This window comes from Schistocerca cancellata, chromosome 6 (genome assembly GCF_023864275.1).
Source record: "Schistocerca cancellata isolate TAMUIC-IGC-003103 chromosome 6, iqSchCanc2.1, whole genome shotgun sequence".
NCBI lineage: Eukaryota > Metazoa > Arthropoda > Insecta > Orthoptera > Acrididae > Schistocerca > Schistocerca cancellata.
Window position 1 is genome coordinate 105,107,975 of NC_064631.1, and position 144,179 is coordinate 105,252,153.

Consider the following 144,179-nt stretch of genomic DNA (forward strand, 5'->3'; position numbering starts at 1 on the left):
CCAAATGGTTTACCTCTTTTCCATATACATATGTTTCTATCACTCAAACCCTTCTTGTTATCTGTGCCATAAGTTGACTTCAACCTGAGATTTCAGGAATGGTCTGGCAAGATAATCTGCAACTTGATTACCTTTGGATTGGATATATTTATCTTATTTTTCATGACCCATTTAGACTAAGTGCTAGTACCTAAAGTTCATTTATTCTGTGAATGCCCTCTGTGATGACTTTTTTTGTTTAACTAAGAAACTGTTTAATTACATGCTAATTGAATGACATACTTGGCCAAGTTTAGGTCAAGTAACACACACTTTTTACACCATAATATATATGAACTTACTGGATTCTAAGTAATACATGAAAGTTCGGAATTTAACGTTAAGTTTACTGCTATGACATACAGCTTTTCTTCTAAAAATATATATATATTCCAAGAAACTTCAAGATGATGCTGTGATGCAGATTCAAGATGATTATACATACACTGACATTGTACTCATATAACACAAAGATGATAATTATGATCTAAACAATTCATACTCAGTCATTACATATGATTTTTGATCTTACATTTCCATATATTGTTGGCTTACTGTCACACGTGAGAAGTTAGGCAGGTTTCAGGCTGAGCAAGCATTTTGTCTAACAGGAATTACCTGTTTGGACCGTTGTGAGGCTGATGCTGATCTACCTGTTCCTTTCATACTAGACTTATCTGTTGCCTTTGAAATTATGTATATACAGGAGGAGGAAACCTATCCAATTTTAGGACATTAATGTGATTATAATATGATGATTCTGCTTATCTAAGTCAATATCTCGATACTATTAGTTATATAAATTTACATTGTTTTATCTTGTCACATGATGTATTTTTCAATGGCATCATCAATAAATACATGTAATAATTTAGTGTTGACATGAAGAAAGTTTACATGCCATATTCTATAATCAACATGTTTCATTGAAACATCTCCAACACCTTGACTGTTCCATCCATACACATAGCCCATTTTAAGTCTACCCACTTTCTGTCACAGGCATGGACAACATACTGCCTCAACTTGAAGACACGAGAGCTCTAGCAGATGATTTTTGTGTAGATAGGTTCATAATTACAACTGAGTAACCATCCAGTCTGCTAATATTTATTCTGCACTTGTCAGTACAGAGTAATTTTTTAATGATGTAGTGCATCTACATGTAAATGACTACTCTGTAGTTCAAACTTAAATGCCTGACAGAGGGTTCTTCAAACTGCTTTCAGCCTATTTCTCTATTGTTCCACCCTCCAACAGCAGATGGGAAAAATAACGAACAATTAAATATCTCCCTGTGAGGTTTGATTTCTCTTATATTATTAACATGATCATTTTTCCGTATGTACAATGGTTGCAATAAAATATTTAAGCATTCAAAGGGGAAAGTTGGTGACTGAAATTTCGTGAAAAGCTCTTGTAGCAATGAAAAATGCCATTGTTCTAATGATTGCCACCGCAACTCACTTATCACATTCATGGCATATCCATTTCATATTACCACTCTACATTACAGCTGATTAGAAATAATTTAATTCCTGTGATCTGATGAGATCAATAGATTTTTTGATAGAGCTAGGTTTAAATTGAGAAGATAATTAGGTTTTACAGTGAAATAAGAGAGCAGTGACTTTACTTCATTTTTTAAAAATTTTATGTATGACTTTTGAATGTACAATAGTTGTTATTCTGTGAAAAGCATTCAGTAATTTTGCAATACAATAACTGCAATGTTCAATAAATTTACATTGTTTTATCTTGTCACACAATGTATTTGTCAATGTACATCATCAATAAATACATGTAATAATGTAGTGTTGTCATGAGGACAGTTTAGATGCCTTATTCTACAATCAACTTTGAGATCGATGGTATAAGAATGGAGTATGGAGAACTGTGAACACACCAGAATATTATACTTCATGAGTTACATTTATCAGAAAGATAAATTTAAAAATAATAGTTAATAACATTAATGCTATAAGCTCTTTTTCTGTTATTATTGTTCATTGTTAAGAATTTTCACAGTTTACAAAAATCATTCTTTCAGAGTACATTTTGCTTAGTCAGCTTTTTCATTAGTAACATGCTATGTGCAATCTCACTGACACAAACATTAAGAGTATTATGCAAATTAATGAGCAGAAATGCCAATTCACTTAAGGAAACATGAACAGCAGTCAAATTTAATTGTCTAAGAACTGATTGTGATATTTATTTTTCCAGTTTCGTGACATACAAAAGGGGAGGTTTGTGAACAAGTTATAAGAGTTTTCATTTAATGTTAAAACACTTTTAAAAGAATATTACAATTCCATAACTCATGCTATAACATGCAAATTCCATCAAGATACTGCATCACAAAATTTTCATGATATTTTATCACACATTATTCCCATAATAATTAAAACTGCATGCTTCAATATAGTTTTGCTGACACTAAATGTCTTGTATAAAACTGAATTAAAAAATCACAGAACTGTGTCACATCTTGTATGACATATTTAACAGAAAGAATTAATGGTATGCAAAAAAGTACAAAACACAGAATATTACTCTTTAAATTTTCTACAAAGTAGGGAGATCGGGTTAAAATTGCATACACAGTCCACTATCTTTCATATGGTATTCTGATGAGAATACTAATCCAGTTTTTTAAAATTTGACTCTTCACTGCAGTACAGATATGTTCTAACTTCAGTCAATAATAAATGAGAATCTAGTTATCTTAAAAGAATACATTGTGACAGTTTTTAAATTTGTAAAACAATAATAATTAAAACAGCTCCATAATTAAATGTTCCTCTATTCTTTGGTATGGGAAGAATACTGGAAAACCAAGTACATCTCTTGTTTCTCAGTGCCTGAAAGCAAGTGAAATTCTTAAAATGAAGAAATAATCGCAAAATGTAAACACACGACATTACAAATTAAGTAGTAATAGTTTCTAAATTTTTACCAGAGATTATGTTTGATGTTTACATTTATGTGCTAAGTGTATCTTTCACAGTTATCTAAGTAAAATGACTTGCAGGTACAGTCAGTGACAGAATTCATGAGATTCTTTGTCTTATCATTACGCCAAACTGCACAGCTTTGCTGACCCTGATACAGCAGCACAAAGCACAAATAACACATTGTCTACAGGTGTGAAAAGCTATCTGAGCTTTGTCAGACTGTTCTGATAATGTGGGGGCTATACTGCTGCTTATTAATTTCTTGCATATGTTTACTTGCTGTTAACATTTAAGAACTCCAAACTATTTTTTATTAAAAATGTCTTACAAATTGATGGAATTCACAGTAAATGATGACTCTTCAAGCCCCTTCCGCTACTTTTTAGTCCTTTATTGGAAACAATACTGGTTTACACCATTATAGGTGTATCCTCATTTGGTGCAATGATTAACTCTTAAACGATCAGGAAGTTACGATGTCTCATATTTCTGCTGAACATAAAAAATGTTAATCTATTATAGACTGTTGTTAATAGTGAAATTGGCATTAAGCACCAGTAGATGAATGTCTAATTGGACACAGGGGGTGATAATACCATTAAGCAAATGTTAAAACAGCAACTGTTTACTACGCCAATGCTAATAACTGGTCATTGGTGGTGTTGTACTAGAATTTCACATTGACAAACATTCAATGCGAGTTTCATAACATAAATCATGCAAAATTGATATCACATTCTCAATCAAGCATGCCCATTAAAAAGAAAGAGAACTCAGTCACATCCTGTAACCCGAAACTGGATATCAACTTCAGTCACTGGGGCTACAGAAAAACTCAAAAAATATTAGAAATACTACATAGACCTCTAAATCCTGTAAAACAAACATTTTGAAAGTGGCATTCAAAACTCAAACAATATTTCCAAAACATCATGGTCACTAGTAAATTGAGAAATATGTAAATCTGGGAAACATACAACTGAAAATCACTTGCTGATGAATGGTAAAATAGAAACTGATCACAATAAGGTAGCAGATCTATTTAACAATTGTTTTGCCTGTGTTGGCTCCAGCATAAACAATCAGCTTAAAAAATAACAAATGCAAATTCAGAGGATCACCAGTGTCATAAAGTATAGTTTTGACATCAACAAGTGCAGAAGAAATAATTAAAATAGTGAGTAGCTTGATGAATTCTCATGCAACAGTATACAATGGTCTTAGTCTGGACACTCAAGAAATGTATTCATAAAACTGCACCACTTTATTAGCAATTATCATTTTTGGTACAGAAGATGGTCTGTTTCCAGGTGAGTTGAAAATTGCTCAAGTTCTGCCTATTTTTAAAAAAGGAAACAAGAAAACTTTCAACTCATATCTGTTCTTCTAGCAACATCCCAAATCTTTGAGAAAGCAATATACATAAGAAGCTGGAGCTTCCTGGTAACCACAAAAGTGATTTCTAACGGGCAGTATGGGTTTGTTAAGGAGTCATCCACCATTACAGCAGCATCCAACTTAATCAAAGACATCAAACAAGCAATAGACAATAAAGAACATATATGTGGCATCTATCTAGACTTACAAAAAGCACTTGACTTTGTTGATATGACCATACTGCTGAACAAACTGTGGAAATATGGCATTAGAGGCACAGCCCATAATCTGATTAGGTTCTATTTGATAAATAGGAAGCTGTTTGTGTCTATTAGCACTAGAGAGGGAGCATACAAATCAAACACCACTTACATTAATTTTGGTGCTCCATAGGGGTCAATATTAGGACCACTTCTTCTTATTATTTATGTTAATGATATTCAGTCTATAACAAACCCTGCTACAGCTATCTTCTATGCAGATGATACCACATTAAAATGCCATAGTCCTAGCTATTCACAACTTGAAGAGCAATACAAAATTGCAGCAGGCATAATTCCGCAGTATTTTAATGAAAACTAAAATTAAATACAAATACATCGTTCTATATTGAAGTTGATCCTGGGAGGCAATAAAACTCTTAAAAAACAATTTTTAATGGGTGACAAATACATTGAAAAGGAATACTCGACCAAGTTTCTTGGCTTGGCACTTGATGCAGACTTAAATTGGTCTGATCATGTAATGGCATTTGCAAAAAGCTATCTACTACCATCTATGCCCCAAGAAAACTGATACCTTTTTGTAACATTACCACTCTGAGGCAAATTATTTTGCACTATGAGATAGAGGTATGGGGATCCAGCAGTAAGGGTAATGTGAAAAAAGTATTTATCCATAGAAAAAAGCACTTAGAATTATGGGAAAGAAATATGTGTCAAGAATTTAAAATACTAACTGTCCATAACCTGTGTGTACTTAAGACAATCATTACGCCAGTTAACAGCAACAAAACACTCAATAAAGAAATACATGACCACAACACTAGATAGAGACTCCACAATATCTCTCATAGAATCATACTTTATAAGAGAAGCCCTCACTATGCAGACTAAAAACTACCAAACAGTTTCCACCTGAATATCTCCAAATTGTCCATCACAGAACTAAAAAAGAAATTAAAATTATGGTTCCTAAACAGTCCTGTGTATTCAATAGGTGAGTTTCTAGATTCAGCACATATGTATGTACTGCATGTAGCGTATTGCAATAGCAAATTGTTTTTATGTGTAGTCCATATATGTAATATTGTTCTCTTGAGTAAATTTGGAAAAAATTGTGTAGATAATAATACCAGGCAATAATATGTAACTCTTGCAAGTAAGGCTCTGACTTATCAAGAAGACTGGAACAAAAATAAATAAATTAATAAATTTGCAATCAGTTGATGTTGGACCAAAATAAATAAATAAAATAAATAAATAAACGTACTTTTTACACAGATGCCATCATAAAAGCATAAAATAAGTAAAAACATTCCTATAAGACATGTTTGCTCCAACAGATGTGGGACCAGTGCCTAAAACATCTGCAGCAGAGCTGTGTAGGTTGTATATTGTAAGTTATTTTGTTCATAAACAAATGATAACGTGATATTTATCATGCATTGTACTAATACAAATCAGTTATATCTTATCAAAATAACATTCCAAAAGAAAGTCTTTTTCATGAAATAAAGTATCCCAAATTGTCCCGAATTAGCAGAAAAATAAGCATTTACGCCTTCAAGATGGTCAGTGTCTAGATTCAGTCCACAGTTGCATTGAAATAGTGTTACAAGAGGGACTACAATGAAAGTATGAAAATGTAACAATAGGTGTAGACAGATAACAAAATCCAGTTAACAAATCATCATTAAGTCAATACATTTGACAGTGCAGAAAAAGTAGGCATTAGCAAGTGTGCAATTCTGCAGGTTTTTCACTTTTAGATCTACAGGGTACGGAAATTAAGGTAGGGACACAACTTATGAGGAATAAGTTGTCTTAAGACTTCTTTACTAATTGTTGATCTGCCTCTTCTCTCCAGCAAGATTAGAACCAACGCCTGGAAGGACGAACTCTTTACCACGAAGCTAGCATATAACTGTAGCACATATCACTCCCTTGTTGTCACAGTGATGGCTAAGATATAGAATTCACAATGTATATGGTGATGTAGATGGAGACCAAGAGATGAATACACTAAACAGATTCAGAAGGATGTAGGTTGCAGTAGGTACTGGGAGATGAAGAAGCTTGCACAGAATAGAGTAGCATGGAGAGCTGCATCAAACCAGTCTCTGGACTGAAGACCACAACAACAACATGGTGAAGTAAGCTGCAGTTCCTGTTGGAACACGCATTCTGGACTCAAAAATACAAATTTGCTACCTGTGTGTCAGCCCTTAAATGAGTATCATTCAGAATATTTCATCTAAATGACAAGAAATATTGACTTAATTTACTATGATAATTCTGATCCACTCCAGGAAGTAAACTGATGGTCACATAGTTGCCAAAAGCATTCTACAATGTTGCCAATTCTCTATTATACTAGCGACAGGCAGAATACGTTTGCTTAGCCAATGTGTTTCTGGAGCTAGCTAGCACTTGGGAGGCTCATGCTTCAAAGACACAGTAGCACCAGCTGCCACTACATTGATTGGGAACAGAAATACCTAGTGAAGGCCAATGCGTTGTGTTTGCATTTATGTAACTACATTTTGGGTCTATAGCACTGTTACGAATAATATCCAGATGCACCAACTGTGACTAACATCATAAACAACGAACAGGATAAATTATTTGAGCTGCTGTTCTTTTCAGTAGCTGTCATAGCTATTTTCATTTTTCTGCCTTGAGTGAACTGCAAATTAAAAAACTCATTCACCAGAGGTGACTCACTTATTTATCACCACCAGATACTATTAACATTATGGGTAAATAACATTCACTTTAATATTATATACCTGTAAACATGTTTCGTTGTAACTGCTTTTGCTGGCATCACCTCTAACACACAAAAACATAAATAAAGAGACATTCTAACAAATCACGAACATCCACTAAGAAATTTCGTGAGCTGCGAATAACTTAGGTTTCAAATCAGAAAAGTAAACTGTGAAAGTAAATCTTTCACACTGACCGAAAAATAGGACTCAAAATCTACAAAGAAAATCAGAGAGATGAATAATTGCAGTGCAAGCTATATTCCACCTTCTGGTAACATGAAAGGAGAAGCACTTGTGATGAGAATGCGAAACAAGGAACAAAAAATGTCACAGTTATATCTCGAGTATGTCATTTGTGCGGTGAAGGCGAACATGATCATCCAGTGCATAGCACTCTTCACCTGATCTTGTGTGGAACTACTGTAGTAGTGTTCAGCAAATAGCAATATGGACTGAGGGTGAGGCGTGCTTGGGTAGCCCATGCAGTTGTGTGTAACCACTGTTGCAAAGGTGGTGTAGATAGTTGACTCATCTGCCTAGTGAGCAGAAGGCACATGTTCAAATCCCAACTTTATTACAAATTTTCATTTGTTGCCAATGAATTCTTTCAATGACCGAATGCAGCAGAGACTGAAATTTCTCCTTTGTGAACATATTCTATGAAAGGTTTGGCCACAAGACATCACCTCATAAATATTTGTGTGTTAGTTACATCCTTACTGCTGAAATTCTCAATATATTAAAAAATAAAATAATCACCTTTGAAAATGAGTGCTGCTAAGCAAACACTATTTCAAGTTATTGATATAACTGAATGCATAGTGCTCACATCTTGTAACTGTAAAATTAAATGTTTGAATCTTTACTATTAGCAGCATCTCTTTATTTCATTTAAATTCTATATTTATTGAGAAATGGAAATGTTAACATACTGTGAATGGATCTCGGGTTTACTCATGTTTCACGTGCCATCCATTGTGGGTGAATCTCAAGATAACTCATTCTGTTTGTAGATGCCATCTTCTGTGGTAGATTTTAACTACTTCGTATTGTTAGGTTTTACACCAGTAGTGAATGTATCAAACTTGATTGCCTTTGCTTTCAAGCAGTTACTATTTTTGTATTGAAGTTTCTCCTACTTTTAGAGATGGCCCTATTTAGAAAACAGAAGGAAATGAACAAATCTGAAATATGTTGGGAGGGTTTTGTCCTGATTATTCAGATGTTTCTCATGAAAATGAAGATCCAGATGAATATGCAACTGGATGTTTTTATGTTCTTAGGGTGACTCCAGTGACAGCGACATGATCGGACATGTAAAGGTGCGTAAGATGTCTGTGTCTACAACTCACTCTGACAATAACATGAAGGTGATTCTGTTCTTGTGTATGATTCTTTTGCCATAATGTTAATTAATTGACTATTACTGTATCATGTTTTTAAATAAAATATGACCTTTTGATTTTAATTACTGATCAATGCAGAAATTTGAGTGCTCCAGAATTAATTAAATTTTGGTACAAAAATGAGAAACATGAAACAGAAAATAAAGGCCTTTTTTCCTTGTAGATATTTAACAGTATTATTAATATACAGAATCTTTTTTGCTTGACAGTAAGGCGTTTCACTTATCTGAATCAAATTTTAATTTACTTTCATGGAACCATTAATTAAAAACTACTTTATTTAAAATTATGATTTAATATTCAATTTGATAATCAGTTACTACAATGAGCTGGTAATGTATTGTACTTAACAGTGCTCAAAAATATTCTATTCTTCAAAAGTATCTTTTTCCATTTTCTGAGAGCTATATCATACCCTTTTAGGAAATTGATGTTCGGATGCCAACCTCTAAATCCCGTAAATAGGAAGGAAACTGAAGAGGGCCAGTCCTTACAGTCCCACAGTGAGTGTAAATTTTTGTTTATTTGCAGTATGAAAACCTGCCCTTTAAGTCTAAAGTAGTTCATAAGATGTACACTATACTGAAATGCTAACAACAACAATATTAATATGAATCACAGCTTGTACCTTACCAGTCACTGGTCAGAAGATGAAGGTCTTGAACATTGCCAGGAAGCTAAATTCTGTTGGTCTGATCCACTTGCAGCTGCCTGCAGCTGAGAATGCATTTGTTCAGCTATATTTTTAACATGTTGTATATCTGGCCGTTCATCAGGATCAGGTCTGATACAAACAGCCACAAGTTCACGCAGCTGATAATGAAACACCAAAACTCACACTGTGTATGGGCAATTCATATTAAAAAAATGCGCATCTTACTATGATATAGTCTATAATTACACAAATATTCACACCACATTCTTTATCAGTATTTTCTATTTATTTTGAAAAGCATTTCAACATTTTTGTAAATGCTAAGGTTACATATTTAACAAATTCGAAAGAGCAATGTTAGGCCATGGAAAATGTGCAGATACTGACAATATCATGATTCAAAAACTACAAAGAATGTAAAAAAACAAATGTGGTACTTTTTCAAAAGAAAGATTGGGTCATCTATGATCACATGATAAAAAAAGTGTGGATGGTTAAAATTAAGAAAAAGAACAAGAAATTAATGAAAAAAGGGAAAACTGACAAGTTTGGATTATAGTGACCAAAGGGTGATTAATCAGTATTACTTCACTTAAATCTCTCTCCTCACTCATATTAAACTATAAAATTAATTCAAATATGTTATTCACAACTGAAATTAAAAACATAATGACAGATAAAACTTTTTTCTTCTTTTAAGAACACACACTGTGTTGACTGTACATGAGAAGTTACAACTGTTCTTGACTTTGTCTAGCAAGGAACTACTCTCCTTTCAAAAGCACTGCTTTACCAAATGAAGCACACCAGAACACCTTGATATTTATTTATTACGAGTTCTGTTGATCCTAATAGCAAAAGAATTGCTAGGATATGGTATGATTCATAGGATATGGCAACTAATGGCAATACTTGTATCAACTAATGGTGCATCATAATACACAAAATTACACAATAAAGCTACAAACATGCACACTCATTTATGCTAAAAAATTCATTTATTGGGTAAAATAAATTTTTCAACGGGCATTCTTTCAATTTGTTTTTATGCTTTGGCATTTCAAGAGCATGTCTTATATGTCTTTAGATAGAGCTTTGGATACTTTCACACCTGAGTAATGCAGTCCATTCTGCTAAAGGGTGAAGTTTTTCTGGTTACTATGTAAGTGCTGTTTTGACCTCACATTGTGGCCCTGATATCCACTACTGGTTTTGAAAAAAAAAGTGTGATTTTTATTAATGAAACACAGAAGGTAGAAGATATATTTAATTTGTTAGCAATGTACTCGTCCAAGAATTTAGGGCCCGACTTCCTGTATTTATTATCCATTACATTTTATATTTATATCCTCTTGTTCTGTCTATGTCACTTGAATCTGCACATAATTAGTGCTGAGATCCAGATTTTTACCATCATTTAACTTCTTTGGTATCTGTAGATGTCACCAAGCACATGTTCTTTAAGTTAACTGTTAGTAGCTCTGTGTTATTCTCCATACAATGAGTCATGACTAAAGTTGTTTGATAATTATGTGTCATACCTGTACTGCCAAACCGTGTCCCAATAGGTCATGGGCTCAGGTTACACAAGCAGCAAAAATAAAGTTTTTTATGAGAGAAAACTGAAATTTGTAAGTTAAAAGTGTGGTAACTAACAAGTTTGTTAATACAATGAATACGGCACAAATGATTGCTGCAAAATTGCGTTCAACTAGAAATGCTGTTGTGCATTAATTATGACACATGGACAGTACAAGTCAAATCACTACTCCTCAAAAACGACATTTGGGGATATGTATCTGGAGACATATCGTAACTCACGGTGTCTGGTGAATGTGAAGTTCTTGCTGCTGCAGAAGCTGCATACAAAGCACGGCTAGTGGCACGTTGAAAAGCAAAAGCAGGCTTTATTTTATCCATCATCAATCCCATCAAGCTGAAGCAGGTACAGAACTGCACTACATCGTGTCAGGTATGGCTTAAACTCTAGTCAATTCACGCATCCAAAGGACCTGCTCGCAGAGCAGTACTGCTAAAACACCTCACACTTCACAAATTGCAACCTACTGATAATGTGACAATGAATTCTTTGATGCTGTGGATAAGTTACAAGCAATAGATATTGACATAAATGGTGATATGATGTCAATAATACTGCTCTACAGTCTTCCAGTTAGCTATGACAGTTTTAGGTGTGCTATCGATTCCTGTGACAATCTACCAGCTGTAGAGGGAGTAACGGTAAAATCTTGGGAAAAAAAGCAAGGATTCAGAAAGACAGTGAAATTGCAAGTGCCACAATGTTTGTTAAACCATGTAAGTATTTCATGAACAAGCCAAAACATACTGCAAGTGGCAGAGACAAAGTGGAATGAAAATCAGAACAAAACCAAAATACAGAAAAATAAGCATAAAAATGCAGTTTTTGTAAGAAGCGACACAAAGAAGATGAGTATGTTTTCAAGAAGAAGCTAATTGTGCAAGCTGCAAGCAATGTTGACCAATCTCCTTGCTGTTTCTCTATGAATGAGCCTCCTCTGAAGTTTTGCGACTATTCTTTGGTGCATAGGCAGTGGTCGCATATCACATATGTGCAATGATCCAAAAGCATTCACAAATGACAGAAACACGAGAGAATTTAATGATTGCGGACAACAGTGCTACACAAGTAACAGTATAGGTGATGGCAACGACAGCCTGAACCAATCTCATTTCAGTGGTAAAGGTTTTGGACAACAAGCATACAGTGACATTTCAGGAAGCTCATGCAGTTATACAAGATAATAATGGTAAAATCAACATGGTTGCAAACAGTTTTGGTAACCTCTCTTATTTACAAGTAAATGGTCCAGAAGCATTAATCGTTGTCAAGTCAGAAGTTACACTATATGATCCAAAGTATCCGGACACCCCCAAAAACACACATTTTTCATATTAGGTGCATTGTGCTGTCACCTCCTGCCAGGTACCCCATATACTGACCTCAGTAGTCATTAGACATCGTGAGAGAGCAGAATGGGGTGCTCCACGGAAGTCACAGACTTCAAACCTGGTCAGGTGATTGCGTGAAAACTGTACAGGCCAAACTCATCTGTTGCCTGACAGAGACCACTGACGGTTGAAGAGGGTTGCAATGTGTAATAGGCAAACATCTATCCAGAACATCTTACAGGAATTCCAATCTGCATCAGGTTCCACTGCCAGTACTATGATAGTTAAGTGGGAAGTGAGAAAACTTGGATTTTATGGTCGAGTGGCTGCTCATAAGCCACACATCACGCCTGTAATTGCCAATCAATTCCTTGCTTGGTGTAAGGAGCGCAAATATTGGACAATTGAACAGTGGAAAAAACATTGTGTGGAGTGATGAATCATGGCACACAATGTGTCGGTGTGACAGCAGGGTGTGGGTATGATGAACGCCCGGTGAACGTCATCTGCCAGTGTGTGTAGTGTCAACAGTAAAATTCGGAGACGGTGGTGTTATGGTGTGGTCATGTTTTTCAGGGAGGAGCTTGCACCCCTTGTTGTTTTGGATGGCACTATCACAGCACAGGCCTACATTGATGTTTTAAGCATCATCTTGCTTCCCACTGTTGAAGAGCAATTCGCAGATGGCGATTGCATCTTTCAACACGATCAAACATCTGTTCATAAAGCACGGCCTCTGGAAGAGTGGTTATATGACAATAACATCCCTATAATGGACTGGCCTGTACAGAGTCCATACCTGAATCCTACAGAACATCTTTGGGATGTTTTGGAATGCCAACTTCACGCCAAGCCTCACTGACTGACATCGATAGCTCTCCTCAGTGCAGCACTCCACGAAGAATGGGCTGCCATTCCCCAAGAAACCTTCCAGCACCTGATTGAATCTATGTTTGAGAGAGTGGAAGCTGTCATCAAGGCCAAGGGTGGGCCAACGCCATACTGAATTCCAGCATTACCGAACTTGTCAGTCATTTTCAGCCAGGTGATCACATAGTGTACAAAAAGTGCTATGTAAATCTGGCACGCTCAATTAGGCCTCTGGAACTCGTGAAACATCACCAAAGTGGTCAAAAATGAAAATGTGACACATCTGCAATTCAGTGATGTTGATATCTCCGCATGAACTATGTGTCTTAAAGAAAGAGACACATCCACTCTCTTCACTAAGTGAGAAGGCAACTCACATTAACCTCTACAGTTAATCCACTCTGATGTCTGTGGAACAATGAAAGAGACATCTCAAGGTGGCGCAATATTTTTTGTGATCTCTATGGATGACCACATCAAATGGCATTAAGGCTATTTTCTTCAACATTTGTTGAATTCAAAAACCTGGCTAACAATCAGACTGGTCATAAATTAAATCCTTTCAGTCAGACAAGGTAAGGCATACTGCAACAGAAGAATGGACTCCATCTTCAGAATGACAAGAATACAGCAACTTCTAACAGTTCCATACACACCACAGCAGACTGGTGTTACCGAACAATATAACTGTTCACTGGTCAAAATGGCTCATTGTGTGCAGCTCGAGTTGGGACTACCACCATCATTTTCAGCCGAAACCATCATGACATCTAATTACATTTGAAACTGTTGCTTAACTAAAGAACTGTCTGATGGAACTCCATATGAGAAGTGTTTGAAGAGAAAACTTGTCCTATTTCACCTTGTACATTTGGTCAAAAGGTTGTCATCCTGCATACATCATCAAACAAACGAAAGTTTGATCGTAAGGGGAAAGAAGGGATTTTTGAAGGCTATTCTGACTGTCTGGAAGCCTATTGTGTGTGTGTGTATCATGGGATCACAGTATTCACCTGTCAAGATTATGAGTATCATGAGATTATGAGTAGCATGAGATCACAGGATTCACATGTCAGGATTATGGCAATTTTGAGCCCAATAGAACTTGTATGAACTTCCGCGAAAATTGACTAGATCATCAGCAAAGAGGGGGCATCATCATGAATTCCACTCGAGGAGATTTCAATGGTGATGCAAACACTGAATCAGAGCCATTGTCTGACAATGATCTATTTTATGGCTTTGAAGATGAGGGACTTCCAATCACTACAGACCAAGAATTCAATACGGACAATGACTTACCATGTGGCAAGACAATTTCTCAAGTGCCATATCTCCCCAAAAGTTTGTGCCAGGTATAGATTCATCAGATGTTTCAATTAATGATGCTAATTTAATTTCACATTCAACAGAGATCAATCTCAGTTGTGCGGTTCAGATCATCAAGAGTGGTTTGAGACTATATGTGATGAAATCAGGTCACTGGTAAAAAACACTGGGGCATAGCAGACAGGCCAACAAATAAAAGGATAACAGACTGTAGGTCTGTTTTGAGAAATAAATACACAAGTGATGGACCTTTGCCAATGAAAAAAGAATGACAATTCAACCAGCAGTCAGAAGTTAACTTTATGGAAACATTCTCTACAGTTGCAAGACTTGGATTGTTTAGACTACTCATGGCTTTGTTAGTCAAATTTGACCTTTGTGTTTCACAGCTGGATATCACCACTTCATTTCTCATTGATGAAACTGACACACACATATTCACAGAACAGCAGTACTCACTTGTTGAATTCTTATGAAGGATCAAAGATGTGGAGAGTGACAATCATATGGTCAAGAAGGCAAGTGAGATGCCCCAAACATTTAAATCTAGTGATAAAGTGTGTAAAGCCATTTATGGACAGCACCAAACTGGTTGATAGTGGTATGCCAAGTTGAATGCAACCCTAACATCAATTGAACTGCAACCTACACATTCAGAGCCATGCATCTTTGTAGACACTGTAGGAAAATGTCCAGTCTTCCTACTTTTTTATGTAGATAACATTATAATTGCTTTAGTGGAACCAGAAATGATAGAATAAATCAAGAATCAGTTATAAACCAGATTTAATGTCAGGGACCTTGGTTGCCATTAAGGTACTATTTGGATGTCTAAGTAAATCAATCTGTTGACAAAATTACATTATGTCAAAGTGGCTGTATCAGGTAAGTTTTACACCAATTCAATATGAGTGACTGCAAGCCAGTAAGTATCCACTGGCAATAGGGAAGATGTAGGATGTGACAGCTATGAATACCGGAGATGGCACTCACTATCAATTCAGAGAATTAGTTGGAGCATTGAGGTACATCACTACTGGTACTTGACCTGACATATGCTATGCAGTCAATGCCAGTACAATGACAGCCATGACTTCATTCACTGGCAAGCAACTAACCGAATTCTTAGATACCTCAAAGGAACCAAATACAAGAAACTGACCTACATCAAGGATAAGGAAGGAACTGTTAGTTTTTTAGATCCTGGTTGGGGAAGTTCCGATGTTGATACAAACTCGTATACTGGCTATAGCTTCAACTTATTCAGGTCAGTAATCTCATGGTGTTCAAGCAAGTAGAGAGAGCAGTTGATCTTTCATCAACAACAGCTGAATACATGAGCCTCAACAATGCAGCAAAGGAAGTGACTCAATCATCAACATTCATGAAAGACCTAGATTTAGAAAAATTGTTACACAACACCCTGTTCAATGACGATCGGCCAGCTGGAAAGTTAGCATGCAGCACAGTTCTTCATTCAAAGTTTAAGCATATTCATATAAAATAACACTCCACACATCACACTCTACAAGAGTATCTGCTGAAACTGGAATATCAGTCAACAGAAGGTATGACAGCAAATGTACTGATGAAAGCTCTTTCCTGCACCAAAGCACAAGAAATGTGTTGTACAAATTTGACTTCAATCCTAGAACCACAAACTTAAGACTCAAGTCTTAATTTATAACTGTCTGTAAAAATTGAAGGGGCATGTTGAGATTCAAATTCTGCTGCCATGTAATATCTTTGGTGTTTATAGAGTTTAACGGGTAGTAGTTCTATGTTACTCTCCACGCACTGAATATGAATAAAATTGTTTGGTAATTATGTGTTGTGTCTATTGTGAATCAACATCCGAACAATTAGTTTTTTGACATTCAGAGAGAGTCCACTGCAGCTAAACCAGTGGAGGATACACAGCACAAGTTTTTGCCTGCTGTTTTATCCACTGAGAGGGACGTATCATCTGCAAAGAGGCTCAAGTTGCTCACTGTAGTAGAACAGAGTGGGATGTCACCATAAATATAAGAAACAATAAGAGCCTCTGTATCAATCCGTGTGGTACTTAACTCTTAACTGTGTGCCACTTAGATGAAGCTGTAATTCTATTACTGACAGTAATGATTACCACCTGCTTCCTATTCTTCGAAAACTTAAACCACATAAACCATTACTTTGCCTGACCCATAGAATCCCATTTTATTTGGGAGTATTTCATGGTTGGTACATTCAAAAGCCTTGGATATGTCATATAGGATTCTGAATGGTGCCAGTTTGTTGTCAACAGATTGCAGAATTTGATCTGTGAAGGAGAAAATAACATTATCTATTGATAGGTCTTGCTATAAACCGAACTGACATTCAAAATGTTGTGGCTTTCAGGTAATGGATATTCTCAAACAACAAGTTGCAAACATTTTTGGTGAAATAATGTTATCTGTCATAATCATTACAGAAATTAATAATGCCACTGACTCATTAAAAAATAAACCTTAATTTGGCTTTGACAATATCTTAAGCAAGAATTATCTGGAATATTGACCCACAGCCTTAACTCATCAATGCACCTAGGTATGTTTGCAGAGAGGATGAAAGGTGTCACAGTAAAACTCTTCTGAAAAAGGTGATGCCTCAAATATGAATAACTATAGAACAGTTTGACTTCTTCTTGTGTTTTCAAAAGTATTTGATAAGTTGTTGTATGCTAAGATTGTTAAACAATTTTAACACTTCAATATTTCAAATAAATGACAATTTGGATTTCAAAAGAAAATATTGACTGATAAGTCAATCTTCACATTTGTGGAAGACATCTTAGGGTCCCTAAACAAGAACAAACTACCAGAGGGTATCTTCTGTGATATGAGTAAAGACACCAAATTTGTTTTGTTGCAGCTGATACAAACATTGCAATAAATAGCAAATGAAGTGTAGTCTTAGAAAGATCAGTTAATGAAATTTTCCTGGACCTTAACAAATGGTTCCTTGCCAATTCTTTGTCACTAAATCTTGACAAAACACACTACACGCAATTCAGAACTTTTAAAAGATTTTGCACAAGAAGATGCCTAAAACAGATAGAAGAAGTGGACAGTATTAAATTCTTGTGCTTACACATTGACAATAAATTCAATTTGGGTACACCACAGGGCTGCTGCAGCACCTAAGCAAATCTCTGTTAGCAATGGGAATGTTGTCAGACACAGGGGATATAAAAATGAAAAAACTGACATACCGTGCTTACTTTCATTCCATAATGTCATATGGAATTATTTTATAGGGATAATTCATCAAGCCAAGTGAAAGTTTTTCAGGTACAAAAATGTCTAATTAGAATTATTTGTGGTGTGAACACAATACCATCCTGCAGAGGCCTGTTTAGGGAACTAGGGACAATAACTACCATTTCACCATATATTTATTTCTTAATGAAATTTGTTATTAAAATGTATCCCTTATTCAGACCAGTTTGTGAAATCAATACTATAAATAAGAATAATCTTCAAAAGATGTAAAGTAACTTACTTTGGACCAAAAAGGTTTCCATTAATCAGGAACACACATTTTCAATAACTTACCGGCAGCCATAAAAAGTTTAACTACCAATTAAAGTTCAGTTTAAGAGGAGCCTAAAGGATTTATTGGTGGCCAACACCTTTTAGCCCAGTGATGAATTTCTTAGTAAAATCAACTGCTGTGTGTATGTGTGTGTGTGTGTGTGTGTGTGTGTGTGTGTAATGGTACATTAGCATATTTGTTTTATATTGTAAATATTTATTGTGTGTTTTTTTCTTCTGTTCTTCTGACATTTTCTACATCCCAGAATCCCAGACAATCTCATCATTATGGATCAATTGGAACAAAAACACATCTAATCTAATACAATCTAATCATTGTGAGGATTACCAATTACTACACTATGTGATCAAAAGTATCCGGACACCCCCAAAAACATACTTTTTTCATATTAGGTGCCTTGTGCTGCCACCTACTGTCAGGTACTCCATATCAGTGACCTCAGTAGTCATTAGACATTGTGAGAGAGCAGAATGGGGCACTCTGCGGAACTCACGGACTTCAAACCTGGTCAGGTGGTTGGGTGTCACTTGGGTCATATGTCTGTAAGTGAGATTACCACACTCCTAAACATCCATAGGTACACTGTTTCCAATTGAAAGAGAAGTAGAAATGTGAAGGGACACGTACAGCACAAAACCGTACAGGCCGACCTCATCTGTTGACTGACAGAGACCACCGACAGTTGAAGAGAGTTGTGACGTGTAATACGCAGACATCTATCCAGACCATCACACAGGAATTCCAAACTGCATCCGAATCCACTGCAAGTACTATGACAGCAAGGCAGGAGGTGAGAAAACTTGGATTTCATGGTTGAGCGGCTGCTTACAAGCCACACATCATACCTGTAAATGCCGAACGTCACCTCGCTTGGTGTAAGGAGCATAAACATTGGATGACTGAACAGTGGAAAAACATTGTGTGGAGTGATAAATCATGGTACACAATGTGGCGATTTGATGGCAGGGTGTGGGTATGGCGAATGCCTGGTGAACATCATCTGCCTGCATGTGTAGAGCAAACAGTAAAATTCGGAGGCAGTGGTGAAATGGTGTGGTCATGTTTTTCATGGATGGGGCTTGCACCCCTTGTTGTTTTGTATGGCATTATCACAGCACAGGCCTACATTAATGTTTTAAGCACCTTCTCGCTCCCTATTGTTGAAGAGCAATAATGGCATGGCAATTGCATCTTTCAACATGATCAAACACCTGTTCATAATGCACGGCCTGTAATGGTCTGGCCTGCACAGAGTCCTGACCTGAATCCTATAGAACACCTTTGGGATGTTTTGGAATGCCGACTTCATGCCAGGCCTCACTGACTGACATCGATACCTCTCCTCAGTGCAGCACTCTGTGAAGAATGAGCTGTCATTCACCAAGAAACCATCCAACACCTGAATGAACATATGCTTGTGAGAGTGGAAGCTGTCATCAAGGCTAAGGGTTGGCCAACACCATATAGCATTCCAGCATTACCAATGGAGGGTGCCACGAACTTTCAAGTCATTTTCAGCCAGGTGTCCGGATACTTTTGATCACATCGTGTATTAGAGAAAGCCCAGCAGTATGGGATCAGGGGCCCATTACATAACCTACTGAAATCCTATCTTATTAGCAGGAAGAAGGGCATAATTTTGCAAGCTGTTGATTGCAAATCGGTATTACATGTTCTGTCAGACTGGGACATTATTCATTGCAGAGTCTTTCAGGTTTCTGTCCTGGATCCTTTATTGTTTTTGATTTATGCCAATGATCTACCTGCAGCTGTGAACAGTGTTGAGTGCAGATTTACCATGTTTGCAGACGACACCAGCATTATAGTTGAAAATCTGTCAAGCACCAAAAACCTTTTATCAAAAAATTTTAACTGGTTTATTCTTCAGTCTCTTTCTGCCAATTTATGCAAGCAAATTTTTGCAGTTTAGATCAAGTGACAAAAACGTAGAGGAGTACGCAATGGCACTCAGTAACAAGCAGTTACAGAGGGCTGATAGCACCAAGTTCGTGGGCATTCACTTAGCCTTCAAACTAAACTGGGAACATCACACTCACCAACCTGTGAAGGGAGTGAAGTCAGCAGCTTTTGCATTAAGAATGCTCTCTTGTATTGGAGACCAAACAGTCATGAAGGTAGCTAATTTTGCTTATTTGCAATCTATAATGTATTATGGAATTATCTTCTGGAGATATTCTCCTCTTGCTCAAAAAATCTTCATTGCCCAAAAGAGAGTGATATGTAGCATAATCCAAAGACCATCCTGAAGTAAATTATTTATCCAGCTATGAATACGTATCATGGCTTCTGAATTCATTTTTTCCTTCTCTTTGTGTTCAACTCAGCAGTCAACACTAGGCATTAGAATCACATTCACTACCAATTAAAAATCTTTTGTAGGTACAGAGAGACCCTAAGTACACTGGTGCAAAAATTTTCAACCTTCTTCCCACTGAACTCAGAAACATAAGAAATAGTGCATCCCTGTTCAAAACAAATCTATGGCAACTTCTCTGAATTGCTCATTCTACTCCGTAGAGGAATTTGTGAAAGAGAGCTAACCTAAAATAAAATATAACTTAACTGTTTCACGTCTGTCAAATGTTAATACATGTAGTTCATGTAGATTAGCTTATTTCATTCAGTCACTGTGTAATGTGACTGAGTATTTTTATAGTACATGGGTTGTTGAACTGACTGCTCAACAGTATGACAGTATGCCTGCATTACTGTTCAGAACACGTCAGTACTGAAAAGTGAATATAACAAACTGTTCAAATGTTAATATAACTTTTTTATATAAATCTTGTTATTTTCATTCAAGCACTGTTTTTCTTAATGCTGTAACATCTGTTAAGCAGTAAAATGTAATTTAATGTATTGTAATCTTTATCTTGGAATGACTCGCATCCATGGTGAACTACATGGCCAATTACATGGCCAACTACAGCTTATCTCTGTTCACTAAAGAGATTCAATGAAGTAGTAAGGCAATAACTTCTTATTTTTAAGCTCAAACACAAAGAACTGAGAAATCTAAGTCAACACAGAAAACAGTACTAAAAATCAAAGTAAAGAAGATTTTCCATGTGCTCATCGCCACAGAATAATGCTGTGCTTCACTGTGCATTCACGGATGATGTTCTGGTGACTCCCATAAACTCATCACTGTAAAGAGTCCATGGAACATGGAATGAATAAACAAACAATTATCCTGAACACCAGCTTCTCTAGGACCTTGGAAAAATTTTTTAGCAGGAAGATTAGGCGGAAGTTTGTGACATCAAGTTTCCTCAACCCTTCTTGAAAAATGCTTTCACACATGCATATTTGAATTGCAGTGGGACAGTACCTTAATGTAAGGATTCATTAACTGACACAAAACTGTAGTTATATATTCATGACAATGCCTGATTATCCTTGTGGAAACACTACCAACTAACTTTTTATTTTCATTTGTTTGATTGTCTTCTTTATTTCAATGTGATGGGAGTTATGTGCATCTGATTGACTCTGCTGCTGCTGCTAGCTTTATGCAGACAAGCTGTCACAGCATTCACTAAGCCACTTCTCTACATCTGTTGAAAAAATGCATATTGAAGATTTTTAGCAATTTCCCCAACGATTTTACTGTATTTCCAGCATGGCTTATTTCTGTGTATGATATGTACTCTACTTTTCCCCCCATTCTTCCTTTTTATAACTTGCCAGATGCTTTTTGCTTTGTTGTTGGATTTCAGATGTGATCTACAAAATTTTGTATTTTTATTGACACTTTTTCTAATATTACAGTACTATTAATACACTTATAATTCTCTTTTTTATGGGTCATCAGATACCTACACGATTCATAAAACCTATTTTGTTCTATACAAAATTTTGACCCCTCCGGTAATCCATAGTTTCCTTCAGTCGCTTGAGAATAGTTTTTAGAACTTTTCTTTCTTTTTTTTAAATACAGTTTGAAGCAATGACACAAACTCATGAGAATGTTACATTTGTCATTAACCTTCCTTTCCATATGAACACATACATAGAGCTCCAGTCAATATGTTGCAAATACAGGCTGAGATTTTTTTGGGGTGTCATCAGTGGCTAGCCTGTGAGATTTAAAGGAATGTTTGGTTTTATTACACCGGCTGAGGTCATTCACTGTAAGTAGTTGTCCACCATGATTTGACAGTCTCTTGACAATTTAACTTACAATGACACAGCTGCTCTAGCCTCTTTCAGTGAATATAGTGTCAATTAGGGTGTTACAGTTATGTTAGTAGGGAAGTTACCTACTGCACCTAGGTTGAGCTACTCCATCAGGTGCTTTAATTCTTCCCTAATGTTATTTTATCTAAGAAATTCATACTGAAATCACACTTTATAATTAAATCCTTAATTTTGGAATGTGTTTAGCTCAAACACTGCTCCAGTTTGTTTAAAAAATGCCCATTTTTCCTTGAGGAACCCTGTACACTACCACTGACATATGATGTGTGGTAATTTCAGTTCCACAGGCTTCATGTTGGAAATCTACACAGTAAGTACTTGAGTCAACAGATTTAAATATTAAATTAGTTTTGACATAAATTGCAGCTCCATCTTTCTCCTTAATAGTGCTACAATAGCTCGCTGCTAATGTGTTGCTTTAAATTCGAGGCATTTCAGTTCCACCCCTTACAAGACACTTTGTGAGACACATTATTTGGGCACAGCTTATAGATACTGTAGCTTTTGTCTCAAATTTAGAAACTCCAATTGGTTTATGAGACCACTGATACTTTGGTGGAACACACACAGTTTTTTCTTATGCCGTTTTTCATCTTGTTGCTATACTTCGTTAACATAACACCTCCCAGTACACTTCAATTGAGTACAGTACTAGTAAGTATACTGATGTAGGAACTATTTAATCTCGGGATTGCACCATTTAAATACTGCCCACAATCTGTGCTTTCCTCTTTGTTGGATGATGCCAAAAAGAATCACCACTCAAAACAGTTGCTCTTCTTGTCCTAGGGCACTTTCTTTGAGAAGTTTCCAAAATCTGGGAATCTCCCATACTGTGTAGCCCATCATATATCATACCAAGTACATTATCTGAATTTTCTCTCTGGATTCTAGTTACATTTGGGACACTTCCTTGTTCTATGAAATCTCCAGCTTGGCTTGGAATGGCGTAGCTTCACTGACAGCAGATTTCATGCTGATTCTCTAAACAACATGTACTTCTTGGCCAACAGAGGTATGACCTCTGTAGCATGACAAAGCACACTTTACATCTTATTTACTACTTCTAAAATATTTGTTATTGTGGTATTTTTCCGTAACCTACTGAGTTGGAAAATCATATGTTATGTGGACTCATTTCCGTAAACTGCTTGCGTGGTCTGACTCAACGCTTCAACTTGCCAGTATTTCCTCTCATTACTTCCAGCCTCTGCATTTATACATTCGTTCATTCACATGTTTTGTAAATCTCATAAACAAGGACAGACTTTGGGTACGTGGACCAAGTCAAGTTACACATCAATAGACAGAAGCAGCCACTGCAAGCTGCTACTGTATAGTGCATTAACAACAAATAATGACTTGCTCTAATTTACTCACACAGATAATTATATCTAAACCACTTTATATATGAAATCAAACAACTGAAACTCCACTTTACACATGTTATGCACAGTAGGGAAAAAAAATTTACACTGAAAAAGCCACATCACCTCATCTTCTTCTGCTCAGCTGCTTGTTTGATATAATGCTTCAAACAAAGAATATATGTAACATTGTACATTCCACTATCATCTGTCTATATACTCACAGGATCAATAACTGTTTAGCATAAACATTAGAGTTAACATCCCTGAGCTGAAATGTTCTAATAAATTGTAGAAGATGCCTAATAGCAATAGACACAGCTGCAGCAATTACTGGAGAAACAACAAATGTTAACTTAGACAGCACAGAGGATAATCATGCATTTGTGATTTTCCATAAGAATCTTGTTACAGAAGAAACCCCTTACTACAGGAAACTTAAAACCCTAAAGGTATTTCTACAGATGTGCTATACATAACAGAATGTCATTTGGAAATAACAGAAAATGAACAGACGAACCAAAATGGAAACATGTCAGTATTGTATTACTCTAAGCCTAATACAAGGAAAAGGAAGTGGCTGTATGCACAAAATGTGAATAAAGTACCAAGCCATAGACGTGAATGAATAATAATAATAATAATAATAATAATAATAATAATCATAATAATAATAATAATTTTATTGTCATTCGGCCATTACAGCAATAGACAACGTCATATACATACTAAAATACAATTAATAGTTTGAAAGAAACAACAGGTTTCTTGCTAACATTATAGTATTATATTACAGTTGATAAATTCTCTTATGTCATAGAATGGGTGGAGGACTAGCAAGTCATGAATTGTTTGTTTGAATAATTGTTCAGGTAATTCTTGAACAGATTGAGGAAGATTATTAAATAATTTGTACCCCATGATTTCGTAGCTGTTGAGTGACTTTGACAATCTGTGGTAAGGAATATAGAGGCACCTATTCCTTCTTGTATTGTGGCTGTGTACATTTTCTCTGGTTTTTGTTTCTGGTAATTTCTTCTTCGTATAAATTAGAACATAGTATATGTACAAGTTTATAACAGTCATGATTTTCTGTTCACAGAACAATGGTTTACAGTGTGCCTTATATGCAGAACCAGTAATTATCCTAATAGCTTTTTTTTTTGCAGTATTAATATGTCATGTACACAGCTAGAGTTCCCCCACAAAATAATTCCATATGTTATTATACTTTGAAAGAATGAAAAATAGGATGTTCTAACATATTTTTCAGGAACACAATCCATAAGTCGCCTTAACAGGTAAATAACTCTTGACAATTTACCACTAATATATTGTACGTGTTGACCCCAAGATAATTTATCATCAATGTATACCCCCAAAAATTTGACATAACTTGGATCATCTGACAGAAGCTTGTCTCTAAGACTACAGACCATCTGCTGTGTTTTGTTTTCATTCAGCAGGAATCCATTTGCCTTGAACCAATAGGATGCTTGGTCAATTGTCTTTTCTGCACAAGTTTTAAGGCTATTGAAATCCTTACTAGCATGAAGAAATGTTGTATCATCTGCATACAACACAGTGGTGGACTTCATAAATGACGGCAGATCATTTATCATTATCAGGAACAAAAAGGGGCCCAGCACAGATCCCTGCGGAACACCTAACTTGACTTGCTCTATATTCGACATTTCTCTCCCTACACAAACAACTTGCTTACAATTCTGAAGATATGATTTTATTAATTTAAGGCTGTTATGTCTAATGCCATAGAATTCCAGTTTTTCTAGGAGTGGCTTATGCTTTACACAGTCAAAAGCTTTGCTTAGATCACAAAATGTGAGTTGAGCATAGCCCTTATCCTCAAACACTTGATGTAAGTATTTGACTACAAAGTCTATAGCATCCACAGTAGACAACTTTTTCCTAAAACCATACTGAGATTCACTAATTATTCCTAATTTTTCAAAATAGACAGATAGCTGTTGGTAAATTACACATTCCAGTATTTTAGAAAAAGCTGGGACTATGGAGATTGGTCTGTAACTGGAAGGTGAGTCCATATCTCCCTTTTTATATATTGGAATTACCCTAGCCACTTTGAGTTCTTCGGGAAAATATCCTTCAGATACGCATTTATTTATACAGAATGTTAAGGGTTACACAATATAGTCTATTACTTTCTTTAGTAAATTACAGGATATGTCATATATATCTACACTGTCTGAAGATTTCATCCGTTTTACAATGCTTAGGACATGACTAGGTGAGACCTCGGAGAACATAAACGTACCTGTGTCTGTTGGTGTTCTGCAAACATTTTTAGAAAGTAACTCTGATGAACTGATATCAGGTTTGATTATAGTATTTCCTACATTTTCAACAGATTTAATAAAGAAATCATTGAATTTCTGGGGACTTATATTAATTTTTTTGCTTCTCACATCTTTAGCAACACCATTTATTAATTTCCATGCAGCTTTGCACTTATTTGTGGAATTATCAATGGTATTGAAATTATGTGCTTTTTTGGCTTCCACGATGGCTTTTTTATACTCATTCCTGCATTTTATATAGGCTAATCTGGCATGTTCTGTTTTCTGATTGCTACATATATTGTGCAACACCATAACTTGGTTTTTCATATTTGATAATTGTTTAGTGAACCATGAATTTTGTCTGTTTGTAGCCCTATTTGTAAAGCCTTTGTCAGTTAATTTGCATTTCTTTATGGGGATGTTGTCATTAAATTGTGTCAGAAATGTTTTAAAAAAATCTCTCAAATAATAGTTTCCCTGACAAATCAGCACTAAGACTATAACTTGTGTCACCATGACATTGGTTGAACCAGTCTCTATCAGCAAGGGACTTACAGAGCTGAACAATTTTGTCATCTGTGACAGGCCTGGTGATTATAACTTTTGGGACAGGCTTAGGAATATTACTATTATCAATACAGAACCTACTTGTATAGTTTAAAGATACAGAGTCATGATCTGAAAATGGAAACGCTGTAACAGCACATGTTTCTTCTGTAGTTTTAAAGTTGACAAAAATATTGTCAAGACATGCTGTATCTCTTGTGGGCCTGTTATTGATTGAGTGCAAATTGCACTGTCTTAGAAGGTTTTTCAACTCAGTCACAGTACGTTTGTGTGTTGTTATATCAAAATCTGCATTCAGATCTCCACCAATTACTATGTCATAATGCAACCATCTGGTCCCTCTTAGTACATCTAACAGCATGTCCAATTTTTCTAGAAATACATTGATGATACCCTTAGGTGACCTGTAAAGGGATACTATTACTAACTTAAGACTGTTCATAACTATACCAGTGGCTTCAAAGTTCTGTTCCTCACATAAATAATCTAGGTCCAACTTAACAATGGAGCAGCTGAATGACTGATTAATATATATTGCCACAACACCTCTTATATGCAGTTTTCTACAGTAACTATTTGCTACATTATAATTATCAAGTTTGACAACTGGAAGTACACTCTCAGTAACCCAATGTTCACTCAGACAGAAAATATCAAATTTGTTATCTAGTCCAAAACTGTTTACAATAAATTCTTTATCTATTAGTCCTTGAACATTCAGATAGCAAATTTTAAGATCATAATTGTTGTTTATTTTAGATTGAACGTTTTGGTGAGGTGTTATGAAATTTGTTACACTACTTATCTCGTGGGCTTCTTCATCTTGCTGCCTTCCACTAAAAAATCATTTAGACGGACAGGAGGTGCTGTTTTCCGTCTACCCGTAACACTTGATGCTGCTTCTCCTGCTGCAATTCTCATTTCTCCTTTTAGAGGCACTATAGTTACTGTTGCTGGTAAAACTTCTGCTGTTGATGCTACTGTTACTTCCTTTTCCACTGCTGCTACTGATAATGCCACTGGTGACTGTGACACTTTACATGTTTGCACAGTTGTAATTTTTTCATCGTAGGGTTTATCTGCAGATGTTTCTTCCTCATATGCTGTTGGTGCACTTTTCTTTTCTGTTGTCATTGGCAGAAAACCTGTTGCAGGTAGTGCTATTTTTACATAGGCATCCACTCCTGCTGTCTTTATCACCTGGAGAATTTCTTTGGCCAGCACTTTCTTGCCTAGGTTGTTCCTGTGCAGTCCATGTCTAGTAAAATGCTCTCTTACTGAACTCGTTGCTTCAATGAAAGTTGTGTGCACAAAACCACTACAAATCTTCCTGAATTTCCGATTTGTCGTGATGATTTCTTTGTTTACACACGAGTCTTCCGTTAAGTCGTGTCTGTAGGGAATGTTTACAACAAATACCTTCGCCTGTGAAATTTTTCCTAGCGATTCTTTCAGTGTTCTTACAGCAAGGCTGCTTTCATTTTTATAGACATCGTTTCCCCCTCCGATTATGACACAGTTGACGTTGCTTTTCACGGAACTTTCACAGTTTTTCAGCACTTCTCGTAGAGGAGCACCTGGTTTCGAAATTCCAATCACTTTATATTCGGACTGCATATCAGACATGATTGTAGCCAGTCCCTTGCCATGACTCGTTGATAATATGTATATTTCTTCCTTCTTCTTCTCTGTTTCCTTTTTTGTCTCGTGTTCAGTTTTATTACAAGTTGCTCTCACACGATTTTTTCGTTTAATAGTATTTGATGGTAACGTGTTTCTGCTGGCACTTTTTTGTTCAACAGATCTTTCCGAGCAGTTACCTGTTACACTGAGAGTTTTTGTCCGTGATTCTGAGCTGTCTGCACTTAGAACATCGTATTTATTCATTGATGGAACACGAAAAACATTGGTATTTAAGACAGGTCGAGAGATTTTCTTAGGCCTAGTATATACACACTCTTGTTTGCCTGTTTGCGTATCTGTGGGAAGATCCATATAGTCGATCAAACTTTTCAGCATTTCTGCATATTGTCTAGCTTTACTTAAGTCACTTTGCAGTTCTTCCTTCACACTTATTTCGAGTCCAGCGTTGCACATTTCAAATGCAGTTTCAAGACCGTTGCACTCAGTTCCACAGTCACATGTAGGCCTACGTTGACCGAGATTTGCTTCCACGAAACAACAAGAATGATACCATTTATGTGCCACTACACATATTTTAACACCTTTTATCACTTTTTTTGCACATAGCATACAATTCACTGATGGTAATTTGCCGATATTCACGGAGCGATTTGCTACTACATCCATATGCGCCGTCATCTTGTCAGGCAGTGCTGTATTTCAATAACAAATTTTGAAACATACCGATAACAGTTCTGCAGGGTGCAGATACAGGACCCCAACAGCAATTTTTTAAAACTTCATTGGAAGTTAGATTTTGTACTTGTAATACTGAGTAGAAATAATATAACTGTATGTGAAAATTTCAATATTAATTTAATTTTGTGTAGTTCTGATAGAGGGCCAACTAGAGGGCCCTCTTTGGTTTGATGCCTGTAGCAAAATTCCCAGCAACAAATGAAGGCCATAGGACATAAAAACATATTTTTCTAGGAAGAGAGATCTTTATTTAACACAAAGAAATAGTTCTAATCAAGACTTAAAATGCGTTATAAGCAGTATTGCAAAATTCCTCAGGGTGTGTTGTGTGTCCTACATACATCAGACAAGAAATTCAAAATTACAAACCAGCTAAGGATAATTTGGAGCATTATTGATATGTAGTCATAAACTCAGAAAGGAAAATGATACTGAACTCTCATATAACTGCAGTAGTCATGCAAGTGATAAGGAATTCATGACATTAACTACTAAATTCAATGAAGTGTTTCTAACTGTAGATGAAAACAAGGGTATACAAATGGTCCACAAAAGCAGATCCAATAAACTTGCTTACAAAGGCAATACCTATTCCACAACCAAAAAGCAGGTTTGCTTTGCTACTCACCTGCTAGAGAGATTACAAATCATTGTGTCATTAAAAGAGAGTAACTCTTCTGTCTACAATGATATCTCGGCTATAGTACTAAAATTTTTTGCAGGCTTGGTAGCACCACCTTTTAATTTAAATACTTAAATATAAATACTTTATTTAGCATCCTTGTATCTCATCATTATAAAAATGATATAGGATTTCTCATACATTATATGCCCATAAATAAAATGTTATTACATATAACATAAAGCCATATGCGTAACAACATTCATAATATGCTAAATTAGAATAATAGATGAATAAAATTTAGTTTTTAATGAGCACTTTGGGTCATTACGATGAAGGAAATAAGCTACTGTATATTGAATGCTGGTGACTTAAGTATTCCTTGACACTATAAAAATTCTTGCTAATTAACATTTTTTTAAAGTTCGTTTTTGAATATGTGGAATTTTGGTATACTTTTAATTTCCTTTGGTGATTTGCCTTTCCTTATAGTGATTTGCCAAGCCATTTATCAATAGCAGATGCAGTATTGTTTGCTGACGACACCAGTCTCTTTGTCAAAGCTAAAAATGAAACTGACTTACAGGAGAGAGTCAAAGTAGCCACAGAAGAAGCAAACATGTGGTTTACAAACAACAAATTAATTGTTAATGACAAAAAAACAGTTTGGATGAACATCAGACATATAACAAACAAAGTAAAAACTCACCTAACTGTAAAACTTGAGCAGTGTAAGACAAAGCAACCCCCCCCCCCTCCCCCCCACACTAAATTTTTAGGATTATGGCTAGATGGATATTTAATGTGGGAGAAACACACAGAAATGTTAAACAAAAAATTAAGTCAGTATTCTTATGTTCTTAGAATACTAAAAAGTTCCTGTAGTGTTGATGCAGTGTTGTGTTCATACTTTGCACTCATACATAGCACACTAAGATATGGTATCATATTTTGGGGGAATACCAGTTTGGCCAAACACTCATTTGTACTTCAAAAGAAGGCAATAAGGATAATCAGAGGTATGACACACAGAAAATCATTTAAAAAAAGTTTTCAAGGAACTACAAATGATGACTCTACCATGTATCTTTATTTATGAAAGTATATGTTTTATCAAGGCACACCAGGAACTTTCTTTGTTAAACAGTCAAGTTCATAACTACAAAACGAGAAATAGAGACGACTTTCATAGATAAAGTCACACAAAAGCTATGTATCAAAAAAGTGTTGTTAAACTGTAATCCAGCATGGTGTCCGGTACAGTTGTTTATAGTGAGAAAGTGAACAAAAGTTATAGTTGTGTGGTGAAAAACGGAACATATGTAAATTATAACAGTGAAATAGTGAAGCTAAATGAACATGTATCAAGCCTGCAGTTAATTGTAGATGTACTAAGGCGGGACATTGCGCATTTAGAAAATGAAAATGCCGAACTGAAAAAGGTGCATAATATCCCGATCGCCAAAGCAAGTAAAACACGGAACTGGGAGCACAGGACTAGCATGATCACGGAAGAAAGAAGCGAAAAGGTGATAAATACAACGAATGGAATGAACTGCGGCAATAAAAGCAGTTTCAGTGTCCTACCTACAACAAACGAGTGCTCTGAAGTGGATATAGGCCTACAGGCAGAAACAACAAGGCAACATATGTTTACTAGACCAAAAAGGGTTAGTCGTGTGAAACCCAGTGACTGTAGAATTCCTGTGGTAACAAAAAACCGTTTTCATGCACTAGATTCAGATATAAATGTGGAATCCACGGAAAACTGTGACGAAAACAACACGCCGAATCTATATAGTGACAAGCACATGAGCAGAAACTTCCGCAATAAACGTGAAGACATACTCAAAGTGAAAATATTCTCTGATAGCCATGGATGTGAGATCGCAAAAATACTACGTTACAGTCATTGTATACAAGCAACTAGTATTGTCAAACCAGGTGCACCCATCCAAGAACTCATTAGAAACATAGAAACTGAACATATTGTCATCATAGCTGGAGCCAATAATGTATATAAAAACGACCTCCACAGTGCAACACGAAACCTTAAGGCAATACTAAATTCAACACAAGAGAAATCAGTTTTTGTAGTCGGAATTCCACATAGGCATGACCTTTCGGAATGGTCATGTGTGAACATGGAAATCATAAAAAGCAAACAGGCAATACTCAAAGATTTGCAGGGCCTACCAAAATGCATATTTTATAAGTATGGACTCCTTGCAAAAGAGACTGTTACACGAGACATGGTATGCACCTTAATAACAGAGGCAAGAAGATTCTGTGCCAAAACATCAGCATGATACTGAAAGAATCTGACAACCAAGAAGTAATTGCTGCTCTTCCTGTTCCTTGCTTGACGCAAGCAGAGCCTGAAGAAATGGTTACTTCTATTGCAGCAGTAGAAGTAGAGGTGGAAGCAGCATTTATACCTACACACATAACAAACGCTGCAACAGCAGTACCTACCACACTTTATCTACAGGATTCAACAGTGGCAGAAGATGAAGCAACATCCAAATCTCCACTCTCATCAGTTGCCACAACAATGCCTACAGCAGCAGCAGCAGCAGCAGCAGCAGCAGCAGTACCTATCACACTTCACCAGCAAGATTCAACAGCAGCAGAAGAAGAAGCATTCGCCTTATCTCCTCAGTCACCAGATGCCACAACAGTGCCTCCACACACCATAACAGCAGTTCCATCAATTCCTGTAGTAGCAGCCTCATCTACAATATCATCACAAGGAGGGAAGAGTAGGCATACAACAGTACATGTGCTACCACTCCAAGTGAACAATTTTTTAGTAAAAGGCAACAAGAGGCAGAAATCCAAAAGATAAGCCCTGAAAAAGGTTTGAAAACCAATCACCATAGTGTTCAGTGTGTAAGCAATAAGAGCATGGATCTTAAAATATGTTACCTTAACGTTCAAGGACTGAAAGATAAAGAACTTATCATAAATGAGTTTGGTCTTGATAACCAGTTTGATATTTTTTGTCTGAGTGAACACTGGGCTAATGAGAATGAGCTTGCAGTTGCCAAATTTGACAATTTTAGTATAGTAAATAGCTACTGTAGGAAAAAGCACATTAGAGGTGGTGTGGCAATTTATTCCAACCAGTCACTCAATTGTACAATAACCAAACTAGACCTAAATTCCTTGTGTGATGAACAGCACTTTGAAGTTACAGGTATAATCATTAATAGTCATAAGCTAATAGTAGTATCCATGGACAGATCACCAAAGGGAAGCATTAACATATTTTTAGAAAAAATAGACATGCTATTGAGTGAATTAAGTAATATTAAATGGCTTCACTATGATATTGCTATAGGAGATGATTTGAATGCTGATTTTGATGTTACTAAATGTAAGGGTAGTGTTGCAGATCTGGAAAACTTACTAAGATAATACAATTTACATCATGTTAATAACAGGCCCACAAGAAACAAAGCATGTTTAGATAACATCTTTGTAAACTTCAAGACCACTGAAAACACATGCAAAGTTGTAGTGTTCCCATTCTTTGACCATGACTCCGTATCTCTAAATTATGCAAGTAAAATTCCTATCAATAGGAGCAATGCAAACAGACCTGTCCCAACAGTTGTGATTACCAGACCCGTAACGGAGAATAAAATTAACACATTTCGTAATTCCCTTGCTGACAGAGACTGGTTTGGCCATTGTAGTGTCGATCGACATTACACTTCAAGTAATGACCTGCCAGGCAAAATAATATTTGATAGATTTTTTAATGCATTCTTGACCCTATTTAACTATAGTATTCCCATAAACAAAATCAAAATAATGGACAGCAGCCACAAATCCAGATATCAAAACAGACAAAATATATGGTACACTAAACAGCTGACAGATCTAAAGAAACAAGTTTTGTTACTGTACAACATATACAATAGTATGAAGTCTGACTGTGCCAAATCAGCCTATGTGGAATGCAGGAATGAATACAAAAAAGCCATCCTGCAGGCCAAAAAAAACCTACAATGCCAACAGCATACATAATTCCACCAATAAATGCAAAACCGCTTGGAAAGTAATTAACAGTGCTGCCACAGATACTAAAAAAGACAAAATTAATATCCCACCACAAACACTCAATGAGTTTTTTATTAATTCAGTGAAAGAAATAGGAGACACAATTATCAAACCAGACATTAGTCCATCTGAGTTACTCTCCCAAAATTGGGGTAGACAGTCACTAAATACAAGCATGCTAACCTTCTCCAAAGTAACGCCTAGATATGTACAAGGGGTCATAAAACAACTGAAATCATCTGATAGCTTAGATATATATGGCATATCATGCAACCTACTAAAAAAAAGTGTGTGATTGCATTCTGTACCCTTTAACCCATTGCATAAACAAGTGCTTACTTGAGGGATATTTTCCTGATGAGTTAAAACTGTCTAGGGTCGTCCCAGTATACAAAAAGGGAGATAAAGACTCTCCATCTAGTTATAGGCCTATTTCAATAGTACCCGCATTCTCCAAGGTAATAAACTCCTGGAAATTGAAATAAGAACACCGTGAATTCATTGTCCCAGGAAGGGGAAACTTTATTGACACATTCCTGAGGTCAGATACATCACATGATCACACTGACAGAACCACAGGCACATAGACACAGGCAACAGAGCATGCACAATGTCGGCACTAGTACAGTGTATATCCACCTTTCGCAGCAATGCAGGCTGCTATTCTCCCATGGAGACGATCGTAGAGATGCTGGATGTAGTCCCGTGGAACGGCTTGCCATGCCATTTCCACCTGGCGCCTCAGTTGGACCAGCGTTCGTGCTGGACGTGCAGACCGCGTGAGACGACGCTTCATCCAGTCCCAAACATGCTCAATGGGGGACAGATCCGGAGATCTTGCTGGCCAGGGTAGTTGACTTACACCTTCTAGAGCACGTTGGGTGGCACGAGATACATGCAGACGTGCATTGTCCTGTTGGAACAGCAAGTTCCCTTGCCGGTCTAGGAATGGTAGAACGATGGATACAATGACGGTTTGGATGTACCGTGCACTATTCAGTGTCCCCTCGACGATCACCAGTGGTGTACGGCCAGTGTAGGAGATCGCTCCCCACACCATGATGCCGGGTGTTGGCCCTGTGTGCCTCGGTCGTATGCAGTCCTGATTGTGGCGCTCACCTGCACGGCGCCAAACACGCATACGACCATCATTGGCACCAAGGCAGAAGCGACTCTCATTGCTGAAGACGACACGTCTCCATTCGTCCCTCCATTCACGCCTGTTGCGACACCACTGGAGGCGGGCTGCACAATGTTGGGGCGTGAGCGGAAGACGGCCTAACGGTGTGCGGGACCGTAGCCCAGCTTCATGGAGACGGTTGCGAATGGTCCTCGCCGATACCCCATGGCGGTGCGGTCCCCTACGGCACTGCGTAGGATCCTACGGTCTTAGCGTGCATCCGTGCGTCGCTGCGGTCCGGTCCCAGGTCGACGGGTATGTGCACCTTCCGCTGACCACTGGCGACAACATCGATGTACTGTGGAGACCTCACGCCCCACGTGTTGAGCAATTCGGTGGTACGTCCACCCGGCCTCCCGCATGCCCACTATACGCCCTCGCTCAAAGTCCGTCAACTGCACATACGGTTCACGTCCACGCTGTCGCGGCATGCTACCAGTGTTAAAGACTGCGATGGAGCTCCGTATGCCACGGCAAACTGGCTGACACTGACGGCGGCGGTGCACAAATGCTGTGCAGCTAGCGCCATTCGACGGCCAACACCGCGGTTCCTGGTGTGTCTGCTGTGCCGTGCGTGTGATCATTGCTTGTACAGCCCTCTCGCAGTGTCCGGAGCAAGTATGGTGGGTCTGACACACCGGTGTCAATGTGTTTTTTTTTTCCATTTCCAGGAGTGTAGAATGCATCATGTTCCAACAATTATCATCTCACTTTGAGAATCTAGGAATAATTAATGCTACACAATACGGGTTTAGGAAGAATCTGTCAACCATTGATGCAATCAACACGGTAGTCAGTTACATCCTCAAAGTTTTTGAGAACAAAGGCTTTGCTCAGGTCTCATTCTGTGACCTAAGCAAGGCCTTCGACTGTGTTGAGCACATACCACTACTAGAGAAACTAGAATTCTACGGCATCAAAGGAAACAGTCTCAGGCTATTAAAAGCTTACCTCAACAACCGTAAACAGGTAGTTTGTGTTGGTAAGGAAATGTCAAACATAGAAAATGTTAAAGTAGGTGTGCCTCAGGGATCTGTACTGGGGCCCTTCCTGTTTCTGATAATGATCAATGACCTCCCCTCATTTATTAGATCCACCACTGTATTGTATGCAGATGATACGACTTTTCTTCATAGCAGTAACAATCTTAATGATCTTAAAACCTGTGCTGAAAATACACTCACTAATGCAGCATATTGGTTCAGAGAAAATGGTTTCCTGCTAAATGAAAATAAAACTCAGCAGACAATCTTCACTCTAAGAGACAAGCCACTATCTGATGACCCTAGTTCTGTTAAATTCCTGGGAGTTTATTTAGACAAAAAGTTATCCTGGGGCCAACATGTAAACTATATTAGTAGTAAGCTATCTAGAGTAATTTATTTATTAAGACAACTCAGAAATTGTGTACCTGAAACATACATTAGATCATCTTATTTTGCATTATTCCAAACTATAATATCCTATGGCATTATCTTGGGGGGTAACTGTAGTCATATACATGACATCCTATTATTGCAGAAGAAAGCCATTAGGATAATTACAAATTCTTCACATAAGGCTCACTGCAAACCCTTATTTACCAAACAAAAAATTATGACTGTAATAAACCTCTATGTATACAATGTCTTAATCTTTACGAAGAAGAACCTACAAGATGTGAAACGTAGAGAAAATGTACATTGTTACAACAAAAGAAGCATCAAACACATATACACGCCTTACCACAGACTATCAAAATCAATAAATAGCTATGAAGTCACAAGGCACGAACTATTTAATAAGCTGCCACATGCCATACAGGATCTTCCTGAACGTACATTCAAAGAAAGACTGCATGAATGGTTTATTGCCCACCCGTTCTATGATATCAATGAATTCTTCAACTGTAAAATGCAGTAATCCAACAAATGACCCACTGTACATTTATTGTAATATAAGCTAAAATATTTCAGTAGTCAATACCTTATCACACTGTATTATAAATTGTAACTTCATTTGACGTTGTCAATTGCTGTAATGGCCTAAAGACAATAAAATCTTTATTATTATTATTATTATTATTATTATTAATGTTAAGAACAGCAATGGCCCCAGTACAGAACTCTGCGGCACACCATACCTGACTCTTTGGTATGTCGATGAGTAGACTTTACCCACATGCTGTATCTCTACCTCCTGATACCTATTAGAAAGATACGATCTGAACCAATCATGTGCTATTCCACGAACCCCGTAGCAATATAGTTTCCTGAGCAGTAAATTATGGTCAATGACATCGAAAGCCTTAGATAGGTCCAAAAACAGGCCACAGTTTAGTTCATTTTTGTCTACAGAATTTATGAACAGTTTTAAAAAGTTATAAATTGCTGTGTCAGTTGACCAATTTTTCCAAAAACCGTTTTGCCCTTTAACTAGAATTTGATTTTTATTAAGAAAATGAGACAGTCTTTCATGCATTACTCTTTCAATTACTTTTGAAAATCCAGATAACAATGATATAGGCTGGTAACTGATAACATAAGACTGGTCACCCTTCTCGTAAATAGGTTTGACAATCGATTTCTTTAGTTTTTCTGGGAAGATTCCTGTGCTAAATGACATGTTAATCATGTCAGCAAACGAGGAATCTATGTATCTTTCACTGCTCTTTATTATTTTGTCTGCTAGCATAAGAAGTGGTCTTCTTCAAATCTCATAACATATATCTGTAATATAATCTCAAAATAATTAACATAATTATCAGTTTGAGTACATTAGCACTAGACATCAATCAGTTGCCAGGGTACTTCACAGAAGCAGCCAGCCGTGGTGGCTTATGCCTGTTAATATACAACTCGACTCGTTCCACATTCGTTAAGGTTCTCCTCCGTGAAAGGATTTAAAGAACACGATTTGTGAATGAATGAATAAATTCAAAATCACAAGAAGCAGTAAAATCAGATTTGACTCTGTTTAATACCAGTTTTTATTAGTCTCTACATATTTATTTCCTTAATTTTTGTTTCAGTTTTACTGTGCTAGCCACTCATCTCTATTAGACATTAGAACATGCGCACACGCGCGCGCACACACACACACACACACACACACACACACACTCTCTCTCTCTCTCTCTCTCTCTCTCTCTCTCTCTCTCTCTCTTACCTGTAACGAGTAAATGTCAGATGGTATAGGTGGGACACAGCATTTCTCAATTTTTTTGCACAAGGTATAGAGATTCATTTTTTCACCATAGAATGGTGACTGTAGGGCTGCCAGCTGAAACATGTTTTCAGATACTGTTACTGGAAAGCAATTCGACTACAGTCTAATGTATCATGTGGTTATAAACTTCTGCAGCAACTTACCTCATAAAGGAGGCATCCCATGGACCAAATATCACTTTTAAAGTTGTATCCTTGTTCATACATTCTTTCTGGACTCATATAATAAGGAGTACCAACAAGTGAATGAGCAGCTGTTGTTTTGGAACTGAAAAATCTACTGAGGCCCAAGTCACCAAGTTTTACAACACCTTGTGATGTCATGAAAACATTTGCTGGTTTAATATCTGCAAAGGAAGTGTCAGCACTTACAGCTGTTTAAAATTCTCGGTGAAGTTTCTGAAACTGAGGATGAGTCAGCAAGTTATATCTAAGTTTCACTGTCACTGGTGAAATCTGGACAACAGGGTGAAGTTACGATGTATCAAAGAGAAAAAAGCAGAAGCCATGGTTTGCAGTACCACTGAATGTGAAAGTAAATGTGATGGTATAGGCAAAATTACATTACATCTGGAGTCTGCAGGCATTATCAAACAGGAGGCACCAGGATACATAACTTGGCTGGTACTGATAAAAAGATATACGGCAACTTCATTAAAGTTAGAGATTGTGCAAAAGAAGTAAGAATGAAATCCTTCAGCTATGGGTAAAGGCAGTGAACATGCAATATACAGTGTGTGTCAGGAGGAAAGGTACATGCTTTGACGGGTGGTACTACTGGTGATTCTGAACAAAAAAACTTCTAATAAACATATGCCTTTTTCTTAACCATCTCTGAGTAAACCAACAGTAGACAAGTGTTTTGTCATCAATTGGAGCTCAGTTTTGCATTCCTATACCTGGGCACAAGCATGTGAAATACAACTGAGAAGGCCCTCTCATGTCCACTCTGCGCTTGTAGACGTCGCTCTTCAGCCGCCCCCGCAAACAGTAATCCAATGGGGTGACCTCGGTGGCCAAGTAATGACGCCATGGCAACCGATCCACTGAGCAGGATATGTTGTGTTGAGATACTGTGTCACTGACCGTGCAGAATGTGTAGGAGCTCCGTTATGGTGAAAGTACATATGAGCTCATGTTGCCAAAGGGATATCTGAACATATTCTGGTAACAAATTTTGAAGAAACTCAAGATAGTGTGTCCCAGTAAGATGGTTATCTAAAACAACTGGACTGATGAGTTAGTCACCAATAATACTGCACTACACATTGACTGAGAAACATCACTGAAAATTAATTTCCACAGTAGTGCGCACATTTTCATTTGCCCATACATGAGAGGTATGTGTGTGTTGTTGATTCTGCTGTGGGCAAATGTTGAGTTATCAGTGAATGGAATATGTGGAATTAATTGCTCATTGGCAATGATCTATTGACAGAATTCTTGCCGGGCAGCAGCATCTCTTTGATGCAGATGTTGTACAATCTGCCAATGAAAGGGATACAGACCGTACTCGTTTACTGTGGGTATCACTCGTGTTTGTGGAATACCAGTTGGCAGCAATTCTTCTAGAGCTAGTGGTACGGTTGTGTTCCACTACTTGAAGAATGTTCTAGACTTCATTAAGAGTTTGTTGTACAAGATGTTCAGAGACAACATTTATGCTGGGAAGCATACCATACTCAAGCAATCCGTGAAACACCCTGCTAAACACCTTGTTATCTGGCACTCTGCAATTCGGAAATTGTTGTTGGTATTCTCGCACAGCAGCTCTGGAACTCCCATTGGACAAACCATAGACAAACACCATGTCAGCATACTCTGTGAAGATCCATGGCATTTTCACTACACAAAACTGTATTTGTTGTTCACGTAACAACACTGTAGCACCATGCACTACAACAAGCACTGTCAGACTGATACTTGATGTAAATAACTGTACTGTGCGCAAGTGAACTGCGTACTGACACGGTTAGTAAGGACGACACTATATGTTTCCCATTCCTAGTTGTTTTCATTGGTTTACCCGGAAATGGTTAAAAAAAGGGCATATGTTTATTAGGAGTTTTTTGTTCAGAATCACCCCTAGTATCATCCCTCAAAGCTTGCACCTTTCCTCCTGACTCACCCTTTATATCAGGCAATGAATGTTTCAATTTACTTACATCTTGCACCTGGGAAAAAATTTCAAGTGCAGATTAGTATAATCTTAAGTTACTGTTAGAGAATAATGCAGCTTAGACTTATCCTAATATACTACAACAGATGAAATAAATAAGCATTTTTTTAATATTCACAAATTCTTCAAATAAGTGAGACAGTTTATAATATTCAAATGCTTATTTCGACAAATAGGGTAAATTTAATTAATAACAAACGTTAAAATTGGAATGCAGACTTGAATCTCTGTTTATTATCCACAGCTTCTGACCTACTCTTGTGAGTCAAAGATGCTGATAATATTTAATCTCACATTTGTTTTTAATTACAGCTCCAATCTTTTTTTCCTTTGTCTTACTTGTCATACTCTAGAAACAAGTAATGCAACAATTTTATTTAAGCAATAGATCTTTGACTTTTGTTCTACCATTTAAACACCTTGCATTGTTTATCATTATTATTTTATATGGTTGTTGCCATAAATGCCTGCACTCGACTTTTCTGCAAATTAAATTATTAAATAGTTATACTAACCCCTGTGCATTATGCGTTTTGAGTGCATATGCTCAACAGCACTACACAACTGAACAAAATATTTCCATATAGTCCTTTCAGGTATGAGGCGTCTGTGTTTACGGAAATGTTTTATCATGCGTGAAAGATCCCCAGCATCTGCAAGCTCTAGAACAATGTTGAGCTCATTGTCTTCAATAAAAGATCCCAGATATTTTATGATATTTGGATGGTCCAATTGCTGAAAACAGAATTAAATATTATGAGTTCATACAATGTTTAAGATAAACTCTATGCTTGGTTCCACAGCAACATTAAATTTCTTGAAAGTAATCATTTTCCTGAAGAGAACACTATTTAATAGGCACGTCTCCCCCCCCCCCCTCCCCACTTATATCCACACACACACACACACACACACACACACACACACACTCTGGGCAACTATCCTCTCACATGTAGGTCTATTGTTAAACTGGTTAACTGCAGATTACCAGCTGCTTGCCGAACATACTGTACACCATAGCCAATAACCTCAACTGAGCCATTTGGATATTCACCCATCACCAGCTTCTTTGTACTGCACAAAGAAAAATTGCCTTTTCAGCACACCCTCCATTATCACAATTGCTGTAGCTTTAAGGTACATTAGTTGTCATTTCATTTCTTTGCTAACACACACACTCGTCATTTTTCCATTTGCCATCATTATGCTGTAATCACCTTTCCCCAGATACTTCCTCCCTTCTCCCCCCCCCCCTCCCCAAATCTCCAAAAACATGCAAGTTGCCAACAGATCTACCACATAATCATATTTTCTTCCTCCTCCTCCTCATCGTCATTGTCATCATCTCCATCATACCTCAAAGAGTATTTTAGGTTATTCAGAATATTCTAGCATACTGTTTATTTTAAGTAGTTATTTGAAGAGTAACTGAGTAAACTGAACCTTCCTAACAGATTAAATCTGTGCGCCAGACTGGGTCACAAGCCTGCGACAACTGGCAAGTGAAGCTGTGAGGATGAATTCCTTAAAGTTAGCACATGAAAGTTGGGAAGGAGTATACATAGAAACTAAAGTGAATAGCAAGTTCTCCAATTTTATGTCTGAGTTTAAATTAAAATTTTAAGAAACATTCCCCAAAGCATTAATTCCCACTGGAACACCCACCAACAATAAATGGATTACTAAAGGAATTAGAAAAAAATGCTCAAACTTGTAAATACCTAAACTCCATTAAAAAGGACAACAGTGATCTAGTTTTTTTGCACTACTACAAAAGCTACAAAAGAATCTACAGCAGGAAGGTACTCAACACAGCAAAAAAAAAAAAAAAAAAAAAAAAATCTGCCAACGACAGGTTCATAAATTTAGCCAATAATAAAAGTAAAGCTACATGGGCTGTAGTGAAACAAGAAACAGGAACTGTGAAGCAGAGAGGTACAAACACACAAATCAGGAACAAGGAAAACTTAGAAAGTAGCCCGAAAGAATTAATAAATTATGTGAATACCTACTTTAGCAGCACTGCAATGAACTTACAGAAAAATTTTCCAAAAGGTGCTAATCAACCAATACAGAAGCATATAGCAAACTCAATGGCATTGCTTCCAACTACTGAGGAGGAAGTATGCAATGCTGTAAGGCAATTAAAGAACAAAAACTCAGCAGGTTTAGATGAAATCCCAATGTGTGTGCTGAAAAAATGTATAAATGGTATCAAAGCTCCACTAACAGAAATCATAAATGAATGCTTCAAAACTGGTTGCTTCCCTGACTATCTGAAGCATACCAAAATTTTACCAGTTCAAAAGAAAGATGACGTAGAAAACGTTGAGAACTACAGACCAATAGCCCTATTGTCATGCTTTTCCAAAGTGATAGAAACAATAATGAAAAACAGGTTTTTGAGCTATCTAAGTAAATTCAACCTCCTCTGCAATAACCAGCAAAATTTCAGGCCTGGTAGAGGTACAGAATCTGCAATAGCACAATTTACAAAAACAGTTTTAGAAGCACTAGATGAGAACAGCTATGTAACTGGCCTTTTCCTAGACCTGTCTAAGGTATTTGATACAGTTGACCACCAGAAGCTGTCACATAAATTAGAGGCACTAGGAGTAAGGGGAGTGGTTCTCAAATGGTTTCATTTATATCTAGAAAACAGAGAAACAGAGTACAGTCAGTAGAGATCACACATGTCTCTAGTGGATCAAAGTACATTGAGAAACATATATCTGATCTGGGGAAACAGTGCTCAGAATTTACAAACAGTATTTAAAATGCAAAAGAAAGCAATATGAATTATAACAAAAAGCAGTAAGCGGGCCCACTGCAGAGAACTTTTCAAAATGTTAGAAATTCTAACTGTTTCTTGTGAATTTATATTCCAAACCATAGTGTACATCAAGAAAAATATAGAAAATTATAGCACAAATAGCAGTTTTCATAACTATAGTACAAGAACAAGTCACTGTCTTCACCTAGACAGGAAGAATAAACATAAGACTCAAAATAGCTTCTTGTATGAAGGTGTAAAACTGTATAAAAAACTGCCACAGAAAATAAAAGCAGCACATAACATGTATCGCTTTAGGAAGAATCTTAAATTGTTTTTGCAGGAACACTGCTTTTACACTATAAGTGAATTCCTTAGTATAAAAGATTGTAAATAGCTTTTGTTTCACAATATTTTGATAAGGAGCAAAAATGAATGTAAATAGCTTATATATCACAATGTTTAACTACATGTACCAACAAACTGTATAAATATATGAACGTATGCAACTGACAACATCCATACATTTTAAAATGTCCACGGATGGCTAAATAAATAAATAAATGAGTTGTGCTTGGATAGCTCAGTTAGTAGAGCAGTCTTAATGTACTAGGAAGTTTCAAACTGTCTCACGCGCGCACACACACACACACACACACACACACACACACACACCACTGCAGAGTGAAAATTCATTCTGGAACCTAGTTAATTAACACATTCCAGTCGCTACCCATAGGTACGTTGTGACCTCCCCAACAGTCTGCACTCAAAGAACCTCTGAGTGTGGCTTTCCCAATTATTACCTCATGATGTGTTATTTCTGACCATTGGTGGGTTAAAGTCAGTTGTTCACTCTTTTAGTACTTTGGAGAGCCCCTAAATGGATATTCCTGCTTCCACAAAGTGCTACGTGACTCAAAAAACATTACACGCACAATCAGTTCCCACACATTTGTTGTCACAAAAGTTTTGTCGTAAAATGGGGACAGTTTGACTGATGATGACATTTTGAGGCTGCGTGAAGAATGTTTTTGAAATTGATGTATAATGGTTTTAAATCAATGACACTATTCTGAAACATACAGTAATTCATTTGAATCCTTCATTTTAAGCAGGAGTCATACAATGAAGTTGAAAAAGCTTACGATGTCTGGGGGACTGCAGCAGTCACTGTGGCCCAACTGGACTGTGTAGCAGTAAAACCACATCAATACAGGAGTATTGTGACTGTGGGCATGGTGGTTCCTGACGAAATGTTCCTATAAAATATTAATGACAGCCAAACATCACATAGGAGAGCACTTATTTTTTGTTGCATTATGTCCACGCTTATCACAATCCAGGGACACTAGACAGGTAGAACACTGTTAGTATGTTTGAAGTGTCTGAAGATTTAAATAATTTGAAATGGAGGAGGATGAAATTTTCTTATCTATGACAAACCTAACTTTATGTACAACCAAGTAAATGAATATGTACAGTTATCCAAAGAAATATTATATTTAAATTTAAAGAGAAGCAATATAATATGTTACATTACTCCAGCATCAGTTGTGTTCTACGTCATATTTTACACGTATCCACAATCAATTTCGAACACGATATTAAACAAGTCTGGATGCTAAACACTTTAATGGCTCTCTTGAGTACCTACAGACAAACCTGAACGTAATACATGTACATTATGAAGTGGAACCCAAGTTATACAAAACACCTCTAAAAATTGCAAGACCACAAATAACACTGTACTGCACAGAAATAATTCAAAAGCCAAGATTGTGCGGGGCTCTGGCCAGCAGGGAGAGGTGAATGTCCGACCTTGATTTCTTTCCCAGCCGCCAACTCAACAGTCTACATGCAGCTCATTTTCAACAATACAGCATTTAAGTTGTTTATTTCCAGTGACTGTATGTTTTTGTGCTATTGTGACTAAGGGGAAAAATGTTGTGATTACTTTCACTGATAAATTAGCTGTTATCAAAGAAGTTGAAGAAGGAAGTTTATTGAAAACTGCTGTAGCTAGTTACAGAGTTGCTGTTTCCGTTGTTCTGAATGGGTGAAGTCTTAATCTACATTTCTAGAACAAGCTGCAAAAATTATCAAATAAAAACACTGAAACCATCTGACTTTGAAAAAAGTGTGTGAAGCTCTTTATCTTTGGTTCATCCAGAAATGAGGAAAAGGCATGCCTCTGATGGGGCTGATAGTGCAAGAAAAAGCTAAGATGTTAGCTGAGTTGTTAGCTGAGAAAGAAAAAGAATTTTTTCCATGCTATTTGTGTTTAGACAGGTTTAAAAATGGATATAGCATTCAGCAACTGAATGTATGAGGAGAAAAGTTATCTGCAGACCCAACTGTGGTTTGTGTTTTCAAAACTGAGTTTTAAGATTACACTCAAGGCCAGATTAAGGACCAAATTTACAACGCCGATGAAATGAGTATTAATTTCAAGAGGTTGCCTACAAAATCCCTAATTTCCTCAAAAGAAACATCTGCTCCAGGGCACAAAATGAAAAAAGTATTGATAACTGTTCTTTTGGTATTAAATGCCACTGACACACACAGATTGCCAACCCCCACCTCCCACAATGTGTATCAGGATGTCAAAAAATCATGAGCCTTGAAGGATGTTGCCTGAAATGTGCTAACCTTTTTTTATAGGACCCAAAAAAATTCTTGATTTGTCTTACGATCTCAACATGGTTTAGTGATCAGTTTGTACTGAAAGTTTTTAACTGACAAACGTCTGTCAAAAAAAAAAAAAAAAAAAAAAAACTTATTAATTGACAATGTGCCAACACATACCCATGATTTAAAAAGTGGCACTACTGCTGTATGTTTCCTTCCCCAAGATGTTATCAGTCTAATTCAACCAATGGATTGGGTCATAATAGCTATATTTAAATTGAAATGCAGTGTGCTATTTTTGAGACCCAACCTGCAAAATAGTATCTTATGAAACAAAAACATGAACAAAGCGCTGAAGGTAGTAAATATGAAGCACATATTTATTGGTGTGCACAAACCTGGGTTAATGTGAAAGCAGAAACTCTTTAAATGTGCCGGAGGAAACTGTATGAGGGGACTCGAAAGAGATTGCTTAGATAATTTTAAAAACTGGGCACCAATGGTAAAAAGATTCCCGGATGCGAAGAGGGGTTGTGTGTGAGGTGGATGAATGGGTTGTGGATGATTTGCTATACCTATGTTGTTATCTTTTAGGGTATCCTAAAATTTATTGAACAATGGAGGGAGTCAACGCCAGCTGGCATCCTCCTACTGAAAAGACAGCAGGCCATGGTTGCTTGGAAATGTTTTGAGGGATGCAAGAAACAAACACATTTTATTGTGCCTATCATGACTCAACATCTCTGCTATATGGTGAGTAGCATCTACATGTACATCCATACTCTGCAAGCCACCTGACGGTGTGTGGCGGTGGGTACCTCGAGTACCTCTATCGGTTCTCCCTTCTGTTCCAGTCTCGTATTGTTCGTGGAAAGAAGGATTGTCGGTATGCCTCTGTGTGAGCTCTAATCTCTCTGATTTTATCCTCATGGTCTCTTCGCGAGATATACATAGGAGGGAGCAATATACTGCTTGACTCCTCGGTGAAGGTATGTTCTCGAAACTTCAACAAAAGCCCATACTGAGCTACTGAGCATCTCTCCTGCAGAGTATTCCACTGGAGTTTATCTATGATCTCCGTAATGCTTTTGCGATTACTAAATGATCCTGTAACGAAGCGCGCTGCTCTCTGTTGGATCTTCTCTCTCTCTCTTCTATCAACCCTATCCGGTACGGATCCCACACTGCTGAGCAGTATTCAAGCAGTGGGTGAACAAGCGTACCGTAACCCACTTCCTTTGTTTTCGGATTGCATTTCCTTAGGATTCTTCCAATGAATCTCAGTCTGGCATCTACTTTACTGATGATCAACTTTACATGATCATTCCGTTTTAAATCACTCCTAACGTGGAATTAACTGCTTCTAGTTGCTGCCCTGCTATATTGTAGCTAAATGATAAGGGATCTTTCTTTCTATGTATTCGCAGCACATTACACTTGTCTACATTGAGATTCAATTGCCATTCCATGCACCATGCGTCAATTTGCTGCAGATTCTTCTGCATTTCAGTACAATTTTCCATTGTTACGACCTCTCGATACACCACAGCATCATCAACAAAAAGCCTCAGTAAACTTCCGATGTCATCCACAAGGTCATTTATGTATATTGTGAATAGCAACGGTCCTACGACACTCCCCTGCGGCACACCTGAAATCACTCTTACTTCGGAAGACTTCTCTCCATTGAGAATGACATGCTGCGTTCTGTTATCTAGGAACTCTTCAATCCAATCAAACAATTGGTCTGATAGTCCATATGCTCTTACTTTGTTCATTAAACGACTGTGAGGAACTGTATCGAATGCCTTGCGGAAGTCGAGAAACACTGCATCTACCTGAGAACCTGCGTCTATGGTCCTCTGAATCTTGTGGACGAATAGCGTGAGCTGGGTTTCACACGATTGTCTTTTTTGAAACCCATGCTGATTCCTACAGAGTAGATTTCTAGTCTCCAGAAAAGTCATTATACTCGAACATAATACGTGTTCCAAAATTCTACAACTGATCGACGTTAGAGATATAGGTCTACAGTTCTGCACATCTGTTCGACATCCCTTCTTGAAAACGGGGATGACCTGTGCCCTTTTCCAATCCTTTGGAACGCTACGCTCTTCTAGAGACCTATGGTACACCGCTGCAAGAAGGGGGCAAGTTCCTTCACATACTCTGTGTAAAATCGAACTGGAATCCTGTCAGGTCCAGCAGCCTTTCCTCTTTTGAGCGATTTTAATTGTTTCTCTATCCCTCTGTCATCTATTTCGATATCTAACATTTTGTCATTTGTGCAACAATCTAGAGAAGGAACTACAGTGCAGTCTTCCTCTGTGAAACAGCTTTGGAAAAAGACATTTAGTATTTGGCCTTTAGTCTGTCATCCTCTATTTCAGTACCATTTTGGTCACAGATTGTCTGGACATTTTGTTTTGATCCACCTACTGCTTTGACATTAAGACCAAAATTTCTTAGGATTTTCTGCCAAGTCAGTACATAGAACTTTAGTTTCGAATTCATTGAACACCTCTCGCATAGCCTTCCTCTCACTACATTTCGCTTCGCGTAATTTTTGTTTGTCTGCAAGGCTTTGGCTATATTTATGTTTGCTGTGTAGTTCCTTTTGCTTCCGCAGCAGTTTTCTAACTCGGTTGTTGTACCACAGTGGCTCTTTTCCACCTCTTACAATCTTGCTTGGCACATACTCATCTAATGCATATTGTACGATGGTTTTGAACTTTGTCCACTGATCCTCAACGCTATCTGAACTTGAGACAAAACTTTTGTGTTGAGCCATCAGGTATTCTTAAATCTGCTTTTTGTCACTTTTGCTAAACAGAAAATCTTCCTACCTCTTTTAATATTTCTATTTACAGCTGAAATCATCGATGCAGTAACCACTTTATGATTGCTGATTCCCTGTTCGGCATTAACTGTTTCAAATAGTTTGGGTCTGTTTGTCACCAGAAGGTCTAATATGTTATCGCCACGTGTTGGTTCTCTGTTTAACTGCTCAAGGTAGTTTTCAGATAAAGCACCCACCCGTTATGAATGTTTGAGTCTCCCAGTCTATATCCGGCAAATTAAAATCTCCACCCAGAACTATAACAAGGTGGGGAAATCTACTCAAAATATTTTCCAAATTATCCTTCAAGTGCTCAGCCACAACAGCTGCTGAGCCAGGGGGCCTATAGAGACATCCAATTACCATGTCTGGCCTGCTTTAACCGTGACCTTCACCCAAATTATTTCACATTTCGAATCTCCATCAATTTCCTTCAATACTATTACACTTCTTGTCGCTATAAACACGCCTCCCCCTTCACTGTCCAGCCTGTCTCTGTGGTATACATTCCAACCTGAGTTTAAAATTTCATTACTGTGTACATCTGGTTTCAGCCAACTTTCTGTCCCTAGCACTATGTGGGCATTGTGACCGTTTATTAATGAGGGCAGTTCTGGGACCTTTCTGTAGACGCTCCTGCAGTTTTCTATTACCACATTAATATTGTTATTCCCTGTTGCATTTTGCCTGCTCCTACCTTGCCGCGTCTCCGGAGGCATCTTGTCAGGCCTAGGGAGGGAATTCTCTAACCTAAAAAACCCACATGTTCACTCCACACGTACTCCGCTACCCTTGTAGCTGCTTCCTGCATGTAGTGCACACCTGACCTATTCAGGGGGACCCTAAATTTCTCCACCCGACAGCGGAGGTCGAGAAATTTGCACCCCAGATCTCCGCAGAAGCGTCTGAGCCTCTGGTTTAAACCTTCCACTCTGTCCCAAACCAGAGGACCGCGATCGGTTCTGTGAACGATACTACAAACAGTTAGCTCAGATTCCACCCCGCAAGCGAGGCTTTCCTTCTCTGGTATTGTTACATTCCATCATAGATTTCCCATTGTTTGACAGAAATTACAGAGTTTTTTTGAATGAGTAATTTATATGCTACAAACTACTAAGTACAGTATATTGTATACCTATGTAATGTGATCCTAAAAATGTAATTTCATCTTTAGTAAAGTAAGTAAGTAAGTAAGTAAGTAAGTGTTGCCTACAAAGAGATCCTTTCAAAAATACATACTGTAATTACAATACAAAACGCTATAGTATGTATTTAGGTGTCCATGAAATAACCAGAAAAAACTGTTATCTCAAACAGCTTCCCCCTTTGGTTTGGTTAACAAGGGATGTACCGTGTTTATATTTTTACATATATTAATTTCTTAAATTTTCAGGTAACTTTTGGTCAATAACGTAGCATGAAGGGTTTGAAGAAAAAAAGGCAATGAATTTTAGAAAGCTACAAGCTATGTTTAAATAATGATTCCCGTGGAGGCCCGGGAAAAGAATAGGCCTTCGGTATGTTCTGCTAGTCGTAAAAGGTGACGAAAAGAACAAACCACTAATAGGGCTAACCCCCCTTTTAGTGTGATTAGTTGGTTCAGGACAGAACTAAAGAAGCCTCGGACAAGCGCCGTCATGGTTGGGGACGACGCTTGAACCGTATGCCCGCCCACAATGGTAACGACACTGCTAGCCAACTGGAAAATGATTTAAATCCAAATAGAGGTGTTTTGCAGGATACGCTTCCTGCAACCACCCTAGAAGGAAAACAAAGGCAGAGGATGAGATGGTCAGATGAAGTTAATCGACACCTCATGTTATGTTATTACCAAGCAACAAACCTAGGAACCAACACAACTGGATACAGAACACAAGTATACACAACATTTATTATCAGATACCCAGAATTAAAATTTTTAACAGAACAACGTCTAGCTGATCAGATCCGTGTAATAATAAAAATTAACAGGATACCCCAGTCAGAATTAGAACACATCAAACAACAAGTACAACAAATACTGGAACAAAATAATGTGCAATCAGAAGAAAAAGAAAATACAGTAATGGACTCAAACATCCCAGAGCAAACAAACAAAGAACAACACGCATCAATTAAACAACCAGAGGAAAACGAAATCTTAAGACAGCCACCAGAACAAGCACAAATAGAACACGAAGTGACACACGTGTTAGATATAGAAGAAAAATTTCAGCTGACATATATAGAATACAAAGGCACAAATACAGACATTAGACCACTCTTGCATAGACCGCCAAATAACCCACAAGTCGAAACAACAATAAAAACTATCAACACAATCATACACAACAAAATAAATGAAAACATAACTATGGAAGAGTTACAACTACTGGTTTATATAAGAGCACTCACTACACTAAATATACACACTAGGCAGAGATCAAAACCAACCAACACACAGAAGAAACCCACAAAACCAGCATGGCAACATAGGCTACAGATCAGAATAGAAAAACTGAGAAAAGACATCCGACAGCTAACACAATTTATAGGAAATGAAATGTCAGAAAAAAAAAACGAAAAAGGTTAGGTAAAATCTCACAACAAGAAGCGATAGAGCAATTAGATGAAAAGAAGCAGAAATTACAAGCATTGGCCAAACGACTTAGAAGATACAAAAAAAGTGAAAATAGAAGGAAACAAAAACAAACATTCAACACAAACCAAAAGAAATTTTACCAGACAATAGATAACACACACATTAAAATAGACAATCCACCAAACATAACAGACATGGAACACTTCTGGAGCAACATATGGTCAAACCCGGTACAACATAACAGGCATGCACGGTGTATACAAGCAGAAACAGATACATACAAGATGATACCACAAATGCCTGAAGTGATAATTTTGCAACATGAAGTCACCCAAGCAATTAATTCTACTCACAATTGGAAAGCCCCTGGAAAAGATAAAATAGCAAATTTCTGGCTAAAGAAGTTCACCTCAACACATTCACATCTAACTAAATTAGTTAACATATCTAAAAACAAAGATGATGTGACTTACCAAACGAAAGCACTGGCACGTCGATACACACACAAACAAACACAAACATACACACAAAATTCTAGCTCTCGCAACCAACGGCCGCCCCGCCAGGAAAGAGGGAAGGAGAGGGAAAGACGAAAGGATTCAGGTTCCAAGGGAGAGGGCAAGGAGTCACTCCATTGCAGACCCATACACATTCCCTGATACACTTACACATGGAATAACTTATCTGAAACCTAAAGATCAAGCAGACACAGCAAACCCAGCTAAATATCGCCCCATAACATGCCTACCAACAATATACAAAATATTAACTTCAGTCATTACACAGAAATTAATGACACATACAACACCGAACAAAATTATAAATGAAGAACAAAAAGGCTGTTGCAAAGGAGCACGAGGATGTAAAGAGCAACTGATAATAGATGCAGAGGTGACATATCAAGCTAAAACTAAACAAAGGTCGCTACACTACGCATACATTGATTACCAAAAAGCTTTTGATAGTGTACCCCACTCATGGTTACTACAAATATTGGAAATATACAAAGTAGATCCTAAATTGATATAGTTCCTAAACGTAGTAATGAAAAATTGGAAAACCACACTTAATTTAATATCCAAACAAATTCAAATAATATCACATCACGGCCAATACAGATTAAGCGTGGAATACACCAAGGAGACTCTTTCTGGTTCTGCCTTGCTCTGAACCCACTAGCCAACATGCTAAATAATACAAATTATGGATACAATATTACTGGAACATACCCACACAAAATCACACATTTGCTATACATGGCTGATCTAAAACTACTGGCAGCAACAAATCAACAACTCAATCAATTACTAAAGATAACAGAAGTATTCAGTAATGATATAAATATGGCTTTTGGAACAGACAGATGTAAGAAAAATAGCATAGTCAAGGGAAAACACACTAAACAAGAAGATTATATATTGGATAACCACAGCGACTGCATAGAAGCAATGGAAAAAACAGATGCCTATAAATATCTAGGATACAGACAGAAAATAGGAATAGATAATACAGATATTAAAGAAGAACTAAAAGAAAAATATAGACAAAGACTAACAAAAATAGTGAAAACAGAATTGACAGCAAGAAACAAGACAAAAGCTATAAATACTTATGCTATACCAATACTGACCTACTCATTTGGAGTAGTGAAACGGAGTAACACAGACCTAGAAGCACTCAATACACTTACACGATCACAATGCCACGATCACAATGCCACAAATATAGAATACATCACATACATTCAGCAACAGAAAGATTCACATTAAGCAGAAAGGAAGGAGGAAGGGGATTTATCGACATAAAAAACCTACATTATGGACAGGTAGACAATTTAAGAAAATTCTTTCTAGAACGAGCAGAAACTAGCAAAATACACAAAGCAATCACTCATATAAATACATCGACTACATCACTGCAATTTCATAACCACTTCTACAACCCTCTAGATGACATAACATCAACAGATACGAAGAAAGTAAATTGGAAAAAGAAAACACTACATGGCAAGCACCCGTATCATCTAACACAGCCACACATCGATCAAGACGCATCCAACACATGGCTAAGAAAAGGCAATATATACAGTGAGACGGAAGGATTCATGATTGCAATACAGGATCAAACAATAAACACCAGATATTACAGCAAGCATATTATTAAAGATCCCCATACCACAACAGATAAATGCAGACTTTGCAAACAACAAATAGAAACAGTAGATCACATCACAAGCGGATGTACAATACTAGCAAATACAGAATACCCCAGAAGACATGACAATGCAGCAAAAATAATACATCAACAGCTTGCCTTACAACATAAACTTATAAAACGACACGTTCGCACATACAAGTATGCACCACAAAATGTACTGGAGAATGATGAATACAAATTATACTGGAACAGAACCATTATAACAGATAAAACAACACCACATAACAAACCTGACATCATACTCACCAATAAAAAGAAGAAATTAACACAACTAATCAAAATATCCATACCCAATACAACAAATATACAAAAGAAAACAGGAGAAAAAATTGAAAAATACATCCAACTGGCTGAGGAAGTCAAGGACATGTGGCATCAGGATAAAGTTGACATTATACCAATTATACTATCAACTACAGGAGTCATACCACACAATATCCACCAGTACATCAATGCAATACAGCTACATCCAAACTTATATATACAACTACAGAAATCCATATTGATACATATTCAATCACCCGAAAGTTCCTAAATGCAATATAACATATACCATACAGTTAAAAGGAAGTCACGCTTGATCAAGGTCCGCGTCACTTTCCATTTTTGACCAGACATAACATCTGAGAAAAGAAAGAAATAATAATGATGATGAGGCAATTATGGTAATGTACAATGTGACACACATAATACAATGCAACTGGTAATTTAAAATAACAGTGCACTAGTTGTCAGCATTATAAAATTACGTTACAATTGATAAATTCCTTTATATCATAGACTGAATGAGCAACTAACCAGTCATCTATAGGCTTAGCATACATCCAGGATTAGCCCGGAGTTTCCTGATTTTTTAGTGGTGTGCAGGGTTACAAAAATGTCTAGGATTTGAGATTTTATGGCCTGGTGAAGATCTTTTTGACTTTTAGACATATTATGTCCGAGTTTGCCTTTTTAAACATACTCTTACAACCATATACCTCTCTCAGCTGGCCTTTGAGCAAGCACTGATGTCAACGGGACGACATGGCTACCAATTCCACCACAACTTTTCACTTAGCCATTTGGCAACACAACAGGGGCAATGTGTTTATGTTGTTTTCATGTGCAAAGAAACTCATCTACACACTTTTGATCATTTTACTTCAATTTGTTTTTTGTCTTATTGTTTGGCAATGGGCAAAAGAAAGTGTGTGTTTAATGTTAACCTGCAACATGAATACAAATTTTTGAGATTTATTATGCGTTGAAAGTAACATTTAATGTGTTTATTGCACACTCTATACTGGAGAATTTTCTGTTGTACACACAGGAAATGGTGATATTAAAGACCATGTGAAAACAGCTAAACATAGGAGTGCTATTAATGCTAGTGCTTCACCAAGAGAAGCCAAATATGGCAATAACAGTGATCTGAAGTGTGCTACTAAAGAGGCTACATTTTCCTACCAAACTACTAGACATGAACTTACAGCCAGTTTCAAAACATCAAACTGCTTATCTAAACTACTTAAAAAGTTATGTGACTGAAAATTTTCCAGCCAGAACCAGAATCAAAGCAATTATGGTTATATCTAGTGAAAAGTGCAACTGAATAAATAAAGTTTAATGTTTCAGTGAACACTTTAGATTTTTAAGTAATTTCAAATACATATTCTGGGTTGGGCAGAAAGAGCAATGTAATCCTAGTCGTTTAGTGTTTATTAGAATGCTTGTTCTGATAATCATTTACAATGTTTTAAAGCTTACTACTAAATTATAGTGTTCCATGAGTTCATAGACAGTCTATGGTATGGAGTATAACACATCTATTGCTTCTTACGGTGTAACAATGTACATTTCAGCCTTTTACTTCTGGTACCTAATTTACAAACAGAGGTTTACTGTGTGGACTATGTGAAAAACCAGCAATTGTGCTAATGGCTTTCTTCTTGAGTATTAAGTTGTCATGCTTACAGCTGGACTTAACCCTGTAAAACAATACTATTTTTTATGATATTATGCTTTGGAAAAATTTTAAACGCAGGATATTCTAATATATGTATATTTCAGGTACACAATCTGTAAGTCACTTTGACAAATAAATTACTCTGAACAACTTAACACTAATATATTTCATATACTGACTCCAACATAATATATCATATTTCATCATCTAGATTTATTTCCAAAAACTTGGAATAACTTGGATCATCTGACAGAAGCTTGTCAGTTAGACTAAAAATGATCTGCTGACTTTCGTTTCCATTCAGCAAGAATCAGTTTGCTTTATGTCAATATTAAGCAACCGTCTTAGCAACACAAGTTTTGAGGCTACTGAAGTCATCACTACTGCAAAGAAAAACTGTATCACCTATATATCAGATGGTGCATGTAGTTGGTTGGTTGTTTGGGGTTTAAGGGACCAAACAGTAATGTCATCAGTCCCTTGTTTCAAATGTGGCCCATTCCGCTAGTGTGACATCTCAGGAAAGTCAGAACAATAAAAGGGAAAAGACTAAAAATGTAAAAGGGCAGTCATGTTGTCAATGGTAAAAACAAAATGAGGTGAGTCAGCAAGAGAGGGAACCTAAAGCTATGATAGATGCAGGAAATATCCCACCTCTTAAGCAGCAGAGGCAAGACCACCTGTAACTTAAAAGGTGCAACCGCTAGAATGTAGAAGTACGTATGGGAAAAGGAGACGAACCAATCCTTTTAAAAAAAAAAAAAAAAAAAAAAAAAAAAAAAAAATAGTAAAAGGGGAAGAAAAGAGGATCTCGGTCAGGGAGGTGAGTCGGGAATCTCCAAACACGGCTTACAGTGGGAGATACCCCAACACTCAGCGCCCTGCCCCAACACCAGAGAGAGATTAAAAACCTTGAAACTGAGAATAAAAACCACTTTCCCAGAGGAAACCGAGAACCAGAGAGACCATCCAGGAATCGTCAGCCAACATCAAAGGTAAAGTGCGGTAGAGCCTGTACTTAGCACGCAGACCAAAAGAAGGGGGCATTCAACCAAAATGTGGGCTGCTGACTGGAAGGCTCCACAACCATAAAGTGGGGGGGGGGGGGGGAGGGGGGGGCTCATCATGCAAAAGAAAACCATGGGTCAGCCTGGTATGGCCAATGTGGAGACGACACAGTGTGATCGAGTCCTTTCAGGAGAGGCGAAAGGAAGAACGCCACGGGCCTGGTGTCACCTTAATCGCACAAAGTTTATTAGACAGAGGAGTAGCCTCCCAAGAATTGGCCCATGACTGTGCGAAGTGGGATTTGATGTGAAGCCGTAAATCCGCTGCAGGAGGGGTTACAGAAAACGGGGGGTAAGTGACTGCTCCCCCAGCCAAACGATCAGCGAGCTCATTACCCGGGATACCCATATAGCCAGGGACCCAAAGGATGTCAATGGAACAAGCACCACGGTGAATATCAGCGAGATGGTCATGGATGGCAGAGACCAAGGTATGGCGTGAAAAACACCGGTCAATAGCCAGAAGGCCACTCATTGAGTCCGTACATAACAAAATGCGGTTGTGTTGGGACTGTTTAATAAAGATAAGGGCCTGGGAAATGGCCATCAATTCCGCTGTAAACACCCCACATGTAGGTGGTAGCAGATGAACTAAAAACAGTACCAACCCGAACCCTGAATGACCGATGGAACAGGAACTGGTGGATAAAAATCGGGAGTGGGCCCCGAAGACCCCACCGATGAAGGGTAAGTAAGATGTGATGGCGCCAGGCCGTGTCATAGGCCTTGCGAAGGTCAAAAAATACTGTAACCAAATGGCGGCCCTGGGAAAAAGCCTGCCGAACTACAGATTCCAAGCGAAGTAAATGATCGATTGAAGACCATCCCTCTCGGAAGCCACACTGGTAAGGGGACAATAGATCCCAAGATTCGAGGACCCAATTGAGCCGATGGGCTACCATCCATTGAAGTAACTTACAAACAACATTGGTCAGACTAATTGGCCGATAGCTGTCAACAGATAGGGGGTTCTTACCAGGTTTAAGGACATGAATCACGATGCTATCCCTCCACTGAGAAGGGAAGTCACCCTGGAGCCAGATACAGTTAAATACCCGAAGAAGATGTTGCCGTTGTGGAGCATTGAGATGTTGAAGCAGTTGGTTATGAATGGAGTCTGGGCCAAGGGCCATATCATGATAAGAAGATAGAACAGAAAGAAATTCCCATTCAGTAAAAGGTTCATTGTAAGATTCTGACTCACAAGAGGTAAAACATAAGGTGGAAGCTTTGGCCCGCTGTTTCTGGTGAAGGAAAGCAGCTGGATAGGAGGCTGATGCTGATGCCACTGCAAAATGGGTCGCAAGAGCAAATGGGTCCGTACAAAGGCCATCTGGGAGGTGAAGGCCTGGGAGGGTGGACTGCCGATGGCAACCTCGGACAGAGGGGGTGAAGATGTAACCAAAGCGTAACTAGATTTCATGGACACAGGGTGAAGACATGTATACTTCTTACGGGCCTCTGTGTACATTAAACGATCGAGTGACTTATACTCCTGTATCTTCTTTTCCTTCTTATATACTGGGCAATCTGGTGAATGTGGAGAACGATTGCCCTGACACTTAACACACACAGGAGGGGGAACACAGGGACTCCCCTCATGGAGTGAACGTCCACAGTCACCACAGAGAGGGGCCTGTGAACAGTGGGAAGACACGTGTCCAAAACGCAAGCGCTTAAAACACCTCATAGGAGGTGGGATGTACGGCTTCACATCACATCGATAAACCATAATCTTTACCTTCTCAGGGAGGGTATCCCCTTCAAAGGCCAGGATAAAGGCACCAGTATCAATGCGATTCTCCTTAGGACCCTTCTGAACACGCGGATTAAAGTGAACACCCTGCCGTGCGAGATTGGCCCGAAGTTCCTCATCAGTTTGAAGGATGAGATCCCTGTGAAATATCACACCTTGAACCATATTTAGAGACTGGTGGGGGGTAATGGACACAGGAATTGTGCCAAGATGGGTACAGGCATGAAGGGCCGCAGACTGGGCAGCTGAAGCAGTTTTTATCAGCAACGAACCCGACCGAATCTTGCTCAGGGAGTCCACTTCGCCAAACTCGTCTTCAATGTGTTCCACAAAGAATAAAGGTTTGGTATTGGCGAAAGTATCCCCATCAGTCCTGGTGCAAACCAGATAACGGGGGAAACGTTTTGCCCCTAGCCAACAGGCCTGACCCTCTTCCTAGGGAGAAGCCATGGAAGGGAAGGCCGAAGGGGCAAGAGAAGCAGCACTCAAAGAATCAGTTCCACGCAGAGAGACGGCCGCAGAAGAACGGCCAGAGTTCTGGACCCGTATGCGTTTCATTTGCATAGCGTCCGCCCTGATACCACCCACTCCGATCAGGGGCTCTCCTCACGGGCGCCACCCAGCCACAGCAAGGGCCATCTAGCACGGCGGCCATTGCCAGGAGTTCCGATGCTCCAGGATGACAAGCAACCACTCCAAGGCTTGCATGAGGAGGTCACAGCTCAGGTATCATAAGTGTGATCCCTGTGTGTTCAGGGGGCTCAACCAAAAGGGTACATAGTGACCCCACCACACGGGCTGGCTACCGTGCTGGCTATGCACCCTAACACCAGACAACGACATGAAAGAAAAGGTGGAATGTACTAGGAGGGCACACGTCGGAGACACTAGGTAAGGTGCTCTTCCCCAAATGGCTCACACTACGGAAGAGAAATTTAGTAATGGAGGTCAAACCTCAGAGGGGGACCAGGGAGTGCCAAAAGGAGGAGATGATTACACAACAAAGCCAAATTGTAAAACCAACAGAACCAGGAGGATTGCGAGGCCAACATAAGCAAGGACACCAAGAGAGGGAGAGGAGAGGGCGACGAGAAAGGAGCAAGGAGGGGAAAGGTGGGGAAGGGGAAGGAAATGCAGCCCTGGAAAGAAAGAAGGCTGCAATAGCTCGGGGCCCCGTGCTAGCCACGCATGTATCCACAAAAGAGTTGTTGACCCCCTGGGGTGATGGTGCATGTAGGAGGGGTTCATATCTCAGGCACTATTCATCGCAGAGATGTCAAATGTTTTGGGTAGCCTAGAGACCATTTGTATACCTATCAGAAGAACAGACAGAGTCTAGCTATCCTACAGCATAGTGTAAAAATTTAAACAATACACACTTCCTCCAGTCCAGGCAAATTGAGTAAATTGATTGGCTCTTTTGCATTAGGTGTGGTCTAGGGTGGACTTTAGCCAGTTTATAAAAGCACCACTTGTTCATGATTGGTTCCTGAGAAAACCCTGATAAACTATGGTTTTTGGGTACTGAAAGTACCAACTGTAAGGATGGCCCCTTCTATAACTTCTGTTCATAGCAGATTGTCAAAATTTTTACCAAATGTTCCTAAGAACATTTTCTTGTGGAATCTTGAAACTTTTTGATATCATTATATTAATATGTTATCAAGATCCAGAGGTTCAAAGTTACCACACATAAGCATAAAAAATATGAATGTAATACCCAGTCAGAGCCACCACTATAAATGTAGTTTTAACTGACATATGAACACATAGCGAGGTTTCTTACATCCTTGCAAAGATTCTGGGATCATCAAACTATGTCTTTAGGCAGCATTTTTTCATCAAAAATACTTTATTATGTGCTATATCTGTCTAATGGGTACTTCATGCCTACACAAATATGCCCAAAGTGGTACCACAGTAACAGAAAATGGGCTAAAAACAGTATTAACATGCCGGAAAAGAACTTAAAATGACTGCCAAAAATTACATAAAACTGGAAGCAGTGAAAATTCAGTAAAATATTTCTTATTTCATTTTTACTCTTTCAAGATATGAATCGCAAGCTGTGCATTTTCGGTGAACTGAGACAGATGAGGAAAGTATCCAGAATAAATGTAAAGCAAATGACTGTCTTAATCTTCTATTAAACAAATTTTTTGTTGTGTATGTGTGACAAGATATATAAATATGTTGAAGTATGTAAATGAAATGTCAAAACTTTACTGACCTATAGAATTCATTCTATACAAGTGGCCCCCAGTGGAACAGTGCTCCTGACAGAGCACAAAAAAGGTAAATATGATCCTCTTTAAAAGACTCTGACAGAGAAGTGGGGAACCAGCTGTCTCAATCCTCATTCTGCCTTCCTCACCAAAAATTTTGGCACGCAAACATATTCACACTTTTTTGTGCTTAAAGAGAGTAGCCAAGAGACAGTGATGGTGGAAGAGAGAGGAGACAATGATGGTAGGAGACAGGAAGTCACAGTGACAGAAAACAAGGGATGGATGAAGATAATAACAATGCAAGCCAAAGAGATAGGAGATACTGATGGTCAGTGAGAGACGGTGGCAATAAAAGAAAAAGAGAGGTGGATGGAGATACAAGCAGTGTGAATGAATGAGAGGAGAGACTGTAGAAACGAGAAACACACATGAGCGGAGACCAACTTTAAGATGTAGGTAGGTATAGGGAAGAATTCATTTTGGACAGACATTTTATACACGAGAGTATAGGAGAAAAAATTAGTCAGACCCACTGCAGCAGGTGCAGTTTTTTGCTGGTAGTATCACACTAGATCCAATGAATGATGGCATTATTTACAGTTTATCTCCCTTTTTATGTACTGGAACTATCCTAGAGAATTTAAGCTACATATGAAAATATCCCTCTAATATACAGTTGTTTATATGATATTTGAACAGGTCTTGAATACAATTTATTATTTTCTTCAGTGTGTTGCATCCTATGTATTTAAACTGTATGACAATTTCAACTGCTTTACTATTCTTAGTACGAGACCACATGAGACCTCAAAGAAACAAAACTTGCTAGTATTTCCTTATGATCTAACTCTGATGAACTGATACCAGATTTGATAGTAGCACTTCCTACTTCAGCTGATTTAATGAAAAAAAAATCACTGAATTCTTGGAGCGAGAGATTAATTTTGTTATTTCTTGTATCTTTAACACCACTATTAATTAGTTTCCATACAGCTTTCCACTTTTCCATTTATTTGGTGAATTCTCAATACTACCTCTTTTTTTTTATTTACAACATGCTCCATTACAAATATTTGCAATACTGTGTGTGTGTGTGTGTGTGTGTGTTAAGTGTAATGTAGTGTTTGTGTTTCATAATGATAATGATGGTGATGACGGAAGGGAGAGGGTGAAACCTGGTGCTGACCACTGCCTACTGCTCGCAAACAGCACCAAGGGGGCAGTTAAGCTTAACATCCCCATCTGATGGACAGATCACCATCAACAGTCACACTCTCTTATTTCATGAGATACTGTGGAGAGCTTTGGTATTTAAATCAGGACATTGGCATAAAGTCTAGTGATCAGGAACTTTATGCCACCACCTCTCCTCCCCTTGCTGGCCAAATACTGACAATTAAAATTATTTCCACCACCAGGATTCTAACTAGGTTTCCCAGGGTCAAGCACTACTGCACAAGCATGTTATCAATTCCATTGAGGAGGTCATACCAGATTAGTTGGAAGTTTAGCATACCATGGACTTTTCTGTTTGGAACATTAGTTTTAAAACCTTTGTGAATTATTTTGCATTCTTTATAGGATGAAAGACCTGAGTTGAAACAAGGCCCCCGGAGTGGACAACATTCCATTGGAACTACTGACGGCCTTGGGAGAGCCAGTCCTGACAAAACTCTACCATCTGGTGAGCAAGATGTATGGAACAGGCGAAATACCCTCAGACTTCAAGAAGAATATAATAATTCCAATCCCAAAGAAAGCAGGTGTTGACAGATGTGAAAATTACTGAACAATCAGTTTAATAAGCCACAGCTGCAAAATACTAACACGAATTCTTTACAGACGAATGGAAAAACTAGTAGAAGCCGACCTCGGGGAAGATCAGTTTGGGAAGGGAGTAAGACAGGGTTGTAGCCTCTCCCCGATGTTATTCAATCTGTATATTGAGCAAGCAGTAAACGAAACAAAAGAAAAATTTGGAGTAGGTATTAAAATCCATGGAGAAGAAATAAAAACTTTGAGGTTCGCCGATGAATTTTAATTCTGTCAGAGACAGCAAAGGACTTGGAAGAGCAGTTGAACGGAATGGATGGTGTCTTGAAGGGAGGATATAAGATGACCATCAACAAAGGCAAAACGAGGATAATGGAATGTAGTCGAATTAAGTTGGGTGATGTTGAGGGTATTAGATTAGGAAATGAGACACTTAAAGTAGTAAAGGAGTTTTGCTATTTGGGGAGCAAAATAACTGATGATGGTCGAAGTAGAGAGGATATAAAATGTAGACTGGCAATGGCAAGGAAAGCGTTTCTGAAGAAGAGAAATTTGTTAACATCGAGTATAGATTTAAGAGTCAGGAAGTCATTTCTGAAAGTATTTGTATGGAGTGTAGCCATGTATGGAAGTGAAACATGGACGGTAAATAGTTTGGACAAGAAGAGAATAGAAGCTTTCGAAATGTGGTGCTACAGAAGAATGCTGAAGATTAGATGGGTAGATCACATAACTAATGAGGAAGTATTGAATAGGATTGGGGAGAAGAGAAGTTTGTGGCACAACTTGACCAGAAGAAGGGATCGGTTGGTAGGACATGTTCTGAGGCATCAAGGGATCACCAATTTAGTATTGGAGGGCAGTGTGGAGGGTAAAAATCGTAGGGGGAGACCAAGAGATGAATACACTAAGCAGATTCAGAAGGATGTAGGTTGCAGTAGGTACTGGGAGATGAAGCTTGCACAGGATAGAGTAGCATGGAGAGCTGCATCAAACCAGTCTCAGGACTGAAGACAACAACAACAACATAGGAATAATGTCATTAAATTGTGTCAGAGAGCTCTAAAGCCAATCAAGTATGACCTTTGCTGACAAATCATTACTTATATTATGATGTGTCACCCTCACACTGACCACCTAGTCTGTCTGCAAAGGACTAACTAACTCTAATAGTTGGAACCTACTTGTATAATTTACAGATAGAGACTTATGTGGATGGGCTTGCAGACTGACTGGCTGCAGAAGAGTTTTCAGCCAGAGAAAGGTGCCCATTCACAGGCTGACTGCATCTATTGCTAGCAAAGTTCATGAGTCCACAGGCAGAACATGCACACCACAGGAAGTTGAGTAAAGCAATATAGGAAAAGACCCTCACTGAAATAATAATAATAATAATAATAATAATAATAATAATAATATTATTATTATGGACATTCCTAAATGTACGGATGAATAACCCTTTAACATAGTTCTTCTGCCTACCTGTTCATAAAGCCATCCTCTGTAGACCTTTGTTCACAATCTTATTGCCAAGAGAAATGGCAATGGCACCTGTGAGTGTGATGCCACTATTAATAAGTACTGCACATTCTGATTTTATAGATTATAAATTATGACATCAAAAGTTAGAGAGTTTATTGTGTTGTAGTCCTTCCTTCAAGTAACTGCTTGGTGTATGTACTTACCAGGTTGTTGGCATAGTGCTTTTCAAATGATGTAATCACCTTAATTGCAGTTTCTTGAAAATTATGCGTAAGTGAGCTACAGTACAGATTTAAAATTATACAGTGAAACATTTTATATATTTCATCATTATTCTTTCCCCCATGAACCACAGACCTTGCCAAGGTCAGGTGGCTTGCATGTCTCAACAATACAGATAGCTATACTGTAGGTGCAAGCACAACTGATGTATGTCTGTGGGGGATGCCAGACAAATATGTGGTTCCTGAAGAGAGGCAGGAACCTTTTCCATAGCTGCAGGGGCAACAGTCTGGATGATTGACTGATCTGGCCTTGCAACATCAGCTAATACGGCCTTGCTATGCTGGTACTGTGAATGGCCGAAAGCAAGGGGAAACTACAGCTGTCACATTTTTTTAGGCCATGCAGCTCTACTGTACAGTTAAATAATGATGGCATCTGCTTGGGTAAAATATTCTAGAGGTAAAATCCAGGTGGGGACTACCCTGGGGAATAAAATCATTAAAAAAACTTTATTTCTACAGGCTGGAGCATAGAATGTTAGATCCCTTAATCAGGAAGGTAGGTTAGAAAATTTAAAAAGGGAAATGAATAGGTTGAAGTTAGATGCAGTGGGAACTAGTGCTGTTCAGTAACAGGATGGACAGGAATTCTGGCTAGATGAGTACAGGGTTATAAATACCAAATCAAACAGGGGTAATGCAGGTCTAAATATAATGAATGAAAAATGGGGATGCAGGTTAGCTACTATGAACAGCAGAGTGAAAATTTTATTGTAGCTACGACTGGCTCAAAGGCAACACCTACAACAGCAGTACAAGTTGATAAGCCAACGAGTTCCACAGATTATGAGATTGAAAGAATGAATTATGAGATAAAACAAATTATTCAGGTAGTTAAGTATGAGGAAAGTTTAGTTGTGATGGGGTCCTGTAATACAACAGTAGGAAAAGGAAGAGAAGGAAAAATAGTAGGAGAATATGTACTCAAGGAAAAAGAATGAAGGAGAAAACCACCTGGTAGAATTTTTCGCAGAGCATAATTTAATCATCAACACTTGGTGTAAGAATCACAAAAGAAGACTGTATATGAGGAAGTGACATGGGGACAAGAAGATTTCATATTGGATATATGATGGTAAGACAGAGATTTGGGAATCAGATTTTAAACTGTTTAACATTTCCAGGGACAAATGTGGGCTCTGACTGTAATTTATTGGTAGCAAACTGTAAAACTAAAACTGAAGAAATTGCAAAAGGTGGGAAATTAAGGAGATGGAACCTGGATAAGTTCAAGGAACCAAAGTGAGCACTAGCCAATGTTGGACTGAAACAGGGGAAAGGAATACAATAACAGATAACTGGGCAGCTTTGAGAGAGGAGATGGGGAAGGAGCAGATGATCAAATAGGTAAAAGAAGGCCCAATAGAAATCCTTGAAAATCACAGGTGATATTGAATTTGGGGCCTAATTGAGGAAAGGAGAAAATATAAAAATGCAGAAAATGATGAAAATGAAAGGGAATACGGACATCTAATAAAATTAGATTGACACAAAGTGCAAAATGGCTATGCAGGCATGCCTACATGACAAATGCAAGTCTACAGAGGCATATAGAACCAGGGGGAAAGATAAATACTGCCTATAAGAGATTTAAAGAAGCCTTTGCAGAAAAAGAAGTAGTTGCATGAATAGCTCAGACAGCATACCAGTATTAAGCAAAGAAGGGAAAGATGAAAGATATAAGGCATATATAGAGGGGCTATACAAGGGACATGACCTTCAAGGAAATACTACAGAAAGGGAAGAGGAAGTAAATGAAGATGAGATGGGAAATATGATACTGTCAGAAGAATATGACAAAGCACTAAAAGACCCAACTGAAACAAGCCCCCAAGAGTAGATGACATTCCTTCAGAACTACTGTCATTCTTGTGACAGCCAGTCATGACAAAACTATTCCACCTGGTGTGCAAGGTGTGTGAGATAGATGAAACACCTTCAGGCTTCAAGAAGAATGTAATAATTGCAATCCCAAAGAAAGCAGGCACTGACAGGTATGATTAATACTGAATTATCACTTTAATATTCTAGTTCAAAATAAAAGACTGGATAAATTGGTAGAAGCAAACTGTGGAGAAGATTAGTTTGGGTTGCGGAGAAATGTAGGAACATGCAAGCCAATAATGGTGCTATGAAACGCTGAGGAAAGGCAAACCTACATTTATATAATTTATAGATGTAGAGCCATGAGCCATGGACCTTGCCATTGTTGGGGAGGCTTGCAGGCCTCAGCGATACAGATAGCCATACCATAGGTGCAACCACAATGGTGGGGTTTCTGTTGAAAGGCCAAACATACATGTGGTTCCTGAAGAGGGGCAGCAGCCTTTTCGGTAGTTGCAGGGGCAACAGTCTGGATGATTGATCTGGCCTTGTAACCAAAACGGCCTTGCTGTGCTGGTACTGCAAATGGCCGACAGCCAGGATAGCCCTAATTTTTCCCAACGTCATGCAGCTTTACTGTATGGTTAAATAATGATGGTGCCCTCTTGGGTTTTATTTCAGAAGTAAAATAGTTCCCCATTCGGATCTCTGGGTGGGGACTACTCGGGAGGATGTTGTTATCAGGAGAAATAAAACAGGCGTTCTATGGATCGGATCGTGGAATGTGAGATCTCTGAATCAGGCAGGTAGGTTAGAAAATTTAAAAAAGGAAATGGATAGGTTAAAGTTGAAGTTAGTGCAGTTCGCTGGCAGGAGGAATAAGACTTCTGGTCAGGTAAATTCAGGGTTATAAATACAAAATCAAATAGGGGCAATGCAGCAGTTGGTTTAATAATGAATTTAAAAAAAAAAAAAAAAAAATGTGGATAAGCTACTACGAACAGCACAGTGGATGCATTAGTGTAGCCAAGACAGACATGAAGCCCATGCCTACCACAGTAGTACAAGTTTATATGCCAACTAGCTCTGCAGATGATGAAGAGATTGAATAAATTTATGTTGTGATAAAAGAAATTATTCACATAGTTCAGGGAGAGGAAAATTTAATAGTCATGTGGGACTGGAATTCGATAGCAGGAAAAGGAAGAGAAGGAATAGTAGTAGGTGAATATGGACTGGGGATAAGGAATGAAAGAGGAAGCTGCCTGTTAGAACTTTGCACAGAGCATAACCTAATCATAGCTAACACTTGGTTTAAGAATCATGAAAGAAGGTTGTATATGTGGAAGAGGCCTGGAGACACTGGAAGGTTTCACATAGAATATATAATGGTAACACAGAGTTTTAGGAACCAGGTTTTAAATTGTAAGACATTTCCAGGGGCAGATGTGGACTCAGGCCACAATTTATTTATTATGAACAGTAGATTAAAACTGAAGAAATTGCAAAAAGGTGGCAACTTAAGCAGATGGGACCCACGTAAACTGAAAGAACCAGAGGTTTTAGAGGGTTTCAGAGGGAGCATTTGGGAACAATTGACAAGAACAGGGAAACGGAATATAGAAGGAGAATGAGTAGCTTTGAGATATGAAATAGTGAAGGCAGCAGAGAATCAAGTAGGTAAAAAGACAAGGACTAGTAGAAATCCTTGGATAACAGAAGAGATATTGAATTTAACTGATGAATGGAGGAAACATAAAAATGCAGTAAATGAAGTAGGTGAAAAGGAATACAAACATCTCAAAAATGAGATTGACAGGAAGTGCAAAATGGCGATGCAGGGGAGGCCAGAGGACAAATGCAAGGATGTAGAGGCGTATATGATTAGAGGTAAGATAGATACTGCCTACAGGAAAATTAAAGAGACCTTTAGAGGAAAGAGAACCACCTGTACGAATATCAAGAGCTCAGATGGAAAACCAATCCTAAGCAAAGAGGGGAAAACAGAAAGGTGGAAGGAGCGTATAGAGGGTCTATACAAGGGCAGTGTACTAGAGGGCAATATTATGGAAATGGAAGAGGATGTAGACAAAGGTGAAATAGGAGATATGATACTGTTTGAAGAATTTGACATAGCGCTGAAACACCTAAATCGTAACAAGGCCCCGGGTGTAGACAACATTCAATTAGAACTACTGATAGCCTTGGGAGAGCCAGCCCTGACAAAACTCTACCATCTGGTGAGCAAGATGTACGAGACAGATGAAATACCCTCAGATTTCAAGAAGATTATAATAATTCCAATCCCAAAGAAAGCAAGTGTTGACAGGTGGGAAAATTATCGAACTATCAGTTTAATAAATCACGGGTGCAAAATACTAACACAAATTCTTTACAGACAAACGGAAAAACTGGTAGAAGCTGACCTCGGGGAAGATCAATTTGGATTCCGTAGAAATGCAGAAGCACGTGAGGTAATACTGACCCTATGACTTGCCTTAGAAGATAGATTAAGGAAAGGCAAACCTATGTTTCTAACATTTGTAGACTTACAGAAAGCTTTTGACAGTGTTGACTGGATACCCTCTTTCAAATTCTGAAGGTGGCAGGGGTCAAATATAGGGAATGAAAGGCTATTTACAATTTGTACAGAAACCAGATGGCAGTTATAAGAGTCGAGGGGCACGAAAGGGAAGCAGTGGTTGAGAATGGAGTGAGACAGGGTTGTAGTCTGTCTCCAATGTTATTCCATCTGTATACTGAGCAAGCAGTAAAGTAAACAAAAGAAAAATTTGGAGTAGGAATTAAAATCAATGGAGAGCAAATAAAAACTTTGAGGTTTGCCGACGACATTGTAAGAGCTGTTGAATGGAATGGACAGTGTCTTGAAAGGAGGATATAAGATGAATATAAACAAAAGCAAAACGAGGCTAATGGAATGTAGTCGAATTAAACTAGGTGATGCTGAGGGAATCAGATTAGGAAATGAGACACTTAAAGAACCGTAGTGGATGAGTTCTGCTATTTGGGGAGCAAAAGAACTGATGATGGTCAAAGTAGAGAGGATATAAAATGTAGACTGGCAATGGCAAAGAAAGCATTTCTGACGAACAGAAATTTGTTAAAGTCAAGTACAGATGTAAGTGCCAGGAAGTCTTTCCTGAAAATATTTGTATGGAGTGTAGCCCTGTATGGAAGTTAAAAATGGACAATAAACAGTTTAGACAAGACAAGAATAGACACTTTCAAAATGTGGTACTAAGGAAGAATGTTGAAGATTAGATGGGTAGATCACTTAACTAATGATGAGGTACTGAATAGAAGTGGGGAGAAGAGGAATTTGTGGCACAACTTGACTTTAAGGGATCAGTTGGTAGGACACGTTCTGAGGCATCAAGGAATCACCAATTTAGTACTGGAGGGAAGTGTGGAAGGTGAAACTTGTAGAGGGAGACCAAGAGACGAGTACACTAAGCAGATTCAGAAGAATGTAGGTTGCAGCAGTTACTCAGAGATGAAGAAGCTTGCAAGGATAGAGTAGCATGGATAGCTGCATCAAACTAATCTCTGAACTGAAGACCACAATAACAGATGTAGAGAAAAGTTTTGACTATGTTGACTGGAATAAACATTTTGAGCGTCGAAGGCAGCAGGTATACAATACAGGGAGAGAAAGGTTATATAAACATGTACAGAAACCAGACGGCAGTTATAACAACTGAAGGGCATGAAAGGAAAGCAGTAGTTGAGAAGAGAGTGAGACAGGGTTGCTACCTATCCCTGATGTTATTTGTTTTTTTAAGCTGAACAGGCAGTACAGGAAATGAAAAAAAGTAGATGTTCAAATGTGTGTGAATTCCTATGGGACCAAACTGCTGAGGTCATCAGTCCCTAGACTTACACACTACTTAAACTAACTTAGGGCCTACGCTAAAGACAACACATACACACACCCAAACCCGAGGGAGGACTCGAACCTCCGGCGGGAGTGGCCGCCCGATTCGTGACATGGTGCCTAAAATAAGTAGAAAGGGGTAAAGTTCAGGGAGAAGGAATAAAAATTTGATGTTTGCCCATGACATTGTAACTTGCAAGTCACTTGGAAGAGTAGCTGAATGTAGGCCTAATGGTCAATGTGTTGAAAGGAGGATATATGATTAACACCAACAAAAGCGAAACAAAGGTGATGGGATGTAGAGAATTAAATCAGGTAATTCTTACGTAATTATATTAGGAAATGAGACAGTAAAAGTAGTAGATGAGTTTTGCTATTTTTGTAGTAATATAACTGGTGGTGGTTGAAGTAGAGAAGGTATAGGCTAATATGCAGACTAGGAAGGAAAGCATTTCTGAAGAAGAGAAATTTGTTAACATAAAATATAAATTTAAGTGTTATGAACTCTTTTCTGAAGATATTTGTGTTCAGTATAGCCTTATAGGGAAGAGAATTGTGGACAACAAGCAGTTCAGACAAGAATATAGAAGCGTCTGAAATGTGATAGTACAGAAAATGCTGAAGATTGGTTGCCAGTTTTTTTACTTATTACTAATTTATTACCAGTTCTATGGCATTCACCAGCTATACCTAAGCAGACAGCATCAAGATACAATAATATTACTACAATCAAATGATCGGAATACTGCTATTTAAGCTATTCTACTAATACGGATACCATAAACATATTGAAGTTAAGAACAAGATGGGTGAGCAGCGTAACCAATGCAGTGCTGAACAGAACTGAGAGGAAAAGAAATGTGTAGCTTAACTTGAATGAAAGAAGGGGTCAGTCGCTAGGACACTTCCTGAGACATGAAGGAACCATCAATTTAGCACCTCCCCTCCATCACCAGGACCAAACTCCAGACCCACACCCAGCAGTTCAAATGTACATCCCCATTTGATTTTATAACATTGTGTAGAAAGGAAAACTGTACACTGCTATTTTTGTTGTGTCGACTTTGTTACAACTACAGTGTGGCACCCACCAACACAAGTCCAAGAAACCAGAAACTTTATGTAAGATTAAGGGGAGAGTAGAAGGTATGTTACATATTTTAGAGTGATTTAATTAAGTTTTAACTGTATTGTGATAAATTTGTGTAATTTTGTACTGGGATGTACAAATACAATGGAAATTGTGTAAGTTTTGACTAAATCCATAAAATGGAGATTGTTTACGAATGAATGACGGAACACGTAAATATATAAATGCCAGTGTAGTAAACATAAAGTCTCACAACGCAACACAGTTTATGTCACTATCTAGGGTGAGGGGGTGGAACCAAAACTTTCGATTGACCCAACCAAGGTTCAACGAGTGTGTGGCGAAAATATACTGCTAATTCAATGAAGTATTGGTTATATTATTCTGGATGCTGCTGCACGTGACGTTTCTTGTTTATTTGCCTCTCATTAAAAACACGGACTGAAAGTGGAACTATCTTTTCAAGTTTTCGGAAATTTTTGTTTCGGGCAAATTAACTGCTCATAAAACGAATGAGCGATGAAAGTAGCTAACCGATAGTAATAATCCAGAGTAAGAAACCCTTGTTTCACGCCAGGAGGTATTTTAGAACTTACGAGACGTGTGCTGATAATGCAAACGTAGGGCTTCCGTGTGTTCAACTGACGCTACTATTCTCCCGGATCATGCGACCCGATAAATAAATAAATAGCAAATGCAATGAAAATATTTACCACTATCATCGATCCGTATTTACGTAACATGCACAAGTCGATTTTTATAATGTTTCACCGATATCTTTCTGAACACCATATGTTCAACAAGATACATCGGCATGTCGCTGCCGTCAATGGTGAGGAAGCTATTGTTGTACAAAATTAGCCAATACGAATCCCATCAACTGTAACTGCCAGAACTATCTCTCAGCTGCGGTAAATGACTCTTCTAACATACTGATTGCACTATTACTTTGAATAATTTACTACAAAACGCTACAACAAACCTGTGAGGAATGAAACTCTCACTAATCAAACAGTGAATGTGTAAGTTTTCATCGTTTGATACGTCCATACGTGCTAGGGGGCTACATATTACGCGAACAATGGTTGCTCACAGTAAGACTTACATGAACTAACCTACGCGCTGTGGGTAAGGGGTGGGGGAGCAAAAGTGTTTACTATTATTATAATATTATTACTAGTGCTAATACTATTACTATTATTATTATTATTATTATTACTACTACTACTACTGCTACGATGTTGCTGGGTCAAGCAGCTGCTGCTGCTGCTACCCGTGACAGAATCAGTGTTTTCAAATAGTTGCATTCATGTTTCGTTAAAATGTATAAATCCTTTACCTGCAACAGTTTGATTTCTTTCATACAATCAAGGCGAGCCTTTGCGTCCATCATCTCGAAGATTTGCACTTTTTTCAAGGCAACGACTGATCCGTCCACTTTGCTACGTGCTCTATAAACGACGCTAAATTGTCCTTTGCCGATCTGTCGCTCAACGTTAAACTGATTTAAGCTTCCGTAACGCGACTCCCCTAGGTTGGCCGTCAGAGCCAGAATTTCCGCGTCACTCATGTCGCGAAGGGGCTTATGCGCACACTTTTCGCGTCAACGTACTTTCTGTTCCGCGCCGTCAATTGGAATGTGGGGCGGCGACGCGACTTCCCCTACGGAACGACTGCGCAGACGCAAGATTCGACAAGTAACAGGTGACAACCTATGCTCTCCAGCTTTGACTTGCGCTCTCGTAAACATTCTGCTTGATTGAGTGTATGAGGTAGCCGATGTCGCTTCATCATATCAACGACAGTTTCTTTTCATCACAGAAACGTCGTATTCCGACTTGTAGCTCTCAACAGCTGCTAATGTGGAATCATTGACGTTGCGATGCGTCATTGCCATTGTTTACGCTTACAGTTGCTAAGTAACGGTGTTATTGCGTTTTACCGTCGGAAGGAGAAAGCTTAGACTAACTGTATCTGAGATCAGAAAACCGTATAAAAACTCATGGTACTGTAATTTTGATCGTCTTCTTGTCGTATGAATTAACTGTGACTGTGTCGCGACGAATTCAGACACGTGTACATAGTGGTTGTTGTTTTGCTGTCCTGTTACCTAGCAACGCAGTATTTACGTCTACTATTCATCAACACTTGAAGGTTATCGACCAAAGCACACATGACAAAGAGACACGACAGTCCATTTTCATAGCTTCATTCGTGGCAGTGTTCATAGTTATCATTACTGCCCTATATCAACATCTCTGTTCGTTGACAGGCGGAGAGGAGCGAGAGACTACAACCATTTTTAGATATTCACGTTTTATGTCATAAGAAAGGCCTACGCAATTTTGAAGAATTAAGGGCAGGAGCTTAGGCAACAAATAAGTATCCACAATATCCGCTTGCCATCTATTAACATGTACAGTAAATGACCTTGTGAAAATTTCTTGGCAAGATTCCCATGTAAGGGATATTGTGACTACCCTCTACAGGAATAGGACCTACTTTCTTGTCGTCTGTATAATGTACGATACTCATGGTAGTCTAAAATGGTCACTGTTATTTTGATGCAATTTTTGTGATGCATAGTAGTTCAAGGGCGCCCGTATGATAGTTTGTACCGGGGCGGGGACTAGACATGGGGGGTTCGGAGTATTTTTAATATTTTGGAAGCGTAAGATGACTTTTAAGTAGCCAATAAAAAGTTCCAGTTCCGACCCTGTTAACAACCTGCGCAATACCGATTTTTAAACAATTTCCTAACCACTTGACAATGGCTGAGATCTCTGCCGAAAGCTCATGGACAGTAAAACACTTGACGAGGCTGGAAACCCGACAATATTTTAAAAGAAATTTAAGGTTTGCAAAACACACTTATTCCAAACAGCCTGTGACCGCAAGTTTGATTAACACTCCACATCTGGAGAGCACACTAAGCGTTAGAGGGAGCGCGTCGAGACTATTTTTCCTAGCGTCTGTCTCCCCCCATTGTATTATTGAGAAGTAAGACAACTCCCAAAGCAGTTGTCACTTCTGAATTAATGGGATGCTAACTTCAACGAGACAGCTGACAGTTTCTTTTCTGTTCTTGTCGAGTGTGAACTACGCCCCATATTTATTCATATGGCTCACATGCAGTGTAGAAATACGGGATTAACATTGTTGTTGTTGTGGTCTTCAGTCCAGAGACTGGTTTGATGCAGCTCTCCATGCTACTCTATCCTGTGCAAGCTTCTTCATCTCCCAGCACCTAGTGCAACCTACATCCTGCTGAATCTGCTTAGTGTATTCATCTCTTGGTCTCCCCCTACGATTTTTACCCTCCACGCTGCCCTCCAATACCAAATTGGTGATCCCTTGATGTCTCAGAACATGTCCTACCCATCTAATCTTCAGCATTCTTCTGTAGCACCACATTTCGAAAGCTTCTATTCTCTTCTTGTCCAAACTATTTACCGTCCATGTTTCACTTCCATACATGGCTACACTCCATACAAATACTTTCAGAAATGACTTCCTGACTCTTAAATCTATACTCCATGTTAACAAATTTCTCTTCTTCAGAAACGCTTTCCTTGCCATTGCCAGTCTACATTTTATATCCTCTCTACTTCGACCATCATCAGTTATTTTGCTCCCCAAATAGCAAAACTCCTTTACTACTTTAAGTGTCTCATTTCCTAATCTTATACCCTCAACATCACCCGACTTAATTTGACTACATTCCATTATCCTCGTTTTGCTTTTGTTGATGGTCATCTTATATCCTCCCTTCAAGACACCATCCACTCCGTTTAACTGCTCTTCCAAGTCCTTTGCTGTCTCTGACAGAATTACAATGTCATCGGCGAACCTCAAAGTTTTTATTTCTTCTCCATGGATTTTAATACCTACTCCGAATTTTTCTTTTGTTTCCTTTACTGCTTGCTCAATATACAGATTGAATAACATCGGGGAGAGGCTACAACCCTGTCTTACTCCCGTCCCAACCACTGCTTCCCTTTCATGTCCCTCGACTCTTATAACTGCCATCTGGTTTCTGTACAAATTGTAAATAGCCTTTCGCTCCCTGTATTTTACCCCTGCCACCTTTAGAATTTGAAAGAGAGTATTCCAGTCTACATTGTCAAAAGCTTTCTCTAAGTCTGCAAATGCTAGAAACGTAGGTTTGCCTTTCCTTAATTTTTCTTCTAAGATAAGTCGTAAGGTCAGTATTGCCTCACGTGTTCCAGTATTTCTACGGAATCCAAACTGATCTTCCCCGAGGTCGGCTTCTACTAGTTTTTCCATTCGTCTGTAAAGAATTCGTGTTAGTATTTTGCAGCTGTGGCTTATTAAACTGATTGTTCGGTAATTTTCACATCTGTCAACACCTGCTTTCTTTGGGATTGGAATTATTATATTCTTCTTGAAGTCTGAGGGTATTTCGCCTGTTTCATACATCTTGCTCACCAGATGGTAGAGTTTTGTCAGGACTGGCTCTCCCAAGGCCGTCAGTAGTTCCAATGGACGGTTGTCTACTCCGGGGGCCTTGTTTCGACTCAGGTCTTTCAGTGCTCTGTCAAACTCTTCACGCAGTATCGCATCTCCCATTTCATCTTCGTCTACATCCTCTTCCATTTCCATAATATTGTCCTCAAATACATTACTATATGAATATAACAAGAATACAGAAAGACGGAACTACATATAAAAATAACTAAATGTCAATGTCTAAGATCCTAATCCATATAAGAGCTGTATTGTCAGCTTTCATCAGGTCGCTCCAACTCCCCTGATTGGAGCGCAAGGGGCATACATCACTAATACGCTTGATTTGCAAAGTGCGTCTGCGCGTCGACCATGGCCATTGCGAGCTCTGTTCGGTTTGACCCATAGTTTCCCTTCGAGTTCTGTGCGAGCAGTAACACAGTTATGCTCTCGGAACCACTTACGCTCCTTCTCAGCAGGGTGACAATTCTGATCCCACAGGTCTCTCGCCTCGATATTACTGGCATCTAGCTGTTCTGTTTGCCATAACGGTGGGTTTGTATTTCGTCGTAGACCGCTACGTACACTATGTGACCAAAAGTATCCGGACACCCCCAAAAACCTACGTTTTTCAAATTAGGTGCATTGTGCTGCCACCTACTGCCAGGTACTTCACATCAGCGACTTCAGCAGTCATTAGAAATCGTGAGAGCAGAGTGGGGCGCTCCGCGGAACTCTTGGACTTCGAACTTCGTCAGGAGATTGGGTGTCACTTGTGTCATACGTCAGTATGCGAGATTTCCACACTCCTAAACATTCCTAGATCCACTATTTCTGATGTGATAATGAAGTGGAAACCTGAAGGGACATGTACAGCACAAAAGCGTACGGGCCGACATCGTCTGTTGACTGGCAGTGACCGCCGATAGCTGAAGAGGGTCCTAATGTGTAATAGGTAGACATCTGTCCAGACCATCACACAGGAATTCCAAACTGCATCAGGATCCACGGTAAGTACTACGACAGTCAGATGGGAGGTGATAAAACTTGGATTTCATGGTCGAGCGGCTGCTCATAAGCCACACATCACGCCGGTAAATGCCGAACGACGCCTCACTTGGTGGATGGAGCGTTAACATTGGACCTATGACCAGTGGAAAAACGTTGTGTGGAGTGACGAATCACGGTACACAATGTGGCGATCCGATGGCAGGATGTGGGTATGGCGAATGCCCAGTGAACGTCATCTGCCAGCGTGTTAAGTGCCAACAGTAAAATTCGGAGACGGTGGTGTTATGATGTGGTCGTTTTTTTCATGGAGGGGGCTTGCACCGGTTGTTGTTTTGCATGGTACTGCACAGCACAGGCCTATATTCATCTTTTAAGCACCTTCTTGCTTCCCACTGTTGAAGAGCAATTCGGGGATGGCGACTGCATCTTTCAAGACGATCGATCACCTGTTCATAATGTACGGCCTGTGGCGGAGTGGTTACACGACAATAACATCCCTGTAATGGTCTGGCCTGCACAGAGTCCTGACTTGAACCCTATAGAACACCTTTGGAATGTTTTGGAACGCCAATTTCGTGCCAGGCCGCACCGACCGACATCGATACCTCTCCTCAGTGCAGCACTCCGTGAAGAATGGGCTGCCATTCCCCAAGAAACCTTCCAGCACCTGATTGAACGTATGCCTGCGAGAGTGGAAGCTGTCATCAAGGCTAAGGGTGGGCCAACACCATACTGAATTCCAGCATTACCGATGGAGGGCGCCACGAACTTGTAAGTCCTTTTCAGCCTGGTGTCCGAGTACTTTTGATCATATAGTGTATGTCTTCTTGTATGGGTATCTCCAGGTTCGCCTGTAGCTTGTGGTATTCCCTAAGCAAGGCCTCGCTTCTATGATTACGGGTCGATGGTTGTTGCTCAACAGAGGAAGCCATCAAATGGGCAATGGTCGGATTGTCCCAGTTATGAACTGCATAGTGTGGTTTAATTGGATGTCGATCAGGTCGCAGTTGTGAGAGCGGAATCGTCAACACTTACCACAAGAAGCATGTTTATTCGACAGAAGCTAAAGCATAGGCGGAGCTGAATGTTTGCCTCAATAGAAAGTGTTCCAATTTTTACAGACATAGAATTTTCGACCTAAATTATAATATTCGCTGAATAAGGAAGTCCCAGAACATCCCAGAAAATAAGAATGCGTCAGTATATTGCTTGAATGTGCGAGGCTATGAAAATCGCAATATTTATGTCCGGAACGCGTCAGTAAAGTGCTCTTGCGTTCATAGTGAACATGTCGGCTCTCGGCAATGTGGATGTGTATTGCGATTAAGTTGCTTGACCTGCGATACACAAGCAGAAATTTGCTGAACGGGTAAAGAAACTCACAGTAGTTTTCTGTTAATATTTGATGCAACATGTGCCCCTTCGCGGCAGCATAAATTCGTAAATCACGGCAAGAACTAATTAAAAATTAAATAAGTGAACAGAACAATTTATCATGTACAGACGCTAATTTCTAATTATTTCACTACTGGAATCACACTTGCAAATGAAATAAAACAATTGTGCCAATTGAAAGCTTGCATGATTTCGTGTTTGTGCCGTGACAACTATTGCAAGAAAAATGAATATGTATGCTGACTCTAAAGCTGATCTGATGTAATTTCTGCTCTAAGTAGAATACACGTTTCTGCTCGCTGTCCTCACGCCATGATCTTCAGTTTCTTCTGCTGCTGAGGACAGCGAGGCATCTAGAGTTAACTGATGAATCAGGTACTTCATTTGTATAACACGGTGCTTTCATACACTGGTTGAAAAAATTCCAACACGTAATGGGACATCCTCCCCTATCATTACCTTTCCTCGACAGTAGTTGTCGATACCAGTATTATTTTTCGAATTTTGGACAAGTCAGTATAATCTCAGTTGCTTTTGTGAAAACTGTTATATAATATTATACACAGTATGTTATATTTTAAGCTAAAATTCCTGAAAAGCAATTACTTTATTTTATTTTCATCTGTCCCCGTTGACGTATGTCAACGCCTGTAAGCAGCTAAGGGTGTGCATTTCATTGTAACGAGCTGCTTGGTCACAGATACCATCTTAGTAAATAAACAAATATTTTAATTTCGATATTATAATCGATAAGTACTAGTTCTGAATGTACAGTTAAAATTATTATTTTTTAGATACATTTGAAATTACGATTTATTTGTACACTTAAAATTTCTATTATTAATTGCTCAATCCTGTACTGTTTATTAAGTTTATTTCTGGGTTCATTTATGAAATAATAATCGTAATTAATAATGTAACGAAATTCATTTGTTAAGAAAAATTGTAAACCCTTTTGAATATTGTTATTTTCGCAGAGTGTGGGAGTCGTAAGCTTGTCTCTGACGTGATCGGGCGTATTTTTGTATAATAGGTGCGAACTCTGTAATTTCGGCTTTGTTAATGTGAGAAATCAAAATACTGCATGACATACTAAAATGTGAAAAAATCAGTGGAAAATATATTTACGTAAAAAAATTCTACAACAACCATCTTCCAATTTATTTAGTTCAAACCAACCGTGAGTACCTGAGATTTTCAGCTTCAACAATCAGACCCCTAGACAAGAAGAACTGGAGCCATCTCAACATGACAAGCTAAGTAAGCCTGAAAGTTTATTGTAACCTTCGCTCCTCTCAAATCTTCATAGAAGACTTTGCTTATTAATTGCTTGGACTGGGCATTGTTCAATGTGGACAATGGATGGAAGATGGAAGGAGGGGGAGATTACAAACACCAATAAATAGTTAATATAAAGTAATGAAATTTCGAGAAAACATTTGTGTAGGTAACGTTGCGATATCACTGATTAATGTAAGCGCAAGAAAAGCCATTGAAAATGTGAAATTATGGTACATTAATAACCGGCGATACAACCAGAATGTTGAATGCAAGCATGCAAAAGTGCATACATTATGCAGGTGCACGATGTCAGTTTGCTGGATCTAGTTCCATGGCTGTTGCTCCATATGTGCTCGATTGGGGACAATTCTGATGATCGAGCAGGCCAAGGCAACATGTCTACACTATGTAGAACATGTTGGGTTACAACAGCGGCGTGTGGGCGAGCGTTATCCTGTTGGAAAACTCCACCTCAAATGCTGTTCATGAATGGCAGCACAACAGCTCGAATCAACAGGCTGACGCGCAGATTTGCAGTCAGAGTGCTCCTGTCGTGATACAAAATCGCATCCCAGACTCCAGGTGTAGGTCCAATGTGCCTAGGCTGCTGATAGGTTGGTTGCAGTCGCTCGCCTGGCCTCCTCTTAACCAACACACGGCCCTCACTGGCCCCGAGGCAGGAACGGCTTTCTTCAAAAAACACAACAGACCTCCACCCTGCCCTCCAATGAGCTCTCGCTTGGCACCACTGAAGTCGCGATATATTGACGGTGGTTTAGGGTCAGTGGGATGCACGCTACAGGGCATCTGGCTCGGAACTGTCCTTGAAGTAACTGCTTTGTAATAAAATCATAATTAAATTGACACCCTAGCTGCAAGCAGGCGTTGATACACTTCATTGGGGACCTGTTGAAAATGTGTGCCCCGACCGGGACTCGAACCCGGGATCTCCTGCTTACATGGCAGACGCTCTATCCATCTGAGCCACCGCGGGCACAGAGGATAGTGCGTCTGCAGGGACTTATCCCTTGCACGTCCCCCGTGAGATCCACATTCCCAACATGTCCACAACACTACATTCGTAGTGCGCCTAATAGATGTTTGCCCATCATACTCATTACTCGTGGCAGATTAATCTACCAAGTCCCGTACGAGTTCGCGCATAGCGTGTGCGTTCGCACAAGAAGGTCAAAGGCCGGGAACCCATATTTTTAACTATATATGACGGTAGTATCTGTTCCCGAAAGAACAGTTAACGTCGATGACCATGCAGCTTTGCAAGAATGAGTATGATGGGCAAACATCTATTAGGCGCACTACGAATGTAGTGTTGTGGACATGTTGGGAATGTGGATTTCACGGGGGACGTGCAAGGGATAAGTCCCTGCAGACGCACTATCCTCTGTGCCCGCGGTGGCTCAGATGGATAGAGCGTCTGCCATGTAAGCAGGAGATCCCGGGTTCGAGTCCCGGTCGGGGCACACATTTTCAACAGGTCCCCAATGAAGTGTATCAACGCCTGCTTGCAGCTAGGGTGTCAATTTAATTATCATTTCATTTCTAGCAAAGCTGCATGGTCATCGACGGTAACTGTTCTTTCGGGAACAGATACTACCGTCATATATAGTTAAAAATATGGGTTCCCGGCCTTTGACCTTCTTGTGCGAACGCACACGCTATGCCCGAACTCGTACGGGACTTGGTAGATTAATCTGCCACGAGTAGTGAGTATGATGGGCAAACATCTATTAGGCGCACTACGAATGTAGTGTTGTGGACATGTTGGGAATGTGGATCTCACGGGGGACGTGCAAGGGATGAGTCCCTGCAGACGCACTATCATCTGTGCCCGCGGTGGCTCAGATGGATAGAGCGTCTGCCATGTAAGCAGGAGATCCTGGGTTCGAGTCCCCGTCGGGGCACACATTTTCAACAGGTCCCCAATGAAGTGTATCAACGCCTGCTTGCAGCTAGGGTGTCAATTTAATTATCATTTCATTTCTAGCAAAGCTGCATGGTCATCGACGGTAACTGTTCTTTCGGGAACAGATACTACCGTCATATATAGTTAAAAATATGCTTTGTAATAGTTCGTTGTGTCATTGAGGTGCGAACTGCTGCTCAGTCGAAGAGCCAGAGTCATATGCCGACCACCATGGTATTCCCTCACCTGAGCACATTCTTCTTGCTAACGTACATTCTCGTGAGCACCACTGCCAGCAGTCATACACAGTGGCTACATTCCTGCCACATCTTTTTGCAGTATCGCGGAAGGAACATCCAGCTTCTCGTACCCCATTAAACGACCTCGTTCAAACTAAGTGACTTGTTGATAACTGCATCTTTGTCGCCTGAGAGGCATTCTTGACTAACATTACCTCAACACGTTCAATCTCAAAGATAACTAACGCTCACGACTGTTAAGGTTGGTTGGTTGGTTGGTTGGTTGTTTGGGGAAGGAGACCAGACAGCGTGGTCAGCGGTCTCATCGGATTAGGGAAGGAAGTCGGCCGTGCCCTTTCAGAGGAACCATCCCGGCATTTGCCTGGAGTGATATGGGGAAATCACGGAAAACCTAAATCAGGATGGCCGGACCCGGGATTGAACCGTCGTCCTCCCGAATGCGAGTCCAGTGTCTAACCACTGCGCCACCTCGCTCGGTCGACTGTTAAGGCATGCATTTAAGTCAAACGTGATTTGGATCCTCATAGTGGCGCTACTAACGCCACTCTAATGCGACTAACGCGAAATCTGAATAGACATCATCATTCAGATGCAGAAACACGCCTAACAACTTACATGTATCTCGCACAATACCTTCTTGGTGTTGGGATTTTTTTTTTCTCTCAGTGTATACAGCTTCCAGCTCACGTCCCGAACTTGTGTCACTTAAGCCTAGTTTATATGACGACACTAGGTTGCAGGCAACTGCGCTACCAAGCATTGCCCATGCGCGCTGCGCGGCTGTGCAACTCTTGGGTGTAACTAAACACTTCCGGCGTGTTCCAACTTTGGCGACACTAGTTGCATGGGTTTTGAGGTCATGTGTGTTCGCAGAGTGTAGACAAACTGAAATATGAAGTGGGGAATGGAGAATAATGTTCGCTTTTTGGATATCTATGCTTTGCATAGGTGTTTGTGGGACTTCAGTGATGCTGCTTTACAAAAAAAAGCAACATATTGCTGCTCCTGAGACCCTTTTGTGTGATCAGAACACAGATGGTTTTGTATACAACTGAATTAAGAAAAATACAAGCAAATTTAATTCTAGCTGTGGAAATGCTCTCGTCTACAAGACTAAAATCCCATCGTTCGAGATGGTCGCCTCTTTTTTTTTTTTGTTGAAAAGGGGTATTGTTGACAGGAGGGAAGGCTACAGAAATTAAGAAGCTGCATTCTTTATTCAATATTTATCTATTTAAAACTTCGCAACAGTGCTCCCCATTGACGTATATTTGAATTTTGAAATATTGCCACTGAACAGATCTATCTTCAAGAGAGTAGTTTGCAAACCATTCTCTTCTAATGTGGCCTGCTTCGAATAGTTACTGCTGTCAATGTAACTAACTGTTACTGTTAATGTTAATAATTATTGATGTAAATGAAAAAGCGCCATCAGCAGCAAAAACCGCTTCTTATAGCTGCTGAGTGTTCTCGATTGTAATGCACGCAATGTGATATGTAATTTAAAAAAATGGTTCAAATGGCTCTGAGCACTATGGGACTTAACATCTATGGTCATCAGTCCCCTAGAACTTAGAACTACTTAAACCTAACTAACCTAAGGACATCACACAACACCCAGTCATCACGAGGCAGGGAAAATCCCTGACCCCGCCGGGAATCGAACCCGGGAACCCGGGCGTGGGAAGCGAGAACGCTACCGCACGACCACGAGCTGCGGACATGTAATTTCAGTTCTGGCGGCAGTGGTTCATGCGTTACAGTATCTTTATGCCTTATCGCATAATTAACTCTATTTAGAAGAAACGTGAACAATTCTGGTGACATTATAATTAAAAGAACTTCTTAGGTCTTCCATTATAAATTATTTCAGCAAGGATGCTGAGCAACCAAGCTGATGTCTTTTCTTCATTCAGTCACGAATCGATACACGTTTCTTATTTTTTTTTTTTTCTTATGCAGCGATTCCACGCAACAAGCTTTATCTCCAGCACAACTCAAGTGACGTGCAGCTGCCAAAACTTTCATTTCTGACACGACTCAGGAACCCAAAAAACGACGAAACTGAAGTGTATACTGGTTTCGCCGTGACTACAGTCAAATATGAAAGCAATTGCGCAACTCATTCCACATAACGAGTGGCACAACCCAATGTCGTCGTGTAAACTAGGCTTTACTTTTTTTCACGTCTTCGCGAAATTTCGTTCGGAGCGAATTGAATTTCTCTCGGCGTCGTCAGGAACTGCCGTGTCTTGCGCAATATCAACGTTACACTTTGCAATATATTACACAATATACTGAAGGGGCATGTGCTGTGCAAACTGCCAGTAACGATCTCAGACAGTCGATTTTATTGCGCAGTACTCAGTATTGCGCAACAAATATTGAATGGATGATAGCCGCTTAAGGGCGGTATTGCGCAAAACACGTCAGTTCTTACCGACACCGGCGTAGTTCAGTTCTCTCCGAACGAATTTCAGCAAAGAGCTGAACACAGGCAAATGACAAAACACGCAGAAGTGAGCTGGAGGATGTGTATGAAAGTACCATCTCGCACTTTGAACAAATGAAGTTTCGGATTGATCAGGTAACTTTTGGTACCCGTTGACCACAAATGGAGCGGGAACTACAGATCAGGGTGTCAGGACGGCAAACAGAAATGTGTACTCCAGTTGTAGCAATTCTCAGTAGTGACAAATAAAATCAGGTCAGCTGTCCAGTATTTATTTTTCTTGCAATAGTTGTCACAGTACAAACACGAGATCACGAAAGCTTTCAATTGGCATAATTGTTTTATTTCATTTACAACTGTAGTTACAGCAGATGAATAAATAGAAACTAGCATTTATACAGGATAAATTGTACTGTTTACTTGTTTAATTTATGATTAATTCTTTTTGTGATTCACAGATGTAGGCTGTCATTGTTTGAAAAGCCCACGGTCCATAGAAATGTTCACAGATAACTTCTCGAACTTTATTCTCCTTCTCTGAATAATTTCTGGTTGTATTTCGCAAGCAACTCGTCGAGCCCTAATAATTATGTGGTGTCGTGTGTCACAGATAATACACAATGTTACCGGTTCCACAGACACGTAATGTTTGTCTGTGGTCGGTCCCTAGTTCGGCATTGCAGGTAACGGAGCATATAACGACCGCTTCACACATGTCAGTGATGCTGCTGCGGTGTTAACCAAGGTGCATATGACGTTCCCGACGTGGTGTCTGGCGGACTTGCCTCTCACCTGACGTCTAACCAAACTGCTCCTCAGCAGTTTCCCACTCTACCCAGCTGTGGCAGCCTCTGGGCTACCATCACAGGAATCATCTGCCAGGTCAATACCGAAGAAGAAGCAGCCTTGCTCCTGCCTCTTTCCGACACGGAGGATATCAACATGGATTATTCCGTGACTACATCCAACAAATTCGCAGGACTCACACTAGATGCCGCTGATGCTCCCCCTTAAGGGGCAGCACAAAGCAAAAAGCAGATCACGCGCATTCCCCCAATTAAAAGCTACCAAACTGAGGGATATCTAAAGTTCCTTAAAGACATCAAGCCGTCCCTAAAGGGCAAAGTAGTGTGCATTTACAGAGGTGACACAGTGAAATACCAGCTATACAACCCAGAGGACTTTAGATTTGTACTGAAAAGCATGGAAAACAGAGGCATGCAACATCACACCTATGATCTCGAGACCAACAAAATCCTCAAGGTAGAGATCAAAAAGCTTCCTCCCGTGGCAAAGAGGCAGACATCCAGCAAGAACTAAAAGAATTAGGATTCAACGTCCAGGTCGTCGTCAAGATGCACGAAGCCAAGGCAGCGGAAAAAGTCAAATCAGAGAACAAATTTAGAACACCTGTATTCATCGCAAACATCGTCAAGGACGACAATTTTGCAGATGTCTACAAAGTCACACACCTCCTGTACCATAAGGTAACCGTGGAATCATACAGAAAAAGAAACGGCCCGAACCAATGCTTCTGGTGCCAAAGGTTCAACCACAGTTCACGAAACTGCCACTCAGACCCCCGCTGTGTAAAACGCGGCGGCAACCATCTCAACAGCCTTTGCCTGAAAGCAACAGCAGACCCTCCTACGTGCGTGAACTGCAAAGGAACGCACACAGCCAGTTACAATGTCCATCCTTGATCGAAATGGCAAAGTCCATGCAGCCAAACAGAGACCGAAAGCGGATGCTGCACCCAAACCAGCCCCTGCTAGTAATGCGCAAAACTATCCACGCTGCAGGAGTTGTTGGGGCATCTTGGTTTGCCCAGTCTGAAAGATAGAAGTACAAGCCTTGCGGCTACGCCTTCAATAATAACATATATTGGAAATAAAACATTGGCTTTTTGGTGGGCTTATTTTTTTCCTACATTGAAATGATTTCAAGACACTGGCTGGATTTTTTTTTTCCATTCGCTCACACATTCACACGATATATACATTGCACACATTTATACATCTTACGGTAAACACATTCACACACATTCATACACTTTTTATTTTATTTATTTATTTATTTTTAAAATATATATACACGAGGTGTATGGTCTTGTTATTCTCGTAGGTCGTCTGGTCATCTGGTGGAGACCTGGTAGTGGACCCTGTGTCCAAGTTCTCTTACAAGGTTGTTTTGTGAGTTTTGTGTTCTTTTGTAGAAGGCTTCGGCAGTGGTTCTGAATCGGTCCCTCAGGTAGGGGATCCCTGCGAGCTGGTGAAGCTCGTTCGTTGGGAACTGGTGTGGCAGGTGGAGTGCCCTTTTCAGAGCACGGTTTTGAAATCTTTTGTAGTCATTGTATGTGGGTTGGAGCAGCATTGAGTCACACAACAGCAGCGTAGTCTAGGATTGGCTGCACCAATGTAAGGTACAATATCACCCCCAGTCTTGATGGTAGTGTCGATGATGGATTTAGTAGTGAGTAAAGCACTACCAATCTTCTCCTGGCTTTCTCTCGGATGTTCTCTGTATGGGGACGCCATGTCAGACGCCTGTCGAGGGTCACACCCAGGTATTTCGCTGTTTGGGACTGGAGTGCCCCTTATCTCGATGGGCTGGATGTTAGGTGGAAAACGTCTTCTGCAAATAGCTATTGCCTGCGTCTTCGTGGCATTGAAGGACAATCGCCAATTCGTCGCCGATTCGCTCAGCGTATTACACGCTTGTTGCAGTCTTGCGTGGAGGTGTGCAGCATTCATACGTCGGGAGTAGATGGCCGTGTCATCGGCATATAGAGACAGGTGTGTTCTGGCAGGTTAGATGTGTACAGTGTGTATAACAGTGGTCCCAATACACTGCCCTGAGGTACTCCCGCTATGATGAGTCTGGTGGACGATGTACCATCTTGAGTGCTGACATGAAATGTCCTGTTTTCGAGGTAGCTTTTCAGGAGTGTCGCATGTGACACGGGGACCCCCTATCTAGAAGTTTATACAGGAGGCCCTCGTGCCACACGCAATCAAAGGCGCGTGAGACATCCAGAAATACAGCCCCGAAGAATTCCTTCCTTTCCATGGCGCCGAATGCTTCCTCAACTAGGCGTAACAGCTGCTGGGTGGTGGAGTGGCCTCGGCGAAAGCCGAACTGGACGTCTGGTATCAGGTGTTCTGCTTCCACATGCTGCTGAAGTCTCTTTATGTACAGACGTTCAAAGAGTTTTGATATAGCAGGTAAGAGACTGATTGGTCTGTAGCTTGTTGGCGATCGAGGGTCCTTTCCTGCCTTCGGTATGGCGACGACTTCAGCATGTTTCCATGTGAGGGGGAAGTCACCTGTTGCCAAGATCCCATTGAAAGCCGCCGCTATTAGTGGTGCTGCGGTGGGTGGTAGCTGCTTCAGCAGCTCATTTGTTAGGAGGTCTGGCCCTCCTGTTTTTTTCGATTTAGTTCTTCGAGCTGTTTTGTTACTTCTGCTGTGGAAATCGGTTGGATGTGGTCATCTTCAGCTCGGCCGGCGAGGAATCTTGGAAGGCACTCCTTAACTAGGCGAATGTGGGCTGCGTAGGAAGGGTCGTTTATCGGCGAGAAATTTTTTGCGAATGCGTATGTCAGGGCATTAGCTTTGGCGTCAGTTCGCTGACAATATTGTTGCCCACGTGTCGTGGGGGTAACTTCTGTCTCTTCCTTAGTAGAGACTTCGTCATCTTTCAGGCTGATTGGTCTTATCTGTAGCAGCGCTATATTATCTGCCCAAACTTGGTTCTTGTGTTTTTCTACTGCTACCCTTATTTCTCGTTGCAGTCGGTTTACTCGGCGCTTTGTGGGTGGGTTGTGCATAACTATCCGCTGCTGAGAAACAGATATCAGTACAACAAGTGGCATCTGCAGGGCAATCTGCTGCCCAACCCGCCGCTGCCCGCTATTCCCCTCCCCCCCCCCCCCCTCCCCAGCAGACAGAACGCACAATCACGCAACCAGATGGAGCGGCAAAGCTCAACCACTTTCACGACATTGCCCCTCTGCTAGGCAACTTCAACATCAGCAAAATAGTCACCACGGTGAAAACTACAGTGGAGCAGCTACTGACTGCCCCAGACAACCTGTCGAAATTCTCGATTATTGCCTCAGCAGTGATGTCATTCTGTAATGGACCCTAATCTTAAGGACTCCCTTGCCATAATAAACTGGAATGCCGATGGCATCTTACACCAGAAATACTCCCTAGAACTTTCTTAGATCACCATGGGGTTGACATCGGGCTAATAGGAGAGACTCACCTTAAGCCCCGCAACAACCTTAGAATTAGAAGCTACAATATGTATACAAACTATAGGGTAAACTGTCCCAAAGGATGGACGCTAGTACTAGTTAAAAATAGGTTACCCCATAACTTCAATAGAATCGCAGACCAGAGAGCCGTGTCGGCAGAAGTAGTAGTTGTAGTAGCTCGCAGTCGGGCGGTTGGGCCAGGTCGTTCGTAGAGAGCAGTTCATAGACATTCCCCCAGTAGGGAGAATCGAGGCCACTGGGACAGAAATAGAAGTAAACAGGACGACTGTCATACTAGTGGCAGCCTGTCAATCTCCCTGTGGGGCCATTTCCCCAGTAGATGATCCATTTGTTGTGGGTACCTTCCCGCTCTGGTATCCTCTACAATGATGAAGTTGATGCATTAGCCAAACAAGCGGCAACCTTAGGCACCGTCCTGGATCTGCACCTTCCTTATACAGACTACTTACGTGAAGTCAAGGATCACGCAAGACAACAATGGCAGGAAATGTGGAACGTTTCTCAACAGACAAAAGGCTGTTATTACACAGTGCTACAACCTTGGATTCCTTCACAGCCGCGGTTCATGAGGACACATCTGGACCGATCCGCGATTTCTACCATCATAATACTCCGCTTCAATCATGCCTCTTTCCCACAACATTTACATCAGATCAACGTCTACAGTGCACCAGCATGTGAGTGTGATCCTGAGTCGGAAGCTGATGTCAACCACATCTTATTTATGTGCCCCAAATTTGACCGTGAACGGTTGGTCTTTCTGAAGACATTGCTGAGTATGGGCTACCATCTTCCGCAATCAGCTTCTTCTCTTTTGTGTACTAAAGACGTTCGTCTATTTAAAGTGATAGTTAACTTCATCAAGAGTACTCGTTACAATCAGTAGGTTTTAATGGTGTACGTAAATTATAAATATGTCTTGCTGATGAAGATATTTCAGAATTGGTGTGAATTGTAAGCCAAGACACTTTTAATTATTTTCCAATTCAATTCAATTCAGTTTTTAAAACATTATGTACAAAACTGTAACAGTTAAGATTTTATTCTTGTATATATGCATTTCTGTATTTGTTTCTTCAATAATGTGTACATTGGCACTATGTGTTGCCGATGGCTAAATTGAGTACATACTCAAAGGCCAAATAAACAAAAAAAGATGTAGAAGCGCTATTAGGTTTAGGTCAGAGAGTGATTATTGGAGGGAACCTAAACTCGAAACACATGGCATGGGGTTGTCGAACGGGAATCGCGAGTGGCAGAATCTTGCACATCCTGATAGAGGCAAGGAACGATGTCACCATCTTAGCAACAGAAGAGGCAACATACTACCACTGCAACCAACACTATCAAAAAATTGTTCAAATGACTGTAAGCACTATGAGACTTAACATCTGAGGTCATCAGTCCCCTAGACTTAGAACTACTTAAGCCTGACTAACCCAAGGACATCACACACATTCATGCTCGAGGCAGGACTCGAACCGGCGACCGTAGCAACAGCGCGGTTCCGGACGGAAGCGTCTAGAACCGCTCGGCCACAGCGGCCGGCCCAACACTATCGTCCTGATATACTTCCCGTGGGCGTATAACCGAAGGACAATAAACGAACTGGACCCTAATCGTGTTACAATCTGCCTGGAAATAGCTGGTGCCAACCACATCAGGAAAAGCGCAACCTACTCGACCGACTGGCAACTTTAATGTTGTGATTCACCACATAAATAATTTGTTCTATTTCCCACTATTGATCGAATCTATAATTGGCCCACAATTGCAGCGAACCTGTTTACTAATTTAACAATTCAACCTGATGATGTGGGTCCTAGGTTTTGAAGTCACTTATTAAATAAATTATTTACAAGAGCACCCACGCGATTGTTACTCAAGATGCTTCAAATCATTGCATGTGGAGCTAATGGATGTAATAACAGGACTGTTTTGGTAATTGTCGAAGGAAGGCTGAGCGCTCATAAGACTGTGGCAGGAATTCCAAACCCTATTGCCATACTTCATGACCAGAGTAGTACATGGCATATTTCAGCAGGATAATGCAATACCACAGACTGCAGTTCACACCACAAACGCTTTGAGGAATGTACAGATATTTGACTGAACTGCCAAATCTTCTAATTTGTCACCATTTCTGGGGTGCGATGGGAAGACAGAATGTCATACCAACCTCCAGTCAGCAGTCTTCATGAGGTCATGTAGCATGTGTTTGAAGTGTGGCAAGAATGAGAGTGGGAGGTCGTTTGTGTGGTATCACATATCCGTACCACCCCACGGGTGTCACAGTTGGCAACGGAAATGCAAGTTTCCATCTGACATCAATAGCGGTTGTGCGGGATCTGGGGGACCCAATGGTACAATCCTGCTGAGCTACGCCTCCAGCGGCTCTGTACTATGAGCAATATAGGACGGCCGGCAGTAGCTATTCGCCCACTTGCACTCAGAGCCACTTCACTACGTGAAGCTACGCAGCCGCCGCCAAGTCGTAGTTTCAACGCCATAGGTCGTGCTTTTGTTCAGAAAGTCTCTTTCTTGTTGAGACTAAGAGCTGGACTCTGTTTCTTGTAATTAATCTTCGTAAGCTTGGAGAAATACAACTTAAGTAAATCTTATGTTAACTTGTTCGTTAATCACATCTGCTCCTGTCCAACTTTCCTACGACAGCTGCCTCTCTGTAGCCTACCTCTCCTTACCATTGCTGACGAAACAGTGCTCAACAGTTTGCTTCCGTGCCACAACGAATAAAAGCGTGCATTCCTGGCTGTGGGAGCCACACTACATACTGGTGTCGATGCACGATATTAGTTTCTAATGGAACGAATATGTATTCATTTAATAGCCGTTACGTAATTAGTGTCTCTATAAAATGTGATACCTCATGGTGCAACACTTCCTCTTATAAACAATTGTTAAGGTTTTCATGGCGCTTGCTGGCAAACTTTGCCTTTCGACTTCTGTCTCGCGTTCTTCGGCCGACGTTTGTTTAATGATTTTTCTGACGTTATCATCGGTTTGCTTTGCTTGGTTATTTAAAACAGATAGTCATTAAGAAAGAAAGAGTTGCCAAAAACTGCAGAGATATTGCGTACCTCTCTTTCAAAGACCTCGAATGACATTCAGTAACAAATTTCGAACTGCTTGTCATTGCCTGCAAGGAATTCACTGAAGAAATTATTTCAGTTATTCGTTTGCCCACTTTTTAACACTGGCATTGTCAACGGTTTTCCCTTATCTTTTTTTAAATGATTCCACATCACAGTAAATGATGCTACGTGCCGGTTTATCCCGCTCCATTTTCGAACCTCCTCGTGAGCCAAATGGAACCAGCTGCTGCGTCCACAACCCTTTGTGTCGCTTTGTGCGCCTCTGCTGACAAGTTGCCAGTTGCAGCCTACATCCACCCGCAGGCCCTGCTCTGTCTTTACAATTTTTATCCCCCGCACTTGTTCCCTCCATTACCAGCAAACCGATGACTCTTTGTTACCTAAGGATGTGTCCTACCAACCAAACCGTTCTCTTAGTCAAGTTGTGGCATAGATTACTTTTCTCCCCATTTCGAATCAATACCTTGTCGTTAGTTAACCGAGCTGCCAATATAATCTTCAACATTCTTCTGCAGCAGTGCATTCCAAAACCTTCCGTTCTCTTCCAGTCTGAACTGTTCATCATCCACATTTCACGTATGTAGAAGGTTGCAACTTAGGTAAATACCTTTGGAAAGGACTTCATCACGTTTAAATTTACATTGTATGTGCACAAGTTTGTCTTTTACAGAAATTCTTTTCTTGGTGTTAGAATTCTGCATTTTATATTCTCTCTGTTTCGACCATCGCCAGCTATTTTGTTGCCCATAGGACAAATCTCACCCACTACACTTTTAGTGTCTCATTTCTTAATCCGATTCCTTCAAGACAGCCTGATTTAATTCGACTGCATTGCATTACCTTTTAGTTACATTTTTTGTGTGCAGCTTATAGTTTCTGTTCAAGACATTATCCATACTGTTGAACTGATCTTCCAAGTCCTTTGCCATCTCTGAGAGGTTTAGGCCTACGAGAGATTTCAGTAAGTAATGCAGCAATTTTTTTTCTGAAAGTACGTTCGTTTTATTCAAGATTACAATAAACGACATTATTCCCCCACTCTTTTGGCTACAAAGCCCTATTTTTCAATATTATTCTCCGCTCTATTCGACGGCATTACGCCACCTTACTGGGAGGACTTTTATGGCCACATGGTACCACTTTACTGGTCGATGTCGGGGCCAATGTCTTGCTTCATCAATAACTTCCCCATCATCCGTGTACTGCTTCCCACGGAGTGCATTCTTCATTGGGCCAGACAGATGGAAGTCGGAAGGTGCGATACCCGGGCTGTAAGGTGGATGAGGACGAGTAGTCCCGCAAAGCTTTGTGAGATCCCTTCAGGTGCGCAGCCTTGTGTGAGGCCTTGCGTTGTCGTGGAGAAGGAGAAGTTCGCTTGCATTCTTGTGGCGGCGTTCGAACATTGAAGGTGTCACAGCTGCGTGCGGCCGGCCAGCACGCGGTAGATCGGACAAGTTTGCGTTGCGATGCGATGACAGGCGTGATGATGTTGTTGATGATGACAGGCGCCTCGCCCAACGACTCACCGTGCTTTTGTCCACTGCCAGGTCTCCGCAGGCATTCTGAATATCTGCGATGCTCTGGTTCTCCACCAAAGGAAACTCAATGATAGCTCTCTGCTTGGCACGCACCTCTGTTACAGACTCCATTTTGAAGGTTACGTATAGCGCCGCTACCTGTCGGAATTTCATGAAACTACAGGGCATAAGAGGGAATGTTTCACGATGTCTCACGACAAATTCCGAATTTTTTCAACCGAATTTGACCGCGAAAAGAAGTGTTGCATTACTTATTGAGCGACACTCGCACAATGTGACAGGAAAACCCAAAAATTTTCATTTCTTCTTCCTGACCTTTAATTCCTTTTCCAGTTTTTTACTTTCCTTTAATTCTTGCTCAGTATAGAGATCGGATAACGTTGGGAAGAGGCTATAGCTGTGTCACATTCCCGCCACAACTACTCATTCCTTTTCATACTCTTCGACTCTTAAAGCTAGAGTCTGGTTTCTGTAAAAGTCGTACATAACCTGTCATACTCTTTATTTTATCCCCCTTACCTTATAAATTCAAAAACTAGAGTCCATTTAACATTGTTAAAAGCTTCTTCTAAATCTACGAATCTATACTGAAGCGCCAAGGAAACTGGTTTAGGCATGCCGCATGCGTATTCAATTACAGAGATACGTAAACAGGCAGAATACCGCACTGCGGTTGGTAACGCCTATATAAGACAACAAGTGACTTGCACAATTGTTAGTTCGGTTACTGCTGCTACAATGGCAGGTTATCAAGATTTAAGTGAGCTTCGGCGTGGTGTTATAGTCGGCGTACGAGCGATGGGACACAGCATCTCCGAGGTAGCGATGAAGTGGGGATTTCCCCGTACAACCATTTCATGAATGTACTGTGAATATCAGGAATCTGGAAAAATATCTTATCTTCGACATCGCTGCGGCCGGAAAAAAGATTCTGCAAGAACGGGACCAGCGACGACTGAAGAGAATCGTTTCACGTGAAAGAAGTGCAACCCTTCCGCAAATTGCTGCAGATTTCAATGCTGGACCATCGACAAGTGTCAACGTGCGAACCATTCAACGAAACATCATAGATATGGAGTTTCGGAGCCGAAGGCACACTCTTGTGCACTGCACGACACAAAGGTTTACGCCTCGCCTGGACCTGTCAACACCGACATTGGACTGTTGATGACTAGAAACATGTTGCCTAGTCGGACGACTCTCGTTTCAAATTGTATTGAGCGGATGGACGTGTATGGGTATGGAGACAATCTCATGAATCCATGAAACCTACATGTCAGTAGGGGATTGTTAAAGCTACTGGAGGCTCTGTAATGGTGTGGGGCGTATGCAATTGGAGTGATATGGGGCTCCTCATACGTCTAGATACGACTATGACAGGTGACACGTACGTAAGCATCCTGCTGATTACCTGCATCCATTCATGTCCACTGTGCATTACGGCGGACTCGGGCAATTTCAGCAGGACAATGAAACAAACCAAACGTCTAGAATTGCTGCAGTGTGGCTCCAGGAAAGCTGTCCTGAGTTTACACTTCCGCTGGCCACCAAACTCCCCAGACACAAACATTATTGAGCATATCCGGGATGCCTTGCAATGTGCTGTTCACAAAAGATTTCCACCCCCTCGTACACTTACGGGTTTATGGACAGCCCTGCAGGTTTCATGGTGTCAATTCCCTCCAGCACTACTTCAGACATTATTCGAGTCCATGCCACGCCGTGCTGCGGCACTTCTACGTGCTCGCGGGGGCTCTACACAATATTAGGCAAGTGTATCAGTTTCTTTGGCTCTTTAGTGTATTATTGATGACTAAAGTCTCTGTCACATGTATCTCTTGTGTTTATTTCTCTTTTATGTGTATCTGCTGTATTTATTAACTTACTGAAAAACGCTACGAACTTATGCACCAACACAGGCAGCTTGTTAGTATGGGCCACAATATATTCTCTGAAATTTGTTTATTTAGTTCCAGGTATAAAAATATAACGTTATTTTTCTACAAAAGTGAGGAGGGACAGGCTTCCTAATTACAGAACTCTCTCTCTCTTTCCAAGCATTAATCCCATCTTGCAGGGTCTGCTGTTACGGTCAAATGGACGTGGCACCTTAATGTTAAGGGGTGGCCGAATGCCCTTCCTGTCGCCAACCCATACCCCCCGGGGCGGAATCAGTGTACCCCAGCTGTCTGTGTCTAGTGTAAGCCATGGAATAGTGCGAACGTGCTTCAGATGTCTGCGAGTCGTGTAACTGAGGCGGAACGTGGGGACCAGCCCGGTATTCACCTAGCAGGATGTGGAAAACCACCTAAAAACCACATCCAGGTTGGCCAGCACACCGGCCCTCATCGTTAGCCCGCCGAGCGGAGTCGATCCGGGGCCAGCTCGCCTACCTGAGCACAAGAAGCAACGCTTTAGCGCTCTCGCCTACCGTGGCGGGTCTTCCTAATTACAGAACTGACACTGAAAAATTAAATTTGATGCTTCCAATACGTAATTTTTTCCGAGCATACTTTCTAGAATCTCATTTCTGATTTCCATACACATTTTAAATCAAAATTAGGGTGAATTGCAGTAGTTACGAATTTAAATAACATTTATAAATGTATATTTGCCATTTTCATTGTATTTAATTATAATAGTTTCATAGAAAGAAATCAGTTGGCAGCACACCTGCGTGATTTGCCTTTGCTAAGATCATGCTGTAAATTTCTCTCTCATTTTGCAGTGCAGTCCTGGCAGAACTTTTATTACAATATACACTTTTTTACATCCCATGCAAGTTCAAAACGACGCATTACTGTTAGTTAAGGACAATGTTTAATTTCATGCCCTCTCTTATTTCAGAAAATTGTTAAAAAATGTGTGTGAAATCTTATGGGACTTAGCTGCTAAGGTCATCAGTCCCTAAGCTTACATACTACTTCACCTAAATTATCCTAAGGGCAAACACACACACACACCCATGCCTGAGGGAGGACTCGAACCTCCGCCGGGACTAGCCGCACAGCCCATAACTGCAACGCCTTAGACCGCTCGGCAGAAAACTGTTAATAGCTATTATTATACACATTGTTGTTGAATAACTTCGGAAAAAATATCTGCTTCATGACAAGATTCATCTGCATGTACTCCACATAAGGTTATGACATAAAGTTATATTACAGTCAACATCATTTTGAATGAAGTAAAACAAAAAGTCGCTATTCACACCTCCTGTTTTCCACTCTGCCTTTGAAAGACCTAACATGCGAATCGTAGGAATAATGAATGATGCTTTCATGTAGTAGGAGACAGAAAGAATACTAATAAATTGGTTTGAAAAGTAGTGACGAAGACTGTTATCAGGAGCCAAAGACCACCATAGCCAGGGAACTGGATGATAGGTTAGCCATGACCTACACGTCAAGGGAGATAACTGACACAACTGAAAAACTTCCAAGTTCATCTTTAGATGCTAGTCAGTAATGAATTATTGTAAAATGTAAGTACGCTCCATTTAATTTTATTTTTTAAATTGCTTTAATTTACTTTTACTTCGCTTTAAAACAAAATGCTAAGTATTATACGGATCGGCACACTGACGAAATGACTGGTGCCAGTAATGCTGCGTTATGGAGCACTCTGTCCCTGACCGTTCCCTGGCGTGCCCATACGTTTCAGGAAGCAGACATCAGATCGCTCGCACGTGAACGGCAGTTGGTCGTGCAATGCCCTTGCGTATACGTTGCTTTGTGAGCCGTTTGTTCAGCAAATTTTGAATCGCAGCATCAAAGTCTAGATGTCTTGCCAAATTACATTTAGTTGCCAAAGTCCACGAAACTGTCAGACGTTGTTAATGCTTAGTTGATCGAGACAGTTTTTAGCACTACCCAGAGTGCTGAAAAACCTTTTTGCTTCAGCTACAATCACAGGAAGATTGTAAAAGATGCACAAAACTACACATACCTTCGCAAATAAGCCTTAAATTAAAAAAAAGTGTGTGAAATCTTATGGGACTTAACTGCTAACGTCATCAGTCCCTAAGTTTACGCACTACTTAACCTAAATTATCCTAAGGACAAACACACACAACCATGCCCGAGGGAGGACTCGAACCCTCCGCCGGGACCAGCCGCACAGCCCATGACTGCAGCGCCTGAGACCGCTAGGCTAATCCCGCGCGACTTATATTTTAAGCTCGTGCATCTTGTTCTAGTGGTTAATTGTTCCAAAGCAATATTTTTCAAATATTTAATTTCTTCTTCTAAATCTGTTGTGGCATCATTATGGTATTCTTCGATAAATAACTCGAATTGTTCAGCGACGTGATCGTCAGTCATCTTCGAGTATTTCAATAAAAACCAAATGTTTCATCTAAAAATCTTCATAATTTCATATCCGATTTTCAAACTAGACTCTACATTGTCAATAATAACATAAAATATATTTACCTTGAATAAATTTCCTAAAGTCACATTTGTCACTTCACTCCTGGTTTCCTCATGAAATGATTTCCGCTCATTAATGCGCACCTCTGGAAATTCAGAGTCGACTTTAATTGCGCTGGCACCAACTTAGGTCAGAGATAATGACGTTCCAATTTTCGCGAAGACATTTTAAGTTATTTAATTATCTCTCAAAGTGTCTTGCTTTAACATCACTTGTAGTATTTCGAACATGTAGAAATTTACCTCTGTAGTCAATTGGTACTAACAGCTTTAGCTAAACTGAACACTTGAATGATTTCACACAACCAAGGCACCCTTACTACAAAATGTGTTTCAACTGACAAATGGTTCAAATGGCTCTGAGCACCATGGGACTTAACTTCTGAGGTCATCAGTCCCCTAGAACTTAGAACTACTTAAACCTAACTAACCTAAGGACATCACACACATCCATGCCCGAGGCAGGCTTCGAACCTGCGACCGTAGCGGTCACGCGGTTCCAGACTGTAGCGCCTAGAACCGCTCGGCCACCCCAGCCGGCTTTCAACTGACAAATTTAACTTACTGACAGTTTCAATAGCAATGGCAATGTTATCCAAGTGAGCTGAAACTGGTATTGCAGCGACTACCTGAATACTCCAACGGGCATCACACGCATTATACAAAGAACTTTCAGTATACTGTTTCAGAAATTCCCAGAATTGTGGACTACTGCTGAACAGCTTGTAAAGAAGTTGGATCAATCCGATAAAAGTATGGCAGGCGCACACACAAATTTTGGAAGAGGATTTCTCGAAGAAAATGTGTCTGAGCTGCTCTGTAAGACCCTCCAACATTACTTCCGCTATCAGAACCTTGTCCCCGGCATTCACTGATAGGAACTGAGTGTTTCGAAAGTGTTGATCAAACTAAATATGCAATAGGAAGCCTCGTTTTCTTGTTAGATTTTACGAACTCCAAAAGCCGTTCATCTGTTTCATATTTATCAATTTCTTTCTTGAAGTAAATATAATGCAGGATATATGTTGATTGTTCAGTGTGACTTGAATCAGGATTTGGTCAACAATAATTGAATAACACTTCTCATTTTCTCTCGGTTGCAAGACAGCACCCTTGGCATGAGGGGTACAACTAGAAATAAATGCATTCTGATAATCTGCTATTTTGTCGAAAACCGACATTCTGAGCCCAAGGAAAGTTCATCATTTGCGCCGTCTGAAGATGAACCTGTAATGTTCGAAACCGGTAACGACGCTATTTAAGTAAATAAAAACCATTGTAAAAAGTGGCTGGTTGCTGTTATCTCCTATGCAAGAGTCTACCGCAGATTTGCTATGGAACGAGATTAAAACACCACGCAGAAGGAATTCGAAGATTTAGTTGATGATGAAAGAGCAAAAAATTACAACGATCGACGCACGGGATTGACGGCTCAGTACATCAAGAAGCACTCCATACTAAATTTGCAGCTATGTAGCATGTGACGAAATTGATGATACGAACACAAAACTTTTAGAAGTTGCACGCATTATTCCACTTTCAGCTGCTACAACTTCTGATAGAATTGAACGAAGAGTACTGAGACGTTGTATATCACTGCAAAGTACGTTGGTTAAGTCAAGGGGTACGCTCGAAAGATTTTTAGATTTTAAACCCGCCATTTCTGAGTTTATGAAGAAAAATGGAAAGGAGTAACGAGAATTAGAACATCTGGAATAGATTGCAGACATCGCATTTTAAGTGGACTGACTGCCCACTGCACATAGTAAAATATTACATGTAAAACACTGTACTAAGACGTTTGATGGGGGATGCATTTAAAAAGAAAATCGCATTGTCGAAGACACAAAGTTTGACAAGAAACATCATCCATTTTCCGAAGCTCATTAGTTTTAAGGAAAACACAAGGTCTGAAGAGTTCATTGTCGCCTTGAAAGAATTACAAGGACAGATTTCTAAACGTTTTGAGAACCCTGTTCATCTTACATCTGTTTTCGAGACTGTTTACTGTTTCATTGAATGTGCAAATGGGAATGATTGATAAACTGCCTATTGGATTCTTCAGCCGACGTTAGTTTGATGATTTTTCTAACGTTACGCCAACAAGAGTGGTTGGTATTGTCAGAGCTTCACTCTTCATTGTTGGTGGTGGACTGGAGTTGAGCTTGCGGCCGCAGATTAGATGGACCTGGTGCACCAACGTCCAAGGGCTTTTTCGTGGTCATTTCCGGTGCGGTTCTCCTCTTGCTTTCTGCAACGGTCACCCGTTGTAGCACGAGAATCCAGGATACGCTAATTCTGAGGCTTTATTCCTTCTTGTTGAAGCTGTTCTCATGTTTGTGTATTTCTATAGCTTCTCCGAACAAGTGGGTGTGGCCGGCCGTGGTGGCCGTGCGGTTCTGGGCGCTGCAGTCCGGAGCCGCGGGACTGCTACGGTCGCAGGTTCGAATCCTGCCTCGGGCATGGATGTGTGTGATGCCCTTAGGTTAGTTAGGTTTAAGTAGTTCTAAGTTCTAGGGGACTGATGACCTAAGATGTTAAGTCCCATAGTGCTCAGAGCCAGCCCAAGTGGGTGTGATGGCTCTTCCCTACAGCAAGAACTTCTTTGTCGGAGACTTTTTCAAGGTGGTCGGTCTCACACAGCGCGTGTCTCAGATCGACAAAGGACCCACCTGCATAGCTGGGAATATATCGTATACCACGTACGTGCGGAAAAGTCTACGTTGGAATGACTGCACGATCAATCCACATCAGGATCACAGAACATAAGCGGTACTCCAAGTTGGGGCGGGTGGAGAAATCGGCCATGGCAGAGTAGGCGGATATAATTGATGTTTCATAACCGAAGAGATACACTCAGTTAACATTTCGTAAACAAAAGCATTTTTCTATAACTTTTATCTTTTTGAATAATTATGGAAAACGATTAATATGACTACAATAGTGAATCACAATATACATCTTAACTTTAATAGATGGTGTGTCGTGTTCTTCGATAGTTCGCGAAAAAAAAAAGAATGGAGTTGATCAGTTCGATTAAAAGGTCTACGTTGTTTTCCTCTGGAAGAGGTTCCACGTCTCCATAATGTGGTTGCAAACGTGATACAATATTTCGATAAACATGTGTGGATCAACGACTCTTCTCGATTATGAAAATAAATAAATGTTGGTTACATGGCATCCTGAGTGCGAAAATCTGGGAAATTGTCTGTGTCCGTCCGTATGCCGACAGTCTGTACCAGATAAAAATTATGTCTTCAGTGCGCCCGAAATAATTAAATAATACTAAAAATTTGTTTTGTTTTTGACCTATGTTGTTGAGAATTGTAAAATATGAAACGGAGTCGTATGTAGTGCGACTGCATTGTTATATAAATGTGGCGCTTTCACAGTTTCCCCCTCTTCCCCCTCCTCACGGCCAGAAAGCGTGGCGTAGGGGTTTGGGAAGTGTGCGAGGTAGCCTGAGCACAATGGCACTTGTGCCAGAACACGGCTCACGTGTCAAACTCTTGGCCATCCCTTACTTAGCCTGTCGTTTAGGAAACGGAGTTAATTCAAAGGCTTTTATCTTCTAGTTTCAAAAACATGGCGAGAGAAATGAAAAAGTAATCAGTTAGTTGTGATGGATGAACAAAGTACTTTTTGAAGAAAAAGTGAAAAATTGTTTTCCTAATATCGTGGTTGCTCTTAGAATGTAGTACCCCCTAGTAGTTGTGGTCACAAACAGCGGTGTAAATACGGTGACCATACATCCCGATTAATCGGGATCGTCCCGTTTTATGAGGCTCAAAAATTTGTCCCGACTTTTTTTTTTTTTTAAACAAGCAACTTGTCCCAATTTTCAAAGATTATCTTCAGACATTTACAAAGTGGTTAAAATATTTTCTGAGTGTCGATTTTATAAACTATCAATTGAAACTGACATTCCGTACGTTGGTACCCCTGACAATGCACAGCTTCAGCACTATAATTGTTGCGTACCCTTATTTTCTTTGCTTTTGCTTGCCATTGTTGTCAGCACTCAGTAACAGTTTCGTGAAGTGCTAGCACGTCGTGGAGATGCCGAAATGAAAATCAACGTTTTCGAAAGAGCTTCAGAGGAAATTTCCTTGCTTCACTGCTACAGACAATGACTGTTCAGCAAAATGTAACGTATGTAACTGTGCTGTATCCGTGTCTCATGGTGGTGCTGCAGATCTCAAGCTTCATACGGAATCAGAGAAACACAGGAAGAATCTTCGATCGGCAGATTCCTCGCAGAAAATGACGAGATATTTTGTAACTTCAAATACACAGGAACAGAAAAACGTAGCTACAACAGAAGGAACCCTGTCATTCCATGTTGTTAAACACCACCAAAGCTATCGTTCTAATGACAGGAGTGTTCAACTAAACAAAAAGAAATTTCCTGATTCTAAGATTGCAGAAAATTTATCTTGTGGAAGAACAATATGTGAAGCAATTATCAACAATGTTATAGCTCCGCATTCCCAGAAACAGGTAATAGCTGCTGTAAACAGTGCAAAATACTTTTCAATATCTACTGATGCTAGCAATCATGGACATCAGAAAATTTTTCGTGTGATAGTTCAGTATTTTTCTGTAAGTGAGGGTGGACTGCAGACGAAATTGCTTGATCTTGACGAATTGCAGAACGATAAGTCCGAAACAATTTCCAATTATCTTTCTCGTGTTATACAGTCATTCAGTATGATCTCAAAGTGTGTTGTATTTGGTGCAGACAGTACTAACCGTAATTTTGGGGGATTAATGAAGAAAGAGGGTAATAATGTTTTCACACATCTAAAAGAAAAATTAAAAAACTCTAACATTGTTGGCATAGGTTGTCCAGCAGATGTTGTTCATAACACACTTCAAAGTGCTTGTGATGTTTTGCCTGTTGACATTGACTACATTGTCATGAAGTTATACAACCATTTTCATATTTTTTCTATTCGTGTTGCAGAACTCACTGAATTCTGTGAATTTGTTGGTGTCACTTACAAAAATTTACTTTCCTTTTCCTAAACAAGGTGGCTTTCGTTGTTGCCAGCCATAGAAAGGATCTTGAAAATGTATGAACCTTTGAAATCTTACTTTTTGTCACAGTCTAACTTAAAGTGCCCTGCAATCTTAAAGAGTTTTTTCAGTGATCCTATAAATGAATGAATGAATGAATGAATGAATTTAATTGATGAAAGGAGAAAATATAAAAATGCAGTAAGTGAAGCAGGCAAAAAGGAATACAAACGTCTCAAAAATGAGATCGACAGGAAGTGCAAAATGGCTAAGCAGGGATGGCTAGAGGACAAATGTAAGGATGTAGAGGCTTATCTCACTAGGGGTAAGATAGATACTGCCTACAGAAAAATTAAAGAGACCTTTGGAGATAAGAGAACCACTTGTATGAACATCAAGAGCTCAGATGGAAACCCAGTTCTAAGCAAAGAAGGGAAAGCAGAAAGGTGGAAGGTGTATATAGAGGGTCTATACAAGGGCGATGCACTTGAGGACAATATTATGGAAATGGAAGAGGATGTAGATGAAGATGAAATGGGAGATACGATACTGCGTGAAGAGTTTGACAGAGCACTGAAAGACCTGAGTCGAAACAAGGCCCCCGGAGTAGACAACATTCCATTGGAACTACTGACGGCCTTGGGAGATCCAGTCCTGACAAAACTCTACCATCTGGTGAGCAAGATGTATGAAACAGGCGAAATACCCTCAGACTTCAAGAAGAATATAATAATTCCAATCCCAAAGAAAGCAGGTGTGGACAGATGTGAAAATTACCGAACAATCAGTTTAATAAGCCACAGCTGCAAAATACTAACACGAATTCTGTACAGACGAATGGAAAAACTAGTAGAAGCCGACCTCGGGGGAGATCAGTGTGGATTCCGTAGAAATACTGGAACACGTGAGGCAATACTGACCTTACGACTTATCTTAGAAGAAAGATTAAGGAAAGGCAAACCTACGTTCCTAGCATTTGTAGACTTAGAGAAAGCTTTTGACAATGTTGACTGGAATACTCTCTTTCAAATTCTAAAGGTGGCAGGGGTAAAATACAGGGAGCGAAAGGCTATTTACAATTTGTATAGAAACCAGATGGCAGTTATAAGAGTCGAGGGGCATGAAAGGGAAGCAGTGGTTGGGAAGGGAGTAAGACAGGGTTGTAGCCTCTCCCCGATGCTATTCAATCTGTATATTGAGCAAGCAGTAAAGGAAACAAAAGAAAAATTCGGAGTAGGTATTAAAATCCATGGAGAAGAAATAAAAACGTTGAGGTTCGCCGATGACATTGTAATTCTGTCAGAGACAGCAAAGGACTTGGAAGAGCAGTTGAACGGAATGGATAGTGTCTTGAAGGGAGGATATAAGATGAACATCAACAAAAGCAAAACGAGGATAATGGAATGTAGTCGAATTAAGTCGGGTGATGTTGAGGGTATTAGATTAGGAAATGAGACACTTAAAGTAGTAAAGGAGTTTTGCTATTTGGGGAGCAAAATAACTGATGATGGTCGAAGTAGAGAGTATATAAAATGTAGACTGGCAATGGCAAGGAAAGCGTTTCTGAAGAAGAGAAATTTATTAAAATCGGGTATAGATTTAAGTGTCAGGAAGTCATTTCTGAAAGTATTTGTATGGAGTGTAGCCATGTATGGAAGTGAAACATGGACGGTAAATAGTTTGGACAAGAAGAGAAAGAAGAGAATAGAAGCTTTCGAAATGTGGTGCTACAGAAGAATGCTGAAGATTGGATGGGTAGATCACATAACTAATGAGGAAGTATTGAATAGGATTGGGAAGAAGAGAAGTTTGTGGCACAACTTGACCAGAAGAAGGGATCGGTTGGTAGGACATGTTCTGAGGCATCAAGGGATCACCAATTTAGTATTGGAGGGCAGCGTGGAGGGTAAAAATCGTAGGGGGAGACCAAGAGATGAATACACTAAGCAGATTCAGAAAGATGTAGGTTGCAGTAGGTACTGGGAGATGAAGAAGCTTGCACAGGATAGAGTAGCATGGAGAGCTGCATCAAACCAGTCTCAGGACTGAAGACCACAACAACAACAACAACATCATAAATGAATGTTATTTACTTTTTGTACATTCACGAATGAGTGTTTTCCAACAATCCATTCTGAGCGTTGAGGAACAGAATAATTCCATATGTGAAGTATTAGCAGTCTTAAATAAAGTTTTAATAAGCCTAAATTCAAGGAAACATGAACATTTTGTACCACTAAGAGTAAAAAATGATGACCAGTCTGTTAAGAAATTTGACATAGCAGTATCAACGTTTTATGATGCTTCAGTAGACTATTTATCCTCATGGTTACAGGGAATAGCTGAGTTTTCTGTATTCTGATGGATGATGCTCACAGAACCACCAGAATGGTCAGTAGTTGAAAATACTTTAATGTGGCTAAATGAAAAGGGCATTCTAGTAAATGAAAGCGTCTTATTTGATGAAATAGTTCATATACAGTCATTTGTAAAACAACAAGTGGAAACAGACAGTGAACAATGGAATCAGTTGATGGCACATTAAAAATGATGTAGGTTTTTCAGATCTTGCCAGTGTAATGAACAGTTCACAGAATCGCTTAATAGTACTTCTTTTCACTCTTTGCCCACAATGCAAATGTTGAAAGGGTTTTCAGCTTACTATCGTCACAATGGACAGATGAGAGGAATAGATTTACGGCGAGAGAGTTAAGTGTATTTTACTGACCTGGTTAAACTTCAGTAAATACAGTTGCACTGACTTCTATTTATACCTACTAGGCAAACTTGAGTTGCTGAATGAAATTTGATCTTCGAAGAAATGTGATTGCAGTGTGGAATCCACAAAACCATACATTCCTTGTGTTCACTAAGAACTTATTTTTGTAGTAATTGTTACTGTATGTCTTTCTACATTCTGTGTAATAAATGTTACATTTCTTAATAAGTAAATTTCTGAAAACTTCAGAGTACTTCTTTCCCGTCTTTCCATTCTTTGTTTGGTTTTGTACACCCACACACACACACACAAATACCAGTGAAGGCTATATTTGCAGAGGAAGAAGAAATGTTAGCATCAAAAGTGATATTTAATGAGAAATAAAAATTGTGCCACTTTTTGGCCAAGAAAATGTATGAAAGTCCCACTTTTGTCCGAAGAAAATATGGTCACCCTAGGTGTAAAGAGATCGTTTTTAAAATTGAAATTGATAACAAATAGGTTTTGAAACTTCATGTTAGAAGAGAGACTCAACTATTTGGCTTGCTCACTATTGAAAGTAATATGTTGAGACAATTAAGTTATGGATATAAGCAGTCTCATTAGTGTGAAGTCTAGGTGCAAAGCAATTAGGCAGTTATATTATTTGGAACTTTAATTTTAGACCTGGTCGTTTACGATTGGTTTATTTATTACATTATATATGGTTGCAGATAACGGACTATGAAAGGAAAACAAATGTATCGCAAAACATAAAAAAACCTGGAAAACCACAGAATGCGGCACATGGCATATATGCAAATTTTGTTTTTCAAATTTGTAAATACTTTCTTAAAAACTCGGATTTATATTTGTAGAAGTAGTAAAGAGCATTTTTGTGTTTAACAGAAAGAAAATAAAAGCCTACTAATGATGCCGAAATTTCGCCAAACAAATCTAGGTAACAGAAGACCAGGTTGACCACTTCAAAAAAAAAAAAAAAAAATAAATAAATAAATAAATAAATAAAAATAAAAATATTTGTAAGCAAACAGGGGCAGAGCTTCACCCTCAAGATGAATATTTATTGCAAAATTTTATGTGATTGACAAACCGCGTGGCGTTATACTCTTTGAAGCAGGAAATTGCTGTAAAATGCTATTTTTGCTTGTTAGTTATTAAAGAGCTTCCCTGGTAGGACGTGCGCCACAGGTTCAGCTTCGGGGTCTAGAGATATGAAATACTGTTCTGGTGGCAGCTTCAGTATCATCAGCTAGAAGAGCGGCAACAACTGCTGAGCTAGCAGCGACAGTTCCTTCTGCAGCGAGAGCGACTCGACTGCACGGAGTAGGTCGCCGCCTTTTTTAAAAATAAGAAATGCTAGAGCGGCAGCAGGTCTCAAAGGAAGCGTGAGTCAGCCGCTACGTTGTCCGCTCCGATAAGGTCTGTCTACCGCAGTCGCACTGTTCGTGGAATCCAGCGGCGGAAGTGCGTCGCTTAGCTTTCAAGAGTACCGCCACCCTGGACAGACTGCCCAGCCGTATGACTCATATGCGTCGAGAGCCATTTCGCTGCCGATGGCGTAAAGCTGGGTATGAATTAGTTACACGTGCGCCACCACAACCCGCGCCCCCACTCCCCTCCACCCTTGCTGCTGTACATGCATGTTAGCGTTCCCACACGAATTGGAAGCGCTATACTGTGTTCATTAAAAGAATAAACCTACTCTGACGTAAACATTACCCCACGTATTCTTCCGCGTTTGGTGGAACCTCATTGGATTTCGTTTCACATGGAAGCGAAGACTAGCTGTTTCAAGTATTCTTCATTTGTGTGGCCATATTGTCCGTAGTTGCTTAACAATTGTTCAGAGTATTTTCGTTCTGTCGTTGCAACTACAAAAACGCCTGTTTTTTTTTTCACCAGAGGCGTTTCACTTTTTGAGTTAAAGCGTCATCAGTGGTCTGTAATCAAATTATTTACATTTGGAGTTGCTTTAAGATCGAAAAACAGTTCGTTAACAATATGTTGGCTTTTACTTACGGTGATTTCAGCTTGATTTATCGCCTACATCGCGAAATGCCGTTTGCTAGCAAAAAAAAAAAAAAAAAAAAAAAAAAAAAAAAAAAAAAAAAAAAAAAAAAAAAAAGGTTCAAATGGCTCTGAGCACTATGGGACTTAACTTCTAAGGTCATCAGTCCCCTAGAACTTAGAACTACTTAAACCTAACTAACCTAAGGACATCACACACACCCATGCCCCAGGCAGGATTCGAACCTGCGACCGTAGCGGTCGCGCGGTTCCAGACGGTAGCGTCTAGAACCGCTCGGCCACCTCGGCCGGCGTTTGCTAGCACATCGTTGACGTTTTCCTTCTTTAGACACTGATAGTTGTAGTCTAATTTTTAGTTGCTCTGCAGAACTATGCATTTTTTTGTGTTTTATAAAGTACACTTTTCCGCACACCACTGTTTTCTGTTTGTTTTTATACTTCTGAGTATGTATTGTGGCTTGTGTTTTGTAGTATTTCCAACATAATATTGCCATTTGTTAACGAACTGGTTTTCGGTCTTACACAGTCTCTAACTACACTTACACAGTATACAAATACGCAGCAACATAACTAAACAGAATTACACACATACAATAAACTAAAGAAAAACAAGAGTACAGGTCAGAGACAAACTAATAACAATGTTATGTTGGCAACACTACAAAACACAAACCACAATACATACTTTGAAATATAAAAACAAACGGAAAACAGTGGTGTGCGAAAAAGTGTGCTGTGTAAAACATAAAAAATGCATACTTCTGCAGTGTTGAGTGGTATTTAAGTAAATAAGTTAGTGAAATCAAAGTGAAGTAGAAATTAGAATATAAATCAAAAACTTGGTTTAGTTTAGAGAGTTACATACTGGCAAACAGCGGACAGAACAGAAGAGACAATGACCATGAAGTGAGCAAGTTCCACATAAGCGGGCGCAGTCGATTCAGCCGTCAGGGCATCGCCCGACCGGCTCACGTGTTTCTCAGTTGTCGCATGTGAGCAAAAGCCCTCGCCTACATCCCAAGAGCCAATGACCGACGTTAAGAAGATTCTTCGAGAAGCTTTTCAACGTGACAGAAGAGGCAATGGCCGTGAAGTCGTTCACCTCCAGTGAACTGAAGTGAATAAATACGCGAGACGCGGTGGGCCCGACGGACGGGGACAGAGACGAAGACGGAGACGAAGACGAGAGACGAAGACGAAGAAGTGAAGAAGCGTAGCAGTAGTTTTCAGTCAGTTTCGGTGCTGAAGAGCGTCATGCAAGAAGAGACTACATCATGCACAGACGCACCAAGTCCGCCGCTGTAATGGAATAGCAAGCAGCAGCCTCGGAGCCAGAAGACAGAAGTTAAAAGGTATTTGAAGTCTGATTTTTACGTACCCGGGTGACTCGTGAGGACGGGAAGGAGACGGCCTCACATCAGCAGTCACCTGTGAGCTGGGATGAAGACCTGACAGCCGAAGACTGGCAAGCGGGAGTCCGTTGTTCGAGTCCGGGACACTGGCCTTCCCCCGCCGCGCCGCTCCGCTGGCCGACGCACAACACACGCGGCCGCTTAGAGAAGAGAAACACTGGGACGCCGCATCCAAGGTATCACCGTCCGATGCACGACTTCGCTTGCAATAATTAAACGGGCCACCTCGCGCTGCGCGTCTCCGGTCAGCTGGGCGAGACGGCGACACGAGATACACACCGCTACGCGTAATCAGACGCCGCCGCCGCCGCCGCTGCCGCAGCAGAAGGCTACGCAAACGACACAGCTGCCGTTCTCCGAACCAGAACATCCAGTTGTACGAAACTTTCAATAAAAGTTATCTTATGTAAAAATGCTGTTTCATTCTACCTCATACCCGAGCCAAGGAAGAACCCACCCTGCCCACATGTTGTTCAGAGAGAAAAGTTAATACATTTAATATTTTCATCCTGACAGAATGCTTTAGAATGCTCATCCTGACAATTGACAGCATCAAAAGAGAAAACCCAGTTACATTTAGTAGCAGAAGTGCTACATTTAGTATCACAACTGTTACAGCAGAGCAAGTAAAAATTAGACTACCGGTACAACTATTAGTGTCTAAAGAGGGAAAACATCAACGATGTGCTAGCACGCGGCATTTTCCGATGTAGGCGACAAACCAAGCGAAAATCACCCAACATATTGTTAACGAACTGTTTTTCGATCTTAAAGCACATCAAAATGTAAATAACTTAATTACAGCCTACTAATGATGATTTACCTCAATGAAGCGAAAGTTTGGTGAAAAAAAACAGGCGTTTTTGTAGGTACAACGACAGAACAAAATACCTCAAGACTTGATTCAAATACAGTCAAATGCAACAATAGGGACACGTTTGTGCTGTGCGTTACGCGTACATTGACTGAGCGATAATAAGGCACTACAGCTTTACTGGCGCATTTGACTTCGAAAGCACATGCCAACCAGCTGCAGTTAAGACGTAAAAAGAGACGATCACAGAAACAATATAGCTTCGAATGCCATTTAATTTTTAACAGAATTCGACAAAACTCCGGCAATGCCGCACGCTTCTCACGGGACCAGACGAAAAGCGTACCATACTCTCGTTCTTAGCCAACATGATACCATAATAAAAAACATGAGTGATGAAAATTCCTCACTTAAACACAGGGTAATTTTTCTGCCTGAGCTCTGTGTGACTTGAAGCGTATCGCAGAGATTTCATCACGTAATTAAGTACTGAAGTCACTGAAGGTACTACTCACAGCCATTCGTCTGGTAACCTCTCAACTCCTATATCCGAATCCGAGAAATACATTTCAGTGCTGGAAGTGTCATCTGCTACGTCGATCACGAGTTGATCATTTTCTCCTCTTCAGTTTTGTTTTCCGACAGCGTTCGGCAGTGACGTGTGACAAAGCTTCGAGCACTAGTTCAAGTATATGTGGCAGCTTAAATGTCTTTATTTCTCGCGACAAATCCCTTCACTTGGCTGAAGAGCAGTTCATATTGAATTGGTTCGGCAACTGTAAAGATGCAGGATTTATATAGTGTGCTCGATGCCTTGAAAATTATTGTTTCCATGTTTCTACGATGCTTATCAATCTGGCTCGTGTAATACCACATCCGTGGTACAAAACAGTGAACACAGTCCAAATAAAGAGTATCTGATTTTTAATTTTTGTCCCACAAATTTAATTTTTGTGATGTTTTCTTAATTTAAACAATCTTTATTAACGTGTTTTATAACAATCATCTATAAAATATCGATGTTTAAGAGTTTATGTTTGCAATGTAAACTGGAATATTGTGTGCAGTATGTAATTAGAAACAAGAAGACGAGCATTTTTCAAAAAAAAAAAATGTGACTAGGTATATGTGTTCATAGCATATAGCCTATTTGTAAGATTTAGATTTAAAAGACGCAAGTATTCCAAATTGAATGAAAAAAAGATGACCAAAGTGATGTTTTAATCAGCGATCTATGGATGGCTGATTTCGGTTCTACGACGCCACCAATTCAACAATGCATTTCATCTACTAAAATGTCTTAATGTATTAAAGTTTGCGGAAAACTTCAGAGACGATAATTTCTATAAAATTGTGAAAAACGTTGAGGACAATCTCTTTCTCGACACTTTATAACGGTGTTCCATACTCGTTTTTCACTACCGAGGAGGAAGCACCGTCAGCCTTTTTCACACTACGTATTAACAGCGCGATAATCAGAGCACAACACTACAGAGATGCAACTGCACACAATTTTTGAAATAAAAAATACGTAGTTAAAGTGTGATTAAAGAAAACGTTGATGCCCACGCCTGGGTTCCCGGGTTCGATTCCCGGCGGGGTCAGGGATTTTCTCTGCCTCTTGATGACTGGGTGTTGTGTGATATCCTTAGGTTAGTTAGGTTTAAGTAGTTCTAAGTTCTAGGGGACTGATGACCATAGATGTTAAGTCCCATAGTGCTCAGAGCCATTTGAGCCAAAACGTTGATGGCTGTTAACACATTAGAATATCTTACAGTTTCATTTACCGAAACGTAGTAACAAGATATCTACTACAGTATGGATGGATATGGTGTTATGGGCGCTCAACAGTGTAGTCTTTAGCGCCCGACCTACTTCCAAAAGCGTAACAACATCAGTTCATGTATGCTACGGCTGCTGATCAATCATCGCGTTTGTGTGGGTTCACACCAGGATTATTCTTATGATGAAGGAAGTATACTTACGTGACTTTCAAGATGGCGACAAATGAAATTATTCGTGCAGGAATTGCGCAGCTCGTAGCCGAAGAGCTTATGATGATTCCAGAATGAGATTTTCACTCTGCAGCGGAGTGTGCGCTGATATGAAACTTCCTGGCAGATTAAAACTGTGTGCCCGACCGAGACTCGAACTCGGGACCTTTGCCTTTCGCGGGCAAGTGCTCTACCAACTGAGCTACCGAAGCACGACTCACGCCCGGTACACACAGCTTTACTTCTGCCAGTACCTCGTCTCCTACCTTCCAAACTTTACAGAAGCTCTCCTGCGAACCTTGCAGAACCAGCACTCCTGAAAGAAAGGATATTGCGGAGACATGGCTTAGCCAAGGCCTGGGGGATGTTTCCAGAATGAGATTTTCACTCTGCAGCGGAGTGGGCGCTGATATGAAACTTCCTGGCAGATTAAAACTGTGTGCCCGACCGAGACTCGAACTCGGGACCTTTGCCTTTCGCGGGCAAGTGCTCTACCAACTGAGCTACCGAAGCACGACTCACGCCCGGTACACACAGCTTTACTTCTGCCAGTACCTCGTCTCCTACCTTCCAAACTTTACAGAAGCTCTCCTGCGAACCTTGCAGAACCAGCACTCCTGAAAGAAAGGATATTGCGGAGACATGGCTTAGCCACAGCCTGGGGGATGTTTCCAGAATGAGATTTTCACTCTGCAGCGGAGTGTGCGCTGATATGAAACTTCCTGGCAGATTAAAACTGTGTGCCCGACCGAGACTCGAACTCGGGACCTTTGCCTTTCGCGGGCAAGTGCTCTACCAACTGAGCTACCGAAGCACGACTCACGCCCGGTACACACAGCTTTACTTCTGCCAGTACCTCGTCACGTCTCGTCTCGTTCGCAGGAGAGCTTCTGTAAAGTTTGGAAGGTAGGAGACGAGGTACTGGCAGAAGTAAAGCTGTGTGTACCGGGCGTGAGTCGTGCTTCGGTAGCTCAGTTGGTAGAGCACTTGCCCGCGAAAGGCAAAGATCCCGAGTTCGAGTCTCGGTCGGGCACACAGTTTTAATCTGCCAGGAAGTTTCAGCTTATGATGACTTTGACGAAGAAAAAACGTCCCCACAGATGTTGAATATGGAAATGGGTGTCTCTCAGGAATCGTTTGGGAACATCAAATACGGCAATAAGGGAGCTTTATGACGAGGATGTAGTTTCAATCGAAAATAATTTTCGAATGAGCTTTGACATCTTTTTGAGCCATGTTTCTGTCTCTGCACAAGAGTATAATACACGCATACGACAAGCTTTCCCAGCTCACATTAAATTACAAGTAATATTGAAATATCTGGCTCTGTAGTCACTGCGATATACCGCCGGTTCAGAGCAATAGTGTCGTAACTACACTTTGGCAGAAAATGAAGTTACTAATAATTCGTTCTCTAAAATAGCTTTTGGATCATTTTTTGCTATATAATACATAGTAACAGTGGACCAACAGGACATTCTAAGCAGCATCCGCTAATGTACGTTTCCAGAATGATTTCTAGGAAATACGAGTATTGGAACTTTCAGTTTGTAATACTATAAAGTTTAAGAAATACCAGCTACGATAGCATCGCTCTGAACCGTCGATACGTACTGCGTTCCGAATAGCACTATTTTTAATTTTTACACTGAAAGTACATTCGAAAGTAAGGCTTTTGCCTCAACAATTCAATTTGGTTTTTATTTTCGACGCTAGTCAATGTTCTGATAGTTCACAGGTGGCTTTAAACATAAGTTTGTTTTACCAGTATGGCACCGTGCCTAATTTTGTTACCAAACTTTGTACTATTGTGCAAAACAGTCATTACTTAACTACAGCGCCCAGCTGAACACTGTTAAATACTGTTGTAACTGACAATTTGAAAGTTTAACACAACTTTTATTTATGTGAGTCTACATGGAAATGACTGAATAACAACTAAAAGTCACAATCACAAAGCCGGTAAGAATTTCCTACTAGAGACAACATAAGATAGCTTCTAAGTTTCCCACAAGAGTCCGAGGTAACACACGTACACTTAATTCCAAGTCCTGTTCCGATGGCGAAGACGTAGTCTTCCATGGAGACGTCCTTGAGGTCGGTATTCGGCGTGAACTGATGGCCGGTGCTGGTTCTAGCCTTTAAACAGTGTTGGCCAGCCAATCAGATGTTGATGTGGTAAAACTTCCTGCAGGCCATCTCGAACTCTCTCTGCAGGAAGTAGTATGCGGAATGTCTGTTTCCAAAATAGCCAATGTTTACCATTGCTTACGCCTTGGGCATAGACAACCTCGGTCCGGTATGGTGTTAGATGCGTTGCTGGCCTGCAGGGGCTACCTAGGTGAGGGCATAACATCCCTCCCGCCTTATTGGAAGAGCTGGAGCGGCACAGGCGACCATGGGGGAGAGAGCACCAATGTAGCCCGGTGCCGTAGGCCGATCGGCAGCTAAGTCTTCCTGAAGGAGGCAGTGGAAACCGACTACTGGTGAGTAGGGCTCCGTGCGATGTGGAGGGAACGTCGAAGGGGTGGCGGTTGCGAGACGACGGTGGGCTGGTCAAGCGACATGGGAATGTCTGCGTTGTACAACTGGTGTGGCGCAGAAGAGGGGCCGGGAAGCAGGTCCCAGGGTTGCCCCAGGTCCAGAGGAGTTGGTGGCGGCGTGGGGCTAGCAGCCGGCGGCTGTTGGCCCTTTCCTGGAAGATCCCCCACAAACGGAGGAGAGGGCAGCAACATAGGCCCCACAGAAGGGAACGGCAATGGGAGAGAGAGAAGCCGGTGTTTGGGGCTGCAGCTGGTCGAGAAAACGAGGATAGAGTTATTTGTGGTGATGTGAAACCACCCTGTCGTCCAGGCGGATGTCGAACAGTTGTTGACCATGAGGCCAGAGAACGATCCCTGGCAGCCAGCGGGGCCGGGACCCGAAACAGCGAGCCCACACCGTGGAGCTGGAAGAATATCTGTAAGCGCCGGGCCGGGCGCGAGGTGCCATCCGCGGCAGGTGGAGGTGGGGTGGGGTCCCAGGCTGGCGACCATGGAGCAGTTTGGCTGGACTCTTGTCACTCACCGGTGTGGTCCTGTAGGAACTGAGAAATAACGTAAGAGTGTCTTTTGGAGAATGGTCATCCAAGTACTTCTGCATCTGAGTTTTAAATGTGCAAACAAGGCGCACCACCCCACCATTGGATTGTGAACGGAAAGGTGGGGCAAAGACATGGTGGACACCGTTACCGTCGCAGAATTTGGCGAACTCTTGACTGCGAAATTGTGGGCCATTATCACTGGCTAAGGTGACGGGAAGACCTTCAATGGAAAATATTTTGGACACGTCCATGATAGTAAAGGTGATAGAGGAGCATCGGACAATGAAAGGGAAGTGGGAGTAAGCATCCATGACAAGCAACTAGTAAACGCCAAGGAAGGGTTCCGCAAAATCCACATGGAAGCGTTCACATGGGGGGGAAGCAGATGGCCAGGATTGGAAGGACTGGCATGGAGCAGGAAGGGCCTGGGTACACTGCTGACAACACCGGACCCTGCGCTCCACTTCTGCCATCGTGCCTACCCAGAAGACATGGCGATGTGTGAGGGTTTTCATCCAGGCAATACCCCAGTGACCTTGATGTAAGACGTTGAGGGTCTGGGACCATAGGGATGTTGGTACGATGACTCGTGGATTGGCATCATGTTTTGCACAGAAGAGCACCCTGTTGATGGCCACCAGTTGATGGCAGATGGAGAAAAAGAATAGGAGGTCAGCCTGGGGGCGAGGCGGAGGAAGCGTTGGCCAGCCACGGAGAACATGGAGGGTCATCAGTTGCAGGAGCAGATCTGCAGCCGTTGCGGCGGCGACTTGTACAGCTGTGACGGGGAATACCGCTAATGCCGCCTGTATGTCTTCATCGACCTGAAAAATTAGGATGTCCGACGAATCGAATGCCAAATCCTGGCTGGAGGAGAGCTGAGACAAGGCATCAGTGTTGGCATGCTGGGCGGTGGGCCGGAAATGGATGGTGTACATAAAACGTGAAAGGAATAGGGCCCATCGCTGCAGGCGGTGGGAAGTCTTCGTGGGTAACTGGGCTGCTGGTGAAAATAAGGCCACGAGTGGCTTATGGTCAGTGATTAAACGAAAATATGTACCATAAAGGTATGGGAGGAATTTGGTACTTGCAAACATGATGGCGAAGGTCTCCTTCTCAATTTGGGAATATTTGCATTGGGCCTCTGTAAGGGATTTAGATATGTATACCACCGGGCGTTCCGATCCATCCTGCAGACGATGTGAAAGGACAGCCCGAACACCATAGTCTGAGGCATCTGTATCCTAGAGAAGGGGAAGAGAGGGGGTATACAGTTTTAGACACTCTGCCGAGAACAACCCCCACTTTAAGGTTCGGAAAGCTCATTCACAAGCCAGGGGCCAATGAAAAGGCTTGGTCTTTTGGCATAGGCAATGGAGGGGCACCGCAATGTGAGCGACTGAGGAAATGAACTTTCGATAGTATGCAATTTTACCCAGGAAAGACCGCAATTGGTGGACATTGCTCAGACAAGGAAGGGCCTCTATAATGGCGATATGGGAGGCGGTAGGAGATGTGCCATTTCAGCAAATGATGTGACCCATGTAGGAGATAGCATGTTGAAAAAAGGAGCATTTAGCAAGGTTGCATTTTAGGCCCGCAGTCCCAGTCTGCAGCCACAGGAACAATTGTCACAGATTACTGAGATGTTCATCTGCGGTACGGCCGGTGATGAAGATGTTGTCGAAGTAGTTGATACATCCGGGTACGTCCCACAAGAGCTGTTCCAAGTAATGCTGAAAGATGGCCAGTGCACTAGCGATGCCATACACGAGTCTTTTCAACCGGAACAGCCCAAATGGTGTGTTGACGATGGCCAAGTGAGTAGAAGGCTCATCAAAAGGTATTTGGAGATAGGCCTCGGCAAGATCGATCTTTGAAAAAAATTGTGCCCCAGTGAGCTTGGAGAACAGGCCCTCAAGACAGGGAAGGGGTTAGTAGCTGAGGGTTTAGTGTAGCCTTGAAGTCGCCACAAACCTGAAGATGCCCATCCGGTCTCTTGAGAATGACCAAGGGTGTCACCCACAAATTATAACGGACCAGAGTGACGACTCCCTCTGTGGTGACATGGTCCAGTTCCTGTTTAAGAGGATGCTGAAGGGCTAGAGGAACCTGCCAAGCCCGGAAGTACTTCGGGCAGGCAGACGGTTTCAGCAGGAGTGACACCTGAAAATCTTGAGCACAGCCGACACCTGGCGAGAAGAGGTCCTGGAATTTGTGGACAAGGTATCGACTGCCGGAAATGGAACCTGGGAAACCAGATGAACACTGACGTCGATGGCGAATCAGAAGGCATGGAAGGTATCCAACCCAAAGAGTTGTTGACCACGAGGAAGGTAACTTCTTAGCAAAATGATTTATACAGGACAGAAGCCGTGAACTGACCCAAGAGAGCGATAAGTAAGAAGGCGCCGAGGTGTGGGCGCCAGGGGGTTCCCCAGTCTTCCCACAAGAGGAATAGCAGTGAGACCACTGCTTCGGTATCCACCTGCATTTACAGTGGCTGACCATCGACCTGAATATTGATCATCAGCTTGGAAGATCCCAAAGACTGCACCTGGTTGACGTCCATGTGCACCAGTCCGCGACGGTCATTGGCCAGAGGAGGAGGATGAGGCTGCCAAGAGTGGCAGACCGAACTGACATGTCTGTTATGGGTACACAATGTACAATACACCCACCTGTCAGGGCAGTCTTCCCGTGCATGGTAATGTAAGCATCCTGGGCGGGATGACAGCCAGAGGGGCTGATGGTGCTGGAGCCTCTGTGCACTGACGGTCTGTGCCGGATCCACGGAGCTGGCTGAGGGTGCGAAGTCCTGGACAAGGTGGTTGCCCTACCGATGGTGTGCTGAACCTGGCAGCCGGCGCCGTTCATTGGAACAAACGGCGGCAACGTCTTCGACCTCCGCCAGCGATGCGACAGGCTCCAATGCGTTGTGGTCTCGGAGGGACACCACTTCTGCCCAGGATTCCAAATGCTTGTCGGGCGCAGTAGAGACTTCGTACTTGAATGCCAGATCAATGATCTGGTCCAGAGTAAGATCATCGAGTCTGAGGGCGTCGCGTCGGAAAGTCACATCAGGGCCGGCCTGGATTAGGTGGTTGTGGACACTGGTAGAATTCGACCCGGGCAGCCAACATGTGGAACTGTCGTCGGGAGTAAGCCACGAGAACCTCACAAATCTGGAAGAAAGTGAAAGAATCCGGATGTCAAGGTTGTAGTTTCGTCAAGAGATCATACGCTTTGGACTGGTTCCAGGACAAAAAGTGGGAATTACGAGCAGCCTCTTGGACAACCTGGTGGATGGGAAAATGCTGCGGGAGCCGCTTCTCGTATGTTACCCAATCTTCAGTATCCTCGTTGAAAGCGGGAAACGGCGGGAGCGGCGGAACCGGTTGGTTTTTCAAGAGTTCCGTAAAGAAACGTTCCTGTGTATCCTGAGATTTCTCGCAAAACTGTTGAAAACCTTGTAGTAAGTCGTGAACACTTTGGATCAGCTGCTGAAGCACTATTTCCGCCATGATGAATACACACGCAGGCACAAACTCGTCGCCACTGGTGTTGTAACTGACAATTTGAAAGTCTTACAAGTTTTATTTACGTGAGGCTACATGGAAATGACTGAATAACAACTAAAAGTCACAATCACAAAGCCAGTAAGAATTTCCTACTAGAGACAACAAAAAATAACTTCTAAGTTCTCACAAGAGTCCGAGGTAACACACATACACTTAATTCCAAGTCCTATTCCGATGGCGAAGACGTAGTCTTCCATGGAGACGTCCTTGAGTTCGGTATTCGGCGTGAACTGACGTCCGGTGCTGGCTCTAGCCTTTAAACAGTATTGGCAGCCAATCAGATGTTGGTGTAGTAATACTTCCTGCAAGCTATCTTGAACTCCCTCTGCGGGAAGTAGTACGCGGAATGTCTGTTTCCAAAATAGCCGATGTTTACCATTGCTTACGCCTTGGGAATAGACAACCTCGGTCCAGTGTGGTGTTAGATGTGTTACTGGCCCGCAGGGGCTACCTTGACGACGGCGTAACAAATACATAAGATTTAATTGAGGGTCAATAGTAGGTTTAAATCTCTAAAGCCACAAATAAATGTCTATTTAAAGATAATATTTACACTCATCATTGTACTGTACTTTACAGTTTAGACTGTTCTGTAGTAATATGAACCTCAGCAAGTTAACACTGTTTCAATATTTTTTAATGCGCTACGTCACTCCAAACGATGATATGTTACTCTGTCACAAATAAGTGACTGTAAGGAGTTTCTGAATGCTAGAATGATATTCCTGTTGGACTGTTTAAGAACATTTTGCAATTTTAGAAAATATTCATTCACTTAGTTGACGACTAAGCCCATTATTTTGGTATGACGCTAACTTTCCATATACTTAAACAAACGATTCTAAATCTTTGCTGTCGAACGAACAAGAGCAGACCCAACTAGCGGCAGCTGCTGAAGCTCGAAGGCGGTAGTGGGGTAGGTAACATCATGAAAAAAAAAAAATAGAAAGCCTTTTAACTTTCTTAAGTGGTATATTTGTTGGCATGACCGTGTGCAAGTCAGGCGTTTCCACATGCAAGTTGACTTATACGAGCGGTGGTGGGGAAATTCACGTGCAAGAAATTCATGCCTGTGGAAACCCGGTTGCAGGTTTCCACGAAATATAATGACAGCCCTGGATCTACGATATTTCCGAACCGTGTCAGAAAGTTGATAATGGCGACTCCCTTCCCCTCCCTCCCCCTCGACCGTTTGAGATAGGACGTCATAAACAAAAAGTCCATTTATAAAAAATATGTCCATTTTTTAGCTCACATTTTTCTGAAGAATTTTATATATAAAATATATTTGTTCGAGGAAATATAAGACATTTATTTGGTCTTAAGTATGTCAAAGTACAAATCCACGCCTCTTCACCCAGCATTCTTCTATCGCACGTCACCGTATTTCGCTCTGTGTATTTTGTACTGGAAGCAATGAAACCTATATTCAGGACAGTGGAAAGTAAAATGACCTGTGGTGCCTCTGCTCATATTCTGTAAGAATATGAATTTGGCGTCCCCCTGAAATTGCCGCCCGGGGCAGATATCCCGGTTTGCCACCCTCCCTCCCAGCACCTACAACCGTACCTGTGTACTAACAATTATGAACAACTTAAATTGGAAGGAACACATAGAAAATGTTACCTTCGAAGTAAGTGTTGTGATATTGAAGCCACCCGCGAAAGGTCGATACTATAGGCTCAAATAAGAGATCATACTGAAGTTAAATATGCCTGGAGGAGGGGGGGGGGTGCAGTTTCTTATGACAGCAGGAGCACTTTCGTGATTATCCCAAGCACCCTGACTGCAAATTTCTTCATCATTCTGATGATTCAATCTGTTATGCTGCCATTCGTGAACAGCATTCGAGGGGGCGTTTTCCAACAGGTAACGCTCGTCCACATACCGCTTTTGTTTCCCAACATGTTTTGCAGAGTTTCAATTGCCTTGCCCTGCTCGATCAGCTAATCTGTCTCCAGTGGAGCACATATGGGACATAATTGGACGACAACTCCAGCGACATCCACAGCCAGCATTAACGTCCGTTTATTGACCGACCAAGTTTAACAGGCATGGTACTCCATCCCACAAACTGACATCTGGCACCTGTACACTACAAATAATGCACGTCTGCATGCTCGCATTCAACATTCTGGTGGTTACAGCGGTTATTCATGCATAAGCATTTCACGTTTGCGATGGCTTATCGCGCGCTTGCATTAACCTGTGATCTTATAATGTTAATCATTTAAACATGTTACCTTGACAAAACTATTCTTGAAACGTCATCACTCTACATTAATTATTTTTTGGTGTTGCGATCTTTTTTGCATCAGTGTAAAAGCGCTTCTGATGAATAGAAACTATACGAGGGTATTTCGGAAAGTAAAGATACACCTTACTCCAGAGGAACAGAAGAGTTTTGGCGAGCAAGTTGGCAACACTGGTGTTAACCTTGAAGCGTTAGCTTTCTCCTCGCGGTCGTTCGGCAGTTGAACGTTGCTTCTGGTTGGAGTAGGTCGTGTTTAAAATGGCTGCGTCGATTCAGAATCCCGCCAAATGCGAAGTGCGCTCCGTCATACGTTTTGTTCCTGCAGAAGGTCAGCGACCAGCGGATATTCACAAAGAAATTGTTTCTGTTTATGGGAATATTATAAATCGACAAAATGTAACGAAATGGTGTCGTCATTTCTATGAAGGTAGGACCGATGTTCATGACGAACAAAGAACATGTCGGCCTTCTGTGATCTCTGATGCCCTTCTTCGGAGAATAGACGTTCGTGCGAATAGACGTCTCACATTGAAGGAATTGCATCAGATCATACCCGACATGTCAACGACAACTCTTTATGATGTTGTGACTATCAAGTTAGGGTACAGGAAATTGTGTGCGCGCTAGGTTTCAAAACTGTTAACGGAAGAACACAAAAAGAAAAGGATGGGCTTTGCACTCGACTTCCTCACACGCTATGCTGAAGCAGGTGATGAGTTCCTTGATCGCATTGTAACAGGTGACGAGACGTGGGTTTATCACCGTAAACCTGAATCCAAGCAACAATCAATGCAATGGGCCATTCGAATCCACCAAAAGCGAAGAAATGCTGCTGCATATTGCCAGACTTTGAAACGTCTTCGAAGGACAATTCAAAACAAACGCAGGGGAATGCTGACAAGTGGAGGCCACTTGCTTCATGACAACGCTCGGCCTCACACAGCGCTCGTAACCAAAGCACTACTCAAACAATTCAAATGGGACGTATTGGACCATCCGCCATACGGGCCGGACCTTGCGCCCACCGCCTTCCGTGTCTTACGTTACCTGAAGTCACATCTTGGTGGAAAATCATTCCAAGACGATGAAGAGATCAAAGATGAAGTTCCGACAACAGGCGGCAACCTTCTATGACTGTGGGATACAAAAACTTGTGCACCGACTTAATACATGTTTGGATAACGGGGGTGATTACGTCGAAAAATAACACTGACGTTTTCTAAATAAAAGTTCTATTTAACGACTGGAGAGTAGCTATGGATGGAAGTGAAACGTCGATGATAATAGAAGCTTTTGAAAGTTGGTGCTACAGAAGAATGGTGAAAATTAGGTGGTTAGATCATGTAACTAATGAGGAGGTAGTTGACAGAACTGATGATAAAAGAAAAGCGGAAGGAAGATCAAAGTTTAACGTTCCGTCGACAGCGCGGTCATTATAGACGGAGCGCAATCGCCGGTCGCTGTCGCCGAGCGCTCCTAGGCGCTTCAGTCCGGAGCCGCGTGCCTGTTACGGTCGCAGGTTCGAATCCTGGCTCAGACATGGATGTGTGTGATGTCCTTAGGTTAGTTAGGTTTACCTAGTTTCTAAGTGTAGGGGACTGATGACCTCAGATGTTAAGTGCCATAGTGCTTAGAGCCATTTGAACCATTTGGAGCACAAGCTCGTATTACGAAGGGTGTGGAAGGATCTCAGCTGTACCATTTCTAATGGGCTATCCCGACATTTGCCTGGAGCGATTTGGGAAAATCACGGAACGTAAATCTGCATGGCTGGATGCGCATTTGAACCGTCGTCCATCGTCCAGCGTGCTGACCATTGCGTCTTTTCGCTCGCATGTGCACTACAGAGCGAGAATGCGAGTCTTACACTCTCTCTAACCAACACCTACGTGTTTTCCGGTGTTACACCGGCACTTCAGCAGTGACCTTTCAAATGAGTGGCAGCACGGTTGTCAGACATGCATAGGAGTGTTTTATTTTCCACTAAATGTATTAACAATAGATGGAATACACAAATTAGTAAGTAACCAATAACCCCGCGTTTCTGTGGATCCGATGTATCCGATGTATAAAAACAGTTTCAAACTTCTGATTTCTTCACAAATCATTTAATGTGTTAAGTATTCCCATCCGGTGTGGCCGAGCGGTTCTAGGCGCTACAGTCTGGAACCGCGCGACCGCAGGTTCGAATCCTGACTCGGGCATGGATGTGTGTGATGTCCTTAGGTTAGTTAGGTTTAAGTCGTTCTAAGTTCTAGGGGACTGATGACCTCAGAAGTTAAGTCCCATAGTGCTCAGAGCCATTTGAACCATTTTGTTAAGTATTTGACGTTAAGTGTGTAAGCGAGAAAAAGTTTAGAAAAGGTTTGAAATTACGATGGGTGTGGGAAAAGTAATCAGACTGATTGCCTGGCTGTCAAAGTTTTTATTCTATTCTAATAACAATATTTTGACTGGTATGGCCTTTCACATGCCGGTCACAATTTTTTCAAAGTTTTCCAGAGTCCCATAAAGATCGCAGTTTTAAGAAATTTTTCCTTTTCGGGAAAAGAAAAAAGTCACAGTGACTCAGATCAAGTGAATGGGGAGGTTGTGGAACAACAATTACGCTTTTTGAATTTAAAAATTTCGCAATAAAAGTGGCCGTGTGACACGGGGCGTTGCCATGATGGAGCATTCACTTGTCTGCAATGTCAGGTCTCACTCGATTCATCCTTTTCCTGACATCTTCGTAAAGGACTTGGTTGACAGTTTGTTCTGGAGGCACAAATTATTTATGTACGATACCCTTACTGACAAAAAAGTAAACCGGCATTGTTTTCATCTCGATTTGCTCATTCGAGCTTTTTTCGGACAAGGAGATGTTACAGTGTGCCACTCTTCACTTTCTCGCTTTTTCTCAGGATCGCACTCCAGAAATCCAGGATTCATCACTTGTGGTCACACGAATGAACCATTTGTGGTAATTGGCAATCCTGTCAGCTGGAAGGTGTTTTGGCATCCTTTTGGCACAAACGTTTCGCATGTGCAAATCCTCGGTCAGAATTTGATGTCTGTGAAAGTGTTTAACAGGTAACCCATCATATTTACTGTTAAACATCGGTCTGATTTCACAAGAACACGGACGCCGTTCGAAGGTTTCGTCGATTTTTGAAGATTTCGCTAAGCGAGGTTCATCTTCAGCATGTTCTCGGCCTTCCAAAAATGATTTGTGCCAGCGAAAAAAATTGTGCTCTTGATAAAGAATGTTCCCCATAGGCCTGTTTCAACTTTTCAAAGGTTAAACTCACTGATTCCCCAAGTTTAATACAAAACTTGATTGCATAACGTTGCCCCAATAATCGCTGTTCCATTTTCGTAACACACAACAAAAACACAGCTTCACTGAGGGCAGGACTGGATGTAGTAAGTAGGGGAGGGGAGGGGGGGGGGACACAAACCGGGGTATCTGCTCCGGGCGGCAATTTCATCGGGCGCCAAATGACATTCTTAAAGAGAAACAAAAAAAAAAAAAACTTGTTTCACAAAGGGCCTAGCATCCACCGCACGTTGGTCTATCGATTATTCATAAGATTCATATGATATTGTAACGCATCACTGCTAGTTTCTGAACATTTTTGAACACATTCTAAGATGATTTCTGAACGAATCATAGGTTGACTTTTGAATGCGTGCATAGTGACGTGATGTCTCTGCAGTGGGAATTCCCGTCCCATCTAGAAATGAAAACTTTTAGGCAGACAGAAGAGGACGGGACTATACGAGCTGAGCTGAATAAACCGGAACGGGTGAATGCCAATCGCTGTTTGTTTATGTGGTTGACTGGGTGTGTGATTGACCAGCGTTGTTATAATTAGCGAAATCCATAGGTTGAGACTACCAGAGTGGACATTAAAGGCTAACAGGAATAACAGATAAGAAACATTACATATTATCTTCTCGGTATATCCAAGAAAATGAAATTTTGACAGAAAATTTTTGTCAGATCGCTGCACACTTGCACAGTCCCCGGTTAACAGCCGCTTAAGTTCTATTCTCGAAATAGCGCGGAAAACGCATTGTACGAACACGTAATAACGCCTAACCGGAGAACAAACGCGGGATCACTAAACTGGTGATTCTGGAGGGGTTATTGAAGATAACTGGAGAATAAGTTCTGACAATGGCAGAAATAATTACTTAATTAGTGATGACAATATTGTTTGTTAGAATGAGGTAGGGGAAGAAATGGGGACATCACGCAGTTTTATGGAAGAATATGACGATTCCAAATCTATGTCCGCTGAAAAATGAACATTTTCTTTTGAAACATCGACTTTTCTTAAATTTTGAATGTCCTATCTCAAACAATTGGAAGGGGGGGGGGAGGGGGCGCCGCTATCAACCTTTTGCCCCAGCATGGTAATATCATAGATCCGATGATAACTGAAGGCGCTCGCTCTCAAAAATCACGTGATGGCTGTACGGAGCTGAAACTCGGACTGAGTATCTGCAAGGGATGAACAAACAAGTGGAACAAAACAGTGTTGCCATATCGCTCGCTGTCTTGTCAGTCTCTTTTCTCAGACACCTCGTATTTTGTACATTTAAAGTTTGTTACATGTGATTAAGTTCTATCAAACACTGGATGTGTATAGCCAGAAAAGCTAGTTTTTACGCATCCCACTGTTTATGACGTCATATCTCTTGAACTATGTGTCGTACAATGGTATAATTTTGCGAGTACATTCAGTGGTTTATGTGAATACTGTCAGTAAAATGTGTTGGAAATAGAGTGAGCAGTAAGGAAATAATAAATTAAATTAAATTAAAATTAATAAATTAGAAGGTCGTGCCTGATGCTGCTGTTTTACTGGATGAACAGCGGAAGGATAGTAAGCGATAACTGTTTCTCCTTTCATCATTTTTTGGGAGGTGTCACTGAGAAAGTGTGTCGCAAAGATTTGAAATACGCACAAAGTTTTTCGCAAGTTACTAAGCGCTCTCATTTTCAAATATTAAATGAATATAGTCTGGATATTTGCGAGATATACGTGTCTACCCACAATAGCCCGCGTGGTCTAACGCACTGCTTCCCGAGCGGGAAGGCGTGTCGTCCGCGGCACGAATCCTCCCGGCGGATTATTATTCTACCCGATGTGGGGTTGTGAACCACCGAGGGCTACGGCGGAACGAAGCCTCTCCGTCGTCTGTAGGTTCACGGTTTAATACATACCTACATCTACGCGTAATTCTTTTCTTACTGTCTCAAACAACTAACATTACACCGCTTAATGAGTAGGTTATGACACATTTCAAATTTTTGAATTCGGTCTGTAGTTATAAGACGTAATGAAAATCAAATATTCGTTGCCCCTGAAAGCCTTCAGTCAGGCAACCTTCATCTGCTACTGTGCACCACGAACCATGAACTGCCTTAGCCGTTTATTGATGCAAATATAACTAACTCAAGGAATGTACATCAACGCAATCAACGTAAATCACCACATGTCGTACTGCGATACTAGAGGCGAAGCTAATTCTTAATCCTGTTTTACACAAGTGAATTTCCGTGTAAATTAGCAGCAAAAAAAAAAAGACTTTGTGATTTGTTTTCGTACTCACTGCAAAGTCCTGGTATTTTTCCTACTCGCGTTCTCACACAAGAAAGACGAAATATCTGAGAACAAAAAGATACTGGTATTTACATTTTACCATTTTACAATATCGGTATCTGGATTAAGAAGAAATCAGCGTGATGGATGAACAAGAATGTAAATAGATTAACATTTTTAACGAAAATAGTATCAATAGTGAGAAAGTCAGAACTATTTAATGAGAAAGATTTTTTCGATTTTATTTGGCACTTCGAAAGAAAACAGGATACGAAGGATAAAGTAAAAAGGCGCCAACTGCTGCCTTCCAAATACTGTTTGACTTGTTTGTGCCACATACTTTCTGGATCAGATAAATGTAGATACATTTCAATACTTGGCCTGTATGTTCACCATTTTTGTTGTTATTGTTGTCGTCGTCTTGAGTCCGAAGACTGATTTGATGTAGCTCTCCATGCTACTCTATCCTGTGCAGGCGTCTTCATCTTCGAATTACGACTGCAACCTATATCCTTCTGAATCTCTTCCTCTTCCTCTATGCTTTTTATCCCCCAGACTTCCCTCCAATACTAAATTCCTGGTCCCTTCATGTCTCAGAGTGTTTCCTATCAGCCGATCGCTTCTTCTAGTCAGGTTGTGCCACAAATTTATTTTTTCATCAGTTCTCTTGTCTAAACCGTTTATCGCCCACATTTCACTTCCATTCATAGCTACACTCCAGACAAATATCTTCACACAAGACTTCCTACCAAGTAAATTCTCTTCTTCAGAAACGCTTTTACACTGATGCAAAAAAATCGCAACACCAAAAAATAATTAATGTCTAGTAATGAAATTTCAAGAGTACTTTTGTCCAGGTTACATGTTTAAGTGATTAACATTGCAAGATTACAGGTTAATGTAAGCGCGAGATAAGCCACTAAATATGTGAAATGCTGGTGCAATAGTAACCGCTGTAATCACCAAAATGTTGAATTCAAGCAGGCAGATGTGCATGTATTGTATTGTACAGCTGCCGGATGCCAGTTTGTGGCATGGAGTTACACACGTGTTGCACTTGGTCGGTCAATACAGCGACGGTTAATGTTGGTTGTGGATCACGCTGCAGTTGTCATCTGATGATTGCTCGATTGGAGACAGATATACTGATCGAGCAGGCCAAGGCAACATATCGAAACTCTGTAGCGCATCTTGGGAAACAAAAGTGGTATGTAGACGAATGTTATCCTGTTGGAAAACACCACTTAGAATGCTGTTCATGAATGGCAGCGCAACGGATCTAATCACCAGAATGACGTAGGAATTTGCAGTCAGGGTGCTTCGGAGATAATCATGAGAGTGCTCCTGCTGTCAAACGAAATTGTACCTCAGACTATAACACCATGTGTAGTTCCAGTGTGTCTAGCACATGGTTACAGGTCTTCAACTGGCCTCCTTCTAACCATCACATAGCCATCACTGGCGCGTAGGCAGAACCAGTTTTCATCAGAAAACACAACAGTCTTCCACTCAGCCCTCCCATTCTCACCTAATATTCTAATTAAAAACAAGAGAGATGAAAATTCCTAAGTTGAATACGGGTAATTATTCTGAGCAAGCTATGTGCCTTGCAGAGCATACTGCATGTATTTCACCTTATTGTTGAATATTGAAGCCCCTGACGGTATTAATTACAGCCAGTCGCCTGGTAATTTCTTGCCTTCTTCCTTATCCGAATCCGAGAAATACTTTTCAGCTCTGGAACTGTCATCTGCTGGTTGATAACGAGTCGGTCAATAGTAGAATCCACGAAACCACTGAGGCACCACATTTTCTCCTCTTCTTTTATGACGTGCCGTTCTACATCCCGCCAACGTTCGGCAGTGACATGTGAAAAAGCTGCGTGGGTTAGTTCCAGTACGTCTGGAAGATTAACAGTCTTGTTATTTCTCGTGGTAGATCTCTGAACTTGGCTCCATATCAGTTCGTTGGGTACAGTGGAAAATATAAAAATGCAGCATTTGTATGGTTGCTCGATGCTGTAGGAATGATTGTTTCTCATGCTTCTTTGGGTCGTGTGAGACTACATCTGTGGTATAAAACAATGGACATAGTGCAAACAAAGAGTATTTGAAACTTACTGGCAGAATAAAACTGTATGCCGGACCGAGACTCGAACTCGGGACCTTTGCCTTTCGCGGGCAAAGGAGAGCTTCTGTGAAGTTTGGAAGGTAGGAGACGAGGTGTTGGAGGAATTAAAGCTGTGAGGACGGGTCGTGAGTCGTGCTTTCGTGCTTGGGTAGCGCAGATGGTAGAGCACTTGCCCGCAAAAGGCAAAGGTCCCGAGTTCGAGTCTCGGTCCGGCACACAGTTTTAATCTGCCAGGAAGTTTCTTGTGAGCGCACACTCCGCTGCAGAGTGAAAATTTCATTCTGCAAACATCCCCCTGGCTGTGGCTAAGCCCTATGTCTACGCAGTATCCTTTCTTCCAGGAGTTCTAGTTCTGCCAAGTCTGCAGGAGAGCTTCTGTTAAGGTAGGAGACGAGGTACTGGTCGAATTAAAGCTGTGAGGACAGGTCGTGAGTCGTGCTTGGATAGCTCAGATGGTAGCCTATTTGTTTTCTTTCTCCTGTGCTCCCCCATAAAAAGATGGTAGAGCACTTGTTAAAAAAAGAAAATGATGGTAGAGCATTTGCCCGCGAAAGGCAAAGGTCCCGATTTAAGTCACGGTCTGGTACACAGTTTTAATCTGCAAGGAAGTTTCATATCAGGGCACACTCTGCTGCAGACTGAAAATCTCATTCTAAAGTGTATTTGGTTCACCATTTTTGTCCTAAAACTGAAATCGCTATGTTTTCTTAATTTAAACAACCTTTATTAACAATCTTTCATAAAAAATCGATAATTAATAATTTATATTTGAAATGAAAACAGGAATTTCGAGTGCAATATGTAATTAGAAACAAGAACCGTACATTACTCATGAAAAATTTCACAATTACGAGATGTAGGTATTTCAAACTGAACGAAAACAAAGGTTGACCAAAGAGAGACTTGAACCAGCGATCTGTTAACTGCACTGCTTTAACGGCCTAATACGCTGCCGGTTCCGCAATGTGTAGTTGTACTTCAACTACACTAAATACAGTCCCTCGGAAAACATCAAACCCGGTTTTTTCTGTAAATTCATGAAAAACATGAAGAACAACCCGTTTCCCGGCACTTTTTTTTACCGCGTTCCACACGCGTGTCTCACTACGGAGCAGGAAGGAGCCTCAACCATTTTCAAACTGAGAACTAACAGCGCGATAATTAGAGGACAAGAGTACACATACTGTGACTGTACACTATTTTTGAAATAAAAACTACATAGCTAAAGCGCTGTTAAGAAAAACGTTGATGGCTTTTAATACATTAGAATAAATTAAAGTATCATTTAAAGTAACTTAGTAATACTGTATATCTGATCCATAAGTACGACCTACTCCCCAGAGCGTAACAACACCAGAGTAAGTATGCTACGGCTTCTGGCCAATCATCGCGTTTGTGTTTGTTTACATCAGGCTTATTCTTGTGATGAACAGAGTATAACGAGAGAACGCGCTCGCCAATCTCTGTCTGCACCGCAGTGATCTCGCCGATCCCGCGAAACAGCAGTCGAGGTAGGTGCACTCGCGTTCCCAACCTTAGCAGCAGCCTGCCTTAGCAGCAGCCTGCTACGGATGCAGCCGGTTTGGACGTGCAACTGTTCATTGAAGGGGTGAAAAAATACACTGAAACATGGGACACATCTCGCAAGGAATATCATCATACGTTTAAGAACACACGGTTTCAAGTTTGTGTAAAGTTTTTGAGCGTTTTCCGCAGAAACGAATCAGGTAAACGTTACTGTTAAACTACACAGGTTGGGTTGGGATGGGTTAGAGTGGGTTGGGTTGGGTTGCGTTGGGTGACGTGACGTGAGGTGAGGTGAGGTGAGGGGACGTGTGGTGAGCTCAAATCAGGTCTTGTGATGTGAGATAGGCTAGGTCAGGCTAGGTCAGATCAGGTCAGGCTAGGTCAGGCTAGGTCAGGTCAGGTCAGGCTAGGTCAGGTCAGGTCAGGCTAGGTCAGGTAGGCTAGGTCAACATTTTTTTGGACGAAAGTAAGTCTATAATATTCTGTTTACTGGAGCCTGTGTTCAGAAGTGGTATGGTATAGCCGGCCGGTGTGGCCGTGCGGTTCTAGGCGCTTCAGTCTGGAACCTCGTGACCGCTACGGTCGCAGATTCGAATCCTGCCTCGGGCATGGATGTGTGTGATGTCCTTAGGTTAGTTAGGTTTAAGTAGTTCTAAGTTCTAGGGGACTGATGACCACAAAGCTCAGAGCCATTTGAACCATTTTTTTGGTATGGAACATTATCATACACAATACAATTAAATTCAAGGCAAGGAAGAACTTTAGGAAACCAAGATTCGAAAGACTTGGCGTTCGTTTCTTCGTTATAGCCACCGATCTTTTTCGACTCGGAAGTCCACAAAAACTCGTCCGCAAAACCTGTTTCGCTCCCAATATGCGTTATTATTAGTCGTTTTCCTTTCCCAGAAGGCCCTTAGTTTCCTGTAGACAACCTGGGCTTCCGTAGCTGATGTTACTGAATCATCTATCCAGATTTTATTCGCCTACATTTAGCCAGGTCTCGTTCAAGTAATAAATTTTCCTACCTACCGGCGTCCAGACTTCTTTGTCCTTAAATATCGCCTTCTCCATAGAATGTTTTCTTCTTTCTCGATTGGCATGCTTTTACGTCCACGATTATTCCGCGCATCGCCTACATTTAGCCAGGTCTCGTTCAAGTAATAAATTTTCCTACCTACCGGCGTCTTGACTTCTTTGTCCTTAAATATCGTCTTCTCCATAGAATGTTTTCTTCTTTCTCGATTGGCATGCTTTTACGTCCACGATTAACGTACCTGAAATTTATCTTCTTCAGTAAAGAGTGAAATGTTGTTCTTCTGGAACACGGGAGATCAAGATCTAACAGACGCAAGGACTTTATCAATGGTGCACCCTTTCCTCCTGATGACGTTTACGTCGAAGTCGTCAACATTTTGAATTATTTTTTTGCGTGGCTCTTTCTTTGGTGATTTCAAGGTGAGTTTAGCTTTATGTTCGTAAAGCACTTGAGATACGGACGAGCCGCTGACCCCAATGGAATGTGCAGTTACAGCAACGATTTCTGATGTTCTTGTTGTTGGATGTAAATCACATTCCGCCTTGCACACATTCAGGATCATTTTCTTCTCCGTGCAGCTTAATGCTAATCTTTTCACTCGTTTCTTAGGTGAACTGAGAATGCCATCATGTCCTGCAGTTTCGGAAGAACTTGACATTTTGATGTTTAATACTCGGGGAATCAGTAAATAAGTAGAAGACAGAACGCAAAAAAAAGTAGAAAAGTGTGTTAAACGAAGATAATCATACTTACATTTCCTTACTTACAATGTACAAATTCCAGTTCTACAATTTCGCCGAGAAGTTTAGTAGTAAATCGTACGGCGATAACAGCCTGTACTGAAAGAATAGCGCGCTTGTGTCTACTGCTGGCAACAGCCGCTAATGTGACGTCGCTAGCACGTGATTCATACTGTTTACCTCTGCTATCTCTTCTCCGCGAATGAACTTACCAGGTTCAAAAAATTCCCGAACTTCGTTCACAAAATTTTTCTGTGTTTACCTTCCACTTATTGCTCCGCCCAAATACTCTCCACAATTGATGCACCGCCCTCAACGCCGTTTCCACTTCGGAAGCAGTCTCGCTCGGTACGCCTCTTGCTGGATCGCGCCATTTCCTTTTACCTCGTCTATAGTTGCAAATCTTCGTTCTTTGAACGGGTTTTTGAACTTTGAAACTAAAAAGAAGTCCGCAGGAGCCAAGTCTGGAGAGTACGGAGGGTGAAGCAGTAGAGTGATTTCGTTTTTTGTGCAGTAGTCACGCACCAACAGGGACGAATGTCAGGTTGCGTTATCGTGATGCAAGAGCCACGAATTGTCACGCCACATTTCGGGCCGTTTCCTTCTCATAGGATTTCGTGACATAATCCAACTGAAATGTTATAGTCCACTGCAATCTCTCGTACAGTCAGTCTTTAACTGGCACGCCCAGTTTCGATGGCGTTTCTGACATGAGCGTCGTCGGTAGACGTCGAAGGGCTTCCTGAACGAGGGTCATCTTTAACTTCCGTCCGGCAATTTTTAAACCGTGTTAACCATTCCTAACACCCGAGTACGGCTTAAGCACTCATCACCGTAGGCTCCCTGCATCATTTGGTGTGTCTCTGTACAGATTTTCTTGAGTTTCACGCAAAATTTAATGCAGACGCTTTGCTCCTCTAACTTTGCCATTTCGAAATTCGCAAACTGTGCGACATAACGTTCTACCCAATACAGCACTGAACAATAACTAACAGACATACAACAATGAAAGCTCCGGCAGTTGCCCATTACACGCAGGCATGTGCAGGGATGCCAACCACATTGTGCTCCAACACACCACTGGCGCAAAATTACGGATGTTTGGGAAATTTCTGAACAGACCTCGTATAGGTGGCAAGTAGCCACGTCCACCCTCTTCCTCACATTTTCACATGGGATAACACTAGATGCAGAAAGAGATGCGATACGCAAATGCGGTCGGGGGGAGGTGGGGGGGGGGGGAGGGTGGCGACAGTGTGGCCTCTACCATATACTATTACCATTACCGAATCCAGATTAACATGTCGACCCCACAAAGACATGGGGTAACGCTAGGGTAAAAACTAACCCATAAATTGCATCCAGCCCTATTTATTTATGATTTAAGGTTATCAGTCTGTAAAACGACTCATCGACCTCATAGAATGTATAGTGCTGAAGAACACATTTCATATGTTGCTAGTAAAATAAACAAAACAAGAAGCATCGATCAATCTCCTTCCTGTACAGATACAACCGTTTAATAAATACGAGGTGTGACAATAAAGTAATGAGACTGATTTTCGTTGCAAGATGTGGCAACCCTGCAGGCTTACATAGGCACAATATCTTTGACATTGGTCTATAAGCTGCTTCTAGTCCAAGCGGCACATCGATGCAACTGCTAGGCCGTGAGTTGTGCTTTAAAAAGTTAACACGTGTTTGTGTCTCTCGTCACGGAAATGGAACTGTATAATATTGCGCGACGATATGCCATTTCTTTTTGCGTTAAATTGGGTGTAAGCGCGACGACAACTTACGGTAAGCTTCACAAGGCTTTTGGTGAGGTTATGTCAAGAGCTTTAGTTTTTCGTTGGCATAAAATGTTTAGTGAAGGCAAAACGAAGATGAAGACCGCAGTGGAAGACCATCAACCTCACGGACGGATGTCAACTTGGTCAGGGTGCGTGAACTCGTACGATCTGATCGAAGATTATCTGTGAAAATGATTGCAAAAGAACTGAACATCAATCGAGAAACGGTTCGTCTAATAACTGAAGATCTTGGAATGAGAAAGATTTGTGCAAAAATGGTCCACAAAAATCTCACACCACAACAGCGAGAAACACGGAAAAATGTGGCAGCCGATCTGTTAGAACAAACGGAAATCAATCCAGAATTGTTGAGCCATGTTATCACTGGTGATAAAAGTGTTTTTTTTTTTCAGTACAATCCAGAGACAAAACGCCAAAGTTCGCAATGGTGCTCCAAGGGATCACCCAGACCAAGAAAAGCTCGCATGTCAAAGTCAAAAGTGAAATGCATGCTTGTGTGCGTTTTTGATTCCAAGGGAATTGTTCATAAAGAGTGGGTGCCTCCTGCACAAACAGTTAACCAATATTAGTACAAAGAAAGTTTAGAAAGACTTCGTAAAAGAGTTCTTCGTGTCCGTGCCAACATTGCTGATAATTGGATTCTGCATAACGATAATGCGCCATCCCAAACTGCTCTGTCAGTACAACAATTTTTACACTCAGAACAAATTTCAGTACTATCACAGCCACCTTATTCACCAGATATCGCTCCGTGCGACTTTTTTCTGTTTCCGAGAGTCAAAACGGCGGTCAAGGGACACCATTTTCAAACAACACAAGATGACCAAAAAGCTGTGACGAGGGTCTTGGAGGATATTATAGAAGATGAGTTCCAAAAATGTTACCATCAATGGCAGAAGCGCTGGAAAAAGTGTGTGCAATCAGAAGGGAACTACTCTGAAGGAGACAACACTAAAATTGACTAAAACGGTAAGCAACATTTTTTTCACATCAGTGTCATTACTTTATTGTCGCATCTCGTATATTTCATTAATCTCAAAAGACATTTTATGGAAACTAGAATGTCCAATATTTAGTACCGGGCCGCCTTGGACGTCGGATAGCAATCAGCACCGTGTTTGTTTTGCTGTTCGTGTTTCCACGACGATGCGTACATGTATCATGGCCACGTGTTAACTTCCTGCGTCACGCGACAGGTGCTGTAGAGGATGCCCGATGGCGTGCACAAACAGAGGAAAGGACAGTTGTGAGCATCGCTGATAAATAGTTCAAGAATCTACCGAGGTACGATGCACTTAAGCGATTAGTTTTGAAAACCTTTTCTTGAAATGAAATTAACTGATCTTTTAAATCTTCACAAAAGAAGTTGTACGGTTCTGTGAATTACTTTTTTTATTACTTTGTTTGTTGGATTAGAGTTCTAATTGATAAGAGCGTAAATTATATGTCAACAGTTGCCTTCGCAATGGGTATCTGAATTCTTTTGCGCCTAGAAATCAACTGAAACGTTCATAAAATCCAATATTTAATGAAGTTAATTACTCGTCGTCTCTTAGCAGGAATTCCAACAGCTGTTAACAAATGATGCGTGTTAATGTGTGACTCGCGTCCCTGAGTGTATTGAATCAAGGGTTGTATCTAACAAAAATTACTTATACAGTGGATTTCTGTTTCGTTATTATCTTAAAAAGTCATTCATTTGAATATTACAAGTAACTCAGCTACATTCTTTGTTTATCCTATTGCTGAAGTTTTCAGTGCTCTTCAAACAGAAGAACTGCAACTTTGTAAATGACTCATTTACACGTGGTGTTAGCTGAATAAGTGATTACTATTCACTTCTAAATTTAGACAAATGTTTCATCTGAGCTCTTCTTAAGTGTGAACTTGCTCGCAAGGAGTTTATTATGATCGAATGCAAATCCGTATTTTTTATTCAGTGCGTTAGAAAAAGTATTACATATTTGGAGAATCGGTGTATGGACCAAAACGAGGAAAATGTGGGCCTTAAAATGTGTAAAGTAAGAACTACGAGCACTTCGCTACTTTGAAAAACATCTTTTCTTCTGCAGATTTTGCCATTAAGGACGGCTGACAGAATGCACTCAGTGAGTACACATTCCTTTGTTAAAATGAGGAAACATTCCTCTATTACTGCCCACAGATACAGCACGCAGTAAATATCTGTTAGAGCTGTTACTGTAAACTGTATTGAACAGTATTCCATATTGAATACAACCTTGAAAAAGCCATCCATACCAATCCCCTTTATTACAACCCATATCCTGTGGAAAAATGGATCCACTTTATGTGGAATATAGATTCCTGTGTGTTATGTGGTAGTTAGGGTGATGCTAGGATAGTGCTTCCATTCCCCGAAAAAGTGCACTTCTAATCATACAAATAACAGCTAGAACGTAACTATATTATTCAATATATCATTATTAAGACATTAAGGTTAGTTAGGTAAAACACTAATATATGTCATTGTTAAGATTTTTAATCAATATGCGCCAAATACTGCCTGTGCAGACCAATATATTTTTTAACACTCTTGCATATAACTGCCTCAAGTAGCATATCCTATGTTCATATATATACAAAGCATTTGTTATGCAATATAATATTTCTTGTGTCACTTTGTATATGACGCTGCAATATACAAAGCATTTCTTAGGCAATAGATTTTTTTGTGTATAACACTGTGCAATGCAGCACACTTTGTTTGATGTATATATTATAAGGAAACACTGTCTGTGCAGAATTACTTAATATTCAGTTTGTACTTTATGTTTACCTTAATAAGCTTCATGAGCAGATATCTTAATTAGTAACTAAACAGTTCTCATAATGCCACACATACGAGTTTTATGTACAATAATTTTAGATTCATGTTAATACACTCCTGGAAATGGAAAAAAGAACACATTGACACCGGTGTGTCAGACCCACCATACTTGCTCCGGACACTGCGAGAGGGCTGTACAAGCAATGATCACACGCACGGCACAGCGGACACACCAGGAACCGCGGTGTTGGCCGTCGAATGGCGCTAGCTGCGCAGCATTTGTGCACCGCCGCCGTCAGTGTCAGCCAGTTTGCCGTGGCATACGGAGCTCCATCGCAGTCTTTAACACTGGTAGCATGCCGCGACAGCGTGGACGTGAACCGTATGTGCAGTTGACGGACTTTGAGCGAGGGCATATAGTGGGCATGCGGGAGGCCGGGTGGACGAACCGCCGAATTGCTCAACACGTGGGGCGTGAGGTCTCCACAGTACATCGATGTTGTCGCCAGTGGTCGGCGGAAGGTGCACGTGCCCGTCGACCTGGGACCGGACCGCAGCAACGCACGGATGCACGCCAAGACCGTAGGATCCTACGCAGTGCCGTAGGGGACCGCACCGCCACTTCCCAGCAAATTAGGGACACTGTTGCTCCTGGGGTATCGGTGAGGACCATTCGCAACCGTCTCCATGAAGCTGGGCTACGGTCCCGCACACCGTTAGGCCGTCTTCCGCTCACGCCCCAACATCGTGCAGCCCGCCTCCAGCGGTGTCGCGACAGGCGTGAATGGAGGGACGAATGGAGACGTGTCGTCTTCAGCGATGAGAGTCGCTTCTGCCTTGGTGCCAATGATGGTCGTATGCGTGTTTGGCGCCGTGCAGGTGAGCGCCACAATCAGGACTGCATACGACCGAGGCACACAGGGCCAACACCCGGCATCATGGTGTGGGGAGCGATCTCCTACACTGGCCGTACACCACTGGTGATCGTCGAGGGGACACTGAATAGTGCACGGTACATCCAAACCGTCATCGAACCCATCGTTCTACCATTCCTAGACCGGCAAGGGAACTTGCTGTTCCAACAGGACAATGCACGTCCGCATGTATCCCGTGCCACCCAACGTGCTCTAGAAGGTGTAAGTCAACTACCCTGGCCAGCAAGATCTCCGGATCTGTCCCCCATTGAGCATGTTTGGGACTGGATGAAGCGTCGTCTCACGCGGTCTGCACGTCCAGCACGAACGCTGGTCCAACTGAGGCGCCAGGTGGAAATGGCATGGCAAGCCGTTCCACAGGACTACATCCAGCATCTCTACGATCATCTCCATGGGAGAATAGCAGCCTGCATTGCTGCGAAAGGTGGATATACACTGTACTAGTGCCGACATTGTGCATGCTCTGTTGCCTGTGTCTATGTGCCTGTGGTTCTGTCAGTGTGATCATGTGATGTATCTGACCTCAGGAATGTGTCAATAAAGTTTCCCCTTCCTGGGACAATGAATTCACGGTGTTCTTATTTCAATTTTCAGGAGTGTATGTTTGTGTCTCATATGAAACAATTTATAAAATTTCGTTCATATAAACTGCATGTTGAGTTACTTACTTGACTATCTTTACTTATGTTTACAGGAATATGTAATTTTTTTTGTTAAGTTGTTACGATAAGTATTTCTGTCTGTAGAGTGCCAAGTAACTGGGATCTGCCAGGGTACAAACGAATTACGAAATGCACATGAATGCGTGATGTTTGCAACAATGATGTCACTTCTAATGATGGCAGCAACCAAGGAGGTCCGTCATAATTATGGATGTCTGCAATAAATACCTGTTCTTGAGTGGCTTAGAGAGCCACAATTATGCAGTGCTGACAATACAAGCCGCTATGTCACCAAAAATGCAGTTTCTCCAAGTAAAGGTGTCAGTGAGATGAACACTGTACACATTGCTGCATGCTTCCACTACACTCTACGTTTCTACGTTGAGATGTTAGTGATGCAGACACGGAACACACCTCCACACACAGTTTACGACGTTGCTCCTCCTCTCATATTTCTACAGGTGTGCAAAGTGCAAAACAATACAAAACTCCCTGTGCAGTGAACATTCCCATTTTACAAAACAATAATACTCTACATGTTTTTCTGATTATTTTTCTAAACTTTACTGGTTGAAATTTTTATTTATTAAAAATTGCGTGATTACTTGTTTTAAAAGGCTCCCAAATCAGTCTCAAGATAATTGAGCCAATAATGAACAATCCTTTTAACATTAATAAAACTTCTACATCTTTATGTATTTTGTTTAAATATTTGAACATTTTTAGCAAGCGAGAAATGCTTTACTTTACTTTTTGTAAAAAGAATATTTACTGTCTGACCTATATGTTTAGAGGTGTATATGTTTCATAATTAAGAATATTTAGCTCCTTTTGTCCTATTTGTACGTAAGCCCGTCCAAATTCTTAAAGAAGCGACACGGAGGCTATGTAAGGAGTGTGTCAACTCTCCATTACAATGGAAACAATATAGCCAACATAACGCTATTCTTTGCATTGTGTAAGCACTCAGATATGGAAAGTAACAATTTGAGAGGGAACATGTGAGCGCGATTCTAAGCATTGTTGTGACACGAGGTCTGTCTGCGAGAGTGGACGAGTAGTGTCGCTCAAGAGCTCGGAGACAGGATACGTGTCAAGCTGCCCTCACGTCGGCAGATCTTACCACACTCATTTATATAGCCAGGAGAGATTTAGATGGCTGAACTACGCTTGAAGGTGGAATTCAAATGGTTCAAATGGCTCTGAGCACTATGGGACTTAACATCTGAGGTCATCAGTCCCCTAGAACTTAGAACTACTTAAACCTAACTAACCTAAGGACATCACACACATCCATGCCCTAGGCAGGATTCGAACCTGCGACAGTAGCAACAGCGCGGTTCCGGACTGAAGCGCCTAGAACCGCTCGACCACAGCGGCCGGCGGTGGAATTGAAGGTAAAATCCGCAAGCATAGCGCAAAAGCAATTGCACGGTTAGGCTCGTGATTGTTAGTCTGAGTTTGCAAAAATCCCATGTTTTCCTTGTCAGTAAAATAAGCCTCCTTATCCTCCAAATAATAAATGTTATTTTCCACTTGTAATTAATAAATGTGCTGTGTTTCATTAAATTCATTCTTAGTAACAGTAAGCTTTAGCCGCTGCTACTGCATGCTGTTGCGAATTGCTGTACACCACATGGACAAAGGCAATCATCCAAAGAGGTGAGAGGAAAAATTACTGCCAAAACACAGACACTGACACACCACAACATGTCACGTACTCTAATCCAGTAAATTCTGTTGCACAAGTCAGATTCTGTATCACCTGTAAATTCTTTTTTTTGAAAACGCAGTCAGATAGCTTAGGTATTGATTGTTACAGGTTCATTTGTTCCCGTAGTTTTTCATATTCAAAAATGGTCATATAGCTTATCCAAATGTTAGTTTTAAGTTTTTCATGTAATGATCTGATGACGGCGTAAAGGACAGTGAAACTGATACTCATACAACACGCTCAAAGTGCTATGCTGGTTAGATTCCGTTTGCTGATAGCTCAGGTTGCTTATCGAGTCCATTTCCACCAGCCAGCATAGCCACATTTGTTGTAGGAACGTCACACATTTCTTGTAGCTACACGCGTATTAGTTTTGTGTACGTTACAACCGAAAGCGGTCAGAAATTAACATCGGCTGCAGTCAAGACTGCTTTTAAATAATTTTATAATAGCAGCGTATTATTCTACACGAGAAACGGCCGACATGATCTTCTGTTATGGTCTGGCAAATGGAAACAACTGTTAGGGCCGTGCTCTGAACGCTGTGAAATATCCAGTATGCAGGGTACCATCCGCCTGATGCTGGACGCCATGAAAAGGTGACGGCAGGAATATTTGCTGGCGAGGTTCCGGTCCACCGCATCCGAACAGCTGTCGTTTCCCGAGAGGGAGTGTGAAGGACACCTAGCTACGGCAACAGAAGTCTTACCTTAGCAGACTATTTGCTGAGTGGAAGACAGCGTGGGCTGCCTGTTGACCTCCAACTACTGCTTGCGTGCAAGCTGTAAGTGGTACAGGGCACGCAATTCGGTGAAGGTGATTAAGATCAGAGTAGACATCTCCAGAGGTCCCTGCTGCTATATAACTTCAGAAGGCTCCTCTGGCACAAACTCTCGACATTCTTATCCATCATCTATCAGAGAACAGCGGAGAGTTCCACGGGACTGGAAGAATGTCCAGGTCATAGCAATTTATAAAAAGGGTAGAAAATCGGATGCACATTATTACCGGCCAATTTCACTGACCTCGATTTGTTGTGGAATCATGGAACATATTTTGTGTTCAGACATAATGACCTTTGTAGACTCTGAGAAGCTCATCTGCAGAAAGGAGCACGGTTTTAGGAAACAGCGGACATGAGAGACACAGTTGGCCCTCTTTGTGCATGATATACAACAGGCTCTCGATACCGGCTCCCAGGTTGATGCCAATTTATCGACTTTCGAAAGGCGTTCGACTCAGTTGCGCACTGTCGCTTGCTCCAAAAAGTAGTATCACAAAAAAGTTGTGAACGAATCAATTATGATTTGCAGAAAATAAATGCTTGGTGTAGTGACTGGCAGTTATCTCTCAATATTAGTAAGTGTACCCTACTGCGTATAACAAGGCGAAAATCCCCATTAATATACGAGTACAAAATAAATGCCCAGTCTTTGGAAGCGGTAACATCCGTCAAGTATCTGGGTGTGACTATTCGAAATGATCTCAAATGGGATGATCTGATTACACAAGTAACGGGTAAGATTGCGGTTTAATTGTAGAATCCTGAAGCGATGCAGTCCTTCAACAAAGGAAGTAGCTTACAATACGTCAGTTCGTCCAGTCTTAGAATATTGTTCCTCTGATTAAAGAGATTGAGAAGGTCCAAAGAAGAACTGCAAGATTCTTGACTGGTATATTTAGCCATCGCGAGAACGTTACAAATCTCATAGAAAGTTTGAAGTGGGACACACTTGCAGATAGACGGCGCACTAAACGGAAGGGGCTGCTCACTAAATTCCGAAATCCGATCTTCACCGATGATGTAGAGCATATATTGCACTACTGGCCATTAAAATTGCTACACCAAGAAGAAATGCAGATGATCAACTGGTATTCATTGGACAAATATATTATACTAGAACTGACATGTGATTACATTTTCACGCATGTTGGATCCATATATCCCGATAAATCAGTAACCACAACACTCACCTCTGGCCGTAATAACGGTCTTTATACGCCTGGGCATTGAGTCAAACAGAGCTTGGATGGCGTGTGCAGGTACAGCTGCCCATGCAGTTTCAACACGATACCACAGTTCATCAAGAGTAGTGACTGACGTATTGTGACGAGCCAGTTGCTCGGCCAGGCGTTTACAGTTGGTGAGAGATCTGGAGAATGTGCTGGCCAGGGCAGCACTCGAACATTTTCTGAATCCAGAAAGACCCCTACAGGACCTGCAACATGCGGTCGTGCATTATCCTGCTGAAATGTAGGGTTTCGCAGGGATCGAATGAAGGGTAGAGCCACGGGTCGCAAAACATCTGAAATGTAACGTCCACTGTTCAAAGTGCCGTCAATGCGAACAAGAGGTGACCGAGACGTGTAACCAATAGCACCCCATACCATCACGCCGGGTGATACGCCAGTATGGCGACGACGAATACACGCTTCCAATGTGCGTTCACCGCGATGTCACCAAACACGGATGCCGCCATCATGATGCTGTAAACAGAACCTGGATTCATCCGAAAAGATGACGTTTTGCCATTCGTGCACCCAGCTTCGTCGCTGAGTACACCATCGCAGGCGCTCCTGTTTGTAATGCAGTGTCAAGGGTAACCGCATCCATGGCCTCCGAGCTGATAGTCCATGCTGCAGATGGTTGTTGTCTTGCAAACGTCCCCGTCTGTTGATTCAGGGATCAAGACGTGGCTGCACGATCCGTTTCAGCCATGCAGATAAGATGCCTGTCATCTCGACTGCTAGTGATACGAGGCCGTTGGGATCCAGCACGGCGTTCTGTATTACCCTCTTGAACCCACCGATTCCATGTTCTGCTAACAGTCATTGGATCTCGACCAACACGAGCAGCAATGTCGCGATACGATAAACCGCAATCGCGATAGGCTACAATCCGACCTTTATCAAAGTCGGAAACGTGATGGTACGCATTTCTCCTCCATACACGAGCCATCACAACATCGTTTCACCAGGCAAAGCCGGTCAACTGCTGTTTGTGTATGAGAAATCGGTTGGAAACTTTCCTCATGTCAGTACGTTGTAGGTGTCGCCACCGGCGCCAACCTTGTGTGAATGCTCTGAAAAGCTAATCATTTCCATATCACAGCATCTTCTTCCTATAGGTTAAATTTCGCGTCTGTAGCACGTCATCTTCGTGGTGTAGCTATTTTAACGGCCAGTAGTGTATTACCACCAACTTTCAAATGGCGCAATGATCACCATTCAAAGATAAGGGAAACTGGAGCTCGTACTGAGGCGTTCAGACAGTCGTTTTGATTCACGAGTGGAACAGTGGGGGGGGGGGGGGGGGATATGACTTTCGCGTGAATTGTGCCCTCCGCCACACACCGCTTGGTGGCTAGCGGAGTATATATGTAGATGTAGAACTATTCATTAATGGCTCATGAGCAGCTCAAAGAAGATATCTCGTCAGGAACGGCTGGGACCAAGGCTAATCGGCTACCGGCGCCCTGTGATATGAGACGGTGTCTACTGGTGACTCTGCTGCCCTCCTCTACCTTGGGTACTGACGAGCCCCTTTCTGTATGGTTCGTGTGACTGCGTCCCGAACTTTCCGAGCCACTGGTCACGTACACAGTACTCTTCCGCTACCTTACTTGATTAGGTCTTGGAGCCCTGTCCCGCAGTCGGCTTTGACCTTTGGTCAGTCACGTAGTCAAGAGCGAACTCTCCCCTGTTTGTCACCAGGCGCCGAGAAGTCGCTTTGCTATCTCGTTCAAAGACTGTGGCAATGTTCCTGGGCTCCCTTGGCCAGCCACAGTCGAACAATTCTCAACGTTTTCATTAAAGTATACGGCCCACGGAAATGGGGTATTCAACACATCACAGAGGAGGATTGCCTTATCGCAGTCCAAGCACGTAGTCACACCTTCACACCTGCGCTTGCCTTCCGAGAACAAGTAATGGACTCGCTTCGACACTCTGTGTCATCCTGCACCACTGGTTGGAGACTAGTAGAACCTGGACTGAGGAATTACCGTGCCTTGCGTAGGATGTTGCTAACATCACAACACAAATGGCCGCCCTTGGTGTGATGCCGTGACCGGAAAGCATAGACTGTTTATGAATGGCGTCGCAGTGCGCTCAGTGACCAATCGTGGTCCTGCACTGCCCCAGAGATCATCGTCGGCGAGCATGGCGACGGTCTAGGTGAGGTCTCATTGGAGAGACACAGATACCGCAGTGCTGCTTGTGGCTTCATGGTGTGGGGAGTCATTGGGTAGGACTTCAGGTTACGAGTAGTACGAGGGGCGTTTGAAAAGTCCGTGCAAAGTCCGAGAGATGGCAACACGGCGCGTATCGAGGTCATGTTTAGTTAGTAGCATCTTTGGAAAGAAGGCACACCAAGTTTCAGCCATATTGGCATTCGTGTGAATCAAGGAAATTGAGTGATTGTCAAAAAATGGACGAAAAAGAATTTCGTGTGGTGATTAAACATTACTTTATGAAAGGCAAAACGCCTCAGGAGACTAAAGAGAAGCTTGATAAACATGACGATGACTCTGCACCTTCTATTAGAACAGTTTATAAGTGGTTTCAAAATTTTCGGAGTAGCTATACGGACACAAGTGATGCTGAACGTTTTGGACACCCTGTGGAGGTTACAACTCCAGAAATCATTGATAAAATCCATGGTATGATGATGGATGACAGAAGAGTTAAGGTGCGTGAGATTGCTAGTGCTGTGGGCATCTCGAATGAACGGGTACTATTTTGCATAAACATTTGGACATGAGAAAGCTATCCGCAAGATGGATTCCACGATTGCTCACGTTTCACAAAAACGGAATCGTGTGAAGTGTTGCAAGGATGGTTTGCAGCTGTTCGGGAAGAATTCGCAGGACTTTAAGCGTCGTTTCGTCACTGTAGATGAAACATGGATACATTACTATACTCCTGAGATCAAAGAACAATCTAAACAATGGGTTACCAAGGGAGAATCTGCACCAAAAAAGGCGAAGACCATTCCTTCGGCCGGAAAGGTTATGGCGACTGTCTTTTGGGATTCGCAAGGATAATCCTCATCGACTATCTGGAAAATGGCAAAACTATTACAGGTGAATATTATTCATCGTTATTGGACCGTTTGAAAACCGAGCTGCAAGAAAAACGCCGGCGATTGGACCGCAAAAAAATTCTTTTCCATCACGACAGTGCACCAGCAGACACTTCAGCAGTTGTGGTCGCAAAATTAATCGAAATAGGATTCCAATTCGTTTCCCATCCCTCCTATTCTCAAGACTTGGCTCCCTCGGACCATTATTTGTTCCCCAATTTGTAGAAATTGCTAGCAGGGCGAAGATTTTATTCAAACGAGAAGGTGATTGCAGCAACTAACAGCTATTTTGCAGACTTGGACAATTCCTATTATTCTGAAGGGATCAACAAATTAGAACAGTGTTGGACGAAGCGTATAACTCTAAAAGGACACTATGTCGAAAAATAAAGAAGGTTTACCCCAAACACGTAAGTACTTTTTATTTTGCACGGACTTTTCAAACGCCCCTTGTAGTGCT

At 40.8% G+C, this 144,179-nt stretch overlaps 1 protein-coding gene and 3 non-coding genes across 5 annotated transcripts; 2 read left to right on the plus strand and 2 right to left on the minus strand.

Moving 5' to 3' along the window:
- Positions 1 to 1,750: 1,750 nt before the first annotated feature.
- On the minus strand, positions 1,751 to 72,497 carry LOC126190958 (serine/threonine-protein kinase Nek7-like). 2 transcript variants are annotated; one of them, XM_049931619.1, is made up of 6 exons: positions 71,976 to 72,497; positions 40,764 to 40,983; positions 38,214 to 38,416; positions 38,011 to 38,124; positions 9,400 to 9,584; positions 1,751 to 2,903 (listed from the first exon to the last, which is right to left on the minus strand). In XM_049931619.1, the coding sequence occupies exons 1-5, from the start codon at positions 72,204 to 72,206 to the stop codon at positions 9,408 to 9,410; spliced, it is 945 nt and encodes a 314-aa protein (XP_049787576.1). In that variant the 5' UTR covers positions 72,207 to 72,497; the 3' UTR covers positions 1,751 to 2,903; positions 9,400 to 9,407. The 2 variants fall into 2 exon arrangements, with proteins under 2 accessions (XP_049787576.1, XP_049787575.1); XM_049931618.1 differs by having other exon boundaries at positions 9,405 to 9,584; positions 71,976 to 72,494.
- A 7,213-nt stretch (positions 72,498 to 79,710) lies between these two features.
- On the minus strand, positions 79,711 to 79,785 carry Trnat-ugu (transfer RNA threonine (anticodon UGU)). Its single transcript has one exon. It is a non-coding gene; the product is annotated as a tRNA-Thr (tRNA).
- Positions 79,786 to 80,196: 411 nt separating this feature from the next.
- Positions 80,197 to 80,271, plus strand: Trnat-ugu (transfer RNA threonine (anticodon UGU)). The gene has a single exon. It is a non-coding gene; the product is annotated as a tRNA-Thr (tRNA).
- A 366-nt stretch (positions 80,272 to 80,637) lies between these two features.
- Positions 80,638 to 80,712, plus strand: Trnat-ugu (transfer RNA threonine (anticodon UGU)). The gene has a single exon. It is a non-coding gene; the product is annotated as a tRNA-Thr (tRNA).
- Positions 80,713 to 144,179: the final 63,467 nt, after the last annotated feature.

Bases quoted from the DNA above. Each gene is read 5' to 3' on its own strand.
- LOC126190958 (XM_049931619.1), bottom strand. From the start codon at position 72,206: ATGAGTGACGCGGAAATTCTGGCTCTGACGGCCAACCTAGGGGAGTCG. The intron at 38,417-40,763 runs GTTAGTATAACT...CTTCCTTTGCAG, and splicing joins AAAACGCATAATGCACAGGG to ATATTAAACCAGCAAATGTT. The intron at 38,125-38,213 runs GTAAGTTGCTGC...AACATGTTTCAG, and splicing joins TGGGATGCCTCCTTTATGAG to CTGGCAGCCCTACAGTCACC.